At 28.2% G+C, this 107,050-nt stretch overlaps 7 protein-coding genes and 1 pseudogene across 17 annotated transcripts; 3 read left to right on the top strand and 5 right to left on the bottom strand.

Moving 5' to 3' along the window:
- The first annotated feature begins 615 nt into the window (after positions 1 to 615).
- Positions 616 to 2,454, top strand: Mrpl47 (mitochondrial ribosomal protein L47). Its single transcript, XM_083101670.1, has 5 exons — positions 616 to 777; positions 1,090 to 1,257; positions 1,345 to 1,559; positions 1,682 to 1,841; positions 1,929 to 2,454. Exons 1-5 carry the CDS (start codon positions 656 to 658, stop codon positions 2,068 to 2,070), a joined length of 807 nt encoding a protein of 268 aa, XP_082957796.1. The 5' UTR covers positions 616 to 655; the 3' UTR covers positions 2,071 to 2,454.
- A 97-nt stretch (positions 2,455 to 2,551) lies between these two features.
- Positions 2,552 to 13,566, bottom strand: Prd1 (pleckstrin homology domain-containing protein pruning defect 1). Its single transcript, XM_083101669.1, is given in 13 exon segments — positions 2,552 to 4,463; positions 5,727 to 5,846; positions 5,958 to 6,539; positions 6,830 to 7,054; positions 7,140 to 8,846; positions 8,926 to 9,120; positions 9,733 to 9,920; positions 10,289 to 10,484; positions 11,804 to 11,932; positions 11,934 to 12,310; positions 12,394 to 12,633; positions 13,070 to 13,281; positions 13,420 to 13,566. Coding segments are annotated over 10 exon segments (3,588 nt in total). The 5' UTR covers positions 12,063 to 12,310; positions 12,394 to 12,633; positions 13,070 to 13,281; positions 13,420 to 13,566; the 3' UTR covers positions 2,552 to 4,346.
- Positions 13,567 to 14,157: 591 nt separating this feature from the next.
- LOC145972619 (uncharacterized) lies at positions 14,158 to 21,541 on the bottom strand. 6 transcript variants are annotated; one of them, XM_083101340.1, is made up of 9 exons: positions 21,398 to 21,541; positions 20,802 to 21,017; positions 20,241 to 20,312; positions 19,444 to 19,645; positions 19,195 to 19,306; positions 18,446 to 18,600; positions 17,611 to 17,815; positions 17,024 to 17,106; positions 14,158 to 14,652 (listed from the first exon to the last, which is right to left on the bottom strand). In XM_083101340.1, exons 2-9 carry the CDS (start codon positions 20,935 to 20,937, stop codon positions 14,430 to 14,432), a joined length of 1,188 nt encoding a protein of 395 aa, XP_082957466.1. In that variant the 5' UTR covers positions 20,938 to 21,017; positions 21,398 to 21,541; the 3' UTR covers positions 14,158 to 14,429. The 6 variants fall into 6 exon arrangements, with proteins under 6 accessions (XP_082957466.1, XP_082957465.1, XP_082957463.1 ...); XM_083101339.1 differs by having other exon boundaries at positions 20,802 to 21,012; positions 21,286 to 21,541; XM_083101337.1 differs by having other exon boundaries at positions 21,286 to 21,541.
- On the top strand, positions 15,401 to 76,506 carry LOC145972622 (uncharacterized). Of its 3 annotated transcripts, XM_083101348.1 has the most exons (6): positions 15,401 to 15,525; positions 16,003 to 16,097; positions 16,461 to 16,727; positions 47,020 to 47,239; positions 47,330 to 47,570; positions 47,653 to 47,784. In XM_083101348.1, exons 4-5 carry the CDS (start codon positions 47,046 to 47,048, stop codon positions 47,559 to 47,561), a joined length of 426 nt encoding a protein of 141 aa, XP_082957474.1. In that variant the 5' UTR covers positions 15,401 to 15,525; positions 16,003 to 16,097; positions 16,461 to 16,727; positions 47,020 to 47,045; the 3' UTR covers positions 47,562 to 47,570; positions 47,653 to 47,784. The 3 variants fall into 3 exon arrangements, with proteins under 3 accessions (XP_082957474.1, XP_082957473.1, XP_082957475.1); XM_083101347.1 differs by lacking the exon at positions 15,401 to 15,525 and having other exon boundaries at positions 15,935 to 16,097; XM_083101349.1 differs by lacking the exons at positions 15,401 to 15,525; positions 47,330 to 47,570; positions 47,653 to 47,784 and adding an exon at positions 76,419 to 76,506 and having other exon boundaries at positions 15,935 to 16,097.
- On the bottom strand, positions 27,691 to 93,820 carry Ccap-r (Crustacean cardioactive peptide receptor). The gene is made up of 9 exons (XM_083101335.1): positions 92,825 to 93,820; positions 84,048 to 84,119; positions 82,627 to 82,967; positions 40,505 to 40,640; positions 36,120 to 36,317; positions 34,336 to 34,430; positions 33,830 to 34,085; positions 28,847 to 29,027; positions 27,691 to 28,468 (listed from the first exon to the last, which is right to left on the bottom strand). Exons 3-9 carry the CDS (start codon positions 82,813 to 82,815, stop codon positions 28,273 to 28,275), a joined length of 1,251 nt encoding a protein of 416 aa, XP_082957461.1. The 5' UTR covers positions 82,816 to 82,967; positions 84,048 to 84,119; positions 92,825 to 93,820; the 3' UTR covers positions 27,691 to 28,272.
- LOC145972621 (arylalkylamine N-acetyltransferase-like 2) lies at positions 83,382 to 101,226 on the bottom strand. 4 transcript variants are annotated; one of them, XM_083101346.1, is made up of 5 exons: positions 98,893 to 99,471; positions 98,020 to 98,201; positions 97,515 to 97,675; positions 96,254 to 96,504; positions 83,382 to 84,460 (listed from the first exon to the last, which is right to left on the bottom strand). In XM_083101346.1, the coding sequence occupies exons 1-4, from the start codon at positions 99,185 to 99,187 to the stop codon at positions 96,303 to 96,305; spliced, it is 840 nt and encodes a 279-aa protein (XP_082957472.1). In that variant the 5' UTR covers positions 99,188 to 99,471; the 3' UTR covers positions 83,382 to 84,460; positions 96,254 to 96,302. The 4 variants fall into 4 exon arrangements, with proteins under 4 accessions (XP_082957472.1, XP_082957471.1, XP_082957469.1 ...); XM_083101345.1 differs by lacking the exon at positions 83,382 to 84,460 and adding an exon at positions 93,968 to 94,324; XM_083101343.1 differs by lacking the exon at positions 83,382 to 84,460 and adding an exon at positions 100,955 to 101,226 and having other exon boundaries at positions 94,484 to 96,504; positions 98,893 to 99,256.
- Positions 86,655 to 88,178, top strand: LOC145973215 (spermatogenesis-defective protein 39 homolog; annotated as a pseudogene).
- A 2,425-nt stretch (positions 101,227 to 103,651) lies between the features above and the next one.
- Ns1 (Nucleostemin 1) lies at positions 103,652 to 106,808 on the bottom strand. Its single transcript, XM_083102434.1, has 8 exons — positions 106,701 to 106,808; positions 106,317 to 106,418; positions 105,867 to 106,234; positions 105,389 to 105,770; positions 104,788 to 105,139; positions 104,480 to 104,714; positions 104,193 to 104,364; positions 103,652 to 104,093 (listed from the first exon to the last, which is right to left on the bottom strand). The coding sequence occupies exons 1-8, from the start codon at positions 106,711 to 106,713 to the stop codon at positions 104,002 to 104,004; spliced, it is 1,716 nt and encodes a 571-aa protein (XP_082958560.1). The 5' UTR covers positions 106,714 to 106,808; the 3' UTR covers positions 103,652 to 104,001.
- Positions 106,809 to 107,050: the final 242 nt, after the last annotated feature.

A 107,050-nucleotide genomic window follows, 5' to 3' on the forward strand; every position in this document is an offset into this window, starting at 1 on the left:
TTTTCTGTCACTTCATGCGCATCATGCATGAATCGGAAAGCACCCCTAAAAGCAGGCCTTGAGGATGGGGGGGGTCCCATGGAGCGTATTACGATACGCGCGTATCGGGCGTATTGAAAATCTGACCAATCGCAGACGTAACTTTCCCGTATCACAAACAGCGGAACGTCTGCGATTGGTCAGATTTTCAATACGCCCGATATGCGCGTATCGTAATACGCTCCATGGGACCCCACCTTGACACCTCTCAGTCTTCTCTCTGTTAGTATACATAACGTATCATAGAATGCGTTAGAAGAAATCTTATTGGCGGAGTAGAATAGCTTTGAATTGCCCAATCAGGACAAGTAATCTTTGCTGCTTTTAATATGATTTGTCAATTAAATACTATTTTATCCACAAAAAGATTTTCGAACGTATTCCTGTCGGATCTATGGGCGCATTCACACCTTGGCAGAAAAGCGGGAAGCAGAAAAGTAGAAGCCAATCACAATTCGTACTGGTAGTAAACAGTACATTCTGTTCTTCTATGATTGGCTCCTGCTTTTCTGTTTTCCACTTTTCTGCCAAGGTCTGAATGCGCCCTAATACACACACACACACACATCCACACCCACACCCACACACACATACGTATATACAGAATGCAGAGAAAATGGCGGCATTGATGAAAGCCGTGCATGTTTCCAAAAATATGAATAATATAATGAAGCTTTTCACAAATTTATCTTTGACTCCAAATGTCATCACTTCTTCTAAACATGTATTTCTTCACAGGTTCGTATTACATTCTTTTTTCTCTCTCTCTCTCTCTCTCTCTCTCTCTCTCTTGAAATGTATTTATATATATTACTTCACTGACTCTAATCGACATGTCTTCCCAATATATATAATTTTTAATTTTTTTAGGATTAATAGAATTTTCTAAATATATATATTTACACTACTATAAATAAATATTCAGTTAATATAAAAAACATTCAAGTTCTAATATATGTATCAAGTTTTAATATATAAGTTATATCTATTAAATGTTTTAACTTTTTTGACATACAAAATTAAATCATATATCTTTCTTTGTAAATATAGGACGCCAGCTTTGCATTGCGCATTTATACACATTACACCGGACAATCGCGATTTGATGGAATTTTTCGACGAACCGAAAAATTGGGGACGAAATGAAGTGAAGGTTGGTCGATCTTGGAGAAAAGATGAATTAAGATTGAAAAGTAATTCAGATCTTCATAAACTATGGTAAAATTTGTATATTTAAAATTATTTACATGTTTGTGTAAATATTATTCAGTAGTTTATCAAGTTTATATATTTAAATAAATTTAGGTATGTGTTACTGAAAGAACGTAACATGCTCATGACAATGGAAGAAGTATGTAAAGATGAAAATGAAATTTTTCCAAACCCTGAACGTTTAGACAAAGTTAAAGACAGTATGAATAATTTGGAATCAGTTGTTCGTGAAAGAAATAGAGCATACCATATGCTTGAAACTGGTAAAACAGGAGAGCGTCCTGGAAAACTGGTTTATAATTGTCTAGGTAAAACCTATATAATTTATGTAACTCATTAAATGATATATTGAAAATATGATATACTGAAAAAAAACTTTAAAAAATTAGCAAGAAATAAGAAACAACATCAGCTTCTTATCTCTTTCTAGGTTTGAAATTTTATCATCGAATGCGTCAATATATTATACCAAAATATATGAATCAAAGATGGCACAAGTGGCACATGTTTGGTTTTGGTGGACTTGCAACTCGGCGATTTTTAAGATTATATAGAGAGAAAATTTGGAATCAAAAACGCAGAGCAAGAAAGTTTGTAACAATTGATTCTATCGTTTGTTAAATTACATCAATCTATTGGTTCTTGTTAAAAAATAAAAATCTGTTTTGTTGTTTCAGTCGTGATAAAAATCGCGTTGCAGTGTTAATGAGTAAATTCCCGAATGTGGATATTGAAGCTGTGAAACAACATTTTCCAAATGTTGATCTGGAGACAATAAAAACATTAAAAAGAGCAAGAGGTCACCATGTACCTGAATAAATGCAGCAGAATAACAAAATATTGAACATTCATTATATTATAAATATAAAATATTCATACATATAATATTGTTGGCAAATTTGTGTCTGTCATATTTTTTTAAATATTTTTATTCAGAGATTTATGTTCCAAATCACATAATTTTAAATGAATTAGATTGCTTAATTATGCAGTTTGCATTATAAAGACCAATATAAAAATAATGTTATCTGACATCATTATGAATTGTATGCGATATTGTAGAATTAAGTTATTGCATTATCAACCTCTATAAATTATGTATAATATAATACATATAGTATTACGTAATTAAAATATGGTAAAAATGACTAAGAAAACATTTGTGGTTATTGAAATCTATAAAAATTATGAATTTGAGAGTAAGATGCTTTATTCTCTCTTTTTTTTCTCCTTTTAAGAAATAGTACATATTTTTAAATAATAAAAAAGGGATAAAATAAAAATTGTTTATGACATCAAATTCTTTTTATATATTTTAATCAATTTTCTATATATTATAATTTCCAGATTGTGCACAATGGTTTAGAATTTTTGTGTATGAAAAGTATACGGATATAACATTTAAAATATGCTGGCTGTAACCTGTAGAAAATTTAATTCCGCATACTTGTCATACAATGGCTGCGTTCAGCAGGAAAAGCTGCTTTGCAACTGTTGTAAAATTCGTGAATCTGATTGGTGTATGCTCTTAGATCCAGTCAAAATTAAAAGCATACACCAATCAGGCTCACGAATTTTACAACAGTTGCAAAGCAGCTTTTTCTGCTGAACGCAGCCATTGAGAATCAGCATACAAAACGAATTTTATTTTCGCATAGTAAATGCTTTAATTTACATAAATTAAAATAAATCTCACATAAGACTCGTACGAACTTAACAATAATAAACGTTTATTACTTATACGATATATCACAATCAGTGCTACATGAAATAATGCATAAGTTAAGTATTTATTCACAAGAATATATAAGATGCATCTATTCATGTAGCTTTGGTAACATAACATTATAACTTAAAAATTTTATAGCAAATATTGTATCCGTATATTAATGTTATAAGTAAAAATTAATTCCCATGTACACATAGTTTCCTTTATATCATAGTTTTATATAATGTAAGCATATTAAAATTCAGTTATTTTCGAAATTTCATCAAGCATAAATTATTATACTTATTTTCTTATGTAAATGTAATTATTTTGGTAATTAAAATTTGTTATTACATATTCACAAAATGTTAAATACCATATATAAGAATTTCAATGCAATAAATTGCAACAAAAATTGATCCAATTTACATTTATGATTCAAAAATATATATATTATAAATTAGTAAAATATAACACAATATTACACAAATTATTTCATATTTCACACCTGTACATTAAAAAATTAATAAATATGGAGTTAAAATTTTACAATTTTAAAATATACCATAAGATAATATTTAAAAAGATATAATGCTAAAAGTAAAATCAATTTATAATTTTGTTTACTAGGAATGTTAAATTACTTATTAATTTCAATTAATTTCAGAAACAATTGAAATACTATTTTTTTGTCAAAGCTGCTCTTTAAGTATTCTTAAATTTTATAGTATCTCTGACAATAGATAACTACTTTAATATCAATAGTGCGTATTCAAATGCATATTGGTTCGTCTTCTCAATATATATATGTGAATATATAGACATTCATAGTAATCAATAGTGTTGTCTCACAGTTATCGTTATATTACATTCTTTGCGTTATTATAAATAAATAGTAGCTTATTATGTGGCTTATGGCTACAGGAGAAAGATAATGCACTGTTTTGCAGCTACCCTAAATAGTTATCTATATATTTGAGGCAACTTATATATCTTATATGTAAGATTTCTCTCTAATAATCAATCTCTCTCTCAACATCGCAATATAGTGAAAATATTGCGTATATATTGATATACCTTGAAATTAAAAAATTATAACATTATCAGATATCATATATCCGAATTAGGACATCCATTTTTCTATCTATAAGCCATAAAATAACTTGTTTTATATGACAAATACGGCATTTAATTTGCAACAAAAGCAAAAGAAATTTAGATTATGTTGCATAAGCGACGTATCCTCCACTTATACGACATATTAATGTTTCAATTTTCAGGTATAGTTACCTGGATATTCGCGTGCGCGAGAGTTCTATTTTTCTTACAGCGATATGATAAAATAATTTTCAAATGTGATGATGTATATTGTCTGTATATTTTTCATTTACTCTAAAGCTGGTGGTAACAGATATCGCCAAGCATGTTCTAAATCCCTGCTGGTATCCGAACAACGCCGCTGTAGTTTATCTTCTGGTGGAAGTGTTGTCATAGGAAACTCGCCCTATAAAGGTCATAGGTCAGGAAAATATTTAGTTAGTATATAATTGCACATAACATTAATGCAAAATAGTTATATATTGTTACGCCCGGGGCGGGGACTTCGATAGATATCGAAGTCGCGCGGTAAAGAGATCGGCCGCTCGCGGGACGCGCTAAATAAACAAGCACTTAAGGAAACTAATGAACTTTAATGCACTGCACAATTACAACACAAACGGTAACTCAGAACGTAAATACACAATTAATAACACGGATCGACTCGTAAGAGAAACGCGTCCACACAGCCTGACAGCAGTGTTACGTCCCTGGTTCGGGTCGCGGTCGAGTCCGTCGTGGAACGAGAAGAAGTCCGTTGTCAAGAGGTTGTTGACAGCGGCGGCTGTCATTTTAGTCTGGAGCCAGCTATCAGGCTGTGTGGACGCGTTTCTCTTACGAGTCGATCCGTGTTATTATTATTGTGTATTTACGTTCTGAGTTACCGTTTGTGTTGTAATTGTGCAGTGCATTAAAGTTCATTAGTTTCCTTAAGTGCTTGTTTATTTAGCGCGTCCCACGAGCGGCCGATCTCTTTACCGCGCGACTTCGATATCTATCGAAGTCCCCGCCCCGGGCGTAACATTTTGCAAAGTGTTACGTCCCTGGTTCGGGTCGCGGTCGAGTCCGTCGTGGAACGAGAAGAAGTCCGTTGTCAGGAGGTTGTTGACAGCGGCGGCTGTCATTTTAGTCTGGAGCCAGCTGTCAGGCTGTGTGGACGCGTTTCTCTTACGAGTCGATCCGTGTTATTATTATTGTGTATTTACGTTCTGAGTTACCGTTTGTGTTGTAATTGTGCAGTGCATTAAAGTTCATTAGTTTCCTTAAGTGCTTGTTTATTTAGCGCGTCCCGGTTGATCCTTCGGTATCCCGTCGATCCCGGAAACGAGCCCCCAAAATGTTACGCCCGGGGCGGGGACTTCGATAGATATCGAAGTCGCGCGGTAAAGAGATCGGCCGCTCGCGGGACGCGCTAAATAAACAAGCACTTAAGGAAACTAATGAACTTTAATGCACTGCACAATTACAACACAAACGGTAACTCAGAACGTAAATACACAATAATAATAACACGGATCGACTCGTAAGAGAAACGCGTCCACACAGCCTGACAGCTGGCTCCAGACTAAAATGACAGCCGCCGCTGTCAACAACCTCTTGACAACGGACTTCTTCTCGTTCCACGACGGACTCGACCGCGACCCGAACCAGGGACGTAACAATATCATACCAAGTTTGCATTCGCCCATAATGTTTCCAAAACTTCTTTAAACGCACAGAGCTCAGTATGATTCGTGAAGTATATGATCCAATCGCCGCTACTTTCATGCACTTCTCGACATGCGAATTCCTACAGGTATAATAATGCAATATTAATAAACTTTTTTGGCTAATATAGTCAACGATAAAATATGAAATTAACAGTCCGCATTATATATTCAGATCGATATGTAGTACTTACCAATATGCACCATGATTGTTCTACTAATGGCACTCTAAATGCTGCTAAATCCTTGATGGAAGCGCAAGAGAGCGTTTGACCTCTCTGCGTGCCGGGATGGATTTCCTTCATCGCTACTAGATGTTTCGTAGTTGTGATGAGGCTACAAGGTAATGGCTCTCTGTTTTCTGTACAATCGAATAGACCCGATGCGCTTTGAACAAAACTTTGTAGCCATTCAGAAGCTACATATTCATCCGGAGCAGCGAATTGGTATGATTTGTTGGGTTTCAATAGTATCTCGAAAGTATGTGGTCGATGAGAGTTGGGAATTCTTCTGCATCCTTGGCACAAGCCGCCTTTCAACGGTATAGCACGCTTGGGAAGCCGTTGATTTGAATCCGTAAACATGTAAACGACGCCACCCTTTAATACGAAATAACCAGCTTCCCAGGGATTCGTAGGTGCGTTTGGATGCAAGTGTTGGTAGGTATGTGGACGAAACATCAGATCACCCTCTTTTGTTGGCCCACATGGTGTACTAGGTGGTGACATATGTTCGTCTTCCATATAAATAAGGCTATAATGTTCGATTTTTTCATCCTATAAAAATGATTAATAAAATTAATCTTTTCCTGTGCATGTATATCAATAAAGTGCAATTAAAGAAATATTTACAATAGGAAAAAAATATTTTGCAACTTATAAATGACCAACGAAATTAAAAACAAAAATATATAAAATACAAACTATGTACTGTATTAAAATGAATTCTATTTTAATAATTAATTTATAACTTAAATTGTGTGCTAAGACATGCATTCACAATTTTTTAATAAAAATGCAATAGACATCTCATACAATATAATAATTGCAGTTAAAGATTTACATACAGGATGTACAGCTGTATCATTAAGAATTGAATTCCTCAGAATGTGCATATCTTCATAATTCAGTTCTTTGACAGCAGGAAGTCTCGGTTTTGACGGTGATCGCCTCATGGCCATCTCTAAGTGACCAATTAATTCTGAGGTAGTTTGCGAGCTGCCAGTGGAGAATAGATACTGCATTTCACAATCGGCATTGGAAATCAAAATACTTTGTGCATTAGGTCCAATCTAGAAAAAAGGTAAACATATATTTTCGTTAATGAAAAATATATTATATTTTCAAAAGAAATAAATATATTTAAATTTTTCTTACCATGATAACATCTAATTCATTGTAAGGAATAACAAATTGATTGCTATAAGAATGATCTAGTTTTGAACCGGTTAAATATAGCGTTTTGTTCGTCAATAGTGCGATCATCGGCTTACTTTCGCCGTTCGTCATGTACGAACTTCGCACTTTGTATACTTTATATAATTCTTCCGTTTTGTCGCGATAGATATGTCTTTTGAAAATTTCGCGTAATTTTAGGCTTACTTTCTCGCCACTGAATTCCTGTTTCTCAGCGGCCACATTTTCTTGGATCTCTTTATCAAGATTGTCGTTAAAATCTTTGAAAGAGTCATAGCTCGTTTTAATTCCTTTAATGTATAAAGTATTTGCCTTAGGCGGTTTCTTGCTCTTCTTGATTTCGAACTTTCTCTCGGTAATCGATTTTAAAAATCTACTCAACAATGATGTTTTCGATGGAGCCTGACGCAGAGGCGGCGCCAAGAGTTTGCTGCTGCTTTCGCCCGTTAATATCGCTGTTATATTGCGCTTCTTCGATGGTGAAACTAAATGTCTACTACTTTTACGATCCTCGAGATCAGATGTTGTCACACTCTCCGCGTCCGACCAATCATTCGAATTAACATATTTCTTCGGATTTATCATCTGTGGCATTTCCACCTTGGATGGTGGATCCTCGATGATATTACCATACGCCTTTTCGACGATGTAAGCTTCCTGGGCCTCGTTCTCTTCCAATTCTATTTCCATTTTAGGCCTTAAACTCTTAGCCGGATCTTCCTGACCTTCTGGCGCTCCACGCTCCAATAACGATAAACCGCAACTGCACCTACAGTTGCGTTGACATGGCATGTCGATACACAGCTTCGATGATGCTTGCTTGTCAGTTCCATCGCTGTCGAACACGCTTGACGACGATGATGAAAATGAATAACAGTCCGAGTGCACATTCCTATCGGCATTGACATTCTTCTGCACATACGGTGAATCTCCGTGTGCGCACCAACTATATCTGCCTTTTTGAGCATCTCTTTTTAGAACAGAACTGGGCAACAGGAAACTCATGGAGAAATCAGCATAGTTCTCGTCATCCTCTAATTTCATTGTTTTCAATATGTCTTCATGGAAGCTGACTCGTTTCTTACTTTCACCGCGCTTTTTCTTACGCTGTCTACGTTGTACTATAGCCTCCGAACTGGAGCAAGATAGAATGCTAGTATCGGTCATGTTGATTGTGTTCAGAATGCCGTAAGGAGCATCCATGTTATCACAGTCGGAGATTGTCATGCTCAACTCCAACAGATTTGTATCATTATTGATTAGATAAGAATTACGAGGATCTATGTTCTTCTTAAAACTGTAAGCGGGACTATCGTTATAAGTGTTCCTTTTGCTAAAGTCCTTTATACCGTTATCAATTTTATTCGTTTTTTCCGATTTTGCATCGTCAAGACTTCTACTGTAAAAATCATAGTCTTTAAGAGTTTCCAAACTAGAGCAATCCATTTCATTATCGTCTAGTTTTCGCGTTACGTTCTGGTTAACTATATCATTTTTTGTCATCATGACAGTTTGGAATTTAGTAATCGCTGGTGATTGCATTGGCGTTTTACCATCTTCGCTGGAATCGCTAGATCCAAAATTTTTATTGTCTTCCATACGGTTGTTAATAATTGTCTTGTATCTATTATTCCGACATTTAGGAATATCATCCATCGAGAAGTCCTCCTGCAAAATTTATACACATTTATATATTCATCAAGTGAATATTAAAATTATTTTATGCAATTTCGAATCTGCATTTTACCTCTTTGTAACTGCTTCCATCAGTTTCGTTTGCAAGATCCATATCACTGTCAAATGCAACCCCACTGTCTCCTGGAGAAGCTAGGCTTGATGAAACACTAGAAGATCTTAGATGCAACGATAAGACTGTTCCTGATGGATTTATGCTCATAGGCCTCTGTGGCATGTAGTTGCAAGTATCTAAATATGTCACATCCTATATACAACAATATTAATTTTATTAATCAGTATTATAATGATATGTTACCAATTAGATATTAATGTATCTAGCAACTTTCGATAATTCTGTAAATATCTTTTTTCTCTAGCAACACATTTGCAGAAATTTTCCATGAATAAACAGATTGAGCGATATATAGTTCATACCAAATAAAGTGTATATACACTGCGCGTCAATGATCCTGTCCTATGCGGGGCAAGGGGAGCGTAGAACTGGCCAATCAGCCGCTGCTATGCTGCCAGTTGATTGGCCAGTTCTACGCTCCCCTTGTCCCGCGTAGAACAGAATCATTGTCGCACAGTGTACTCAAATAAAATGATAACCTTTACAACCTTATATTATATAAAAAGATCTTTCTGTATACATAATTGTTATTCAGTAGCGCGATAAATGTAACCGGGAGTGATATTAGTATCTGAGAGCAGAGGGAAACAGAAAAAGAATAAAAATTGCATAATGTGCTAAACACTTAGCAGAGGAAGCGAAAGAGACAAAAAGTTGATATTCTATACATTTCACATATAAAAATGCTACTATTTATTAAATATTTCCTATTTATAAGTTATTTATCACATCAGTTTAACATACCAACTGCAATGTGAAGGACACATTTTCCAGACCGGCAAGAAGATTTACCAATTGATTGGTTTTATCAGCATCTCTCACGAGTGCATGTGAAAAATATTGTTTTTTTAACGTCTTGGTGTCTCGCAATAAACAACCAAGATAGCTTTCAAAACTGCCCTCACTTAGAGTGTGATAAAGCCATGCTCGACCTGTACAATATTAATAATAATTTAATATTAATAAGAAAAATGTTACAACATATTCATTCTTAGATGCAATTAAGTTTTACCATTACACAAATATTGATTGTTAACTCTATACAAAGTTTGGAAGTTTAGATTATTATAGAAGTTTTCTTGAGTCAAATAATTTCATGTAAAATAACTATTTCTTATTACATAACACATTTAATTGTTTTAAATCATTAAAAAATCACTGCTTTAGAGCTATTAGTTTAATGATAAGATAAGTTATATTAAATGCATTTTGATGAATGAGAATTAACAAAAAAGAATTAGCAAAAAGCATAGATAAAATTGAGTAACAAGTACTCCTATGACAAGACATTAATGCATACCTTTTCCAATGGAAGTTAATACACTCTGCAATGCGTGAATGACCACAACAGTATCCTGATGACTAAGTTCTCTAGCAGTGCCCCAATATCCATGCCTTTCTACACGTAATCCATGACGCAATGCTCGGTCCAGCCAATAAACCAACCAGGAATCACCATCCAAGACCACAGTACCATAGAGACTTTGGGCATAAACCTGCTCAACATATGTATTACTCTCATTGGAGTAAAAATGTATATAGCAAAATAGAAGCTTATTATAAATCAAAGCTTGAAAAATATGATTAAAAAAAATATACATATCTATGCATATCTTCTATAAGCTTATCTCTTTGTTTTTCTTGAATGCAATATATCTACTCACACTATCATAATATATCTACGATATGCATAATATATATATCACTTTTCTTTTTATATATTATTAAACATATATTTATAAACAGAATCATATATATGAGATAAAATATACACATTAAGGATACACATTTATACTTTTTTTTCAAGCTAATACTTCGCACCTTTAATTAGAGCATTTATTTCACTTTCACTGATAGACATGTCCCAAGGTAATAATGTCAATTTTTGATCTGTCCTTTTCACAATGGCATTTTATATATATTTTTTGCGTTAAAAATGTACGTGTGAAGTGAGTATATAATCAATGATTGAAGTGAAATAAAAAAGAGAAAAGAGAAAAGAAAGCACAGGATAAAGAGGACAGATTTATCAGCTGTTCTATGTAACGCGCATATGCGCGGCTGTCATCGAAATGTCAATGCAGTTAACTGATTTTAATGAAAGCAGCGGCTCACTTCTCGACAATATTAATCATCGCTGAGCAAAAGCGAGACGAACAAAATTCGTTTTCAACGAGAAATTCCACGTTTAAAGATTTATACAACGATCGAGCGTCCTTATGTGTGCAAACGTTCGATTTCAAGACGCGTTGCGTCGCGATTAAACCACGATCAAGAGTTTGCAACGTCATACATTATATATATATATATATATATATATATATATAAAGCTAACATGTATATATAAAGCTCTACATTTATTTCTGACAATGACAAAATACGATGATTAACAAAGATCAGAAATCGGTCAGTAAGCTCGGACTTTAATGCTATAGTCACGTAAAAGTCATTCATGAAACTAATAATTGACATAAGATACGCATCTTATATTTCTACAGCATCGGAGATCGAACTCATCTAGATTATAACATTTTCAATCCCCTACATATAGGATATGTTTCTTTACGTTTTTATGTCATCTGAGATATAATTTGTCAGAACTATATCGGTTTCGAACATTGCTTCTAGATGCGGAATACGTGCCTGCGGGAAAGGAAGAGAGGAAACGAGGCGTTGTACGAATCGTCACCAAATTGTCATCTTTCTTTTGGAGCCTATGAAAGCACATGCAATTGCAGCTACAGTGACAGCTATACATGCGTTTATACAGAAAGATATGGCCTTTCTTTAAGATGTTGGCGTTTCGATCGCTCACCAGTTTGACAGCTTTTGTGAGCTCCTGTAAGATCCTGCCCTTGGAGAGGACCTTGTCGGTGCAGAGTTCCATATCCTCGCGACCCGACGGCATCTCGTCACCACGCGTACTTACATGACTCGGATCGCGACAATAGTAGGAGCGGCTCGGCGCCGCGGGAGATCGTGTCCAAGCTTCTACGAATTAAGCCGGACCAAGCGGCGGTACCGACGACGACGACAACGCGATCGCTGCACGTAGTCGCGCTGTCGACGCTCATTGATTGATTTTAGTGGGGCGCAGGTCACCCGCGATTTTCAAGCCACAACTTGCGGGCGATATGTCGTGCTCTGCGTCTTTACATCGGCGTTTATCTTCTTTTATACAGACATCTATCTCTTTCGGGAGATGCAATAGAAACTTCTTTTCTCTTGCTTTCTTCCTCTCTCTCTACTTTTTTGTTCTTCTCATTTTCATTATTTGTATAACTTTTTAAAAATTGTTTTGTTTAAGCATAAATCTCAGATGCTATAGATACACAAATGAAAAACGTAAAGATTAATAAAGAGATCCTCTCATGTTTATCATTATTTTAATTTATAATCACTTACATTTTATTTTATTTTTTTGATGTTTATTTGCTATCAGGCCTTATTCACATACAGATACAGATACACGTGCTGTCTTTTTTTGCTTAGAGATATGCTGGACTTAAGGCACTCATACCCTGTTAATGAGATATGTTGTGAGATTTTTATAATACTACTGAGGGAGATATCATATCGAATTGACAAATACTCTCTATATCAATCTTAACAGACTGCTTCGCAAAATCTGAAGTTTTAGTTACGCTGAAATAAATTAGTTGTGTACACTAGATTATATAAATTAATATAAATTATTTTAATAATACATAATATATATCAACAATGAAATGTAAAAAGATATAAAAATTGATATAAAAAAAAAAATTTTATTCTAATACTTTACTGTTAATTCAAATTCGTTTTGATTGAAGATTAACGGTATCTCGATAAGATAACAATAATAAATAAAAATGATATTTTGTTATTTATACAAGTTAACAAATAACGTGCTAACTATATATCATGTTTTTCTTTTGAGAGAGAAGCTTCATTGATAAATATGTTGATAATTGATAAATCTAGTTATTTATTCGCATTAAATAACTAGAACTTTTAACAAGATCGACAATTCTCGCAGTTTAACGCGCGTTCAAGTAGCATTAAAACTTATTATTCATTAAAACTTATCTACAAGCAATACCGCTCAAACAGTGATAAATGATACTGGCATAGGGTCGTCCATTTATCTGCGTCAATATTTGACCGAGGTTGTTGACAATCTACTCGCAATCCACAGAACTTTGATTAAATATATTGCTTCCGTGGCTTTTAATCTTAAGAACGTTATTTTGACTTGAATGCCAAGGCCAGTTTTCCATTGACTATTATAAATATGGAAAAAACGTGGAGAATCTACAAAATAATTAACCTCTACATTATAAAGAAATAGTAGTAAAGAGAGGATAGTCATTTTTTTAAATATAAAAAGAAGAGAGAAACAATTATAAGATAGAAAAATGATATTAAAAAGTTAAAACTAGAAAAAAATACTTTTTCCTTTTCGTTTCCTTTTTCTTTAATACATTTTGGATTTAAAATGTCTAGGATCTGTTAAAATTCGACTTTTTACCTAATTAGGCCGATATTACATTTGTCGTACGACAAATTTTTTAAGCACATTGATTGGCTGCGGGATAATAATTTTTTGAATTTTTAGAAACTTTCTATCCACAGCCAATCAATGTGCTTAAAAAATTTATCGTAGGACAAATGTAATATTAGCCTTAGAGTTATTTTTTGCTTTAAATTTCTTTATCGATCGATGTCTATAGTTCGTTTACTTTTTGTATCACAGATGGCACAATTTGTAATAATAATATTAAAAATGTAAGGCAATTGTATTAATTCCAAAAATTTTTATCTACTGTTAAACCTTACCGACTAACGATAATCTTATATGTATCAAGCTGTATGGCGTCTAGCCAAAGCGTGCTTTTTGCTCAATAAAAAGAAAAAAAAAAATGTAAGGCCCTGCGCACAATAGGAAAAATATTAAATATTAAATATTAAATTTATAGAAAGAGAAAAAGAGAAGAGAAGAGTTTCTTTCTCTTTCTCTCGTTTTATAAATTTAATATTTAATATTTAATATTTAATATTTTTCCTATTGTGCGTGGGGTCTAATTTTATGAAATTCTAAAAAAGAAATAAAAAATCATAGAAAGATATAATATTATTTTTATATTTTTATACATTTATAGAGAACCAACACATATTTATTTTCACATTGTTTTGACATTTCACACTTTTTAAAATTTTTATAACTTTTCCTATAAATTTTCGTGAGAATTATTTTAATTTTTCTCTCATTCAAGTATGTTGTATGAAAATTAAGATATCACTGTCTAAAAAATTTATTTTTAATTAGTATATTCATATATTTGTCAATACTCTAATATTATGAAAAAAATACGTCTTGTGTTATTAAATTATAAAAGATTGTTAAAGCCTATCTATATAATAGACAATGGGTTTTTACGATCTAAATCATGGTTACAAGTTTAATTTTGTCGGTCTTCTGTGGAACCTGCTTGATCTGCCCTATTTTTACTTTCGCGATAGCTGCTTGAATTCGAATGCGGATATTTGTCAGAAGTGTACTTGAATTTTGTCTTCGATTTACCCTTAGAGCTTCGTATGCGCTGTACAATCTCCTCAATGCATTTTTTATCCTTTTCGCTAATGCTACAATTTACATCGCCGACCACGTGCTCTTGGAGTTCTCTAAAATTGTAATAAGCTTCTTAAAACCCTGTATTACTACATTTAAAATTAAGTATTCTTAGGAATTCTTGCAAAGATTTTTTAAAAGTCGTTTTTTAGAAAACTTATAATTTTTTTTTTTAAATTTATGATTAATCATTTAATCGAGATGTCAATTTGTAAGATTTGATACGAAAATCAGATTATACAATCTTATTATTAAATACGCGTGTTTTTTTATTTGCGTAGATTATAAATTAAGTATTTAGTTATTTTGATAAAAAATAGACATTGAAGTTAAGTTCAGGCAAATGTTTCCAATTAACTCTTTAAATACGGATATTCATACTTGTATGTATTCATACTTATCGTCTATTAACGGCAGCCGAAATTAAAGGATTAACATGTATTATTACTTTTGCCAAAATGAATACATTTTGCAAGTATGCATTGTGTCATTATTTTTAAATTGTTTCATAGGGAGAAAAATTTCGCGCCTTTGTAAAGCATGGGAAGAAACGCTGCACGTCATCTTGTATGTACTTTCCGATTCACGCATGAAGTGACAGAAAATGTATAGTTCATGTCACGCATATTATACATTTTCTGTCACTTCATGCGCATCATGCGTGAATCGGAAAGTACCCTATGACATACGTCACGATATATCGCGGCAATTTCACGAGCAATCTCGCGACGCGTTGGAATCGCGACAGTTTTGATGTATAAATAATCCGATATATGTATTTGGCTTTACTTGTATGTACGTCGTCCGAACATCACGAAAGAGTTCAGCTATCGAGAATATGAAGAGCATCGAGAGAATAAACGGTGGATCATTGCAACGAATTAATCAAACAATCTCCGCATTATGCAGAATATATGTACATGCATGTATGTATATATTTATATAGAAATGATAAATTACAGAAAAAAGATCTTTTGTCAAAGAAAAAACTGCTAATTCTTTAACCGAGAAGTTAATTTGTCAAGAATTTGACACGGAAATTAGGTTCTACAATTTTCCAATAAACATCCGTGTATGTAGATTATAAATTGATTAAATAGTTATTGTGATAAAACAGATATTGCAGACACAAAATTCTAAAAATCAAATATTCTTTCCGTTAAAATTTATTATATTATTTGTAAGAATTTTTATTGTGTAATTATTTTTAAATTATCTCATGAGGAGAAAAATTTCGCGCCTTTATCATAAAGCGCGGGAAGAAACGCGTACGTCATCGCAACGTCACGATAATTTCGCAGCCAATTTCACGGTACTTTGGAGTGAACCGTGATAGTTTCGCGATCGCGCATCGCGCTTTGTCGTACAAATAACCTATCAATATGTATATTTGACATTTTCAGTTATCCGATTAGCATCACAAGTGAATTCAGTTCGAGAGTGTAAGAAGTATGAAGAGTATAAACGATAGATCGACGAATAAACGATGAATTTCAAGGCAAGTAACCTTTGCATATTACACTATGCAGAATGTATATGTGTATATTCATATAGAAATAACAAGTTAAAGAATAAAAAAGAAAACCAATTATTCAGGAACCGTACGAAACTTTTAATTAATCCTTTAATCAAGATATCTTTTAATCAATTTTCGTAAGATTTGACATGAAAAGGTTATGCAATCTTGTATTAAGTACATGTGTATTTGCTCTTTTATTTGAGTAGATTATAAGTTAATTAAATAGCTGTTTTGATAAAACAGACATATTATTATAGATGTAAAGCTTTTAATCAAATCATTATTATTATTATTCGAAAGACCGAATATCAATTTATTGTGTTTATCATTATTTTTGAACAGTTCCATGGAGAGAAAAATTTGGCGCCCTTCGCCTAAAGCGCGGGAAGAACACTGCACGTCATCGCTACGTATGACATACGTCACGATATCTCGCGGCAATTTCGCGAGTAATCTTCTGGTGCTTCGCGGGACGGAACTGCAATAGTAAATAATCCATCAATATGTTTGGCATTATTTGCATTGTCCGACCAGCATCATGCGAGTGCATTGAGTGAATTCAGCCACCGGGAATATAAGAGAACGGATCATTGCAACGAATTAATCAAGGTAAGTAATTTACGCGTTTAATTATCACGATTAATGCATCTAATCATGTTTATGAGCGTTACATCGCAAGTTTTTTGCAGTGAACATTGCGAGCATAATCACTATGTCTATTTTTTCGATCAATTATAGCATTGTGATTCTGAACATTTATGAAAATATCTTACAGCTTTCATTGTGAGTGTAATATATTATGCACATAATGAACGTCAGTGCTATGTCTCTCGATAATAAACGATTTCAAAATGAGATGCTAACGGTTATTATTAATGAAATAAATATAGTTAAACAGAGCTCACTTTTGATGTCGATGCAACTTTGCAATTAATTTATTCAGATACAGCGTTTCTTTCTGCATCGCCTTCAGTTCCGATTCTTTCTCCTGGAAATAAAAAATCGCTGATACATAAAAAACATTATTTCTTGCCTTAATTAAAATAATAATTTTAATAATTATTAATTGCAAATGTCTTAATATGTCTAAATTGTTTGTATTGTTTGCGTATCAAGTCAAATGTTGTAATTGATATTATAATAATTAATATCATATTATAGTAAAATTTTTAAATATGCATATGGTTATTAGTTTTGACGACATTGAATATTTTATATATATATGCAATACAAGTATCTCTTTTAATAATTGAAATAAAATAATAATATCATCTAAATTATAAATAAGAATATTTTATTATAAGAGATCTATTTTGCGTGTATAGGTAGATTTGTAGAAACACTTATTAATACCAACAATTTTACAAAATGTTTAATATTTAATAATTTGCTCTTCTGGATTCCGTTTTGTCACGCCGGTTTAACATATGATACATTAGCTGAACATTCTGAAATTTAATTTTCATTGTTTACTGAGTTTGTGTTCTATTACCGTTAAAGCCTTTGTAATGGCGCAAAGTTCGTCCTGGCGAGTTTCGCAAAGATGACGTGTGGTGATCATTTCCGCGGTTAGCCGTGCTAATTGCTGCCGGAAATTCCGCTCGCGCTCTATTGCTTTATCCCAAGCTTCTTCTCGAACAATTATAGCATCTCTCAAAGTTTGCATATCCCTCTCCAGTAACTCAAATTCTGATCTACTCCATTAGAAGTATGAATACAGGTAATTGAATTGATGAAAGAAAAATCATATGGAAATTTGCAATATATAATAAATATGCAATATATAATAAATATGCAATATATAAGATTAAATTAGTATTATTTAAATATTATTTTGTTATTATAAAATTAGCATATTTTTTTAAATATTCGATAAAAAAGAGAATTTATTATCTCTGTCTCTCTCTCTCTTTTTCTCTCTTTCTCCTTCCTTTCTTACGTTTTTATTAATACTAAATAAATTTGTAAAATTTATGAAAATTTTCATATTTTAATGAAGCTCTCTCTCTTGTTTAGAGCGAGTTATATAAATATGCCTAAAAAAATAACTTACACTGCTAGATATCACATTGTTTGTAATATTAATAATTTTCTAAAATATTAACAGCGTACTCTGTCAATCTAATCTAGTCGCGAAAATATTAGATATGTCTCACGGTAAAAAGTTAATTTGCAAATATAACGATTAAATTAAATTAATTAATACGCTTCGATTGAAAATGTTAAAACAGAAGTTTGAATTACGAGGGATTGCATTTGTGTACTTGCCTAATCCAGCGTAATTGAAGCGGTTAATCGATTTAACTAACTCGAACCTAAGAACTTACTTCGTAATAGTGACCGTAGGTGATTCTCTTTGGCATCCCTCCAATTTCCCATGGCAATCTTTGCAAGTTTCCCAAATTTGTAACTCGCGATCTGTCTTAGAAACGATATCCGTTGATGAAGTGCATTTATCTTCCATGCAGATTTTGTCATTTTTCTGAAATTCGCACGTAACAGATTTTAAATTCATATATTCCACATTTAATACTATGTTATTTTATACATTTAATACTGTGCTATTTTATATCGTGAGTTTTTACAACAATAATGTTAGAATTTGAAATGTCTTTAAAATTTTCTATTTTATTATATATAATATAATCTCTCATTATATATATGATATGTATATATATATATATATATATATATATATATATATATGTTTAAAATATATATAATTATATATAATTAATCTCTCTCACAATATATTTGCCTCACTAATTTTTTATACTTTTTATTACATACAATATTCTTATCAACATTATATCTTTATAATTTGTATTGACTTTATTATATATAATAGTTCTAATTATATAAAGAAACCCGGCTAAATTTGCAAACGTTATATTTTTTTTATTAAAAATAAAAAAGAAAATAATTATAACTTATAGCAATAAATAATACAATAATAATATAATAATATAAAAACGCATTGCGTGCAATGCATTGCAACATAAAATAGTATCTATACGTAGCATTTAATCATCTTTTCAAATATTTTCCTATTATCTACAGATATTGTTGTTCTTACCGTTTGCGTTACTAACATATCAGTTAATTTCACTCTCTCATTACTAAGTTTATTTTGTAAGAATAACATATTTTCTTGCAATTTCTCCATTTTAACTGTATCCTTTTCGAGCCTGCGCACCGAGAAATATTTTGAGTTTGTTTGAGATAGAGATGTTTATCAAATTGCAAACGTATTATAATTGTTATATTGCGCTTGAGTTAGAGAACGCATAATTAACCATGTAATTAACTATAGTGAGAATCTCACCGCCTCGTCAAGTTCTTGTTTTCCGCGGTAAGATCACGAATTCTGAGATGTAGCGCTGCATTGTTGTCTTCCAGCAACTTTAGGGAAATCTGCATCTTCTCGATCGAAACCGCCGGCGTCGATTCACGATGCCTCGTCGTGTAAGCGCTTGCGATTCGCGCCATTTGTAAGCTCGAATCTGGAAACGGCGGATCACCCCTGCCTACGACGCGGAATTCCAAACTAAATTAATATTCGTCGCTTCTGCGACTGACATGCTTTACATCTCATTGTTCGAATATATGATTAAAATGAGATGGTTGCTTGATTGTGTAGAAACTGATAACTCGATTAAATCAGAAAGTAAAAAATTTCAATTCAAATCAATTATTTCAGTCAATTCGGTGAACTTTTCATAGATTTTATTTGAATAAATGAAATAATCAATGTTTTTTAACAATTGTTATTAATATAACTGTAATAGTAAAACAATCTAATAATCATTAAATATTTGAATTATATAATTGAATTATTAATATATATGTGACAAAGCTGATATTTTTGAGCATATGTATCATTGTTTAATACGAAAAAGTTTTAAATTAAATTTTTGCATGTTAGAGACCAAAACAAAAATGGCATAACGTATTTTTCTCTAACTTTTAAATACAAAAATATAACTTAAAAGCTTTTTATATTTAGAAATTTTATTACTATAACTTAATTATTATTAATTAAAGAATTTGATAATAATAATCAACAAAAATATTAGTAAAGCTCATTGAATTTTGTGTTAACTTTTGCGTAATACTTTTTACCCTCTTTATATGTCTTATCATTTCTACTCAAATCAGATGGCTTCCAATTTGAATAATTTCCTGGGTAATTTTCTGAAAAATAGATAAATTCATACAATTTGATATACCATATAAAAAATATAACTGTGCTGTGATTTAAGAGACAGGATATTGCGTCATATATTGGATCAAGGTGTTATATCTTTTATATGAGAAAATATAGCAGCAAAACTCGTATTATACAATTTTCTTTGATATTATGTTAGAAAGTATAATTTTATTCTGTCTTCATCTGAGTTCTTAAAATTGTCAAGTAATATTATTAATTTCTAGAAATATATAATAAAAAAATTAGCAATTTTAATTAATTTAAAAATAAAACCGAATTAAGTTATCAAATAATTTATATAAAAATATAAAAATATAAAATAATTAATATAAAAGATTTTTACAAATTTAATATAAATTCTAGAGAATGTTAAGAATATGAATTTTGTCTCTATATTTTCTATATGGATAATATATTTCGATGTAATTAATTTTTATTAGAAATATTTTTATAAAAAATAGGGAATTACGCACTACTGCAAACTTCGAAATAAGGATTTTTGACGTTAGATGTATGGCAAGTCGTTGTAAAACAGTTGTGAGGATACTTAAAGTCCAAGTGCAATTCATCTCGCCGCGAATCCATTGTTCGATAATGAGTGCACGACATAGCTCTCTCAGCTTCTCGCGATAAGACTGACAAATGTAACCCTGTTATAAGCCAGATTTTTCGAATCTGATGCCACTATTCTGAAAAAAAATTGTTTTTCTCCTGTATGCTTTTTTGTCTTCTTTCATAAAGTGAATGTGTATTATAGTTTCTTTCGCAAAAATGCTTTTTTGGAATATAGTTTTTTAAAAAACAATAGATTCATTAAAAAAAATATCGATAAATTCATTGATAATTCAATGTGATTTTTCTATATTTGTGGTTCTTCAAATTTAATCCAATTTAAATTGGAGTAAATTAAATTTGCTCCAAAACTGAAAATATATATAATTTTTGTACTAAAATAACTTGTCCGTTCTGTTGGTTAAAATGCTGACACTTCTTCTCAGTCCGTTTTCTTCACGGGCAGTAAATAACGATTACTGCGAATCGCTGATCATGGGATCGGCAGGTCCCTTACCTCGACCTAACTAAACGACCAAAAACCCTTTCTCTTGAGTCTTCACATATCCTCGCTTAAAGGGGTGGAAGCGAAATGGATATGTTACGTAAGCCACATGCGCTGCATGTTCTACCGTGAAATTTTGTTTAATCTCCTGTGTGGCCATTGGTTACCGAACTCCTTTGTTTCCTTGCAATGTATTTTGCCACATAGTTCATGATTGTTAATAATATAGAGAGTTGTTATACTATAATATTATTAATATTACAACAGTTATTTTGAGATAAATGATAACTTTCATATGTAATATATTTTTTATTAATTTTGTTTTTCAATTTATTGCATTTTTATTTTAGATTTTCAAACATTATTGCATTAATTATATTAAAAATTGTTGTATAAATTTTATATATATATATATATATATATATATATATATATACAATATATATATACACACAATAAATACAATAAATACATATACAGACACATATATGTAAAATATATGTACATTGAGAAAAATATCCGGTGAAAATTGAATGGAAAATCCACTCAAAAGGTAACAAACGGATGTTACTAATCTCTTTAATCGGAAAAAAATACCGATGAAGGCCGAAATGACCAATCAAAGATATCCGATCAGAAAGTTCCGATTAGAAAATATCCGATCTAAAATATCCGTTTGTTACTTTTTGAGCGGATAGTCCGATTACATCATATCCAATCAATAGATCTAATTCTTGATCGGAATTTTCCTATTAAATATTAATGAATATTTTCAACAAATTTGCTCAAATTACACTGATAATTGGCACCATAATGTTCATAAGCTGATAGTACAGAGCTGAACAGAAAAATCCATATAATTATTTTTGCAAGTTATTGAGATATTAATTATAGAAAATCGGCGAATAAGTGTGTCTTCGGAGATTTTCTTTAATTAAAAAATCTCAATAATGGAAAAAAGCAAAAATCGCGAACAAAATAGGACTTTCGACACTTATTTCTGTTCACAAATATATACTGTTCACAAGTAATACTGCATCACATTGCACGACATATACGCTGTTTCGACGAAGCATGAGACAATAGAGTACAAGCTCGTGCATGTCTCATGCGCAACTATCAGATACATTCTGAACGAATAAATTGTATTTCATCGGATTTCTTTTAATCGGAAATAGTACATTAGATCGGATATTCAGCTTGATCGGATAAAATACTCTGTTTTTATCCAATTAAGTGCAATGTCCGATCATATTGTATATTAATTTGAAGGATAAATAAATCGCGGCTCATTATCCATTCATATTTCGTCGGAAATTACATTTTATCGGATAAAGACATCCATTATTTCATCGGATAGTCCAAGATCCATTCAAAACCGATCGGATAAAGTGTTCGAACGGTTTTTTCCGATTAGAACTGGATATTTTTCTCAGTGTATGTATGTACAGAGATCTTATATTATTCACATTTGTATTGAGTAAAATCATAATTTATAGCGCGACATTCGCAAATAATTCAAAATCTTTGAATTTTGAATAAGGGTACTAAAAGTAAAATATGGAAACTAGGAAAGCTAAATAAATATTTGTCAGAAATATTAAAAAATCATATATATCAAATAATATTATTAAAATAAAGCGATGGAAGTATTTATCTGCGAAAGAATGAGCGTCAAATGATCATTCAAGCCATTGTTTGATTTACCATGGTGCCATTAGACTTTATGAGTCTAAATGAAACTGAAGATATAGAGAAAAATTTTATTTTGGTCAGACAAAATACGCATGGCGTATTTTTCGTGCGATTTGATGTTAACGTATAATGTACATTCGCAAATATTCGATATACAATGTGAGCAAAATTTAAAAGAAAAGTCTAACATAGATATACATATTTAGAAAAAGATATATTTGAAAAAGGAAAAATTAATTAATCTTTATTTTACTTAAAATATAATTAATTTTGTAAATATGTATATACGTATGTAATACATAATAAGCAATACTATAAAATATTGTTTATTATGGAATTTCTAAGAAATCTATAAAATAAATTTGTCTAATTAATATTTAGCTTAAGTGTCTATAAAAAATATTAAATTTAATTAATTCAACCTCTATATTATTTTATGCTACAAGTTAAAACTATACAAATTATGTTTATATTATTTCTATTATTATGATGAGACATATTAAATCGCATAATTAAAATATTATTATAATTATTAAATTTTATTAAATATTAATTTTTTAAATTAATTAATATTATTAAAACATTTTCATAATTCAAGGAAAGAAAGATTAAAAGAAATGATAACATATTTAAAATTCTGTTTAAAAAATTAAAATTCATAAATAATGAAATTAAAGTTATTGCCTTAAATGATTTATAAGTTTATTCATCTTTATCTACAAATAGTAATTATTATCATATGAACAATGTTACATTATATAATTATAATAATTTACATAGTTTATCCATTTTTACATAGATTAATAATGCATATCAGCCTACGCATTTGTATGTTTAAAAATTACATACGAGGTCTGTAAATAAAGTAATGAGACTTTTTCGAGATGAACTTTTATTTATAATTTAACTATAATTTAACTCTGTCTCCTTCAAAATAGTTCCCTTGGGAAGCCACGCAGCGCCTGAGACGTTGTTTCCAGTCTTCATAGCAGTGCTGGAACTCAGAAACCCGAATGGCCTTCAGCTGGTCGATTACAGCTGCTTTTACATTTTCGGTCGTATCAAAGTGATGTCCTTTGAGATGAGTTTTCAATCTCGGGAAGAGAAAGAAGTCACAGGGACTCAGGTCAGGCGAATACGGGGGCTGGGGGACGACAGGAATGTTTTTCTTAAACTTGTAAACTTTCGATTACGGAATTTTTGGCACGAAAAAACATTCCTGTCGTCCCCCAGCCCCCGTATTCGCCTGACCTGAGTCCCTGTGACTTCTTTCTCTTCCCGAGATTGAAAACTCATCTCAAAAGACATCACTTTGATACGACCGAAAACGTAAAAGCGGCTGTAACCGACCAGCTGAAGGCCATTCGGGTTTCTGAGTTCCAGCACTGCTATGAAGACTGGAAACAACGTCTCAGGCGCTGCGTGGCTTCCCAAGGGAACTATTTTGAAAAAGATAGAGTTAAATTATAGTTAAATTATAAATAAAAGTTCATCTCGAAAAAGTCTCATTACTTTATTTACAGACCTCGTATGCATTGTTGTACTTGTTATACGTATAATTTACGCATTGGCATAAAGACATTATTGTTAAATACAATAAATAGTTAATATTTAATAAAAAAGTACTATAATCAGAAAGTTTTCAAAATTAATATAAATAAGATAGAAAGAGGCAAAGTATCAATACATACAGCGCGCAATATGTAGATCAAATGGAACGTGTGTTATTGTATATTAAATAAAAAGTCTACAATATATGCACGTATATCAATTAAAGATAATGCTATAATTGAGGTAAAAAAAAATTTCTACAAAAATCAGTCTTAGCAAGAAAATAAAATAAGTTGCATGATCATAAATGAATAACAGGTAACACACGCTCTTTCTTCTCTCTTTTTGATATATACAAATATTTTGTAACAACTTAAATTATTAAACAAATATTATTAAATTATGGGTAAATTGCAAACAAAGCATAATTATTCGGTCCCTATGATGTTGAAATAGCTAAGTCAACATATAATTCTATATCTCGTGTTCTACATTTCAATATCGCGATTTTCAAAGCTCATTTTGAATAAATATTAAGACACTGACGATCGAACAGATATATTACACACAGTAATCACGTTTCATGGATTGAATAATGGAAACATAATTTTAGGGATGAAGGAGGAGGGCAAACATTTATGCTCCATTCATGATTTCGATATCCAGATATTCGTTGTGTGTGTATATATATTCTTACTAAAGTATCTATTTATTATAAGAACTTCATTTATCCAACAGCATATTTTTAAACCATTGTACAAGACGAGATCTGAGAAATTTATCGGAAAAACTATCATCGATCTATCATCGTATAGATCATTATGCTGATACATCATAGGATTTCACGGTACCTTAGACAGTCATAGCACTCACGAAAGTGCAGATATAATATATAATACACATAAATATGTTACACATCGTTACTTTACGAATATATATACATGCGGATACAGTTTCGTTTGTTTTGCTATACATTTAGATGCGTATATATACGCACGTATACTTTGAGCGTATTATTTTCCACACAGGCTGTTCGATGGCTGCGACTAGATAGCTTTTATCCTGTGATTACTTTCTTGAAAATATATGCAAATATATTGATAAAACGAGAAATTAAATATGAAATATATTATATTTATTATTATAAAATTATTTTTAAAATATATCACATATGTATATATTGTAATAGAAAAGTGATTAAGAAATTATAATACATTTTAATCATTCTATTATATGTAAATATGTAGTTTTTTATATATAATTTACCTGCGGAATACTCCAAAATTCATTATCTTAATAACAGTTTCAAGTAATTCTAGTTGTTGTTTATACATGAAAAAGAATAATTATTACATTCTGGCAAGGAAATAAAATCTCGCAATAAAATCTCGGAAATATAGAAAGCGAGGATAAAAGATATCTTTAACAATCGATCGAGCCTAAAATAAATTTATCTAATATGTCTAATAAAATCGGGCTTATAATGTAAAACACACACTATTAGCGCACCAAATGTTCCCTTTAATACTGATACCATTAATGCTCACACACACAGTCGTTTTAGATTAATCGTATTGTGTAACTTTTTTCTGTAATTTATATAGTTTCCTTAAATTTTATGAGAAGCAGAAGAAAATAGTTTACAATTTTATCAATTTTATGAACATTATTATTATTGTCAAAAAAATAATTTGCGTAATGAATTAAAAATATGCTATTAAATATACATTCACAAATAATTATTACAAAAGACAATAAATCAAAAAGACAATAAATTTGCATGACAAAACATTACTTTTTGAAATAAATAATTTATATTTTTACGGGTAAAGCTAATTTTAAGCATCAAGAGAGGGGACAGGATATTTTATTTTATAATTATTTTACATATATAAGTTTCTCATTTTGATATAACATATATTTATTTATTTAATATATCTTGGAAATATGCATTTTTTTAAATATTATTCTGTTCTTTTTTTAAAAAGAGGTCTCTTCTTCTAAAAAATTATTCTTTGGACTCTTTGATCTTGTTAGATACTACTTTACGTATGTGTGATTAAAAAATATATAATAGACGAATATTAACATATAAATAATTTGAACAAAATACAGATTGTTTTATCATATAATACTTAGCATTGAAAATTGTCGATCTTATTTATAACATTGTTTCTTAATGTGAAAAAGAATCATTTTTGAATAATTCGTAAGATATATAAGTGATTGCACGAAGTTAAATTCATAATAATGAATAGTATGTGTATACTTTGTGAAATTTATGAATTAATTTATATAGTAGAAGAACCAACGCATTATCAGTTCTTTCTTATTGGACGGTGTAAGAAAATTACATGAGATTTATCGCAGATAATATTATGAAAATATTACAGAAAATATTTGTTGCCTTTGTATAATTTTGTTTTACTATAAAAATTTCTATATTTTTTATATGATAAAATACTTATATAATTTTATATATAAGATATCTCAAAACCAAAGTTTTGTTTCTTTAAAAAGCGAATTTTAATAATATCAAATTAATTATTTTGAAAGGCAATTTTATTAAATTAAATTTAAAAATTTTTAATGCACTATAAAATGAAAAATTTAGAATTGTTTTGCATTTTAATTGAAAATTTATAATTAAATAATATTTAATATATTCTGTCGAATATTAAATATTTATTTATATCAAATATTTTATTATTAAATATAAAATAATAATCTGAGATATCCCGTATATACGTACATATATACATGCACGCTTCTCAGTATATATATATATATATATACATATATATATATATGTATGTATATACATATGTATATAAAATTCTATTGAAACAAAAATTATAGGAATTGAATGGTTAAAAATAGGTACAAATGTGTTATTTTTCATTTATATATATATATATATATATATATATATATATATATATATATATATCACTGACAACTTCTAATTAAAAATTAAAAATACTTTACAATTATAGCACAGATGTGCTCATCTTATTTTTATTACAAGGAACTATGAAATAAAGCTATTTTGTGTGAAATTTTGCAATATGAGATCGTTCATTTATAATTATCATTATATTTCATGTAGAAAAAATTATAGATTATCGAATCGAAAAGACACCAATCCATTAGATCAAACATATCAGTATAATTTTATTTTTACTTTAAGATAATTGTCATGTTCTTAATTATCATGTCGTATTGAAAGCAGGCTGATCTTTAAATAATACCAATGAAAATTGATTGTAAAAAATATTATTACATACAAACGATATTAAAGCGTACATGTATTATAAAAGCGAAAATTTTTGAAGAATAAGAAAGTTCCTACAATCATTTCTGCAATCAATCCTGCATTCATTATTAGATTTTCTTTTTCGCAAAAAGTATTACGAAGAAGGTATAACTTGGATATATGTAATTTATGTATTTTTAAATTGGTATACATTCCTGCAAAAATAATAATTGTGAATTTTCTATATTATTTGTAAAAAAAATGAGAAGTTCTTTTTGTAATAATCAATCGTTAGTGTAGGCAAGTAAAATTATTAAAAGTCTTCCGACGTAAAATATAAATCTGCAAAGAAATTGATGCGACCACATCTCAGATATCGTGAACTTTAAACCAGAGAGACCATGACGCGTTTCCGCGACGTAGAATGTAACATAGTAAAGTGCCCACTTCTGCGAGAGGATTGGGCCGTCAGGGATGTTGTCACGGTCGTTCTTGTACTATTATTCGTCGCTCCGATACCGAAGCAGTGATGCGAATTTGTCGGGCACCAACCCGAAATCCAAGAGATTGCCTGCATGTTCCTATCGAGCAATAATTGCTTTAAGAGATAGCGGAAAATTATTGCGACGTCGGACCTTTTATTCTGAGAAAATATTATGTCCATCGCGAATATTGCTTCGAAAATAAGAAATTTGAACATTATATAAAAAAATATCTTTTGCAGCAAATTTTACAGCTATCTTGATGATAGCTTTTGTGAATTAAACATTTTTATCTGTTACTTAATATTATAAAAATTATTAATATTTTAGGACTATGATAGGTGTTCTTCCATAAGAATTTTTATCTCATATTTAAGAAAAATGCTCTTAACGTTTCAAATAGATTCGAATCGAATAGCAAAATTAATTTTAAGATTATAACTATAATTATATGTAATTTATAATTAATGTACTCACCGTACAGTTTTACAAAACGGAGTACTGAACAGACAATAAATGATTGGATTAGCGGCTGAATTGAGCGGCGTCAAACTTTGTATGAAAGTGGCGATTGCGATATTTGTTTGAGTTTTTGGTACATGTCCATAAACTTGAAGAAGATCAAAGACTATATATGGACTCCAGCAAAGGATAAACACTGAAATATAAAATTGTTCTTCGCTTACATTGTATCATATATACTAATTTATATTACGTTTATAATACAACGTTATTATGAAATTTGCAGAAATATGCAAACATTAGAATAAGAATCCACAGATATTATTATAATATTTGAAAAATAAAAAATATACATAATTAAAATATTAATAAAAGAAATTATAAAAAATTATTAAAAAAATTATATCATACGATAAAAATATATTTATCTAGCATAACCCAAAAGTAAAAAAGACATACTATTTTTATATAATAAAAATGTTATAAATAAAATACTATTAAATTTACACTGTTAATTTCATTTAAGAGAATTGCCGTTTCTATCTTACATTACAAAGAGCGTTACAAAAATTCTGAGAGAATTTTAAATTTGTGTCAATTTCAATTTAAATAATTCATTTAAATAATGAATAGTGAGATATTTATCTCTTTGAATCATACTTTAATTTATATCGTAGTTTTCGTTTTAGAGATAGCATATAATTGCCGATATAAAATATATAGACGATTATATTTGACTTGATCGCTTTTGATCGAAATGTTTATTAAATCATTAATGACTTTTCTTTAAATATCTCTATTCTTTGGAAATGTCTTTGTTTAATTTTTGTGATACATTACTATTATTTAATTTATTAAGTACTTAAATCATCAGACTGATGCCATTTCAATATAACATTAAATTGAACTCATATAACTGTATGGATAATAATATATGTAAGATAATTCGTAAAAGTAATTATATATTTTATTAAAAATTAATTATATATAATTATTAATTATATATACTATATATATAATTAATATATATACATATATATATATATATATATATATATATATATAATTATATATTTTATTAAAAATTTAATAAAATATATTAAAAATATTTTTATAATTTGTAATAAAATTAATTCATTAAAAATCTTTGCTTTATAATCGATTAAAATTTAAGAACTATTAGTATTTGGACAGTCTTGTGAAAAAAATGATTTTTAATTTATCAGATAATTTTTTATGTGGAAATTAAAGAAGTTATGAGATATTATATTTTGACAGATACGATATAGACTTAATAGATATAATCTTCTTTTATTTTTCAATAAATCCACGACCAAAAAAGAATTAAGTACTATCATTTCACCGATATTGGAAAAGCTACAAGTTGAGAGAAGATATCAGTCTCAAACAGGAAAAAGGCAGAACATCTGACGCACGGTAAAATAACTTTTCTAACTAAAAAAGCAAAGCACCTTCAAAACTGTTCTTACGGCTAATTCATTTCTTGTTTGAGAACATCTATCTTCTGGCTTTTCTGTTTATCCAATATTATTCTAATGTATTACCGATCTATAAATAATGAGAAATCACATTGAATTCATTAATATGTATAATTTTGGAAATATTGTTACATCTACAATCTGATAGAATAATTCAAAGAAATGATTCAATAAAGTAAGGCGACAGTAATTTTGTCAATTTAAAGAATGTTTGCAACAATTAAAATATTATAAAAGAATTTTTTAGAAAAGATTACAGTTCATTTTCTTATACGACACAAAATGCCGACAAACTTTTTAGGACTTCTAAGATTAAATATATAACTTCTTAAATATATAATATATAATAAATAATAATATATAGTAAATACATAAACATATATATATATATATATATATAAAATAAACAAATAGATATGATAAACAAATATATAATATATAAATCAACATAATTTTATGTTTCTTAAAGAAAATTAAGCGAACATATAAAAATTTAATATCTCTGGATGTAATTTTGATGTAATATTCTTTTTATGTAAAATTATATTTATAATTTGTTAAAGTTGCATTATATTAGCGATAATATTTAAAAAGCTTTATTGTTAAATTTATTTATTGTTTCATTTATTCACAAAATTATTTTACGCGTATCTGAGACTTTAATAATGTATTTATCTCCACGCTGCATTAAATAATTTTAAATTTAAACTTTCATTGTATGCTTTTATTATATGCTTTTGCATATTATTTGAGAATATTGTAATGATTTATCGAAAATTGATTTTCAATTTTGTGAGTAGTGTCTCTCTAATGATGCATGATTACGCAATTTAAATTTAATTAAACGTAAATCGAAGTATCTGATTCGTCATCGCGATGAGTGCAATACTTTAATGTCCCATCATAAACGTTTCTAAAGCAATGAATGATCGCATTGTGCGTCTCCTTTATAATTGACGGATGAATATATCTATTGTTATTTCGAGAATGGAAATATTGCTGGCATATAAATAATAGTATATACGAAAAGTTTATTGCTTCGATATATCGATACTTTTTGTAGTCGTTTTAAAAGAAACAGTCGTTAAAAGAAATTTATCACGTGAAAGTTTTAATATAAAACTTGTAAATTTGTAAACAAAATAAAATTAATTTTTATATATTTTTTAGAAACTAATTTTTTATATTAAACATAAAATTTTGATTAAAAATATTTTTATTTAGTAAATCTATTAAAAAGGCAAAAAGAAGAAAATTTGATATCCTTATATTATTATAAAATATTTTATATCAAAATACTTTTAATGCTTATTTAAAAAAGAGAGAGTGAGCAAAATTTGTTAAATACTAAAAAATTTGCAAAAGTTAGAATATTTTTAATAATATACCGTTTTATTTAGTTATTGCTATTTTTTTGTAAAATTGCACTAATGATAATAGTTTCTAAAAAAATTAACATTTAACAATTATTTAATAAAAAAGTTAGCATTATCTTTTCACAAGCTGTTCAATAATTAAAAGATAATTTTAATAGCAGAAAATAGTACACAATTTACAATAATTTTAATAAGTAAAAGAGAAATATTAGTTTAAAATAAAAAATTTTTCGATTTATGGAAATATATGGATACTATCTCGAAATATCAAAAATAAAACGCATCATATGCGTAATCGCAAAAAAAAATATACGCACGATATATTATATACAATTTCAAATCAGAAAACGAGATTACGTTGCTGTTGTAACTGCAGCATTTACGCGAAATTTATTTTGTGTGCATTATTTCTTTGTTTTGTTTTCTTCCACTTTAGCGGATTTTACGGATTATCCTTTTCAGAAAACACCGAAAGGAAATACTTTTAGTATTTCTATCGAGTTTTATCGACGGTCGTCGTCAACTAAAAAGGAAGAAATTTTGCTGTTGTCAATTGAAGGGAACAAATTTGATTAGCTTCGATGATATTTTGTGCATGTAAAGTCAATTCTAGGATGAAAAGATAAGCATGCCATTCGTGAAAAAACTTCATACTGCAGCTGTTAAAATATATTAACAGCTACAATAAAATAACGCAAATGAGTAATTAAAATAAATGAATAAAAGTTTTAATAAAATTAAAACTAATGAATAAAAAACGTCTATTTAATTTTCTCTAAGAATGTCTAAAGATAAAATGTTGAGATTTATGAGGTATACTAGATACATATTACAATTATAAAAGAATATGTCACATATGATTAAAATTCATGTCGATTTATTATAGTTTGTTTTGTTATATAATCAAGTAAAATAATCTTCATGTAAAGGTATCTCTTTCTCTATAGGCACTGTATTTATATTCACAAAAATATATACATACACATACACACACACACACACACACACACACACACACACACACATATATATATATGTGTTATATATATATATATATATATAAGCTAATCAAAAGCTGATTAAATTGAGATCTCATCATTATTTGTAAAATAATTGAGTAGGTCTCATATTTTTGTCCGTCATTTATCAATTTAGTGCCGTGTTTTGTTCTCAGACACACTGTATATACAATTCTTTTTGTCTTTACATAGTTTTCGTATTCATATAAAAATATTGAATAGAGAATACAACCGTTTATTTCTTGTAGTGCGTCTTTTACGTTGCAAATAAAACGGCTCACTGATCTCGTATCAAAGATATAGAAAAAGATGATACGAGGTTGTTACTTTTTATTATCACAAAATAGACGCGCTGTCTTCTAGAATACCACTCCGTTTCTGTTATTACCATCCATGACGAAATATTCGTATACATACGTCAAAGCAAGAAAAGACACTCTTGAATATATACGTAGTCTGTCAGAATCTAAAAATTTGCTTTACATCTACGAACAACGCATGAATATAACAAGTAATCATAAAATTATGCGTTAAATCTTAAAGTATAACTTTACAAGTCAAGTCGAAGAAGTTTATGTAAATATTTGCTTGAAAAGATTTTCTTCAAGACTGTGAATCTCCTTTGAAGTGGATTTTGATGATGTAATAGAATTTGATACTATTTTCTATGTTATAATCATTTCTAGGTCTTGGTTTTATAATATTTAAATAAATATAAGTAACATTTTTATAAATTTATTTATAAAAATATGCTAAATAATAAAAAAAATATATGCTTTTTAATTTTATAGAAAGCATGCTTGTCATTCGAATATTATAAATCATCCACAATAGAATTAAGCTACACTTAAATTTATTGGACATTAAAGCTGCAACATATTTCCTACTCTTATGTTTTTACATTTTTAAATTTTTTATCTCTTATTATCAATTTGACAAATATATATGTATATATGTATATATATATATTTTTTTTTCTTACTTCTTTATAAATAAGATAATATAATTTCTTTTACGTTTACAACTAATTTACAAATAATTTAATTAAATAACATTGCGAACACTTCGCATTAGCAAAATTTCTGTAAATGATTTGCATCTTACCAAAAACTATCACGAAAGTCATCTTAACGGTTTTGATTTTCGCCCTGGGAATGAGACCTCTCGAAGACGCCCTTCGGGTATCTCTAGTCGGTCCCTGACGTAACGCTGCTCCTTGCGACCATATTGTAACCACGATGACTGTGTAACAGCCTCCTATTATCAGGGTGGGCGCTATAAAGAGGCTGAAACTCACTAGACTCATGTAGATCTTCCATTGGGTCGGGGAACCCAAATCGATCCAGCACTGTGTCGTACCCTATAAAAAGATCTTCTGTGATTAGGCTCACCTTGTGAGTATCACGCGCCTCCGATTTTCGATTACTGAAAGGTTCTTTCAAAAAATGGGAAAATGGGATATCGTAACGTTACCTAGTGATATATTTTATTTTCATAGTTTGAAAAAAAACATAATATAAAAAAATATTTTTGAATCATTTAAAACATTTTTAGCAACAATTTTGCAATGTCTATAGTTTTTAAGCAATTGCTGCATTCAAGAAATGTACCTGTATTCGTTTCTCTTCGTATAGAAATATTATTGGCATACTGAATAACGCTGATAGAGCCCAAGCCGTAATTACCAAAGCTCGAGCTCTCCACCCTATGATTAAAAATAATACATCAATCTTCAAATTAATTTATTTTAATACATGCTAATTAATACATGCACATAATGAGAAAAATAATTGTACCTAACAAATATTAGAAATATGACACGAAATGTTTAGTTTGAGACAAGTTTATTTTTAACGTAAATACACATTTTTTTTATAAAAGTATTTATTATTTGATTGATTATTCTATTCTTGCTTATGTTACAATTTTTGTAGCAATCTATATATATATATATATATATATATATATATATATATATATATTTTTTTTTTTTTTTTTTTTTTAATAATCCAAGATACATATAAACATGTTACTTTAGAGTATAGCAAAAGTTCTATCTTTTTTTAATAGAATCAAGACAACAAATTGTTCTGTGAATCTGTTATGTAATTAGCACTGATCTGTAATATAAGAATCGATAAAAATATTACTCTTATATTAATTCGTTGATGGTTGAATATCAAGAAATGTTCGAACATGATTGTAATTTAGAATCGGACATCTTCGATTTCCAGCCACGAGACAAGCCACGAAAATGTCGATAGAAGACAGAAGATAAATTTTATATCAGTGCGAGATACACATTGCAACAATCTGTGAGATACCTCGATGTGATAGACATAACATTTCTAGTAGAAAAATAAAAGAATTCGGTGACTTTCCTTTCTCCACTCTTCATATCACGTCGAAAAAAAGAAGAAACCGACAAAAAAGTATGATTGACGTCAGAAGCATGCAATATTAATTTTGGAAAGAACCATTGTGTCACAAGTGCGTCACTAGAATAATAATCTGATTGTCGTTAGTCATTCGACAGATATTATTGTTGTTTGCTAAAATAATAGTATTTTTGTGGAAAATCTGATAAATGTGTGCCATCGATTTTCACTAATTTTCACTTTAAAACTATCTATCAAATTCTGCGAGTAAAAATATGCAGCATCTATTATATAGGAGTCAAGGCAATTTCTTAGCAGTAAATATGAAAAATAAAATATAGGAAAGGAAAAGAGAAATGGTGATTCTCAATACCCTATTTCTCGTGACATAAATGCGAAAATAAATGCATTTCATTGCGAAGTGAACGTTACTCTGTATGAGATTGATAGATATCTGTAACATAATCTTTGATCTACCATGATCAGAAACATATGGTTAAAAACACATATTGAAACCGCGTTACAAACAACTCCATTATTGTATAATTACGATTAAATCAGCATGAAAATAATGACTAATTATAAGGGGATTTATTCTTTTTCTCACTGTTAATCATAAAATATTTACATTTTTATTAACATTATTCTCCCTTCATTATTATCGTTTCAAATTTTCCTTATTTTATACAAATATTTGTTCTTATTTTTTACTAATTTTAAATTATCTAAAAAGAGAGCGAGTCTCTCAAATAATATTTTTTTCTTTTAATATTGTTAATTAACTGTATTATGTATAAGCTTTTAAAATATTTTTCTTTATTTATTAAAGGCAATTAAAAATTTTCCCATATAAAGACGAGAATGGCATTTTCACTTTGAAATATCGAACGCCTCGTGACGCATTATATATTTCACGAAGTTGAAACTAAATTAATAATAAGTTTAGCTCAGTAGTGCTGCTTTGTAAGGGGATCTAACATTAAAGACCGAGATCATATGCGCGCTAATGTACTCACAGCTGCCCGAGAAATTCATCGGGCGAGTGATGGCATCGTATCTGTCGATTGACAAAGCCACAAGGACATAAGTCGAGCTGTAGGTCACTACGGCCTGCATAAACCTTATCAGCTTGCAAGCTACATTTCCCGCGTACCACGTGACCGTCGTTCTCCAGATTATGTCTGTCAGTACGGATATTAGGCCAACTAGTAGATCTGCAACAAGATACATAATCATGGATTGTGATATATGTATATTGTTCATAAATCGATGTTCATTATCAGTGCTTCGTCATCAATATATGGTTTCTCTATTCTAAATTTCTCAAATACCTGAAGTCACCAAGTATAAAATATATGGATATATTAATTAATATAATATATGTAAAATATATAAAATATATAAAATAAAATTCTTTTCGTAATAGGATTAATCTATAGATTTTCGTTTGCATATTTACAGACAAATTGAATTTTCGTTTGCACATAAGTAGAAAAAAAGATATTAAGAAAAAAAGCTTAAGGGACTTACTTCATATTCAAAGAAGTTCAAATTTTTTCAAATCTTTCTAAAAGCATGTCATACAGAAACAGGAGAATCTTAAAAGAACGTGATAGGAAACACTGAACGAATAAGCAATGAGCAAAGAGCAGTGCGAGGAAAAAGAGTTGCCCATATATAAGCATAAAATTATATATGCCTATTTTATCTATATAAAAAATATATGTGCATATATATATATATATATATATATACATATATATATATATAATCATATTTAAAGTTATTAAAGTTGATATTGATTGAATTAATATGAGTAACTTCATATATAGAATAAAGGAGCTAACAAAGTGCCGCATTATTCTATATAATGTATGTAATATCAATTTTTACATATATATATATATATATATATATATATATATATATGTAAATATTATATTATTTATATTTATGTAATTATAATTATATATATATTTTTTTATATTAATTTATATTACGCAATAAAAGTAAACAAATGGCGCACGCATACGCACGTTTTGTAATGTTCTAAGAAAAAAGTTATAATAGTTAATATTCTAAATAAAAAGTTAATAAAAATTTTTTCTTATCTTATTTATTTTGTATTTCATTTTTATTGTTACAAGATGTGCGTACGTGCATGCGCGCGCGCGCGCGCGCGCGTGTGTGTGTGTGTGTATGTGATTAATGTATTTGACTTGTAAAATTTTTGTATGTAATAACTTCGGGATTATTTTAACAAAGGGATATAAATGATACTGCGTTATACGCAAATTCTCGTGTGAAATTATATGTAAAATTTTAATAATACAAACGCATAAATTTTCGGAATCATAAGGTATTGCGTGATTGTTAATTAGCTTATGAAGCTATTTATAAAATGAAAATCTATTTTGACCACAGAGTAAATATTTCTCTAAATGTGCAGTACATTATAATTAAAAATCGTTGACATACAGCACAAAATGTTGGCGTGTAGAGCGTGACAGAACGCGACATAAGTACGTCGGTAATTTTGATATTTCTATATTGTGACATTCGCGCGCGCGCGTATATCAAAAACGTCAGAAATTAAAGATTTTAAAACAATGTTTTTTCATAAAGTTATATTATATTATGTCTGTTTTGTAACAATTAATGCAAAAAAGGAGTTAAGTTAAGAATGAAATCTTAAAAAAATCGGTGCAAAGTTTTCATCAATTATTGAAATATACGAAATATACGAAATATACGAAATATTAAACAAAACTTATATTATTAGGTCTTTATTTAGATTTAAGCTATATCTATAAATATATAAAAATATTTGATATTACGTTGACATGACAATAATGTGTATATATATATATATATATATATATATATATATATATATACACATTATTGTCATGTCAACGTAATATCAAATATTTTTATATATTTATAGATTTATATTATATATTTTATATTTTTATAAATTTTAATGTCAACGATAATTCAGTTTTGGTGACGGTCAATGTGTGCATTGCTCTATTTGAGAATATAATTTTTATTATATTACTTTTATTAAAGTAACTGATATAAGATTTCAAAAAGACGATGGTGTTATATATAAACATGTAATTATACGTGTAATGTGTATAGCCTTACTTTTTTAAATACTATATCACATCCAACATATTTTTTAGTAGATTTTTATGAACTAAAATAATTAAGATTTTCTTTTATAGATGAATTGGAATGGATTTGTGGGTAAAACTTGAATTATAATGATCGTAATAGTATGTTATTTTATAATCTTGCATAAAAAATAGATTTCTTAATAATAATTTTAAAGAGCTTTATACATGCTTTTGATCTTAAAAACGGTTGGGAAAGAGAGAATGCAGCCACAATTCCTCGCTAACTCTGTAAATAAACCAAGCTGATCCCTTGTTTTTGTCGCTTATATTTCATCGACGAAATAGAATTCGATTTCACACCTTCGCGATTCGATAACACCAGTCGCAATATTAATGTCGAAATTGAAGAATAATTGCTTCCTGTATAATGGAAAATTGCGCCAGGAGTAATTAAACTAAAAAGCAATTTGTTACCATTAAAACATAATGGACTACATATATAGTGTCTAATAATTTTTTAGTTATATAATTTTAGTATATGTCTAATAATTTTTTACTTACATAAAGTTCATCTTAAGTGATGAAGTTTATTCTCCTTGAAAAATCTTTCTTTTTACCTATTTTAAAATAAACGATTTTATTGTTACGATTTATTAATGCTAGATCAATGTATAATTTTAATTCAAATTTTACATTATTGTTTTAGCGCGATTTCCAAAATTTTACAACAATTTTCCACAATATATCGGGAATATATATATATATATATATATATATATATATATATATATATTATTTTTTTTTTCAACGGATTTTAATACCTTCAATTTTGAGAATTTGCATTAACAATAGAGTATTCTAATTGAAGATTTTAGAACATATTCGCAATTCATTTACGAAAATCTTTCTTAGGAATGATCAAATTTGTTCGAGTTAATGGCTATATTTCAAAGTATTCCTATATATTTCCAACCTAGATGTTCTCAGATAATATTGAAATCCTTTGATATCTTTATGCTTCGCAACTTTATGGAATTGAATTTAATCAACTTTTCTCAATTTTATTTTATCGTCGGTTACTCATGTTCAACGTTTTAAACTATCAGTCAAAGATAGAAAAATTTTATTGCTTAATAAAAATGCAATTTTATTGCTCAATAAAATTAATAATGTATAGAACTCAATCAGTTTGCTGATCTCATAATGATTTAATTACTTTTAATAAATATAAAAATATATTTTTAATTTTTTTCTCAATTTTAAAATCTTGAGTTTTCTAAAAACAATTTTTAACTATTATCTGGAGAATTTTTCTCTTTATAATTTGAAAATGCATATTTTCTATAGCATATTATATATTATTTACATATTATTTCATATATATTTTATACTGTGTCATAAAAATATTCTTTTTTTCCATTTCATAGATATATTAGCTTTGTGATAAATGTTTTTTTAATGCTGCAAGTTATTATGCGAATAATATACGAGAAAGAGTAAATAGAATTAACGATTACCAAATTATTTGTTATTAAAATAGTAGAGATTTTAAATTATTTTGAATTAAAATTTTTCCATAATAGAAGTATAGTGTATATACAATATTATATTTATAAATATTATATGTATAATAATATATGTTTTTCTAATTGTTGTTAAAATATATTTAATTAGTCACAATTATAATATTACTGCAAAAAAAAGATATCTTTCTATTAATGTGTTTTGCTTGTGAGCAAAAACATATATATCAATATATATATGTAGATGGTTGCAACATAATACGACAAACTTTTACACCATATACGCGCGATCATCCGTGTTTCCAATATCCCGCAACGTAAAGATACGTTAGAAAAAGAAAGAGAAATGTTTATCTATAGAATATGTCTACAGAAAAGGATGTACTATCGTTTCCTCAGAGTCTGAATTAAAACAAACATTAAAAGCAAGAGAAATTTATGAGAAAAATTTTACATTCTATATATATAATTTATATAATAATTTATATATTTATGTATTTAGAATATTTTTTGCCCCCGTTTGTCGTTTAGATGATCATTGACACTACAGAAGTAAAAAAAATCTTGTTTCTTTTATTATTTCAAACTTTATTATAATTTTAACAGAATTAATAATACAAAATTTTTTGAAACTGTGTTACTCGCTTATATTATATGCAGTTCAATTTGTTGTCTAATTTGAAAAATCGATTTTTTGATAAAAAATATTAAAGTATTATCACTTTGAAATGTTAAAAATAAGTAATAACCACTTACCCGCAAATGCTAATTGTTTGATGAAAAAATCCATTCGGGATTTTCTGCGTTTTCCCAGCAGAAGTCCGGCGAGAACAGCAGTATTGCCAGCGACTATTACCGCAAATAACAGCCATAGTACTGCGAATTGTTCCGTCTATAAGGAAGAAAACGTTTGTTTCATTCTTATGAAAATATCAACTCAAAATTTTAATATAATTGGAAGCATTTTAATTCTTAAAAAGTTTTAGATTTCTTGATACATTTCAAAAAAAGTTCTAAATGGATTATAAAATGAGATTAAATTAAAAAATATCAACTTTAAATTTCCGTCATATGAAAATTGATAATAATTTTTTTCATTTTTTAAAATGAGATATATTTAAAAGCTACAATTCTTATATATATATTTAAAAGCCATAATTCTTATTTAATGGCTAGAAATCTTTTTAAAATGTATATGTAAGAAACTTTAGAACATTTTAAAAACTCTACATCAATTTTTTCTAGATTAAAATTTTTAAAATAGCATGTTTTGAATAAAATCACAGTTAGTTTTTTGCACATCGAAGACCATTTTCAAAATATATTTAAATTATAATTAAACATTTATTTTAAGAGAAAAAATACATATATTATTTAAAAGATTCTAATGTGTCATAAATATACTCATCTTAAAAATTGCAGATTATAATGTACTCAGAATATAAGATCACTCCGCAGTTACACAAATCTTTAATAATATATAGATGAATGAATAATATAGATTTACATGAGACACAGATACATTATTTTTGTATTGTATGTCGTAATCTCAATAACAATCTAATGAAATGTTAGATAGCCATTTACTAATCACTTGCATTATCCAAATAATCGGTTTTGATGGTTAGTTTGATGCTTGTGGTCTTGCATCGTATACATTGCGAACTGTTTAACGAGGGTGACGTTTGAGTGTTAATTTCATCATTTGCATTTCCACTATGCATAGAATAGCAACCTAATTTACTTCAGAATATGCGGCCGATATGATATGTAGCATAATTCGATGGTAACGAATAGCTAATTAGGATATTTCTAATTAGGAGAATCCTACAACTCTTTGATGCATTCAGACACTCATATGTATATTCTATTCCATAGATAACAACAATATTTTAGTTACAGCAAACCTTAAAGATTATAGATAATAAATTATCTTTTGACTTCAGATATTGGTGTTAAAAATTTTAAGCTTATTATTAATCTAATCTTTTATGCTTATTTACTACTAATTGAAAAAATAGCAAAGAACAAACAAAATATGGCAAATAATTTATAAATTATTTATTATTCATATTATTTTCAGACGTATTGTTTGTTTTTTTTTTCATTTTCGTGAAAATAATTTATTCTAAATTATCATCTAATATAACGCATATATATATATATATATATATATATATATATATATATATATATATATATAATATTTTAGTTTTTATTTTAAAATATTTCAAATATCTATAATAAAATATTTTTTAGTAATTGATATATATATATATATATATATATATATATATATATATATATATATATCAATTACTAAAAAATATTTTATTATAGAAAATTATATTATATAGAATTTTATATATAATTTATGTGTAAAATTTTTGTTATATTACTCAATAATGTGAATAATGTAAAGTGAATCATTATAGCGCTTCCAATTTTTATATTATGTACGTAGTAAGTATATTTAATCAAAATTACAATTTTTTTTCAGTGTAATATTTATTTATATAATATTGAATAAAAGATTACATGACGATAATTTTCTTTAATAAAGAAAAATTGAAATCTAATTCACAGATGTTACAATAATAAATGATAATGAGAAAATTACTATATATAATAATCATTACCAAAATTATACTGCTATCCTCAGATTCCGCAAATTAAGTGCAAATACAATCAATTAATATTTTTATAAATCTAATGTGTATAAAACAAAGTGTCTAAATTCATTAATTATAGAATTAATTATTACACGCAATCAATTTTTTTTGCCTTCTGTCTTCATTAAACAGATTTAATATTGTAAATTGTAATGATCAAAAAGTATTTTTTTAAATACAAATTTTTAATAAATTTAATCAAAAAATCTAATTCTTATATATGAAGCATATAAATAAATAAATAATCGTATTATTATGAAATATTTTATAAAATACTAATATATGTATATGTATATATATATATATATATATATATATATATATATATACATATATTAGTACATATACATATATTAGTATTTTATAAAATATTTCATAATAATACGATTATTTATTTATTTATATGCTTCATATATAAGAATTAGATTTTTTGATTAAATTTATTAAAAATTTGTATTTAAAAAAATACTTTTTGATCATTACAATTTACAATATTAAATCTGTTTAATGAAGACAGAAGGCAAAAAAAATTGATTGCGTGTAATAATTAATTCTATAATTAATGAATTTAGACACTTTGTTTTATACACATTAGATTTATAAAAATATTAATTGATTGTATTTGCACTTAATTTGCGGAATCTGAGGATAGCAGTATAATTTTGGTAATGATTATTATATATAGTAATTTTCTCATTATCATTTATTATTGTAACATCTGTGAATTAGATTTCAATTTTTCTTTATTAAAGAAAATTATCGTCATGTAATCTTTTATTCAATATTATATAAATAAATATTACACTGAAAAAAAATTGTAATTTTGATTAAATATACTTACTACGTACATAATATAAAAATTGGAAGCGCTATAATGATTCACTTTACATTATTCACATTATTGAGTAATATAACAAAAATTTTACACATAAATTATATATAAAATTCTATATAATATAATTTTCTCTCTCATAATATAATTTTCCGTCTCACAAATTATATTATATTATATTATAAATTATATTATAAATTATATTATATCATAAATTTATGTAACACAACCCCCCATGGGTACATCTTGACGCGGTGGGGTGGCTCCGTACCTGGACGGTGCCTTAAGGATATTAAGATTCTTAGTATTCTAAAGGTCTACTGTGAAGGGGAAGCTAAGTACCCATTTTTGCATAGCTTTGCCACGATTCCTAATGGCTCATATGTGGCACTCGGGACCTTTTGTGCCGTTGGAGCCGTCATCGTGCGCGGATGGTATCGTCGTTTCCGCGTTTTCGCGTTATCGCGTTGTCGTGTTAAATTGGACTGATATTCCGATTCCATCAATCGATAGTTTTCTTTCGTTTCGGACCTAACTTTTACTCGGAGATAACATTGAATTCTCGACCTGTTGACTCGATTGTGATTCTTGGTGTGAAACAGGAATCTCAATCCGTAATTCGTACCGAAATTCGGGAGTGCCTTCAAAGTATCACGCGTACAAGTGCGGAGATAGCGATAAAAGTATTGCACGTAATAAGTGCGGGAGTGCCGATAAAAGTATCAAGGCAATATCTGACACGGTGGGCCGTGCTATAGCTCGAGCGGTCGAGCGCTTCTCTCATTCGTCCGATTTTAATAATTAATATTTCTATTATTATTGCAAAAATCGTTACATGGAGTAGGACTTCTTTATTTAATTTACTACACTCTACCTCCTCATAAGTGCGTGAGGTAGTGCTCAGGGACACCCTGTGTGTGTGTGTGTGTATGTGTCTGTGTGTGTGTGTGTGTGTCTGTGTGTGTGTGTGTGTGTGTATATAGGCATATACACATATACACATATAAAGGACTATGAAGAAGATATATATATATATATCTTCTTCATAGTCCTTTTGTTCGTGTCCGAACATGGTGATCTCTCTCTTTCATATACCTGTGTTGCGCACCAGATTATCACACGTATATACAGTGTGTCCCGAAACTAACGCTTGATATTTTAAAGGCAGATTCTCTGGCCAATTTAAAAACGATTTTTCCTCAGCGAAAATGTCGCGGCACTAATAGTTTTCGAGTTATATATATATATATATATATATGTAATCTAAATTAGTTAAAATAAAGTTCAACTAGTTTAATTGAAATTTAATTGGAGTGATAAATTAGAAATAAGTTGAGAAGTTTATCTGTTTCAATATAATTTGTTTCTTACAATTAGTCCTGAAAAGTTTTATAAGTAAACTTTACACATGAGAAAAGATGAAAATTCCGAAATTCCAATGTCCAATCTATCACAATCCGCCTGCCTAGCGGATTACATGCCTTCTGGCTTGACAGAAGTCACCGACATTGGTATTTTTTTCCAAATGGGTGAATGACTTCGTATCCACCCATAGGGCGAAAAGAATATCGCCGAATCAACGAAAATCTTGAGACCATAGTATTACGTGTTCCATTTGTCTGCCTCTCTTTTTTCTCCGCACTCAGCACTAAATTTATGTTTCTATTCCGCAAACTGCGAATTCCGATGAGACTTATATGACAAACGATTTAGGTCACTTTAGATTTTGTTAAGATTCCTATATCGTACTTGATCGGAGTATCGGAATATTTTATTTACGTGGATTATCCATTTGATCATAAAAAAAAGAATTATTCGCTTTTTATTTAAAATTCTGTTCATACAATTAATGATTTTCAAGATAATTAACTCTTCCGGGATTTTTATTGTATCCTATATATCGTTGTTTAACATGATGAAGATATAATTTATAATATATTTATATGTGACTATAGAATGTGGACTACATGGTAACATATATTATCAAACATGTAATGTTTGATTCCATGGAAAATATAGATTTTATAAATTATTATCAATATATATTCAGAAATTTCAATGCTTATATACATATTTATTCGTAATTAATAACCAAAATATAAATTAGATATATGCAGAATACTATTCAATATTTTATCAATTGTAGATTTCCTTTTATGGTAGCTTACATAAGCAGTCCAAAATAAAAAGTAATTAATTTTAGCAAATATATATATAATATTTGATATGCATGATAATATATATATATATATATATATATGATTATGCATATCAATCCATGCTTCACAAACATTTCTAATCTTAAATTGCTTATTAAAAGCGTTGTAGAATCTATGGTTGTTTTGTATACATCGTATATTAAAAGCTATTGTTTGTGTAAACTATGCTGCCTTAATATTGCGGCATCGGTTCGATTCATCAGTATCAACCGAGAGAAAATTGCACAATGTCTAGAATAGTATGTACGCTGCAACTCGCGATTCTCTATTTGTATCCGGTCGCTTTCCGATTTCAAAATGCAATTATTCATGTCACTTGCAAGCTCAAGCATCGATCGTCTGATAAAATTTTGTTGCGCACGAGATTTGTATGCAAAGTTTCGGATTGTGGCTACGATCTATGGATTATATTTTTATGCTGTTTTCTCTATAATATTATTATATAATGTACTAAGAAAGAGAGAAAAAGAGAGAGAGAATAGCTAATTATAAGGTGCAAAAAGTTGAAATGAAATGAAAAGAGAACTATCCTATTCTAAACAAATATATTACAATTAAATTTATAAAGTTTTTCTCCATAAATGTATGTAATTGAATTAATTTTAAGAACAGCATTAAATATTGACTGTTTTAAATAACTTCAATCACAAAATTTTGATTATTTTTTTCTGTATTTATATAATATTAAGAATTATATAATACATGTTTGCATGCCCGACAAAAGGCCTTTCTACCGCTGATTGTTCATTATTACATGACATTTACGATTAGTATATAAATAAAATCGCATAACACATGAGATGTCGCTTATTAGAAGCATCGAAACGCCTGTTCCGACTAAGAAGTGCTGAAGTTTATCGATCAATAACAACTGATTACCTGAGGCAGAGTCATAAATATATTATCAAGAGTTTCATAATTTCATTCATTAGCTGTTAAAATTAATGGAAAGAAGCTTCGATATCTATTACGTAAAATTATAAACGCTAATGAATGAAAAAAATCTGTATTTTTCTAATTTGAAAGAAAAGATTTGGCTCAAATAATTTCTATCTTTCTATTGTTAAAATAAATACTTTATAATATTGTATATATATATATATATATATATATATATATATATATATATATATATATATAACATAAATATATTATGTTATAATATACAATATTTGAGGATATCCTTATATTTTTTCATTACAAAAAATAGGTCTTAAATAAAAATTTTATATGAAAGTCTATTAATAACTAAATAATTAAAAAACATATGATTTTATTAATTTACATTATTTCTTCAAATCAATGATCAAGTATAAATTTTAAAATATATATTATTTAATAATACAATAAAATCTTGTATACAAGTAACAATATTTATATATACAAGAAGAATATAACAATATAATATAAAATATTATATAACATTATTTTGATAATTTTAATATTAAATTTATATTATTTATAAATTTAAGATATAATGTATTAACATTTTTATATCTAATTTTAAATTCAAAATGGTGTTAATCGAGGCCTTCTATCATTTCTAAGAGATCTCGCCTAATGGAGGCGAAGGCATGCCGAAAGGTGTTTTGGATCGAGTGCATCTCACGCTAACCATGAGATATTCCCTGACATACAAATCAAACGGCATAATAGCTCCGACGACACATCATTTAAGTGGATTCGTACGATTTAGTATCGATGGACGAAACGGGGATAACAAGACGACAAGCTCTTATCCGTGCGGTTTCCATAGTCAACCCGCGAGGTGAGTACTTTATAAAGCACTTAGCCGTATTACACAGCGTAATTTCGCTGATCATAAAAAATTCCCTTGATTTACGATCTCGTTTCGCAGTTACGTACGCGAATACGGGGTGTACGCTTTTCTGTACGGTATCGATGAAAGAAAGCCGACACGACGGCGAGCGCAAAACGTTAACCCATTTAATCCACCGCGAATTGAAGTCACTTCCCATAAAAATCTGTTGCACGTAATTGAACGTTGGCGTAACTCGTCGACGACAACCGTATTGAGTAGCAAACGGTTGTTAAGCAGATTCATGGTGACTTTACGAAGCGGTGGATGAAATTGATAAGTAAAAATAAGATTGATATTTATGATTAATATAAAAATAATAATATGTCATTTTATATCGTTTTTGTGTGCTGATTTTATAGGAAATGAAACTCATTGAAGTCGCATAGCCAGATTTAAAGATTTATCGTGTTACAATTTATTAAATTGTAGAATTCAGTCACATATAGTTTTGAATATAAAAACTCAAATGCAAATATCATTGGCATAAGGCTTGCTTCAGATGATCTACAATTCGTAATTAAAGTTGGAACACATTTTTATTCATAATTTCATATATTGTATTAGATAAATAAAATATATATCTTATATATATATATATATATATATATATATATATATATATATAATATATATCAAATATAATAATATAATATTATAAAAAATATATTAGAATACACACATATACATTAGTATATGATATTATAAATAAATTTCTGTTTTGAATTTTTTTATCGTAAATTATAGATCAGATGAGCTTCAGTCAAATGAGCTTAAGTAAAAATCATTAAACTTAAAAAGCATTAAATTTACTATCTATAAGCGTATCGTAAGAGTGTATTTTGTTGTTTCAAATTTTATGTGAATGATATTAAATGGCTTTGATAATGAATGGAAAATGTTTTTAAAGTATACATACATGACATGGGTTTTTATGAATCAAGATATAACTGAAGGTATTTCTTTTGCACTTCTCGGTATATGCAGTTTACGTACGATTATTTCTCGCGACAGTTATTCATTCATAATTCAGCCTCGTAATTCTGGAGCAATGCCGTAATCGAAACGAATGGAACATTCGCCCAGAAAAAAATTTCCATGTTTGTCTTTCCGAGAAAGTATGAAATATGAATAAAAAAGTACAAATTGAATAAAAAAGTTCAGAGGAAAGTTGGATATAAATTAATCATATAAATTTTTAAACTTGTTTGAATTTACTAGTAAAGTAGTTACATAAGTTAAATTTAGGATAACTTTTTAATTCTTAATTGTAAGATTGGGCCAAACTGTAAACTTAGAACTTTTCGCATTCACGAAGTTGTTTTAAAGGATGAAATAGTTTTTGAGAAAGTAAAATAATAAATTTAAAGATATTTTTTCTAATATACATGTGCACACAAACATATTTATATATCTTTGAATTTATTAAATTATCTGCACCTTTCCTAAAAAAAGAATTAAATTATTATCCGAACTGTCTTATTCAATGTATGTATTATTGTTTTATTATTAGAGACTTTTATAAATAATTTATTTTTTACGAAAAATCTTTTTTAAAATATTTCCGGCAGAAGACGAGTACGACTTAATGTTTATCGCAATAGTTGATTGCGCTATTTGCACCGAGTGCGGAAGAAAAATGCCAGTAACGAGCCGTAGAAGCGTCGTATAATCGTAATGAGCCACGGTAAATGGTCGAGTTACGGGAATATCGGCGATATACCGTTCTCAAAGAAAAATCTCTGACCACAGCTGACGTGAAAGAGTAACGAACCGCTCGTAATTTGTAATTCCTAACGACCGAAGGAAGAGCGTGAGCTTAACGATGTCGTTCTTTCGTGGTAATAACGAGAGTGCACTTTTGGATATGCGCCAAGCTTCCTGCATAACTAAACAACTATTGATGCTAAAGATTAGTGACTTTATGATCTTCAGAATAATATATTTTAATAAAATATAACACGATACGCAAATCTTAATAATTCAAATAACGCTAGCGAAATATTAATGTGTTAAAGAGAACTGAAATTTCTCTACAAGAAGTGAAATTTCTCTACAAGAAGTGAAATTTAATAATTTAGTATAAGAATGATTTAATTTACTTTCTTAAGAATTGAAGAAAATTAATCTTAAAGTTGAATTAAGATGGATTTTCTCAGGGAAAATAATAACAAGGAGCTGATTTTTCAGTTGCAGTTTCGCACAGTTCACTACTATTTTTGTGAATCAATATTGCACAGGTGTTTGCGCTGTGAATTATCGTTGCGGTTTCATGTATTTACAGCCAACGAATTATTTATATTTTTTAACAGCAAATAAATACACTGCAGTACTATGTGCAAATGTATACAAAGACTGATTTCTTTTATGGAATGCTTACATATTCTTTTTCCGTGCAAATACACGTAAACGTGAAAGCTTTGCCGCAAAATATATTTTAACTGCAAACAACGATAAATTATTCTTTTTTATTAAAGCGACTATCAATTCTTATTAAAAGATCATTAATTTTATCATTCTATATAATTATCTTTTTTGGAAAATAAATTATTATAATAAATTTATAAACAATAGATTCGTAGATAACAAAGACGTGATATCTAAATGATGATGTCCAAATATCTATTCAAAATATAATGCATTAAACTGAATGCATTATAATCCATCTTTATATATCAATTAATATATATCAAATAATTATATTCATACATTATTAATTATGAATTTAATTTTTCTTAGAAAATTGATAAATCAAAGAAATTTTATATTAATTTTATTTGTATATGTATAATCCAAATTTCTACTATATATGCTACCTCGAAAAATTACCGTAACTTATTTTTTATTTGTGTTCACGTAAAATGCATAAAACATCAAGATCTTAACAAATAAGAATATTTAATATCATATTTGAAAATGCAAATCTCTTTTAGTAGTGCAATACATAATAGCAGTTAAAGCGAAATACGCATGTATAAACTTCTTTCGTGACAAGAATATCTTCCACTTTTGATATGCTTCGTTTAATTTTCTACCTTTTCCGTTTCATGTTTTAACTGTATAAACTGAAGAAAGTTTTAGCTGAAAAACTTTATTTTCTTATATAAGAAAATACATTTATAAAATTCTCAGTCTAATATCAAGATTGTGTCGCTTTGATATTTATATATAAATTTGGATAATCTACTTTTATTTGTATTTAACTTTTCTAAGTAATATCTATATACATATATTACTTAGAAAAATTATATAAGATTTATATATTTATATATTTTTCTAATTATTTACACAGATTGTGTAAATAATTAGAAAATTATAATTTTTTAATAAAGTTTAAAATTATTATAAACCCAACTTTATCGTCTATAATACTTACAATATTTATAAATTATTATTTATAATTAATTCTACTCTTAATTATTATTCCCATATCAAAGCTCACTGTGTAATAAACTTGTATTGTAAAAATAAGAAAATATAATTTAAATCTTGAATTTTTAAGAAATATAGAAGTATGTTGTTAATTTATAAAATTAAATTTTTACTAGCAACTGCATCAGAATAAAGTTTTAATCTTGTTCCGATATTTTTTACTTTATATGTAGTTTTTTTAATCCATTATTTCATAATTATAAAATAAAAAATAATATACCACTCACCAATACGATGCGCAACAGCAGAGTTGTACACTACGTTGCAATCTGTAAAAAATACAGAGATATATCCAAATTACATATAAAAAAATATCTAAAAAATATTAATATACAAAAAACTAACTATATGATACGCGCGATTAAATTTCCTGTTTTCGTTTTTTATATAAATGTCTAATAAAACACAAGTTGCATAGTTTTCGAAAGATTCTTTTTAGATAAAAGCTTTTATAAGATATGATATGTATAGTGTGTGTGTCAGAGTGTGTATGTATATAAAAGAGAATAAAAAAAATTATATTTTTTTTATAAATTATCTAAATCGATATAAATCTAAAACATAATAATGTAAAAATATTGATTAATACAATTTTATTATAGATATTTTCAGTATCTTAAAATAAAAAATTTATACATACATACATACATACATACATATATATAATACATATATATATATATATATATATATATATATATATATTTATTTATTTATTTATTTATTTATTTATTGTGCTATAAATGACAGAATGGTTTGTCATTGCAAAAATAAACGAGCATCTAATTACAAGTAACAAATAAATAAAATAAGTTACAAATTACTTACATTACGGTAGCTTTGTCGTTGTTTGATGCCTCTCTTTTCTTCGTTACTTGCTTCTTTATGACACTCGGGAAAACACGATGAATTAATCGCACGCGCACTAGTGGGCAAAATATGATGATCGCACGGCACTTTGCACGACACTCCCGATGTTAATCGTATGTTAATGCGCGATTTATTGTTATTTATTATTATGGTAGAGAAGAACAATGTGCGAAAACTATATTAATTTATTCGACATTCACACAAAAATCGCAGTTAAATTTTCACACATTATATATTTGCTATCCTTGTGTTGGCAATTATAGCTTTTAAGGCATTGTATGCTATATTTATTTTATTATGTCGTTATAAATACATGTGTAAATTAAAGCGATTATTTATGTAAAATGCTGTAGAAAATGTGTTATTTTGTCGACTATTTGCGTGATACATTGTGATTGCATAAATCCCATAGAGATACATATTTTAACAATTATTGATGTACAAACGTCGATATTTTGCTTCGTGATTGACAAACATTGAAATACGTGACTAAATATAACTACATTCATTGATTAATATCGTCACGCTGATTTGGAATCTGTCGGCGCATATAATAATAATAATAGAGAAAAATACAAATATAATATCGATTTCAACTTGATATCGCTCTATGTAAATCGAGTTAGATTAATTAAGACACGCGACTGATCGTCAAAAAAAATTATACATATAACAGTCAATTCAATATTATAAACATCGCAGATTTTTAACGTATAAATCACACGAAATATGTATTATTCATATCGATATATCATATTTCTCTCGTTATTTGAATTAAATAACCAAATAATTATTATATATATTTATTGACGATTTTAACGAGATAGAGAATGATTGTACTTCAATCGTAATACGATACATACAGGACAATTGATGTCGCTCCCCCTACCATAGAATGTTCCCTACTCCATTCATCTATTGCCGCTGAATGATAATATCAAGGCCACGCCGTTGTAAACAATACCGCGCGAACGTTTCTTACAACGTTTAGCGCTGTGCGTACTCACGACACAGTCCTTGACCTTGTTATTCACGCGACGCACTTGAACGAGTGAGTATCGGCGTGAATTGCTCCGTGTGTGTCGTCGTATTACGTATCGAAATACGATCATTTCCCTTATATTATTAAAATTAATGATTATTATATTGCGTAATTGATTAACTCGCACGAAAAGACATGTACAAATATCGTGACAAGGGCTATTAGATTCGAGAATGTCCGATATATTGACTGCTAATTAATAAATACATATTTTGCGGGGGATTTACGTATTGAAAACTTAACTAATACTTGATTTATACATCATATATCCATATCATGTCTTGACTAGTATTGTCGATAACTCGATTTGTGTAATATACGATATCAGAGTGAAACCAATGTTACTAATAAAATATCGTATACAGTATAGAAACAAATTTTGAGCTGAGCTGCGTCACGATATGTTCAATTGACATTAATCTAGTTTTTATTATTTATTAACCGCGCGCCACAAATGCGTTTGTACATCGTTGTAATTTTAAATCAAAATGTATATTTTGCAAGATTTATTCTATCAAAGTCTATCATGCATTCTTATTATAACGTGAGATATTAAAATTGCCTTAAAATGCGAGCATATAATTAGCAATGAAGATAGCAAGTGCTGTAGCGCACAGTATGTGAATTGGACTGTGATTTTCGTGCGAGTATAGAAAAAATTATAATTTTTGCATTGTTTCTCTGTTGTAATAATAAATAATAATAAAGTACGCATAGATTAACACGGGATTGAAATCGGGAGTGTCGTGTAAAATACCGCGCGATCAATATTTTATTCATTGCACGCGTACAATTATAATTAATCGTTTTTCCGCAAGTGAGTGCTATAAAGAAGTGAAGAACGAACAAAAGAGAATGAGGAAGTCCAGAGAGGCATCAAACAACAACGGATCTAGAGGTAAATAATTTGTAACTTTTTATTTATTATTTGTTATTTGTTAATAACAAATTAGTTGTTCGTTTAATTCCGCGATAATTATCATTTTAAAGTATTGTGTAGTATAATATTTAAATAAATAAATAAATAAATATATGTATATATATATATATATATATATATATATATATATATATATATATATATATACACATATATGCATAATATTTGCATAATATTTGCAAAAACTTTATTTTAAAATATTGAAAATATCTATAATAAAATATTTATATTAATATTTTTATATTAATATATTTGAGATTTGTAATTTAGATTATATATATAAAAATTAGAACTTTTATATATATATATTCTAAATTTATTTAGGATCCTATTTATATATACATATCCTAAATTTATTTATAAAAGCTTTCATCTAAGAAAGAAATTTTATTTAGAAATTATACAATTTGTTTTATTAGACATCTGTCTAAAGAACAAATACGAAATTGAATCGCGCGCATCTTATACTTAGTTTTTTAAATATTAATATTTTTTAATCATTGTTTTATATATAATTTTGATATATGTATTTATATTTTTCACAGATTGCAACGTAATGTGCTACACTTCTGTTGCGTCGTATTGGTGAGTAGTATATATATTATTTTTTATTTTGTTACTGAAGGAAAATGTGGATTTTAAATGACAGATTTGCCAAAAGTGATCAGGTATAAATTAATTAACTTAATTTAAAAATATTAAAGCTCGTAAAGAAATTTAATTTTTTTAGATAGTCTTCTTTTAGTAAGTCTTTTTTAATTAGTCTCTTTAATTTAAATAAATTTGGAAAATAATTTCTTCTAGAAGTTAAACATAAATTTTTATTTTAATAGAAGTAGCTTTTCTTTGTCTAATATACTTTATTTATTTTTTTGTTTGTTTACTGATTACAAGATATATAACTTACAAAAAAACTATCAACGAAGTAGCGTCTCATACGGATATATTAGCTGCGAGATAGAACAAATCCGATGCAGGCAGATATTTTATCTTCATTTCTCTTCCTATTTCATGGAAATAAAAGATTTGTTAGCAAAGTTTGCTTTATAAATCCCGTTAATCTTAATGTTTTTCTTTGAAGAAGAAATATTAAGCAATTTTTTTGACTTATGTTATGACTTTTTAGGCAAAAACATATTACTTTAATATGAAAATACTAATTTAATATTATATTAAGAAAACATGAAAAATAGAAAAAAACTCGTTATTTTTTTATCTAGCTTTAATTTTTATCTAGCTTTAATTTTATATATTTCTTTCCGCGTTTGTTTGTTACTAGCTTTAAAATTGAAAATAAAACTTTTACCATGCATTAAAATTAATATGATCTGCATGTTATATATTGTAATTATATAAATATATTATATTGCGAAATTTTTAAAACATAGAAATAAATTATACAATAATTTTACAGATAAATATGATGACATGATTATAAATATAAATTATAAAATGCGCGCTTACTAACATATTAAATTATTAATATTATTATAATTAAATTATTAAATTAAATTAATCTGTTAAATTATTAAAATTTTTTTGCAAAATATTCTGGTTTTGTGTATGTGCGTGCGCGCGCGCGTACGTGTGTATATTGCCTCTTTGGATAGATCTTCAAGTTAAATCCAATATATGACAGTAAACAAATTTATAATATAAGAAGCTTTATATTATTGTTTCGCAAAAATGCGTATACGTCTTATCGGAATCTTCCCTTTGCGGCACGATAAAGCAGTAATATTTCATGTCGGATTGGGGTTCAAGACTTCGTAAATATGATTATTTATATATGATTTTATATATGAAATTTAAGATAAGCTATAAAGAAATGATGATTTTTTTTAATAAGCATTTTTAATATTTAATAAAAATTTTAATTTTAAATGAAAAGTATTTATAAAAAGCAATAAATCTCGGTTATTGTACGATATAATATTGGTCATAATTATTTTCACAATTTAATAAGAAAACAAATCAAATCTGTGTAGAAAAAGAAACAAGCACAATGTATATTTAATCCTAGAAACGCAGAGTAAGATAAACATTCTTAGTACTTAAGAGTGTGTGCTTATCTTTTCATTTTATATTGCTTTACCTCTCTACTTCTCTCAGCTGATTCAAACAAGCAGATATAAACGAGAAGGACTAAGGAAAATAAAGCTTTTTATTGGCATTATATTTCGCTGAATATCATCAAAAGCAACGAATTTGTGTATCATTAACGGATATAATATTATTAGAAAATTTCAGCACGTTTTAGAATTAATTATACTTTGTAATCAATAAGAAAAAAGAATAATTTTTATATGAGAAAAAAATATTACATTTTTTTTATTTTAATACTTTTTCTTTATAAAATAAGTAAAAAAATTGTTATAGTTTGTATAAAATTGTGATTATAGAAAATTTTTCGGACTGAATGCTTAAACATAATCGGAAGTACGCCGATATTTTTTCGACAAAAAGAAAGAAGTGATATAATCGTGAAGTAAGCGTGCTCTTCTTCGATGTACTAATACTCTATTACTCCACTCATTTGTATTCTTTGCGGACGAATTCTTCGCGATACCTCTTGAGATGTCAAATCCACGCCAATATCGTGAATTTAATTTTATTTGTAGGATAGAAATTGGAGCTGAAAGTCATTATCGAGCTGTTTCGCATTCCGAAAATTTTGTACTCTGATACATTGCTCACTGAAAATATTGTTTCTCGCATAGAATCTATTATTTCGTATTTTGTTTACTTACAAATAAAATAAAACTACAAATATTTACAGAATTTTCCTAACATACAAAATATATTTCTTATTAAACCAAAGTATAATTCACTTCAAAAAGGTGTTCGTGCTATGTAATAATTTTGAAGGAAATAATTAACAATCTCAATCTTTGTGATTGTAATATATAAAATAACGATATTTATAAAAAAGATATATTTGTCTTTGTGTGTGTAATATTTAAGGGATGAATTTTTTAAATCTTTTTAGATTTATAGCAAAATATATATCTTATATATAGATTAATAAGACTATAAATTAATAATTTGTAATATGTTTTAATTTCAGAATATTTTTCAAAATTTTTTGAAATGATATCTAACGAATACTTATAAAAAGAAACTAGATAATGCTATAATTTGATATAATCATAGGTATACTTTAAATGATATTTTCGAATATGTTTCAAAAACTTGTAAGAATTAATTAGGTTAAAGGTCCGTTGTCATAAAAAATTTTTGTAAAGTGTCAAGTTATCTCGCGAAGAGCAGGTACGAAGAGGGTTAAATGAAGAATCGGAAAAAGTTCGTAAAAGGGTCGACGACTGACTTTTCATCTCAATCTCAACGACAACGAGGTAATGACATCCTCATTTCATCAGATCCTTCGAGATGACGAGCGTGCCGCGGAACGAACCGTTTCGGCCTGCTCTAAGGTCAATGACACACAGTCTCGTAATGGCAGAGTAATAACAAGACTCGCGCCTTTTGCTCATGTAAATTTTTGTGCTCTCAGTACCCATCTCGATGGTATATTTCGCGTCTTTATCCCACCCCTTTTTCTTCGCGTTATTTACTGACTATATATTTGAAGCATACTGGTTTTTATGTGTGCGTTGTTACATCGTTTTATTTGTTTAATTTTTCGGCGAGATAATTTCACCGCACTAGCATTATTATTTTACTGGCTTGCTGATTCTTTGCGCATTTTATTTCATCTTGATTACTTTGGCTGTGAATGCGCAAAAACGCATTTTCAGCAAGCTATGGTGAAATTAATGTTGTGTCCGCTTGCAATTACTTTTTCCATTAATCTTCGTGAATCGTCGTCGCACAGTTTCACAAAACAAACTTTTTGAACTCGTATAACACAGTCTCATTTAATATAGATCGATTTAACATTCGCGATTTAACTAGTAATCTTATTCGTAGAGGGATAGGTAGCTAACTTTCAATAGAGTTTCATATGAAGGATTATTATATAGTATATCAGTCTTTCTCAATATATCAGAGAATAAATTTATTTTATTTATATATTTACACTGTGTACATAGTTTTTCGTCCGTAAAAGCATTATGGAATATATCATGAAATATATGGAAATATATTGAGCCAACATGTGAGAATGCATGTAGAACAATAAATAAAATTTTATCTTTTGAAATATATTCGCTCACTCGTTATTTTATAGATACAGACTCGATGACAAGAATCAATTTGCACAGTATCTTCTTTTTGAATATTCTATATTTCATATTAAAATATCTCATTTTTATCACGGAAAAAGATAATTGGATAATCTTTCTGAATCTAGCCAATTTTATATATCGTTGAGTAATTTATTTAATTGAGATAAGTTTCGAAAGTATTTTATATCTTTTTAACATTATAAATTCATTATTAATTCACTCTTGAAATATTTGTCCAAAGATTTTTATTTTCGGTTGTTAATTATTTGAAGATTTTAGATATGAATGAATTATATTAGATAGAAGACATCTCTTATTATCTTTTTTGACAAAATCGAAGAATATATCCAAGCTAAAGTTCATTAGACAAACAATCTCATTAATGTAGATTAATATTGATTAACATTGAAATTAATTCAAGTTCGTAGTGTTTTTCATGTGAAATTGTACAATACAACAAAAACTACTGTTTGTGGATCGAGAGCACTTTTATATTTCACAAATTATTATTTCGCGTTATTGCGATACTTCGTACTGATAAAAAAGTTTTTCATGCATACGTAATATGTGGCTTGTGTCTCGTGAGAGTCACGACGTATAACCGTGGGCGACGGTTTTGTAACAGGATGTACATGGGGTTCACTTAACTTTAGAATGCACATTATATAACGTGTATATGCACAAATCCTAATAAATGCGTTTCCTTTTTAGAAAAACCGCCCAATAGGTATGCGGAAATCTAAATTCATTTCGATTATTTCGTAATTATCGCGTTATAAAGAAGTAAATCGTCACAATTTTATACGGTACTCTAGATTTTTCGTGCCTTTTTTTTGTTCATCATGAATTCATAACGTTATCTTTAAATCAATTTTAAAAATATAAAATCAATTTGATCGAGAAATTTGAAATTTGTCTCTCAAATAATTAATATAATTAATTAAATTGTGAAGGAAGACTATCTAAATTCTTTTGCTGAAAAATAGTTGATAAAAAATATAATTACAAAGTTTTTCAATGTATATAAATTAATGTATATTAATTACTTGTTTAAGTCCTGTTTCAATTTTCACAAATTTTATATGAAGACAAGTGTTGCATTTGATTAATGTAATTATGAATGTGAATGAATTTCTATTAATTATGTTATTTTCTTTGATAAAGTCCACACGTTGTTAATGCAATGTTAATTTTCTCAATAAGAATAGCTTCCAAAAAAAAATTTCTCTTATGTTATTCTATAAAATGCGAAAATGAGTAACACGCACGCAATTTTCTGACAGTATGCAATTTCATGTTGCGCTTTTTATTTTTACGCACAGCATATATGCAATAGTTTTTACGTATTTTATTTTGTACATCAGCAGAAGTAAAAAAGAATGCGAATTCATGTGCACAAAAGCATTGAAGAACTTGAACATCTATTTACATTAGATTATATTTATATGTTGGTTATGCGGTTATTAAGAAAAAAAGTGCTCTATTCATTTTTTATTACAATTTTTGAAATAAAAATATCTAAAAATATTTTATATAGGAAATGGCTTTAAAATGAAAATATAATTTAAATAAAAATATTTAGTTTTAAAATATAATATAAAACGTATAATAATAACTAATCTATCATGCTATATTAAAATATATTAGCGATATAATGCAATAATATTAAGTATTGTAAACATTGCTTTACAAGATGCAGTGATATTATTTTGTAAAAACAATTTCTTTTTTCAATAATGTATTACATTTTAATGAATAAGTATATATAAGTTAGCTGTCAAACACAAGCTTTTATTTCTTTTTTAATTTTCTAAATAATTAAACAATTTTAGTCAATTTGCTTAAGAAATATATAATTTTGAGTATTATAATTTTAAGTATAATATTAATTTCTCTAGTGAATAAGACTTTGAAGCAAAGCGCAAGGTAATACTTTGCAACGTTGCACGTTTGACGAGATTTCAACTATAAATTTTATCCGTCATAAGAGATTTATCGAATGCCATTACCGGTGATACTCGACTGGAACGTGTTTTGATGTTAAATTGAAAGCAAGATTTGAATTATTAATTTGAAAAAATTATCTAAAAGTTTGCTTGCATAACATAAGTGTAACGTATCTGAATTGTATAGTAAAATTTTATTTATATAAAAACATAGAGTGAAATTTATCTCTAAAATATAATAAATAAAAAAATTGGTTACTTATAGTTTGTAATTAAATATTAATTTATATTAATGAGATATTAAGATTGGCCTTTTGTTTCATAACGAACAAAAAAACATAATTTTATTTCACACAGACAATGGAATAAATTTAAATAAACATATAATATTAATTAATATGTTAATCTTTGTTATCAACCATACAATAAAGTTTTATATTATTTTCCTGTTATTCCATTATTATGGTTTATAATAGGTTTATGACAAGTGATGTTATTTGTATATAAAATTACAATTTGTAGAGATAACTATTTCTAAAACTCATTTTTGCTTATACGTAGCTGCTATATTTGACATAATAATGCGCGTATAATTTATTATGATATATATTTCGAAAATACTTCCCGGCCACAAAGAATTTCTACTTGCAGACCAAGCTAGGAGAAATTGTGAGGAATCTCATTTAGATACTGTGGCGGGCGAGACGATCATAAAAGTTTAAGGGTCCTTCTTGCACTGCACGAATTGCTTCTCCCTTACCTTTTCGTAATAAACGAGATGGCGAGACAGTTTGACATCTCGACTACTTGTCGACTATTTCGCGATATCACATACGAGTTCCGATAAGAGTATTGCAGAGAACATTTTTTTAATTTGAATTAAATACTCGCATAAAACAATAAATATCTCGTTTAATTTTTGGGAATGTTTATAGGAAAAAATTTCATATTGGATTATTTGTATAATATATGCTACACGTAAAATTCATTAAAATAAATGAAAACCGAATATTATGTGGTCTAGATAAATAATGTGCAGAGAATACGCATATTAAATATAGTATTCTGGATACTAGAAAAAAGAAATTCTTGAATTACTTTATTCTAAATACCACAAATAAAGCACCACAAATTAATAAACTGAAAATAAGATTTTATTGAATTTATTATATTTATGATGGGGAATATATCATATCTTAGTAATAAATTTATCCTTTTATTATGTTAAAATATAATTTAAAGAAAGATTTTCTTTTAAGATCGAAAAACATCGGATTGATAGATAATAATTCTCTTTCATATTATTCTTCCAATCTTATTACTCTTCTTCGATTTTAAATAATTCAGTTTTATATTCTTTCTAATTACGTCGCCAGAATCACAATCGCGCCACATCAGAACGTAAAAATTCATAATAAAGATGACCGCAAACAAGATATCAGAGAACATAAATATTTGCAGTGTTTTGATTCCTCCGCAAATAGCAGCTATTTTGATGCATAAAATCGGTTCAAATTAAGTCGTTATCGCATCAGCAATGAAATAATGTTGTGTTATCGGCTATCGGAACTCCTCTGTAAGTAAAAATAATAATCGGCGTTAATCTATGACGTGAAAAGTTATACTATAATGATGCCACATTTTTTTTTTGGGCCAGCACACACAATATTACTTAATACATTTCAATTTTGTCTTCCTCCGCTTTTACAATTACTAAGTTTTTTCACAATATTTCTACACTAATTGTATGAAAAACGTACTAATATGTTATACTACATACAAGGCATACGTAGTTACCCAGGGGCATACACGTGCGCAGAAACCCGGTGTTCATGTACAACGGAAGGCGTTCTTTAACATCCAATTATAGGGACAGTTACAGTACCAGCTATGTACTGGTACTTTATGTATCGTAATGTTGCGCAAAACCGGGGTTGGGCCAAGAAAGGCAGAGGCGCTTTGTGAAAATCAGAACGTGCCGCGAATCGTTAGTAAAGTCGCAATTTCATGTAATTCCGTGCACATATCTATCGTCCCGACATGCCATCTTTTCCAAAAAGTAAACCATTAATTTTTTTATGCGTTGAAGTCTTAGTTTGTAAGGCAATTGAATGACTTTTAAAAAACTCTTTTGTAAAAAGAGGATCTGCGTGTGTCCCAGATTTTTAATTACTAATAATTTCTTTCTCTCGTAAAAATGAGTGATTCCATTAATGATATTACTATTATAAAACTAAATGAGTTCATTCTAAAAATAGATTATACACATTAAATAATAAGAATTTTAGAATTAGTTAAAGCTCTTTAAAAAAAAGAAACAACTTCAGTTTTTCAAGATGACATTTGTGCATATTTCGAAAATACATTGTATGTTTTCAAATATATAATTTTTAATATAATTTTCCTATAAATATAAATTTTAATTTTTAATATAATTTTCCTAAATATAAATTTATTACTTTAAACTGATAAATAGAATTTTTACTAATAGTTTGTAAAAATTAGAGACATTTTGTACACGACTTAAAACTTAAATCGTACATTAACATCTTTATATTTTCAAACGATTTACTTTAATATTGAATTACAAATAATCGTCAATCACTATCAGTTTAATTAATTGCTAATCATATTTAAGAAGATATTTAAAAAGAGAATATATGAGAAGAGAATTACTGTGTGTATTGTTTAATATTTATTTTATTATAATTTTATTATGATTTCCAAAATCAAAAATAAAAAAAAATTGTATCATAAATAGAAAAATTGGGAACGTTGTGCCAATTTTCATGGCTCAATTGTATCGAATTGCAAAGGGAGTAGATTGCGATGTTTTTTGAAGAGCGGTACGCTTTGTCTGGCACAAGCGTTCGATCTTTGGCAGCCTTTTTAGATCGTAAAAAGAGGGAGGGGGAAGAGACGATAAAATACTACACGGTAATAAAATAAGGCGTACAATAAAACAGAAGTTCCTATAAAGACAGAACGAAATTACATGTTCGATTTAAAGATGGTTTAATCAAATATAGAGAGGGAATACTGAAATGGTATAATCGTGGAATCAGAATCCAAAAAGGACACTTTTCACAAAAATCTTGAATTGTTTCGAAAAGAATTGATGGCTTTGAATTTTTTTTCAACAACAATTCGTAAATATGAATTGGATTTCCTAAATAATTTGTAAAATTTATTTTGTTAAAAAGTGTCAAAATATCTTTTATACATATAAAATGATCAATTGCATATTAAAATTATATGTCAAATAGAAAATAATATAATAAAATGATAAAAATATAATTGTATAAAACAGCAATTTGATGAATTGTAACGGTAATTAAATTTATTATAGGAAGGAATATATACTGATCAAGATATATTCTACTGTAAAAACTTTAAGAATACCACATTGGATTTACGTTTTTTAAGTTCGGGATTACGTATTTAAATTCCCATTCGGATTCTCGCAATCAATACTTTTAGAATAAAAGATAAGATCTTACGTTGTTCAGCTTAATAGAAGCTCGCAAAAAAAGTTTTCTATTTTCTATTTCATACGTATATAACACGATCTCGAAACATTGCGTAAAACAGCTCAGAAAATATCTTATGTAAAAAGCCTATTCATATAACAGATTGTTTAAATAATTTTTTTAATCTCTCTCTCTCTCTCTCTCTCTCTCTCTCTCTCAATGTCTCCTTTTCAAAAATCATCTTTTTGCAGACGCGAAAATAAAGTAAAACCTATAATTAGGTAATTAATTTTTTATAATTTACTTGTTTTTGTATTATCTAATATTCAAGATTGCTTGGTAAATAAGGTTTTTAAACATTCCTTGGTAAGTTAATTACAATTTGTTTTGCTAATTAATTTTTGATTTGATTTAATTTTGTTCATTAGTAGAATATTGTTCAATTTCGAAATTCAATCTCATTCAGATGTACCTTCAACAATTAATGGTATTTTAAAACCTTTTTTGCCAATGCAAAAATAAAACGAAACCTAATTAAGCAATTAATTAATTAATTAAATATTTATAATTTAGTTTGTTTTTGTTTTCATTAAATTTCCTTGTTTATAATTTTCTGAAGAATGTCGATTCTGTAAAATCTGTGTACGAGAAATTAATTTAAAAAATCAATCAAGTTATCAATGTTTCAATATTTTTTTCTTTCTTTTTTCCTCTGTCAAAAAATAATGGAGGGAAAAATCTTCGAGAATAAATATCGATACCGCCGGAGGGAATATCAGAGCTTAGGGGCGGGTTAACATGTAAATTACGTTATCGCCGCGTCAACGACGATGCCGGAGTCGTTCGTATGAACTACTCAGAAAGCGTACATGCTTATTAAAGGCCGGTAATAAACTTGGTATGATAGCCACCAATTAAGGGTGGGATGTCTACTATCGGCATTGTGCTAGAATATAGAAAATCACGCTTTATCGCCGATCTCTCGCATAGCATCCGATAAATTCCAAAGTGATTTTCCGCGTTTCCAAATTATACCCTTCCGAACGTGGCGTGAAAGCCGAGACGATATAATAGTGATCGAAGGAATACCGGGATCAGAGAAAAACGGGAGGAAGATCCGGATATTTCGTTACACTGTAATGGCTTATTGAGTCGCGAGATAGAAATGCTTTTAAATTTATAGCGAGCAATAAGGATTCTGGTTTCAATAAACTTGAGTTGCGCTGATACTATTTTAGTGAAAATTAGTTTGAACAAAAAATTGTAACATGTACATATCCAGAAGCATTGTTTCGTAATGTACATTTTGTATCCTTGCTATGAATAACGAAAAATATATTAATTACATAATGTTTTATATAATATATTTAATTGAATATTATATAAACCTTTCTTTTTCCCGTTAATTCGAGAGCAAACGACATAAATAAATTTTAAAATAAATCCAAGAAAATTGCATCAGAAAATGTGACGAGAAAACTCTTAAATATAAGATAATTTGACAAGATTAATTTTAAAATATATTATATAATTTTGCGAATATATCTCGAAATTGCAACACGTGTAAAGCACGTTCCTCACCGCACGGAGAATGTTCTTCTGCTTTATAAAGAAGTTTCGCGGCTTCATTACGCGTATAAGGATTTCCTTCCAAATGCAATGCGGAACAGTTTGCCGCGTGCAACTTTGTGAAGGCGTGACTCTGTTGAAGATGATGGAATAGAAACTCTGTTATCAATCTACCAATGGAATTTTATTAGAAACATTGCGATCACAAACGAAAGAGAAAAGTTGTAATGTCGCAAATTTAATGTTTCAATATGTTTTCACGTAAATTGTTTCGAGAGACACAAGATTTTTTCTTTTATGATCCGCTTCCAAAAGCAGAGACCAAAATTTTACAATCTCAAATAATTTCCGCATTTGCGATATCAAATAATTTCTAAAATTTTTACTTTACGCAAAAATAACCGATTTATTTCGCATATACATAGGATGTGCAATGTTCACCCATAATCTTCTCGTACACATAAAATATCATGTTATTTTAACTGGGTGATAGTTCAATTTTAAAACATATTCACAAGATACAGAAATATATAACCATATCTATCAAGTATTTTGGATTACACGAGATTATATATATGGATTAAAATTGCATATTGCAAATATTTTTAAAATTACATCCAAAACCTCTTTTTTCCTCTTCCTCTTTTATTTCTAATCTCTCTCTTTCTATACATATGTATATACACACAAACACACACACACAAACACATACATACATACATACATACACATATGTGTATGTTTTACTAGTTATAATACAAATATTTTCAGAATTATTTTTTTAATGTTTAAGGTAATAATTTGAGATTAAATGTTTACAATATACATAGCGATAGAAAACCCGATATTTAAGATTTTTATAAAATTGAATGGTTCATCACACGCGAGTACATTCGATGATGTGATTGATGCGAAATGTCATTCGATATCGTAGATAATTTCATTCACGCCCGTATTATTTGACAACGAATGGTGATATAAAAAAAACTTTCTTTTTCGTCTAAAATGAGATATCGCGTTAAAATGACATTGCTCGATTATGGTCGTTTTGCCTTCTTCACGAAAAAGATATCAAGGGGAAGCATTTCTCGATCTTTTTTATCTCTTGTCCTGTTAAACGCGTATTTTTTGGCCACCCGAAGGACCGGCAACGAGAACGGGAAACAAAAAGTGACTGTGACCACAATATCAAGGGAAACCGGAAAATTTTTCGGCAAAAAACGAATCGTTGAATACACGTATGAAATATGATTTTCCCTTCACCACCGCTCCCCTTCCCTGTTTTCTGTGCCCTAGATATTCTTTTTTTCATCTACGATAGATACCGTGCCTGAATGACGTACATGGCGTATCATTGATAGCCGATTGGATGGAAGGACAGGGGATCACTTTCAGGACCCGGAAAAGCCGCAAGATAAGGGCTGTCGAAAATGCTATTTCGCAGTCGAGATAATCATAAATGAGGGATTTAGAGCAAGACTGGAATAAGCCCACAAATTATAGGATTTATTTGAGATACAATTGCATATATAAAGCCGATTTTAGAAATCACTTGGGCTTATTTTATTTGTAAATCTTGCAAGCAAAGCATTATAATAATGATAAAGATAGATGAAACTTGATATAAAATTAAATAGGAAAGAAAATTCCTCGGAACAGAGATTGATAATTTTATAATTCACGTAGATAATTAACATTGATTTTCTCCTACAATCGATTTTGCAAGGAGAATTTCATTAACATTGCAACGTAATCCGATGAGTATCACGAAGAATTAGACTGGTGCTCGGCAAAGCGAAAAAAGTGCCTGACGCGGTGCAAATCGATACCAGTAGGATTCCACGGGGAGCAATAAATCGCGACTACAAGATTCCTCTATCGCCGGTATAGTAGATATGGCTACTGACCGCTACTTTTCAAGAAAAAGCAGAGAGAGTTTTATTAGACAATGACTGGGTGAAAGCGAAGTTGAAACGTTAAATTCCTATTATTTCATTTTGTTGTGAAGCTTTTCCGCAAGCTTTTTAAATGTAATGATATATGTACATATCTGTTATTGGGAAAATCAATATAAAAATATTTCATATGTAGGAAAATAATAATAATAATAATAATGCACAGATATACATATATATATAATACAAAATATATTATTTCATAAATATTAAATAAAATTTTTCATTTGATCTTTAATTGGATGATTATTATTTAAGTATTTATTTGAATTTTAATTTCGTAAAGCTTTTATATTTCTTTTAATTTCGATAAATTTATATTTTAAAAAATCTATAAAAACCATTTTTTCGCAGTAATTTATAAAGGAAGCAGTAAATCCGGAGATTTTTTCGGAATAGCTGGTATGTTAATAGATGTTTTAAAACTCCATTTTCTTTTATCTTGAGATATCAAATTCTGCTGAAGCGTTACAAAATTCTATTCACTTAATGTCTGGTTACGAAGTTAGTAGAATAAGGTAACGCGCTGGAATTGCTCGTTACAAGCTAGTTGTCGCGTGCAAACAATAGCATCTTTAGAATTAACGTGCTGATTCAACAAGAAAAAAAAACTTACCTGGGGCAAATAAAACAAGTTTCAAAATAGTTAAAGAAAATAATAGAAAATTTTTTTATAAATTTATTTATTTCAAGACATTATATTATATTTCTTCCAACTTTAATAAAGCTTTTTAGCAAAATATTTTATAAGATTTATGTATAGTTCAAAAATACATACTCTTCTAACAATTTGAAGCACTTTTTTTGAAGATAAGAAGTAATTATTTAAAATATAATTTTTTCTGCCAACTTTTTATTTTTATTATATTTCTCAATTAATCAATTCTTAATTAAAATTCTAATCTTGATGAGGTGAAATTCAATTATATATAATAAACAATCTTTTATCTTACCGTATACAATTGCTTGTCATGGTCATTTATTGATTCTTCATTGTTTCAACATTATTAATTTTATAGTATATTCTTAACGCATATGAAAATTTAAATCTTATGCATTATTTAAAAACTAATAATAGTACACACATATTACTTCTGTTTAACAAAGAAAGATATTATCGAACAATATAATACAATATATACAATATATACAAATAATACAACTTCTTAATTGGCCATTTATTACATATTTGCGGAAAACATAGCATAGTTTGAATTATTTACCTTTAGAAATTATTGTCCGAGTTCATTTGTTACTGGTTCTTTATTTTATATTTATAATGAATCATCGAAATGTCAAAGAATATTATTCGCTTGTTATTTGCGTAAATATAATGCTTTCCATCGAAAAAGATAATGTTTGTCTTGCATATTTGTGTATGTATGTAAGATTTTCGATTTACAGTAGAAACTCGTGTCGTGCGTTGTTAACATAAATATGCCGATGTTGGGGTTGCAGCTTTATTAAATCGGTATCACGACGGCGCGCCCGGGAAGGGTTCCTTCGTGGAATACATCCCTTGGGATTGTCACCGGAAATCGTCTTCTCCCGGAAACATCGCTATTCCTACGAAACGCGTGAAACCGACTCACGATAGAAAATTGAATTTTCGTTCTCTCTGTTTCGTTCAATCTTATACTTCATTTTTTGTACTCTTATTTCTTTCCTTATAATTTTGAAATTTTAAATTTTATGCTTCTTAAAAGTTGCTTATTTATATCTTGCAATATTACACTATAACATAACGTTATTAATATACGGTACTAGTTTTTTTTCCTTTTTATAATTTTAAAAATTTTAGATATTGTTTGAATTTTGTGTATTATGTATATCATATATCGTTAGATAATAGCGATATAACATATATTTTCTATAACTTATTATAATTCAAAAAAATAGATATAAATTATAATTTATCTAATTTCTGATCAAACTTTTTTTGAAGTAGTAATAGCTTTTATTAAATTTTCTCAAAACATACATTAAATACATTAATTAATAATACATTCTTAGTAAAGATCAAGATAGTGCCAAATTATTAAAAAACTTCTCATTCTCTTTGCTCTTTTTTTAAGTCGCTTATGAATGCTTACGTGTTTTTTTTCTCATAAACACAGCACAAATTAATTACAAAGTACATTAATATAATTATAAATACACGAAATTATACTAATTATGCTTATGTTTCCGCGAAATTTTTATTTTTATGCAGTATTACTGTTGTTTTTATTTTCGTGTGGATGCATAAGTGTAAGCAATTGTGTTGAATTCACCATGAATAGTTATATATGAAAAATCCAACTTTCTTTCCGCGCAACACATATACAAATATAATTTGTAGCTTTGATGTACGATTTCTGTTATCTCTCTCTTCTACATTTTTTGCGTCTAAACATTGATTTATTTTTTTATTGTTTAAAACCTAAATATCCCATGAACAAATCTTTATTCGAAATATGAGATGACTTTTTTAATGTAACTTTCAAAAATATAATATAGCAATATCGAAATGATCAATTTAAAAATAAATGTAGATATCTCTTGTGTGTAAAATATTCAATAGCGTATAATGTTCTTTTATCGGATAATAAAAACACACTTACTTATGCTTTATTGCGTGTAAAATAACAAAACAATCAATCATTTATTCTATTCAACCACAAAATGATATTTAGCATATCATTATGCTTATTGCAAGAGTCTTTTTGTAAATTGCAGTATCCTCTTTGTAAATTGCAGTATCCTCTTTATAAATTGTTGTACAGAAAGTGCTTATATTTATCAAGCTCGTTCATGTCAATATTTACTAAGTATACATTGCGAGGAATGTTTACAGATTCGTCATAACGAAAATTGTAATTTACTGACGATGCGTATTAACAAAAGATATTTATTTGTAGACGTGCGTAACTTTTGAATCATAATTTTTATCTCGTATCTCCATGGATTATCTATCTCTTCATTTCACGTCGTACTTTATAGCAGCGGATTTATAGTAGATTTTCGCTCGACGTCGATGAAAAATATGACGGCGCTTTCGGTTAAAAGCTGCACTCGAGGGAAGCATCATATATCACAGATTACAAAATTGCCGTGTATTTAGATGTCTGTAGTTAAAATCTCGTAAAAATAGTCGATTTTCTGACGATTTTTAAACATAGGTTATTCCTGATTGATTTCCAAATCGCAAAAAAAAACAAAATATATATTGGCAAATATCTACAAATAACTGCAAATACTACTTGCAAATATATTGTAATGATTCATGCTCGTTAATATAATTCGAGCATTCAATGTTTGACATATATATTCATATTAATAATCTGTTCCTCTTTCTTTCTCTCTTGTTTTCTCTAATATTTTTCTCTAATACTATCAACAAAACCTACAAGTTTAATCATTTGACATATTAATTATTTTGATATTTATATAAAAATTATTAAAATATGTTATTAAGAAATATATTATTAAAAATCGTTATTAATTTATTATTGTAAAACACAAGTATTATATCATATTCATCTTACAATTGGTGTGACAGTTATCATGATTAATTCCATGATCACAGACATATAGAAAAGAATAAAATATCACGGAAAAAGATAATAATGTTCTCTCCCTGGCTTTATCAGTAAATAAAGATCTATCTAAAATTGAAAAAAGATTGAGAGATTAAGAAGAATTACGAAGATATCATCTTCGTTTTTACTGAAACGTGATCTATGCGTGTACAGTGAATCATCAATCTTATATAATGAACTTGACTTTTTATAAACGATTGTTTTCAAGGGAATTTAATAATATTATTTTTCAATGCGGATCGACTTTTTAAAAAGACTTTGCGCGTTTATAATTTATTTAATCTAATTTTAACATATAAAACTACGCTTGAAATTATTCCAATCACGATATTATCGGCACTTACTATTATTATGTTAAATTATTCCATTATTATTGTACCGATAGTATGTGTATCATAAACAAAAACTTATTTACTTATTTTTTAATTTTTATATAAATATATATCATTTTTCTCTCTTTCTATCTTTGTCCCTATTTTTTTATATTTTATCTCTAGTTTTGCAAAAAAATAAAAGTTATTACTTTTAAAGCTTTTCACAAAATGCGTATTCAATCTAAAAAGCAGTACTTACCTTAACAGAAAATTTCAATGGTTCCGGCTTAATAGATTCTATAATAAATTGCAGTGTGCAGTTGAGCGAAGTACGCTTTAAAAATACAATAACGTGAGAGAGTTGGAGATGTATTTCTTAGCAAATAATAAACATAGCTGTTGCAATTCATTATTCTGATCCGTGAAACATCATTATATTTGCATTTGTTGTGATAATCGCAATTTACACTACTTTCATACAGTCATATTTTCGAAGTCGCACTCTTTATAACAAACGAATCGTTTGACAGATACTTTAATCAAACTAGATAAGGTCTGTCGCCAATTCGCTCGCAAGCTTAAGATTTTAAAGTCCTGTAAGGGAATCACGTTATCGTTTATGGAGAAACCGGCGTATAAATAATGAAATTACTATAACGTAAAATGATCGGATCAAGTCAATAAATCATGATTATATACAAGATATTTTATAAAATCACCAAATGTTCTTCTTCTTGATAATTTAGAAACAATTTTTTTTTTAACGACAATATTGAGGAAAATCATCATTTATCTTACTTTTCTAATTTTTAACATTAATTTGTAACTTTAGCTATATATAACAATTTTAGCAAAATTTATTAATTTTAAATTTTATTAAATTTTAAAAAATTATCTAAAGGATTTGTATGATTTCATCGATTACTTTCTCCTTATCTTTCCTTTCTTTTTCATTCTTGATAAAAATAATTTATTTTTAATAATAAATTTTATTTTATTCAAAGTTTTACACTGTCATAATATTTTTATATTGAGGAAACGTTAATAAACTTATAAGAATTGTATGGAAGAGACAATTGATGGTTTTATAATGCATATGTATAAAATATATAATCGTAATTGCCGACAACTCGATGTCGCCGCAATGATGTTGTGTCAACGCCGGACGCAATAATGCAAGCCACAATATACTTTTCAAAACCTGTCATACACGACACTTTGATCGAGATTGCTCTTCCAACAAACGGCTGGTACTATGTGCTTTGACATTTTGATTACATACGTAGCACGCTTGTGACAGTTTCCGTGAGTAATCGGTAAAAGCACAATCTTACCGCAACAAAGGACAGAATTGCAGGACAAGAATGTAAAGTGCTTTGGAGTTTATCGAGATTTCCTATTGATAGAATTAATATTGATGAAGTTAATAGAGAATCCTTATTTGACAGAAAAAAAGATATATGACATTCGAGACAAAATATATTTAGATATTGAGACATTTAAAAAATATTTGTGTATCGTAATACATATAATAATATATTGAATTTATTTTATGAATGAATTCTTTGGCTGACAAGTCGATAAATTTCACAAAGCCAAAAATTCTCGCATTTGATATACTCAAAGCCAATTATACAAGAGAAAGTGGCCGAAAAGCTAGCAGCTGAATATTGGAAAGTTATTGTCGGATATAGGTCAGAAGATTACATTGCTCGAAAATTGATTTTATCTTTGCCGACAAAAATTTAAAAAACCTGAAATTTTTACTAATTTGACAGATACTCATGAGAGACAGTAACTGTCACAACATGAAAGATTAAAGTATCGATTTTGAAATCTCGTCTGAATGGCAATGTTATGAATAAAAAGTTAAGATTATCTTCGACATTTGGCTTTCTTTATTCAAAGCTGAAAACAATATTATATATCTAAAATTCATTAAGAAATAGATTAAGAAATTCATTAAGAAATACATAGAAACATAATTAAAAGATAAGTCAGTGGATTCGTATATTGTTTGATAAAATTTAAAAATAATGGTAGCAATTTAAGCTTGGATCACTCCGGTACCTTTATCCTTTAGATAATGACTCCCATAGGGAATATTTTCCCGTATATAGGGTACTTCGAACTCGCTCGAACGAGCTCGCATTCATTGAGCGCTTCTCTTCGAAAGCTTCAAGCTCAAGTTAAGAACAAAAGTGGAAACTCATTGTTATCTGACTGTCTTCTGGTATTACGTGTTCCTTTGGTCGCGCGTATGAATTCTGTTCGAGTCGTTAATTTTCTTAAATTCGAATAGGAAAACGCTTATCAGCATAAATACATAAAGGAAAGACCATAAATGGCAGTAACATCGGTGGTACATCCGTCGACACGAATGTTACGGTTATTGCAGATGTGATATGGGAGCGATCGTGTCATACGGTAGCACGATAATGACCAAATCATGTGTTCGATGGTGCATATAATCCGCCATTCGATAGCTAGGATTACCAGAAAGCGTTGTGATGTATTTAATGATATTGTGCATTCAAATAGAAAATATGACCTTCAAAAATCTTTCTCTAACTTTTTTTCTCGCTCTTTTATTGAACTTTTCGCTCAGTCATTAATCTCTATGTTTTTTTATATGTATTCTTATTTAAATCTTTTTATGCATTTTATTCTATACATTTTTTTATTATAGCTAGATTGTAAATTTGCTCTCATAATAAGATAGTATAAAAACTCATATAAAACTCTTATTTAATATTTCTCTAAAAAATATAAAATTGAAGTTCAATATAATAGACGTAGAACACACAAAAACTTTCGTTCGTTCAATCGAAGTTCGCTATTTCAAAGAATCTTTAGTTTTCAAACAAGTAATACATATATAAAATAATATTATACAGGAATTCAAATTGTTTAAGATTCAAAAGAAGCAAAGTTTTATTCTTTATTTTATCTTGAATGAAAATTAAAAAAATCGTTATTTAATAATTATATTACAAAATATCTAACTTGAAAATAATTTGAAAATAATCTAAAAATTAAAAGTTTACAGCAAAAACGAATTTTCTAAACCATTGTTGCAAACTTTATATATGCATTAGAAGCAATTATCAAAGCTTTTCATTACGAACAATCGTTGCAATTCCAACTACCTTGATTTCTCTCGTTTGAGATCGATTCATCAGTTTGGTTGATTTACGCAGAACGCTGCGGTAGTTGGCGAAAATTATCGATAGCCAATTACCATTTAGATGCGTAACAACGCGCATGTGCTTTAGCTTAATTCTCGGTAATCGGTAATTAAATGGCTAAAGAGCTATAAATTATGACTGCATGATAGAATTAGATTACTTTAAGCTGCATTTGCATCTTGTTTGCAGTCATAAATGATTTCGATTGGAAATTATTACATAAATAATTCACTAAGGCACAAATATATCGATTATTGCATTTATTCGATGTCAATTAGGCAATGTTATAGTATCAATTATCAATTCCGATATAATTAATATCGGATTATCCATTTTCTTTGTGTATGTTTTTAATTAATACAATTGTATATTGCACAATACATGTTATGTATTATAACACGTAGCCAATATAAGAATTAAAAATTAAATAATAATTGCTGTTTCAAAATCAATAATGTGTGAAGACGTCATCGAATCGTTGTAATTAAGTAATTAATAATTGGGATAAAATATAATACGTACAACTAAAACGTAGACTAAGATCGTCGCTCCAAAGTCTCATTCCATATTTCAGTTAAACGTACCTAATAATTAAATTAACTATTTGAGTGTTAATCATAAATTGGAGGAAGATTAATTTATAATTAAATAATTATTATATTTTGACATTGTGTAAAATTATGTGAAAGAAAGAGTAACAATGTATCTTATTAAATATAAATATAGTTATATATAAATATATTTATATTTAATAATATCATAAGATTCAGTTTTAAATTTTCCAATGATACGATACGTATAAAGTAAAATAAGATAAAACGAACAAATAATATTTATATTTCAAATTTGGGCAATAAGGAGGAATGATATATTTATAAAAACACACAATAAAATTTATCAAAAAAATTATCGAGTTTTAATTATTTAAAGTGTCAGGTAACCTAAGATGAATATAACTTATTACGGTTATTTATCGCGAAAACTCTGACAGTGATTAATGACCAGTTTCACAGCAAGTGTAACAATTTTCATTCGAGGAAACGTAAATGCTGTCGTCCGACTGCATAATTAATTTTCCAGTGATTATCTCGATAATCATTTCAGCTAGTTTGCACTTACGAATTAAAAAGAATCAGTTGGAGAAGTTGCGATGGTAAATGAAAAAATTGAGTCGTTATATTTTGAGTTGGACTATAAAAAGATCGATAATTTATTTATATAATCTATTTTTCTCTGTAAATTTATATATACTTATACTGAAATCTTACGTCTTATAAAATTATATTCAAATATGTAATAAACTATATTGTGTTTATTATAGAAATTGAACTGTTTAAAGGAGAGAAAAAGAAGAGAGAGAGAAAGAAAAGCAATATGAAACATACATATATTCTGCTATATTTCATCGAAACTATTTTATTGTATTTGCTATAATCATATCAATTTCCTCAATGTCATAAACGTCCCATTACATATATTACGTAATATGTATGATATATTATATTAAATAAATTTATTTCAATTCTACAGTAAAGTTTTATTAAACATTCTCTAGATTTTTCAATAAGAATTCTAGAATATTGTATAATAATATTTTAGAATTTATGCAATACCTTAAAAATTTCTAACGCAGTAAGATAATGTAATAAAATTTTACACTTGATTTTTATTATACTTTTAATTTCCAAAATTTTCGATATTTAATTAAACAATCACAATATTTAATGATGGAAATTTGAAAGTTACGGAAAAAATTGATCTGGTCTTTATTTAAAATCATCAGCTAATGATTTATAAGAATTGTACTGATTTGTAAGAATTTATAACAAATAATATTTGTGAAGTATAAGAGAGCAAATTAGTGTGTTTACGTCATAAAATTTAAACATGCATATGTTGCAACAAGTAATTTTCGTATGTAATTATAATTGCAAAGAGAATGTTTAAGCGATAAAAATTAGCATCACGCGTGGCTTACATTATCGCGATAAATCTGACTCGGTCGCTTCTGTTTTTTTACATTTTTGTTTGCTCTGAATCGTTTGCATTTAAATTATGAAGCATATAATCCAATAACGATATTGTATATGTATAATAAATATATCAGTATAAGCTTGTATTAATAAATACATTCCAACGTTTGAATAAATTAAATACAAATCAAGTCAATCATGCATACATTTACAAAACAATTGATATGATGATAAATTTATACATTTTATACATTTTATTGTTTATTTTATTAAAATGATCAATTCCATTTTATCGAAATTATTACTTAAATTATTGTTCAAAATAATGTTTTAAGTTATAGTTCTTGTATGCAAATAAATAAATTTTCAGAAAATAAAAAATTAAGTGATAAATTTTACGGTAAATTTTTTTTATATATTTTTTCTTTCGCAATATAATTTTAACTTTAAAATATATAAACATAGTTGATATTTGCATTTTCCAATACATTAATTACATGCCAAGAATATCAAAGTATCATGAGGTATATGAATCTAGTATATTAAAAAGAAATTATATAAAAATTTATAGTGTTTTATTAATTATTTTAAATGAAGAAAAGTTTCTATTTTTTGTATACTTTTGTATATATGATTATATGCAAATATCTTTATATTTAAGGAGTAACGATGTCTTCAAAAAGATAAAATTGTGAACAAATCGTCAAATCATTTTAATAAGACCTTCAACGACGGAAAACGAGAATGAAAGGGACAATCGAATTGTTCTGGCATCGCTTTGTGATACTTAATTAAGAGATGTAGCGTCCGGATTATAATTGATCTCATCGTCTACTCAGCAAACTGGCTATACTACAAAAGGAAAGTGGAAGCGGAGAGGAAAGCGTGCCAAGAGAATGAGATATTTGTCTATGTGTTAATCGGAGCTTAAGTCGGTCGATAGCTTATATAAATATTGTGCGCGCGTAAATGCAATAAATATAGCGTTTACATCGTTTCGATTAATTTCCAAGAACTTTGTTGATATTATCCCTATTATCGGCATACGAATTAAGAGAATCATACAGAAAAATACTGATCGATCGAGAAATTTCATTGATTCAACCTAAAAACTTTTACCATTATGTAGTTAAGAATATGTCGTCTTGATATTAATAAAAGATTTTATATATCGCTTTTTCATATATAATAATATATGAATAAATAAATATTTCAAATGTTTTTTAACGATTAGACATAGATAAATCCCATTCACATATTAGAAAGTAATTTGAATAGATTACCGTTATTTTTAATTTAACATAATAATACATTGCTGCAATGAAAAATATCATCCAGTCGAAGGAATCAGATTCCCTTACAAACTTTTCGAATTAACAGAATCTTTCCTTTCGAATGCGTACATTGTCACGATTTTATCGCGAGGAATAGACTCTAATCGCTCTAACGAAAGACGAATGGCCAGCCGCCTGTGAAAAGTTGCATAAATCGCAGCTTTGGCAGCGAATTTATCGAATAGTCGGGACACTCACTGCGCGTGTGTGTCAAGCCGATTTACACGAGAGAATTTACGGAGAGAATTCGTGCGGTAGCCCGACTGTCATGAAATATACGGCCGCGGAAATAACTTTCTTCACGGGGAGGACGCGCGGTACGTGCCAAGTTGTACGTCTACCGTAAAATTTATCAAGGGAACGAGCCGGCACGGCTCTAATGGGAACATGATTTTTACGAGGCTCTTTTTCACGACGCGCCAGCGCGACGCGCGCAACTTGTTACGCGACCGTTCCGCCTGCAATTACATACGACGGCTACAACCGCGGAATGTCGTAGCTTTTTCTCCGCAGCATCGATTAAGAAGAAATTTCACTTACGCGCGCTCTTATGCGCTCTTGAATTCACGCATCATCGAGTAACCGTCTTTTTTCGTGCGGCCGAACGAGACCTCGCTCTTACACATCGTTCGCCCGGAAGAGAAACTTCAATTTTAAGTACGCGCCTAAGGGAAAAAGAGATTCCGATTTTATCTCAGGAATGATAACGTCAAATAATTGCCAATTCACCCGTTGGGTGTTGCGTCCTACATATGAAACACTGAAAAGCGATATTTTTCTCTTCAATCGCGCATGATTTTTAAAATATAATTATTTTAAAATATCACATTTATATAAAAAAATAAAAATCATGGTTCCTAAAATGAAGGTAATTTAGCGTGCTTTAAATGCGTTGTTTGCGATTGAATAGATATGCTGAATTAAACCGCCAATATAAAACGAGAAATCAAATACATTCGTTTCAATATCAGATATACATATTATGTGAATATTAATTGAAAGTATATTTGATATTGTAATGATGTGTATATTTGATATCAAAATGATATGTATATTTGATATTGAAACGAATGTATTTGATTTCTTAATAAGTTTACAAAAATTGATTTTAATATCAGGAACGTGAATGCTGAATTTCTTATGTTACTTGATTTTTGATGAAATCAATAAATTCATCGATAAAAAGAAGGAGTCGCGACGATTAATTGCGTTCGTCGAGACGTCTCTAAGTCACAATCAGAATAGAGTCTTTGACGGGACGAAACTTTCTCGCAAAAACTCCAAACTTTCTTATCATACTCCCTTGCCGCTTTTATCGTTTAAGAATATTTTTCGTACGAATTAATTTGAGGACTGAGCATCGACGTGTCGCTTTCTCTCTCGGGTTCGAAAAATCAAGCCTTTGGCAATGCTTCATTAGCATTGCGTGGTTAAGTTTTATTCCGTGTTATTACACATTAAGTTGCATTCCGTGGAATACATGTTTTACACAGCTACCTCGTATTTTCGTATAACGGTCGTCCAGTATCATAAGAAGTATATGATAGCTCGTAACATTCAATCAGACTTACGAAGGATACTTGTTTTTACGAGCCCGAGTTATGCGGGAATGAGAAAACTTTCGTTGCGTTATAACCCTGGATTACGCGAGAGTAGAAAATCGTTTCGTCCTTTGGGATCACAATGTTACATTTGGGTGGAATATCTTCCCGTGACTTCTCATTTTATATATCTTTACTTGATATTTTCACGATCTTATTATGCTTGATATATATCGACCCTATCTTGGAAAAAAATCTTCAAAATTCACTAATCTTGATTTAAAGTGCAATCGATATGCAGATATAATAAGAATGAAGTGTTTTTTTAACAACATATGATCCTATATATGTCAATAGTATCTTAGAAACAAAGATTGTCGATGTTCAGTACAGTTTTTGAAGATGTAAGGGAAATGTTCGCCATTTGCGGTTTCAGCAGGGAACGGAACACGTATTGTTTCGTAACGTGGTACAGATGCGCCGAATAAGCTCAATCCACGCGCAGCTGGATACATACAATGTACCTTATACCGGCAGTAATGTAGTGAAATTCGTACACGTTTGCGAGAGAAACTAGATAAGCGTAAATTGGATGACACCAACGAGAGATGCTAGGAGAATACCGTTACCAAGCAGTTACAAATGCTTTGATCAATTTATAGATAAATTTTTCGCATATCTCAAATATCATTGTTTTTTTGCGCGTTTATTTAAAAATTTATATAACTGATTATAAAGCTCAAATTGCAATTTTACTAAAAGAGAATTTGCTAGAAATTATATAAACAATGTCTGTCAAAATAAAAATTAAAAATTAAAATTTCTATTAAAATAAAATTAAACTAAAGTTAAATAAAAAATAAAATTTTTGTTGAAACAAAATTTACCTTAAATTAAAGGGAAAAAAACTGAATTTTTATGTTCTTTGAAACTCGATTCGCGAAAACATGTGAAAATTTTTAAAATTTTTTCGCTATTATTTTGCATCTATTGATGTATTTTAATTAAAAATTTTTAGTTAGAAAAAATTCGGCTTGTCAATAAATCTGTAAATAGGACAGGCACATGAAGAAATAAAAATAAGCATTAATGAAATAGAAATATATAAATATAAGGTGAGATCAGATAGAAAGGTATGCGAGATATTAGAGAAGTTAAACTTCGTGAAACTTGTTCTAAACATAATTTTATAGTTGCGATTAAAAACATTTTGAATACTATTACAATAGACAAAATCTATTTTAATGCAGTCACTATTGTCATTACGTCACTTATTTCGCCTGAAGGATGTCACAGGCAACTGTGCAGGAAGAAAAAGAATAGGAAGATGGGAAAAGAATTGTTTTCACTGTCTCGGCCGTTTCGTGGCAGCTTAATTTTATCGGACGCCTGTTTCCAGCATCGCGCGTCAATGACCCCCTCTTTCCCTCTCTTTTTCCATCCGCTTTCAAGCTCTTTTTCTCTCATGGCTTCAGCTCGGGGCGCATTCCTAGTAAAAATAAGCGAGTTCCTCCGGCATGGTTTCTGCAATCGCGAGAGGAGAGTACGCGAGAGAAGGGAACCTTCGTTGTCGTCATCATCGTCGTTGTAGTCTTAATACGCGCGATGCAACCGTCTAGACTTCAGAGTGCGCGCGATATACGCGATTGCAAGCAGACGCGAATAATGAGATACCAAGAGAGATGTGAGAAGAATCTCATAGGCGAGAACGATGAGTTCATATGTGTGTGTATATATGATACATATATGTACATATATATAAGATAAGGGAAAAAATTTAAAACATCAATTATTTAAAAATATATTATAAAATTATTTTATATTTGTAATATATTGTGTGTATATTTGGATTATTTCCTATAAATTAAAGTTTATATAAATTAGTCTAAATTTTCATCGAATATATCATTCATTTTATCAGATACAAAATAGCACAAAGTAAGATTGAACTTGATATTAAAAAAAGAATATGTTTCACTCAGCATAAAGTTTGTATATATATGTGTAACATATACGATTTCTAATAATTTATAATATAAAGTTTGATATATTTCAATTTTTCCTCATAAATTTCTTATTGATTAAATTCTCGTAATAAGATTAAAACTACTTTTAATATATTATAGAAGTGTAATATTATTTTTTATAAAATAATAAGGATATTTCTTTATTATTCTTTATTAATCTTATGAATTGAAATAAACTGAGTCAAGCTGAATCGATTTGATAATAATTTAAAAGCTAATTTTTAATTTCTACGTTTTTATTTTTTCTAATTTCTACGTTTTTATTTTTTATTTTATTTCTACCTTTTTTAACGAAACCTGTAATGGCGATATAGATATAGAGTAAGTTCTTGAATTGCAGTTGAAAGGCGAGCAGTGTATCAACCGATCACGCTGCGAAAATAGGAGTACTATGATTTTTTCTCGTCTAATTTTCTCATCAACATGGAAAATGCGATTTACATAGACGATAACGGTAACAGAACTGCAAGTAATAAGTTATCGTAGATTGAGGTTACTTTGATCCGGAGCACGATTGTTGTTGAAGAAATTTATTGCCGGCATTTTATACACTTTACTCTCTCCTTCTTGAAAGCGACAACGCTTTGCTTCGAGCAATTGCTTTCGTAAATTGACAAGCGAGAAGAAAATTGAGTATGTAATATCCAATAACTTTAATTGAAAAATATTTCTTTCCAAAAATTATTTTCAATATATTTTTAAAAACTGAAAATTATGCATTTTTGCATATAATTTCTTCTAACACATAATTACTGTCATAAGATGTGTAGACGCAAGAGCTTATTTAGAAACGGAGATTACGTGATATAAAATTTTCGCTAGCTTAATTTTTCCTAATCCAATTTTTGTACTTTTAAAATCTAAATTTAAAATATAGGGGACTTAATTTACTCAAAACGCTGCTATTGTTGTCATATTTGTCTGTATTTCTTTCCTAGTGAAAGATGCAGACAAACACAAACAAGCATCACGAAATATTTTGCTTCATTGCTCATGTAAGGTTTCGTTCGATAATCAGAAACGGCATATTTCCAATAGAGCGAGCAATCAAAAAAAAGAAAAAAAAACGAATGTTCGTGATTCGTAGCACAATTCTTTCGATCACGCATTATAAGAAAATTCATGAAAAGTAGTTCTAACGTTAGAGAGAACATTTATTATATTTTGTTAAAAAATGTTGTAAAATAATAGTTGCACTTTTATCAGAGCAAATCCTGGAGCGTGATAAAAAAGCGCGGATAAGCGAAATTCTATTTCAAAGTATGAATTTTTTGCGCAATGCATGACGATTATTTAAGAGAAAAAATCTTTCATTCATGAATGTCCTAAATAAAGTATGGTAATGGAACGTACGCAACATGACTCAAAATTCAGTTTTAACTGGTAATTTTCCACCTATTGTGCCATAATTTGCGCATTCAAAATTTGAAAATCTTTCAAATGTAAAAAATACATGTTTCCATGCGCAATAATAATTGAGTCATTTACATTATCGGCAAGAATGATTGTCATTTCAAGTTACTTCTTTCTCTTATTATAACAAAAACAAAAATAAAATTACAATAACATTTTTGCAATTAAATTTTAGCTTTAAAAATAAAACTAAATAAAGATAAATGTAAATATTATTAATCAGATACACATCTATATATATATATATATATATATATATATATATATATATATATTTATATAAATAATTAAAATACATATAAAAATTTTGAAAAAAAAAATATATAATACAAATATGTGCAAATGTTTTGAAATCTGCAGATTAATAAATATTTATTCAATATTTCTATACCATGTTCTTGTCGCATAGTAATTTTTTTACGCGATAGCTTAACGATTCAAAAATGACAGGAGTTCCAAAAATTGCATGTCACGCGCGATACATGTCCCCGCATTGTTTCTCGCAATTTGCAACGTGAAATGCGAATTCGAAACTGCAACAATCCTTCACTCACCTCGTAGAAGTAAAACGAGTCAATTTCTTCCGTTACATTGACATCCGGTTGTGACGTGACATTGTAATCCAGTAGTGCTTCGCAGAGCTCGTCGGTGAAGTTCCTCAATCCTTGGTCGGCCGTCTGATTACATTCGCCTGATCGCACTTGATTCGCGTTTCCGAACATATTTGTACTGATCAATAACATCCACCGTTCAGATTTTCACTTTGCAAGTTTGCCATGAAATAGTCATAAGTTCGATTTGACCGATTTCATCTCTGTTGGCGACGCGATTCTTTCACTCCGCGAAACACCACTCTTTCCGCAATAGTTTTGATTTCTGCTTGTTGCAAGTTATCCTGATGAAGCAATTACAAGAGCATAAAGAGTTTCACCGTATCCCGTATTTGTTATTTCGCGACTCACTCGGTACACCAGGAATAATCAAACGACTCGATTGAAACATGTTCAAAATAACAAAAAATACCCGTGGGTCTCATCACTTTTAATGCACGAGCGAAGAATTGTGATCTATTGAAAAATACAAAATTTATAAGGGAGCCTCGCAAATGAACTCGAAAATTCTAATTTGATAAAATTTTACACATACAGAGGGAGGGGAAGGGGGATAATAAATAGATGAATTTAGAAATTTTCAATTACCGTCCCAAAATGACTGAGAGATAAAACCTCTCCAAAAAAAGTTTCATATTAAAAATATGCTTTAATTTAATAATATGACTAAAATTTTAAAAAATCTTTAAAACACAAAATAATTTTTTCGAAATTTTATTAATGTAATTAAATAGAGATATTTCTATCATAAAACTTTGGTATAAAACATTTTTTAATATCTCGAACAATTTTTGAGATATATCGAGAAAGCACAAAGTCGCTTTACATACATATGGGCTTTCACTATACAAGTTCACTACATAATTTGCAAGTAAATCAAATGACTTATTTTTTTAAACATTTGCAATAAATTTAAATAAATATTAAATAATATACCACTATACCGTTATCTATTCGAAATTTTGTGATATATTATGAAAAATAAATAATAAAAATTATATTATTATATTATTATATTATTATTGATATAATATTTAAATATTTTCTAACATCGCAGAAATTAAAAATAATTGCTTTCAATTGCGATAAATACAATTTATAAAATTTGCGCTCAAAACATAAGTTCCGTCCTTTTTATGCTGACGTAATGTAAAAATTAGCATAATTTTTTCAAACATCGTTTATAACGATATTGCATCATGTTAGAAACCGCTTAAGCTAAATAGATTTTAATTACTGACAATGAGTTACAATAGCCATGTTAAAAAGTAAACAAATTGTTAATTGTGCCGATCGTATCATCCACCTTGCGAAAGAAATGGCCAAGAAAAATGGACAAATGAGTTGATATCGCGAAAACTTACGCTCAAGCCATCTCATTGTGTGTGTGTATGTTCGCCAAGAGCTCGGCTACGATATTTTTCCACTCCAAAAATCTGCCACATAGAAGAATTATAACTCCGATTTTCACTTCCGATTCGCTGGATACTACTTAACAGAAAATCCGGCTTATTTGTACATCATGTCATGACCATTCTTGTCCGCTCATGGACATTTCGGCTTTCTAGATCTTGCCGAGCATCGAATGATATATCACGATGATGTCGGAATGAATTATATGTATATATTGCGAGCGCGCATATATTAATAACAACACTGATTGACAAATAGCTATTGTGGTAGTGGACATTAAACAAAATTTTCTGTGTCACTTTTGACAGACATAAATTTCTTCCAATAATTTCGTCTTTTGTTTTAATTTAGTTGATTAAACTTCCTGCGAGAAATAAACGATTCGTTATTTGATATAATAAATAATGGTCTTTAAGTCTTAGAATAAACTTTCTTAAAATAAATTTTATTCTATACATTTTATTCTATAGATACTTTTATTCTATACATAAATATGATATAAATGATATTTAGATTGATTTGCTATATACATATTTTGCATAAGAAAATAAACGCATATATATTATAACATAATGAATTCTATGAAGTTTTACGATGAACATTATTATAATATTAATCTAATAATATTAGAATCGTGTTAAAAAACTTTGAATTTATATATATAAGTTAAGATAAATATTTAAAAATTTATATGCAAGTTTTATTTTATATGTAAATTTACATGTAAACGAATTACATGTTATACAAATAAACTAAACAATGTTTGAAAGATGAATGTATTATAGCAATTTAAGATGTAGATGATATTCGTTAAAGTCGATATATTCTTCGCAGCGCCCATTTAATTTAGTGGTTTCAGTGGTTAGCGTGGCATTTCACGCCGACTACGAGAAAATTATAGGGCTGTTGCGCACAGTTGACTACTAATTAATGAAAAATTTCTCCCACGCGACGTTTCTATTTTATATTCTCGAAACAGTTCTTTCTAAAGAACGTTTGTTTTTGGTAACTAATCGTTTATTTTGATTATCTGCTCATACTTAGTCTTGACGCGCCATGTGATACGTATCTTACATTTCCGGAATACATTAATACGCGCGTGTTAACATCATTCGGCATCGTAGAAAAAACAAAGAAAAAAAGATTAACGCAAATTGAAATTTTTTGGTCCGTTGTAACGAATATTCTTCTTTCAGTGACATTTAGATTAAATGGAAAAATTAAAACCAGAATCTCGTTAACCTTTTTAAACGGTATGTCTGTGCACGTAAAAATTTTTAGCTTATAATAATCAAAATCAATTATAATCAAAATACTAGGATTTGCATTGCATTAATTGTTTCATCAAATAAAGCATTGCATTAATTATTTATCAAATAAAGCAAAGTAAATTACATGTTAAATAATGATGCAAGAAACATAAATATATGTAGCTATATAATATGATAAATTAGAATTGCATTTAAAATTTTTTAAGATATTTTCTCAATATTTTGTAACGCAAACGAGTTTTTACTCTCAAACAATTGTATTCGATTTGAGATCCTCAGATTCGAATATTTTTTAAAACAAATCACTTTGCGAAGTCAAAGATTAATTGCAATATGAATATATATATTTATCTTGCCTTTGTGTGCATCAGTATATAATAAAGTAATCATATTAGAAGCAAATTTGGAGAAGTTTCTGAGAAAATGTATATTGAAAGTCATGCTCGTGTTTCTTGACGCAAAACATTAAAGGCATGTAAAGCAAGAATTTATTCATTATGCTATCTTCAATAAGAATAAGGCTGGGAATAATTTCCTGAAAGCGCATAGTTTTATCTTTCTTTTTTCATTTTTCTCTCTTATTTTTCATTTTTCTTTCTTTCTTTTCTCTTAACTTGGAATGAGACGAAACGCGCGATTTTATATGCGTCAAGAAAATAAAAATTATTAATTACTAAACATTCGTAGCTACGATTTTTATGGGCATTAATATAATTTGTAAAAATGTTTGATGCAACTTGAAAAGATTTCGAGTTATATCGAGAAAATGGACGCGAACTTTCGTTGCCTCGCGAGTGAATAGAGATGGAAAAATGTGCGCTTGAATAGAGACTTGTACATCAACAACGAGCGAATTTTGTCAATCGAGAGAGGAACAGAGAGAGATCTACTTTATGCACGGTTAAAAAATTGCTCAATCCGTACGAGAATATCTATGTCACACTTAAACGCAGCCTATACTTTTTATCTCTGATTGCGTTTTTTGTATGCGTAATAGTTGTGCGATATCAGAAAATACTTTATATTTATATATACAAGTATATAATATATGTATTGACGTTATTTATGTACTTTATATTCGCAAGAGAAGATAAAAAATGAATATTAAAATTAATACGTATTTCTATTAATTTATATTATATTTTATTCCTAATAATAAATATAAAATTATATATAATTCTAGAGATATATTTGAAAAAATTATTATATTTTGAAAGAAATATTAGTGAAAAATTTTAAAATTTGGTAAGGTTATTGAAGCAGGTTCGAGACATATTTAAAAACTAAAATGAACATCTAATCGCTAAAGACGATGATGAATTTTGGTTCAACAGTGAAAAGCGATCATTCTGCTTCGAAAACAATGAGGTGGATCAATTGTTTGGAGTATCGAAGAATGAAACTGAAAAATTGTGAGCTGGAATCTCAAATAGATCACTTTCCGAAAATAGTCTTAGATCTACCGGTGATCTTCAAACGACAAAACCATTGTTCTCGATCATATCTGAAAAGACACTTTCATGCATTTTAGCTGCGGACAAGTTACAGAATGTAAATACAGAAACAGCTATTGAGTAACCAGATATCACTTTAAGAAAGATATTGTTTGGTCGGCCATACTCATTAGAACAATACAAGTCTTTTGCTAGCAAAACTGCTTTATTAGATGCTGCTATTTTAAGCGGAGATGGAAATGCTGTTTTAATAATAATTTTATTTCTTACAAAGACTTTGAAACGATCACTTGTGCAAAGATTATTAATAGAAAGACCAGAGGCAATTAATATATATATACATTATCTTTTTATAAGACTGCAAACAAATGAAATAATTGATATTTTGATAATGCTTGGTCATTCTTTGACTGCTGCTATGAAGAATCTTCATATTATTATAAGAAACACAAGAGATCCAAACAGATTGCTGCAAAAACTTCAAAATTGCCAGAAAGCACATTTTGCCATGTTACCTGATTGTAAAGAAGACACGTTTTTGGAATCTTATATTAAGTTGTAGAATGGCAAATGGCAATCAAACAGAAAACGGATAATAAAGAGCTTGGATTCTTCTATTCGAGGATCTCTGCATGTAAACATCATTACAATACACCAAATACATTTGTGATATCACCTACAACGCTCTCTCAGAATCATGACATTTCTCCTAGATTATATCAAAAAGTCGCTTTACAAGTTAAAGCTGCCCATGGAGAATGGGACGACATTGATTGTTTACTTATAACAAAAGGAATACTTGGTAATAAAAAGCTACAAACACATTTGTACATAGAAGATATTTTAAAAGTACTGTACAAACACAATGCATCATGCGCCATTCTCGAAAAGTATTTGAAATTGAATTATATTTGTATAACAAGGGGACCGCATGATGCTGATGGATTACAAAACAAAATTGCAACCTTAATTGGACGAATATTTTTATGCCGAAAGTGCGCTGCGTAACGCAATGGCGTTAAGGTACCGGATATGACTGAACATATCGAAGATTCGAGATCCTTCGATCAAGGATCCTTTCCGGAAAAGATATCGGAACACGCACTTTGCTCCGAATCACAGATCAATAAGCACGCGTCTCTTTAGTCGATATAACTAGTCTGATTTTGTATCATCGTTGTGATAAAATAAAGTGGTCAAATTGTCTGTGCATTAAAAGACTGTGTCCTATCTTTATTATCTTCAATTCAACAGGAAATAAACAATAAAATCGCTCGAGACATTCTACAACTTTTGGATTCTAAGATTCAAAAGAAAAAGTAACACTAAAAAAATTTTCCTTTTTGAAAACATGAAATTCTATTACTATATTGTATTAATATCTTGATAAACTCTATATACATATACATATATATATATATATATATATATATATATATATATATATATATAATGTATACATAGAGTTTATCAAGTAGCAACTGATGTTATTTTGATAATATCAATTTGTTTTAGATAAATTGCCACTATGATAGATAAACATAGAGATCAATTTTGAATGTATTTGCTACATCGGAATCTAAATCTCATTCGAAACTATACTAAACCATATATACTGAACTATACTGAAACTATACTGATTTCTATCCTGCACGTGCCGCAATAGTATGTCGACCGCGCGATTAGTTTTAATCGTTTAACAAGTATTAAACTAACCACATTTCATCAAACAGTTTCGATTACTTATGTTATGTCTAATATCAAAGGCAAGTGTTTGCAACATATGTACGTTTATTTTGATATATCGAGTGGTCTGACAAACTACATTTCTGCATGAATTTCGTATGATAGCATTACTTCCGAGCTTTATGTTCAAATCCTACAAATATCTCATTTCAGTATTACTTTAATTTATAATTTTATTTGTCTTTGAAAACACTATTTGGTAATAATGTGATTCAACGATTATGTGCCATATGCTGTGAAATTTTAAAAATCCTTTACCTCAAAATTTACTTTATAAGGGTATTATTTGTAATATTCACTTTTCATCTTTAAATATAAAAAAAAGGTTATATAAATGTATTATCAATACATTTATATTACTTGTATTTAAGAATATGTGAAATGTTTACTGACATCGCATAGTTGTTATATATATATATATATATATATATATATATATATATATATATATATATATATATATGTATAAAAAACACAATTTACCGTACTAAGCGAATTACAATTATAAAATTTTATAAACAAGTCGACGCACGCTTTGCTTTTGATATTAAATGCAATATGATATTAGATGCAATCAAGAATCAGGTCAGGTGAGTTACGTTTATAGTATATGAATAAATACATATATCAAAATCTTTTTTTTTAATAAACTGGTGAGTTTATTTTTTATAAACTATGGTTTTCAAACAAACTCAACCTCAAGAAAAATAATGTCTCTTAAAACATAATTTGATAATACAAATAATACTAAATTTGATTCATTCATAATTCAATAGAGATAATATATCCGGCGGTAAGACTTAATATTCAGACATGATAGACGTTCTCTAAGTAGTCACATGAATCGATTCACGTGGAACAGGATTATCCGTTCACTATTGCGGGATAGAAGAATCTTTTCTTCTGAAAAAGCTTTCTGCCGCAATATTTTATCGTGTGTCGTATTCATGGCTATGTTTTGAAAGAAAGAAAAAGAAAAACGAAGGAAATATTTCTTTGAAGAAGTGACTTATTCTTTAACAAGATTGTATCCTGCGGCAATATTCTTGTTGGAAAAAGAATGGAAAATCTCGAAACTGTTATTGTATGCAACATGAATGCCATGAACGCATCTGATACTAGCGCAAATTTTCAAAAACAGTCGCAACATATCTTTCTCTCTCTCTCCCTTTCGATCTGTTTATCTATCTATCTATCTATCTATCTACTTATCTATTTATCTATCTATCTATCTATCTATCTATCTATCTATTTATCTAGCTATCTATCTATCTGTCTGTCTATCTATCTCTATTCATTTTTCTTTTGCAAAATCTATCTTTCTCTTCTGCGGGCAATATTTTTCACAAGATTTATGAAACTTTATTGAAAATTGTTATTTTTAGCCAGGCGTATCTATTTCACGATTTGTTTTAATTTATTTATGCAGAGAATAAACAAAATGTATTTTGACGTTAAAAGTGCTATCCTCTCTGGCACAGAAATAAAATATATTCTCAAATTATATAAAAATATGTAAAGTTATGAATAAATTGTGCAATTCATCTTTACCGAAATTACAAAATAAAAATGATATTTGAATTAAAATTATAATTGTTATATAAGATTATTATTGTTATATAAAATTACTATTAATAAATAAATAACTATTACATAATTCTTTCTTGAAAATAAACAAAATTTACAAATAATATAGACAACGGAGACATAAAAAAATGAAGAGAGAGAGAGAGAGAGACAAAAAGAGAGAAAAGAATTTATTTTATAAATCTAATTAAAAACAAAACGTAAAATTATTTATTAATTATTTGTTATAATATATTATATTATTTTAATATTTTTTATATTGTATTAAACATATATCTAATATGCGATATAAATTGCATATAGAGACTGTACAGATTTTAAATTGAAAGAATACAATCAATTTTCTTTAAAAAATTTAATTGTATCTTTTTTCAAATATATTTCATAATTTTATATAATTAAACACTATCTAAAAGTTGATTATAAAAAAATGCTACATTAAAGAAATAATAATATACCATATCCATTTGTCGTTCTCGTAAAACAAAGAATGTCTGTGATGTGTAATAAAAATAATAAATCATAGTGTCTCATTGTTTGTATTATTATATCTAGTACTATTATTAGTATAGTAATTATAGCAATAACAATCTTGATCGTATTACGCTTTTAGTTAAGTGATCTATCAATGTACTCGAAAAGTTTTTGAAATTTTTGATCGAGTTCTTTTGAGACATCGGATCTTGAAACCGTAGCTTATTGCGCGCGTCTGACATGCTCCGGCTGTTTCTACTCGCCGCATGTAAAGAATGTTACAAGGTATTACGAGCTACTGATTCTAAAAAGATAAATATCAACGATGGATGATCTCTCTTTGATCTCCGTGTACGATGCAATCATAACTTATTATGACATACATGATCTACGTGTTCAAAGAAAAACATAATATCGATAGAGGCGGAGCAATCGTGTAACGCAGTTGGAGCGATTTATAGGAAATTATTATTGGATGTTCAAAGCACAAAGCATGACCGCGTTTTTTATCATTTTACTTTTCTTTCTCTTTAAAACCTAACTAACAAGTCTTATCCTTTTTTTTTTTAATTTTTTTAATTCTGAATTTGCGAATCTATTGTGATTATTTGTCCAAAAAGACATTAAGAGAAAACATTTAAAATATTATTAACGTATATGGAAAGTTGTATGCAGGTTTTAAATTAAAGGACAAAGAAAATGTAAAGAATAGAACAAAAGTGATGATTTATGAAACTGTTGCATGTCAGCTTGTTTCTAATTTTGTTTTATTCCGGTTTTTAATGTTTTAATAATATAAAATCTCGAAAAATATGTATAAATTGGAGAGATAAAAATATTTTTCATATTATAAAAATAAAAAGAAACAATTATATATATGTTAGGTTTTATCCCAGAATAACTGAAAATTGTAAATTTATTGCATTGAGAAGAGAATAAGAATAAAAGAAAAATATTCCGTTACGCACTCTTTTGTTCTAAAAAAATAAAAACCAGCAAAGGGAACTTGAATGCATAGATTTGAAAATCAAATTGCTCATCACCAATTACTTTATTCTTGTTTTCAATGTGAATTTATTATCAATTTTAGAATACAAAATTTAACATCAATTTTAAAAACGGTGACAAATGTAAAATAAAAATAAAAGAAATGTAATCAAAGATTTCGCATATTTTGATCCTATCAATTTTTATGCAACGAATTTAACAAAGTAAAATGAATTCTGTATGGAAAGATTATAAAAGATAATTAATGTTCTAAAACTCTCTTATACAAAAATAATACAAAGATTATGAATACATTGATCTTTCATTAAACATATTATTTGGATAAAAAGGAAAATTAGATAATTGAATAAAAAGAATTGAAATATAATTCAATATAATTTTCTAATCCTGTCGTAGCATTTATCATCGCCAAATTTTTATCGTCAATGAATATATTAATTAATTATGAATATATCAATTTAAATTACTAGATATTAGTATTAATCACAAAATAATCCTAGTACAATGTGTTTTAAAATGAGCCAGTCTAAAAATAAATGTGTTACACATATTTTAAGTAAACTATCACATTACACCTGATGCCCAAAATATCTGAAGACAAAATGACTGTCGATACTAGTATTAATGTTATATATGACGACATTATCAAAAGTTAATTTACTTACAATTAGTCTTACTTATTACACATACCCGAAAAACTGCAGTGATTAGGAATGAAGCGCAATATTGATTTTAGAGGGGGAAAAAGTAACCCTTACTGAAACAACTATGAAGAATAATCTTACGGCCATTTAAAGTGTCTCGATATCGTATTCTGCAACAGGTTACACTACTCCCCCGAGTGTTATCTATTTTAAAGCAAGGATATCCATAAAATCGGCACGCTTGTATTCAATCGAATCCCCATTTATCATGGGAAATTCATCACGATTGTGTTTCAAACATGGAAAAATATACGGATTACTCGATAAAGAATCATCCCTCGAACACCATTGCCAAAACACTATCAGTCAATTTTGAACGTAGATATGCTTCGCGATACCGTGCATGAAACAAGCGGTCAGCAAACCCGATCAGGGTCACTCTTTCGACAAATTATAGCAATTAATTTATTATTGATCTTATCAGATGTATCGAGAAGTTGATAATTTTCTGTAAAAATTGAATTTTATGTGACGTTTAACATACGTTTCGTTGACAATTATTCGACGTTTTATGCTTATTTATTTCGTTTATGTAGGTTTGTCCGTTTAGTCTCAAACTTCCGTTTACGTCACATTCCCGTCGAACGTATCTTCCGGATAGACGGATGAGTAAAGAATAGAATGATCTCTAACGGAGAGCAAAATGCAAGAGCAAAAACACACCCGCTCGTACGACGCGCGGAACGCGACTGAAGGCGCGTCGAGAGCCGGTTCCAGAGAAGGAACTACCGGCACACGACGTGGCGTCGCGCTCGCACGCGCCCACGCTCGCGCACGTGTCGAAGGGTTCTGGCGAATTTACCCTCCCATACAGAACACAAAAAAAAGAAAGAAAAATTATATACACCTCTGTAATGTATTAATATCATACAGTTCAAGTACGATGCTCGATACCGTAACTTTCGTACTATTTTAAGATACGTTCGGCTGATGCATAATTTATTGAAACATTAGCTTTCCCATTCAGGAAGTGATTTAATTCGAGAGTAATATAATGTAACATTTAAGTCTATGTAAATATATTTAATGCACGTATAAGCCAGTATGATGCATAAAAAACTAGAGTTATAATAGAAAAGATCTAATTTTATATAAAGTAAAAAAATTAAATTTATTAAATTTAATTTAATTTCTCGATATGTCTGATGTTTAAAAATACGGAAATATTGTGTGTTAAAGATGTGTTGAATATGCTTTGTAAATAGAATAAAAAGAAAATAAAAATAAAAAAGTTTGGGATTATTGTTTCGGAAGAGTTTGAAAATTGTTTGCATATAAAAATATTCAAATCAAAATCATTGCATGGTTAATTTTATATTTAATGCGTAATATTGTCACATAATATTACAGGAATTAATATTTTTTATAAAAATTTATAATTGAAGATTTTTATATGTATAATATTTTTATATTATTATTTTTATTATTATTATTTATACTTCTCTTTCTCTCTTGTAATATTGTTCTTCTCTAGTATTTATATATATAATTAACTAAAATAAAAAATTAAAATCGTACATAATATTGCATACAATATTAATGTATTACAGTCAATTATTAAAGAACAATATTTAAATGAGGAATATTGAAACAGAACTAAAAATAAATAAAAAATATCAAAAAGAGATGAAATTCTATATGTTGACATATATTTCTGCAACATTTTCTCATTAAATAAAACATATTTGTCGCAGTTATAGCTCAATGAAAGTATTTAGCGAAGAATAATAAACATGCATATAATTGTATCGACAAATGTCGATTCTGAATATACTTGTACCAACAAGTGGTTGGATATTATTAAATTTATCTCTCTTAATTCCGATTGGCTTTAATCCCAATCAATTCCGATCAGCAATTTCAATGTTTGTTTTAATTTTATCTGATATCGTGTGTGAAATCTCATTCTGAGTGTTAATTAACTTTGCGAATTATCGAAGATTATTCTTCCCTCTTCTATTTGAATCCAATGTTCTGTAAACAACTGTTTAAATACACATAAAGTGTCATGTTTTGTAATCCAAATTAATGCAAGTCTAACACATTTTTGTATTTTAATGATATATTTTAATACATTTCAATTTATTATTCAAAATAGCATGAGATGTAATGGAATAATAAATAGAGAATAAAAAGATCAAAATCGCCTTTCTATTATCTTTATTAACTTTACATTATTTTTATTAACCTGTTATTAAATCTTTTATTTATTATTAAATTTTATGTTTTGTTGCATTTAATAATTTAAAATGCTAAAAAAATTGATTTCTTATTTTAATACAATCGGAAATTTAGAGCAAATTAGTTTTCTCAATCAGGTATTTGCAAGAATAGTGCTCAATTTGACGATATAATTTTTTCGATATGACTCCCAATTGAATATCAATTGAAATCTATGCTTTATTTTACACAACCATTAAATTCTTTGATGAGTTATTATCACTATTATATATTATTTGCTTTGAATTCTGCAAAATTAACTCTGACGAACCTAATTCGTTAAATGATCAAACATTAGTCGGCTTCACTTGGTCAACAAGCGGTCATTTAAAAGTCTATCCATCTCTGTAGTGATCGACAATGCATTCATTGAGCGAGATTCCAACATCGCTTTGGAGTTGTATTACTATATAACTGTGTTAAATAGTGGTATTAGCTGTGAAATCTGGATAATTCAATGGAGAGCAATTGCGCGGAAAGCGAAAGAGTTCGAGTTCAATTTCCGATCCACTTGCACCTCACATATTTTTCTGGTTCGCAAATATTGTTTTCTAATTATTTGTTGGAAAAGTGAATGCTCTACACATAGATATCAGTGCTATTGCCGTAGGTGGATTATTATTCTGCCGCTTGTTGACCAAATGAGCGTAGACACACCTGACCTCCTCCCTCACATACATCCTCATCATCTTGGTAACAATGATATTTCGCGCTCTATCACTCTCACAAAATTATTTATTTCCACATGCGAGTGCATTTTATGTTTCATGATCTGTAAATGTTTAATAATATTTACTATATATTTAAGCAAAATAATGGAGAATGATAGAGAATTGAATTTATAGTTTCAGAATTAAAATCATAACAATTTTACATGGAATTAAAGAGAATTAATAATCTGATATTACAATAGAATTATTTTCAATGGAAAATATGTACGTTATTTTGTATAATTTCTAAATTAGATTCTTTTTTATAAATATTATAAATAAACCATAATCATAAAATTCTAGCCTCGTAAATAGTTGATATAGTGGTCGATCATGAATTTTTAAACATGTTCCAATGTAGTAGTGTAATATGCAATCCGCACATTTTGCCACATATGCGCAGAGGTATATCGTTTAATATTTTGTAATATCTAATTTCTGTATTTCAAATGCATACGTAATTACCATGAATATCGCTGTTTATCGGAACGGAAATACCGAGGGGTAAACCGCTGATCAAAATTATGTACACTAATGCCTACTAATGCCCAATTCCTGGGCATTACTGCTAAATTTTTAAAATTTAATAATTTAAATTTTAATAAATTTAAAATTATTATTTGGAAGAAAAGACTTAATAATACTTTAATAACGTCCATAATACGCATTAATACTTCAACATAACCTAATAATGCCCAAATAATGCCCAAGCAATGCCCAGTAATGCCTCAAATCTGTACACCGCAATGCCCTCAGCGGTTTACCCCTCGGGAAATACAATTAAATATCGATATGCATTGACAAAAGCTGATAATAATATGTTAAATGTATATACTGGGAATATCCTTTTATTATTATTTTTTATTTTATGCCTCACGATGTATATATAAAGAATATACAGTTCGTAAAAATTATAAGAATATTAAGCGGCTCATAAATTTATAATAATTATATAGTTTATTTCAGAAAATTAAATGACTCACTTTGTATAATTCCATGTCATTGTGTATTATCTTAAAAGCGCGGAATTAATTAAGATAATCTTTTTCCGAAAACTTCAAGCGTCTTAGAGTTAATACCGGGAAAGTATTGCTTTCCATTTTCATCCACTATGTCGATAAAATCTTGCGCTGTCAATAGTTCGAATCCTGCACCTTTCGCTGATTTTTGTGAGATTATCGATGTGAACACTGTGCATGTCGCCGGAATATTGTACTCACGGCCAATGAGATCCCTAAATCGAAATCATATAAGACATTAATAAAAGAAAATAAATTAATGAGTAGAAAATTTATTAAAAATTGATAATTAATGAGCCAAAATAAATTAACAAAATTATATATATATATAAAACGACAAATTGAGTGATAAACTTTTTAGTAATTTAATCGCATACGAACAGTGCAAATTAATAATAGAATTTTATATTTCTTCAATATTTTATTCAATTGCACTTACAATTAGACTTTATTCTGAAAGAATTGAATATTCAAATTTAATATTCAAAAAAAAAATGCAACATAGAATTTTAAAAAGTAATAGATAAAAAAATATAGCATTTGATATAATTCTTAGTTTAAAAAATAACACAGATTTTTCCAAGCATTTGTGGAAAATTTGTACCCGTTGGAAAACTGTATAATATAAGGATTATTTGTATACTAGCGGAATAATTTGTATGTGTGTGTATATGTGTACGTGTGTGTGTGTTTGTTCATCATATATCTCAATGTATTGATGAAATCAATTTTTGATATAATACAAATTTATTATTAAATTTTATATTCTTAAATATTAAGTATAAAATGTTTTAACATTTCATAATTTTAACTTTCATTCAAATTTTCTCTTTAATTAAAACTTTACAGTCACAAAAATTACAGGAGTTTTAAATCAATGATCAACTGTTGACCGAAAAAATCTAAAAAAAGACTAAAATAGAATATTGCGCTATCAAGAATAAATATAGATGAATGATAAGATTAAAACGATGTATTTTTAATTTTATATAGCATGAACAATGTATTTTTAATATTATATAGCACATTTATATAGAACATTTATATAGAACATTTATCCTTAAACTCGTAGTAGTTCAAATATCTTTTCTATATAGAGTGTTCTAAGAAAGCAGACGCGAACCAAAATCTCTCTTTCACATTTATTTATTTGTGTATATTATATAATGTGACTAGTGAAATTACTTAATTTTCCAACATATAAACTTTATTTTCAGAATCATACCTTATTTTTAGAATATCTTTTCCTAAGCCATATCCTCGATAAGCGGGGTCTACACTAAGTCCGATAGCATATAAATACTTGTCTACTCCATAATGTTCGTATATTATTTTAGTTGCATCAGATATGATTGCGAATGTATTTTTGCAGTTTAGTGATTTAAGCTGTAATAGAGAAGTTATTACTTGAATATATTATAATGCAATCATATACGTTCCGATAATATATTTATTATTTTAAACATAAAAGAAAAAAAATAAAAATGCTTTTCCATATAAAATTTTAAAGCAAAAAAACATTAACATATTTTTAGTGATTATTTAACACACACACACACACACACACACACACACACACACACACACACACACACATATATATATATATATAAAATAGAGCTGTTATGTAATAGATTGATATGGTGATTTACGAATAAAAAGATAAAAAAATTTATTATAAAAATTTATAATTTTTTTTTTCAACAAAATTAATAAAAATAAATATTTACCTCATACTCTGAAAAATTATTTTTATGGTTTTTGAAATCAACACCCAAGGCATTCATACCAGCGATTATAGGTTTCCCACCATTGGGATTTTCGGTGAAGGCAGCTATGGATATGCCTTCTGTGAGTAATAGGCGCCATATTGCACTTACATCTTGTACAAATATAGGATCATCTTTCGCATCTACAAATATAAATAAAAAATAAGTACAATATAAAACAAAACAATCATTTTATTTTGAATTCGCATAAAAATATTATAAGTAACTAATTTATAATAGAGAAATATTATTTAATATCACTAAAAAATAACTTTCATAAGACTAATTTTTCTTAATTACAGTTTTTTCATATTAAATTGTAGGGGTTTTGATGGAGAAAAGATGGTTTAATATATAATAATACAAAATGATAGCTTTATTATTTAAATTCCCCTACAGATAGAAATATCGGAGTAGGCTAACGATCGCAACGGCGTACTCGGTTCGTTATATCGTGCCAAACGTTCCGGCGACTTGATCGATTGATCGTTTCAACGCTCGATTTATGACTGACTCGTTCGCCCGCTAAAATGCCCTTCTCGAGAGAATAATATCTAGGGTTACGTTCCAAAACGTAAGTAACCGAGGAAATTTTACTCGGATGGCCGATTTGAACCAATCAGAAAGGCTTAAAAGAGTTTCGGAACGGCCATTCGAGTAAAATTTCCTCGGTTACTTACGTTTTGAAACGTAACCTAGATAAATAAAGAGCAAAGCAGAGAATAACGGTCGCGCCGCGCTTCAAATCTTACATTCCCACAAATCTATGTAAAAAAAATTATAATGGAAGTAATATTATCAAAAAGTCAAGAAAGAAAAAACAATTAAACTTACTCAAACATTGACAAGTCGGTTCATCAGCCAAAAAATACGTGCACATATGTTGAACTGCATCTTCATATCTATCTTCAGGAATCTCCTGAATTGTAAATTTCGTTGATTTGCCATCATTGGTTATTTTTTCGATTGATTTCCAAATCTTGGGTGGTTGGCCTGGTGGCTTAACACTCGGTAATTTTTCCATTGTTTTGTTTATATCCACTTCAATTCCTCCAATTATTTTTTTCGCATATGTCCGTGTCGAATGACATTTAACCCAAATGTCACGAAAACGGAAAATTTTCAACATTTGTTACGCAATAACTTCCGCGCGTTGTTCACAAGTCGACTACTGTCGATCAAGTGGCTTCAAACATAACTAAAGCATTATCGGTTCTTCCATTATACAAGCAAAAGATATAACAGATAGACTGTAGACTGTTATTAATAAAGACATGTTATCATCTTTTACGGTTATCTCATTTGTACGTATTTTTTTACTTCGTTCCGACTTGTTTTATCGTAGGAGTTTTATCTATATAGTGCGGATGCTTATAGTAGATAATATTACAATCATTCTAATAATTTCAAAGAGGACAAAGAATATAAAAATAATAATAAGTTTACGTAGATATAAATATAAATTTAAATATAAATTGTAATACAAGAAAAGACTATGTTACAATAAAAAGTAAAATATAAAAATAATTTTATGCGTTAGATTGTGATTTGTACATATTATTATATTGCATCTTTTTATATTATATTTAATTACGTAAACAATATTCTGCATTTATAATTAATTATTACTACAATTAATATTATAAAAATTAATAGTTTATAATAGTGTATTTCCTGCGGTAATCAGCCTATTGCAGAGTATATTGTACTGCATATTGAAACTTTATCTATTTCTTATCTGTGTAACACTTTTGTAAATATTAACATTAAATAATAACGTAATATATATGTATATGTGTGTATATATATCCTGTGTGTGTGTGTATGCGTGTGTGTATATATATATGTATACACAGACGCACACACACACAGGATCTTCCCGTTATCTCGGAACAAAGTAAAGCCATAAGTAGATCTCGTTAAACTGAACTAAAAAGTCTTTTATTATTTTGCAAAAACCATGTAAAATTTCGAGATATTAATTAAAAAACATCGGCCAATGCGCGCAGCTGGAAGCGCATTTGCCGATCTTGTTTGAGTTTGTTTTGAGTTTGATTTAACAAGATCTACTTATGTTTTTTGGGGGGGAGGAGAGATTGCACAGACGCCCTGTATACAATTAACTAAAATAAAAAATTAAAATCGTACATAATATTGCATACAATATTAACGTATTACAGTCAATTATTAAAGAGCAATATTCAAATAAGGAATATTGAAACAGAACTAAAAATAAGTAAATATCAAAAAGAGATGAAATTCTATATGTTGACATGTATTTCTACAACATTTTCTCATAAAATAAAACATATTTGTCACAGTTGTAGCTCAATGAAAGTATTTAGAGAAGAATAATAAACATGCATATAATTATATCGACAAATATGTCGATTCTGAATATACTTGCACCAACAAGTGGTTGAATATTTTGTATAATTTCTAAATTAGATTCCTTTTTATAAATATTATAAATTAACCGTAATCACATAAAATTCTAGTCTCATGATAGTCGATATGGTAGTCAATCATGAATTTCTGAACATGTTCCAATATGGTAGTGTAATATACAATCCGCACATTTTGTCACATATGCGCAGAGGTATATCGTTTAATATTTTATAATATCTAATTTCTATATTTCAAATGCATTCCGTAGTTACCGTGAGTGCCGCTGTTTATCAGAACGGAAATACAATTAAATATCGATATGTATTAACAAAAGCTGATAATAATATGTTAACTGTATATACTGGGAATATTCCTTTATTATTATTTTTTATTTTGTCTCACGATGCATATATAAAGAATATACAGTTCGTAAAAATTATAAGAATATTAAGCGGCTCATAAATTTATAATAATTATATAGTTTGATTTAGAAAATTAGGTGACTTACTTCGTATAATTCCGTGTAATTGTGTATTATCTTGAATGCGCGGAACTAATTAAGATAATCTTTTTCCCAAAACTTCAAGCGTCTTAGACTTAATACCGGGAAAGTATTGCTTTCCATTTTCATCCACTATGTTGATAAAATCTTTCACTGTCAATACTTCGAATCCTGCACCTTTCGCTGATTTTTGCGAGATTATCGATATGAACGCTGTGTATGTCGCCGGAATATTATACTCACGGAAGAATATTATACTCACCCATAAAATCTCTAAATCCAAATTATGTAAGACATTAATGAAGGAAAAGAAATTAATGAGTAAAAATAAATTAACAAAATTATATATATATAATTTTGTTAATTTATTTTATATATATATATATGTGTGTGTGTGTGTGTGTGTGTGTGTGCGTGCGCGCGCGCGCGCGCGTATGTATATTAAATGATAAATTGAGTGATAAACTTTTTAGCAATTTAATCGCATACAAAGAGTGCAAATTAATAATAGAATTTTATATTTCTTCAATATCTTATTCAATTGCACTTAAAAATTCTCAACATTCGTTATGCAATAACTTCCGCGCGTTGTTCACAAGTCGACTACTGTCACTCGAGTGGCTTCAATTTAACATATCTAAAGCATTACGAGTACTTTATTACATACAAGCAAAAGACGTAACAGTCTATTATGTCTATTATGTTAGTTACGTTAAATTGAAGCCACTCGAGTACCGGCCAAATATCCTGTTTGCTTTTCGAAGAAAACTTAATTCAAAGTGCATGTATTTCTATCTAGTCACATATGTTTTAATAATAGGTATATAAGTTACTGAACAATAGACTTTTCATTCAATAATGAACATTGCAACTTAAAAAAAATTAATTAAATATATGCATTTTGAATTAATTATCCTCAAAAAATATAAAGGTGATATACCTTTTAATCCGTACTGTAAAAACATGTTATCATTTTTTCCAATTATCTCGTTTATATGTGTTGTTTTTTTTTTTACTCCATTCCGATTACACTTGTTTTATCTTAGGAGTACATAGTGCGGATGCCTATAGTAGATACTACAATCATTCTAATAATTTCAAAGAGGACAAAGACTATAAAAATAATAATAAGTTAGATATAAATATAAATATAAATTGTAATTCAAGAAAAGACTATGTTACAATAAAAAGTAAAATGTAAAAATAATTTTATGCGTTTTGTGTACCTGTCTTTTATTATTAATTATACTATTTAAAAACAATATATTTATTTAATATGTAATTTATTTAAATAAATAAGTTTCTAGACTATATACAGTTTTTATAATATTTTAGTTGATTGTGATTTGTACATATTATTATATATTGCATTATTTTATATTATATTTAATTACGTAAACAATATTCTGTTTTATAATTACTTATTACTACAATTAATATTATAATAATTAATAGTTTATAAATATATTTCCTGCGATAGTCAACCTACATGTACTGCATAGAAAATATTGGAACTTTACTCATTTCTTATCAATGTGTAACACACTGTTTTCTATTTCTTTTTTATAAATATTAACATTATCAGATAATAACGTAACATATATATGTACACATATGTATTAATTTCGTGATATATTATTTATTAACAGTACAGTTTAACAAAAATAGTCTATTTTCGAATACAAGAAAAAGATTAACCGTTTCTCACAGTATTTTGATGCTATAAATACAAGTTTGGTGCTATAAATATACAAGTCTTTTTTGTTACGTTATACAATCAATTAAAAATTGAAATTATCAATTAATAATTAATTAGAAATGCGAGGAACACAATAACAGTAATTATGAAATTATTTCATAAAGCGCATTACATGTTTGGTATAGAAAGTAATATTTCTCTCATTCGGAGTGATAACGAGGCGTCCGGCGCACATAGCCATGTGCATATCTGCCGTCTTATCATTCGAATGGATTTGAGTTAATAATAGTAGAAGATACTTCATGTATCTTTTCCAACGCGATAATTTCCTACAAATAATTAATGATTGTGGATAGCTCATATAATCAACTCCATGATTAAAGATTTCTATAGATTTATATGAGATCGTATATGAAAGTAATAACAATTTACCGAACTAAATACTTTTTGTAATTTATTCGTTCGAAATAGAAATCGAAATAATAGAGTATTAGATTATAATATTATTTTACTTTCTTGTATTTAAATATAATCTTACATCACACGAATAACAACCGATCAACTAAATAATAATTAATTTTTGATGCATTAGACATTTTAAGCATTCGTCATTCATATTATATAATTTTATAAAATGCATAATTATATCTTATAATTTATTTTATAATTAAAAAAGCGAATTAGATAGCATTCGAGATTTATTTTATAAAAAACATATATAAAGAACACTTATTTCGTTTGCACATTTTATTATATTCATATCACTTATTTTTTAAAATAGCTTAGTACAGATAATTATAATCATTTTAGTAAAATTATTATTTAAAAGGAAACAAATGTATATAAATTCAAATTTAAATATATATATATATATATATATATATATATATATGTATATAAATTGTTTATATAAACTTAAATAATATTATACATATGTTAAAAACTAAAATGTAAAAATATATAGTTAAATATGTGTATTTAATTTAATGTACATATAGCCATCAAATGTGAATAATTTCTTAGTTACTACCATTACTTGTTTCATTATTCGTTATTACATAATTAATTCATCTAACTTTCGAACAATTTTTAAAAATTTACTAGATTTAAAAAATTTTTTTAAATACTAATCTAAAATCAATACAAGTTATTACAAACTTTTAAAATACAAAATGGAACTATATTATGAGAGGAAATAATGCATTTGTATGTGTATTTAATAGACAGAAAATGATCTTTATTATTTATAGTTTTAAATGGATATTATATGTATATGTATATGTCATTATATAACACGTAACAGTTATATATGTGTAGATATATACATTCATAATGTATAAATATTGATAATATCCTATGTAATTGTAAAATCTGTATTAAAGTCATAATCATCTGAATTAAATTTGAAATTTTCAAGCTTTCCCGCTAGTTTGGCAGTGGCTTTTTCTGAAAATCAATGATATTTATAAGTTAATATTAATTTAATTAAGTAAATATTAAACATTTAGATTACAAACTCTTCCCTCCTTCTCATTCTTCTCATACCTCTCTTCGCTCGTTCTTTTTTTTGTTTTTTGAATTCAAGTTTCTTGAGCTTATTCAATTTTTGATTGCCTTCAATCTCAAAAAGTGGATCTGGTTTCTTCTTTTTTTCAGCAGCTACATCTTTTTTTGTATCCTGCAATTTTTTCTTTAATTTTTTCTGTACTCTAAATTCCTATAAGAAAATATCGATTAATTATTACAAAATAAATTCAATAAAATATAAATTACAAAAAAATATAAAATAATATAACAGTAATATAATATTAAATTATATATTTACATCTTACCAATTCTTGTTGGATTTCGACCTCCATTGCTGTGACAGGTCTCGAACTATCAATTAGTACAGGATCTGCGATAGTGGAATTATTTGTGGAATTATTTGTGGAATTTGTTGTAAAATTATCAAGCATCATTTTTTCCTCTGCGGCAAAACTTTCAATGTCAAATTCTTTAGCTACTTGACTAACAATCTCAGCAGATATATGGCATACTGGTTGTTCGGGTGGCACTGTATAATACCTACAAAAAAATTTTAATCGTATAAAAAATAGAATATATATGGTTGTACATATGTATATAAAACATAACAAACCTAATTTTGCCAGAATTCCAATCTTCAAGAATACTTCGCGCGGCAGCAATCGCATCAGGCACCCCACCCTTCCTATATTTTCCCATCTTTGCAGCTTTCATCGCAAAAAACTCATCTGGCGTTGAAAACTCTTGCATATTATATAATTCCATTATCTGCTGTCGTGAAACTCTTTTTAAAATTGCTGTCGCCGGTGTGAAAGGGTCTTTCAATGCTTGAATCTTTACTGCATTTTTGAGAGCTACAGATGTATCATCAGATTTTTCATCAGATGTAGCAAATACTATACCAGGAGAATCTAACAGCTTAATTTTAGAATCTAATTGGACAATTTGCATCGTCTTTGTTATTCCTGGAAGTAATTGTAAATAGTTGTTAAATCGATAATATATGTGTATATATAATATATTACTAATATATGCAATCCAAAACTGTTGTAAAATGTTTTATGTAATTTGGACATAATTAGAAAAAGAATAAAAAGAATTTGAGGAAAGAATAAATTAATTTCACAAAACTACAATAATCAAAATAAACCATAAGGATTAGAAAGAATATTCAATTGATGTAAAAACTGTTTATAATAAAAATAATGAAATACCTGGAATATTTCCCACATTACACGCTTTGTTGCGTTTCAAGGAATTAATAACGCTAGATTTTCCTACATTTGGAAGGCCAACAACTCCAACTGTAATACTTGTTTTTACATTGCTTTTGTTTCTGCAATAATTTCCAAGTAATGACAAAAGTAATTCTGCGCCGAAACATGTGTTGCTTTGTATCATGGACTCTGTTTTTTTTCCTAATTTTCTCCTGCCTAATCGATTTGCTTGATTTTGTGTGGACGATTTAAATGCCACAGCCGGTAAACTAGCTCTCAAGTATTTTAACCATTGGTCTAAATTTTCTCTAGGAATCAAATCTGCTTTGTTTAAGACTAGTACCAATCTTTTATTTGCAGACTGAACTGCTTCTTCTACCTATAACAAAATAATCAAATAATAATGTATAAATATAAATATATATATATATATATATATATATATATATATCTTATAACAGTTTTGGAAATTTACCTCTTTACATCGTGTTCCCAATGGATCACGAGCATCCATAACTTCAAGAATAACATCAGCTGCATCCAAAACCTTTTTGAATTCCTTATAATATGCTTTAAGTGAGTTTTCTTCCTTAGTAACAGCATTTTTTATTTGATTTTGAGCAGAATCTACTTCCATGGATTCATGTGCTAACTGCTTATTCTGAGCTTCATTAACCAAACCTTGAAGATCACCCTTAGCAAGTTGTTCACGTTTCTTTCCACGTGCAGCCTCCTTCTGTTTCCGTTTTTCTTCTTCTTGATGTTTTCGCATTACCTCTATTTCCTTTAATATATCCTCCTTGAAAGGACATTGATTCGGTATTTGCATCATCTTGGATTTTTCTGGTTAAAAATCAAAAATTATAGTTTTTAAACAATTATAAATACAAACATACATATTTGAAGAATTAGTTTATTAACTTACTTTTAGAATGTTTGGTCTCTTTCCTCATTTTTCGATTATGTTCGCGGACTTTTTTCTCGATTTTATATCTCTTTCGCGCTGGCATGCGCTTGCTTGGTTTATCTAATAATTATAATAAAGATATTAAAAGAGGAAGTAAGAAATTTTTTTTAAAATTGCGTTCTAATATATTAAACTTTAAAGAAGATAATAATAAATTCGCATTATACAATATTTATATACATTTCACTAATTGTTATTAATTATTAGGTTAAGATTAATATAAAATTGCAATATAAAAAAACTTCACGTATAAGTTACGTATATAATTTCTAGATTCTTATTCTTGCACGAAATACGCAAGATTTTAAGTTTTTAACAATGCATTTTTCAATGATAACTTACTGCGAAGCTTCATCCTTATGCGTTGTTAATTATACTAGTCATGTGCACGTGGTTAGATTGGATGCATAGGTTAGGCGCATTTAAAGAAATAGGTTAGGGAACAGAGTGTCAAACAAGGTATCAAAAAAGTTACTAGATTTTTCAAATTTTTTTTATGTTCGATATAATTTGAAGAATTTTATAAATTTTTGCAAGATTTATATTCGAAAATTTCCGCGAGAAATTTATTCATTAAGATTCTATTTTTTGAGATCCGTGATTTGGGGAAATTCATCCTTTCCACTTTTTCTTAGGTCGAATGCGGGATGGCATCAACCGAATGGCAATTATCGTTTCGGACGGTGAAAGGC

The sequence above is a fragment of the Camponotus vicinus genome, unplaced genomic scaffold (genome assembly GCF_025532165.1).
Source record: "Camponotus vicinus isolate PSW18456_S1 unplaced genomic scaffold, iyCamVici1.0 SCAF_6, whole genome shotgun sequence".
NCBI lineage: Eukaryota > Metazoa > Arthropoda > Insecta > Hymenoptera > Formicidae > Camponotus > Camponotus vicinus.

Bases quoted from the DNA above. Each gene is read 5' to 3' on its own strand.
- Mrpl47 (XM_083101670.1), top strand. From the start codon at position 656: ATGGCGGCATTGATGAAAGCCGTGCATGTTTCCAAAAATATGAATAAT. The intron at 778-1,089 runs GTTCGTATTACA...TTGTAAATATAG, and splicing joins AAACATGTATTTCTTCACAG to GACGCCAGCTTTGCATTGCG. The intron at 1,258-1,344 runs GTAAAATTTGTA...AAATAAATTTAG, and splicing joins TCAGATCTTCATAAACTATG to GTATGTGTTACTGAAAGAAC.
- LOC145972619 (XM_083101340.1), bottom strand. From the start codon at position 20,937: ATGTCGTGCACTCATTATCGAACAATGGATTCGCGGCGAGATGAATTG. The intron at 20,313-20,801 runs GTGCGTAATTCC...TCTATTTTTCAG, and splicing joins TTATTTCGAAGTTTGCAGTA to AAAATTACCCAGGAAATTAT. The intron at 14,653-17,023 runs GTGAGCTCTGTT...TTACAATTTTAG, and splicing joins AAGTTGCATCGACATCAAAA to AGAACTCCAAGAGCACGTGG.
- LOC145972622 (XM_083101348.1), top strand. From the start codon at position 47,046: ATGCCGAAAGGTGTTTTGGATCGAGTGCATCTCACGCTAACCATGAGA. The intron at 47,240-47,329 runs GTGAGTACTTTA...CTCGTTTCGCAG, and splicing joins TTCCATAGTCAACCCGCGAG to TTACGTACGCGAATACGGGG.
- Ccap-r (XM_083101335.1), bottom strand. From the start codon at position 82,815: ATGTTATTGATCAGTACAAATATGTTCGGAAACGCGAATCAAGTGCGA. The intron at 29,028-33,829 runs GTAAGATGCAAA...TTTATATTTCAG, and splicing joins GACTTTCGTGATAGTTTTTG to TGTTTATCCTTTGCTGGAGT. The intron at 28,469-28,846 runs GTGAGTACATTA...ATTGCTCGATAG, and splicing joins CCGTTTTGTAAAACTGTACG to GAACATGCAGGCAATCTCTT.
- LOC145972621 (XM_083101346.1), bottom strand. From the start codon at position 99,187: ATGTTGAAAATTTTCCGTTTTCGTGACATTTGGGTTAAATGTCATTCG. The intron at 97,676-98,019 runs GTAAATATTTAT...TCTCTATTACAG, and splicing joins ATAATTTTTCAGAGTATGAG to CTTAAATCACTAAACTGCAA. The intron at 96,505-97,514 runs GTATGATTCTGA...ATTTCGATTTAG, and splicing joins AAAGATATTCTAAAAATAAG to GGATCTCATTGGCCGTGAGT.
- Ns1 (XM_083102434.1), bottom strand. The intron at 104,715-104,787 runs GTTTGTTATGTT...ATTTTTTTGTAG, and splicing joins TGGAATTCTGGCAAAATTAG to GTATTATACAGTGCCACCCG. The intron at 104,094-104,192 runs GTATGAGAAGAA...ATTGATTTTCAG, and splicing joins AAAAGAACGAGCGAAGAGAG to AAAAAGCCACTGCCAAACTA.